This window comes from Lepeophtheirus salmonis, chromosome 6, assembly GCF_016086655.4.
Source record: "Lepeophtheirus salmonis chromosome 6, UVic_Lsal_1.4, whole genome shotgun sequence".
NCBI classification, from domain to species: Eukaryota; Metazoa; Arthropoda; class Copepoda; order Siphonostomatoida; family Caligidae; genus Lepeophtheirus; species Lepeophtheirus salmonis.
In genome coordinates, this window is record NC_052136.2 from 17,193,334 (window position 1) to 17,337,512 (window position 144,179).

At 32.5% G+C, this 144,179-nt stretch overlaps 12 protein-coding genes and 1 long non-coding RNA gene across 24 annotated transcripts; 7 read left to right on the forward strand and 6 right to left on the reverse strand.

Annotated features, from left to right (window-relative positions):
* Positions 1-22,960: 22,960 nt before the first annotated feature.
* On the forward strand, positions 22,961-24,601 carry LOC121120165 (probable ATP-dependent RNA helicase DDX49). The gene is made up of 2 exons (XM_040715010.2): positions 22,961-23,364; positions 23,445-24,601. Exons 1-2 carry the CDS (start codon positions 23,073-23,075, stop codon positions 24,539-24,541), a joined length of 1,389 nt encoding a protein of 462 aa, XP_040570944.1. The 5' UTR covers positions 22,961-23,072; the 3' UTR covers positions 24,542-24,601.
* A 274-nt stretch (positions 24,602-24,875) lies between these two features.
* LOC121121061 (tetratricopeptide repeat protein 33-like) lies at positions 24,876-27,542 on the forward strand. The gene is made up of 2 exons (XM_071889195.1): positions 24,876-25,384; positions 25,471-27,542. Exons 1-2 carry the CDS (start codon positions 25,118-25,120, stop codon positions 25,795-25,797), a joined length of 594 nt encoding a protein of 197 aa, XP_071745296.1. The 5' UTR covers positions 24,876-25,117; the 3' UTR covers positions 25,798-27,542.
* Positions 25,799-27,542, forward strand: abo (de-etiolated protein 1 abo). Its single transcript, XM_071889145.1, has 2 exons — positions 25,799-26,093; positions 26,166-27,542. The coding sequence occupies exons 1-2, from the start codon at positions 25,799-25,801 to the stop codon at positions 27,431-27,433; spliced, it is 1,563 nt and encodes a 520-aa protein (XP_071745246.1). The 3' UTR covers positions 27,434-27,542.
* A 2-nt stretch (positions 27,543-27,544) lies between these two features.
* LOC121121063 (uncharacterized) lies at positions 27,545-30,668 on the forward strand. The gene is made up of 5 exons (XM_040715929.2): positions 27,545-28,450; positions 28,512-28,591; positions 28,662-28,833; positions 29,894-30,024; positions 30,096-30,668. The coding sequence occupies exons 1-5, from the start codon at positions 27,545-27,547 to the stop codon at positions 30,343-30,345; spliced, it is 1,539 nt and encodes a 512-aa protein (XP_040571863.1). The 3' UTR covers positions 30,346-30,668.
* Abp1 (Actin binding protein 1) lies at positions 30,347-32,620 on the reverse strand. Its single transcript, XM_040715930.2, has one exon. It carries the CDS (start codon positions 32,365-32,367, stop codon positions 30,898-30,900), a length of 1,470 nt encoding a protein of 489 aa, XP_040571864.1. The 5' UTR covers positions 32,368-32,620; the 3' UTR covers positions 30,347-30,897.
* Positions 32,621-32,898: 278 nt separating this feature from the next.
* Positions 32,899-36,391, reverse strand: LOC121121062 (TAF5-like RNA polymerase II p300/CBP-associated factor-associated factor 65 kDa subunit 5L). 2 transcript variants are annotated; one of them, XM_071889194.1, is made up of 4 exons: positions 36,262-36,391; positions 33,875-35,387; positions 33,630-33,805; positions 32,899-33,552 (listed from the first exon to the last, which is right to left on the reverse strand). In XM_071889194.1, exons 2-4 carry the CDS (start codon positions 35,109-35,111, stop codon positions 33,100-33,102), a joined length of 1,866 nt encoding a protein of 621 aa, XP_071745295.1. In that variant the 5' UTR covers positions 35,112-35,387; positions 36,262-36,391; the 3' UTR covers positions 32,899-33,099. The 2 variants fall into 2 exon arrangements, with proteins under 2 accessions (XP_071745295.1, XP_040571861.1); XM_040715927.2 differs by lacking the exon at positions 36,262-36,391 and having other exon boundaries at positions 33,875-35,622.
* On the forward strand, positions 35,620-38,956 carry tex (THO complex 3 homolog tex). Of its 2 annotated transcripts, none has more exons than XM_040715934.2 (2): positions 35,620-35,756; positions 37,745-38,956. In XM_040715934.2, the coding sequence occupies exon 2, from the start codon at positions 37,757-37,759 to the stop codon at positions 38,720-38,722; it is 966 nt and encodes a 321-aa protein (XP_040571868.1). In that variant the 5' UTR covers positions 35,620-35,756; positions 37,745-37,756; the 3' UTR covers positions 38,723-38,956. The 2 variants fall into 2 exon arrangements, with proteins under 2 accessions (XP_040571868.1, XP_040571869.1); XM_040715935.2 differs by having other exon boundaries at positions 35,621-35,760.
* Positions 36,532-37,572, forward strand: LOC121121067 (speckle-type POZ protein). The gene has a single exon (XM_040715933.2). The coding sequence runs from the start codon at positions 36,532-36,534 to the stop codon at positions 37,570-37,572; it is 1,041 nt and encodes a 346-aa protein (XP_040571867.1).
* Positions 38,957-39,855: 899 nt separating the features above from the next.
* Positions 39,856-41,900, forward strand: ERp60 (disulfide-isomerase A3). The gene is made up of 2 exons (XM_040715931.2): positions 39,856-40,235; positions 40,312-41,900. Exons 1-2 carry the CDS (start codon positions 40,099-40,101, stop codon positions 41,621-41,623), a joined length of 1,449 nt encoding a protein of 482 aa, XP_040571865.1. The 5' UTR covers positions 39,856-40,098; the 3' UTR covers positions 41,624-41,900.
* A 4-nt stretch (positions 41,901-41,904) lies between these two features.
* Positions 41,905-43,551, reverse strand: LOC121121069 (uncharacterized). Its single transcript, XM_040715936.2, has 2 exons — positions 43,252-43,551; positions 41,905-42,247 (listed from the first exon to the last, which is right to left on the reverse strand). The coding sequence occupies exons 1-2, from the start codon at positions 43,403-43,405 to the stop codon at positions 41,925-41,927; spliced, it is 477 nt and encodes a 158-aa protein (XP_040571870.1). The 5' UTR covers positions 43,406-43,551; the 3' UTR covers positions 41,905-41,924.
* Positions 43,552-59,079: 15,528 nt separating this feature from the next.
* Positions 59,080-84,753, reverse strand: LOC121119169 (uncharacterized). 9 transcript variants are annotated; one of them, XM_040713782.2, is made up of 10 exons: positions 84,673-84,753; positions 84,134-84,250; positions 82,327-82,524; positions 79,403-79,711; positions 78,541-78,636; positions 78,245-78,490; positions 77,620-77,727; positions 77,506-77,556; positions 77,081-77,447; positions 59,080-76,852 (listed from the first exon to the last, which is right to left on the reverse strand). In XM_040713782.2, exons 3-10 carry the CDS (start codon positions 82,513-82,515, stop codon positions 59,301-59,303), a joined length of 18,918 nt encoding a protein of 6,305 aa, XP_040569716.1. In that variant the 5' UTR covers positions 82,516-82,524; positions 84,134-84,250; positions 84,673-84,753; the 3' UTR covers positions 59,080-59,300. The 9 variants fall into 9 exon arrangements, with proteins under 9 accessions (XP_040569716.1, XP_071745301.1, XP_071745300.1 ...); XM_071889200.1 differs by having other exon boundaries at positions 84,634-84,736; XM_071889199.1 differs by having other exon boundaries at positions 84,666-84,732.
* Positions 84,754-119,617: 34,864 nt separating this feature from the next.
* On the reverse strand, positions 119,618-120,092 carry LOC121120425 (uncharacterized). The gene is made up of 2 exons (XR_005865057.2): positions 119,791-120,092; positions 119,618-119,731 (listed from the first exon to the last, which is right to left on the reverse strand). It is a non-coding gene; the product is annotated as an uncharacterized lncRNA (long non-coding RNA).
* Positions 120,093-125,809: 5,717 nt separating this feature from the next.
* Positions 125,810-127,878, reverse strand: LOC121120554 (galactose mutarotase). Of its 2 annotated transcripts, XM_040715432.2 has the most exons (6): positions 127,745-127,878; positions 127,584-127,687; positions 127,363-127,498; positions 127,085-127,304; positions 126,711-127,025; positions 125,810-126,113 (listed from the first exon to the last, which is right to left on the reverse strand). In XM_040715432.2, exons 1-6 carry the CDS (start codon positions 127,847-127,849, stop codon positions 125,929-125,931), a joined length of 1,065 nt encoding a protein of 354 aa, XP_040571366.1. In that variant the 5' UTR covers positions 127,850-127,878; the 3' UTR covers positions 125,810-125,928. The 2 variants fall into 2 exon arrangements, with proteins under 2 accessions (XP_040571366.1, XP_040571367.1); XM_040715433.2 differs by lacking the exon at positions 127,745-127,878 and having other exon boundaries at positions 127,363-127,521; positions 127,584-127,704.
* Positions 127,879-144,179: the final 16,301 nt, after the last annotated feature.

Consider the following 144,179-nt stretch of genomic DNA (forward strand, 5'->3'; position numbering starts at 1 on the left):
AATTGCACTTAAAGTTCCCAAATTGAGTGTCCCAGTAAAATAATGAGAAATTGGTAAATTTATTTTAAGGTAATATTGGTTCCAATATATCAAATAATCTTATAAATCAAATTTAGCATCTAAAATATAGATATTTAAGTGTCTTAAATCATCCCACAAATTTGAAAAAAAAGTCTATAATTGACCAAAAATGTATATGAAATATTGGGCTTTATACATTTAAGAAGAAAAAAAACCAGATTTTCTCTACTTCTTGATTTTTCTTCAAGATTGGTATTATCTACACGAAATACATATATCATTTCTGAAAGCAAAAAGTTAAATTTTATATTACTTGTGTAGTTTACCAATCCAAATTTGTTAAACCCATGAATACCAAAACAATAAGGAAGAGGAGACTGACTAGTGACTAGTCTGCATACGTGGAAAGATGAAAAGGAAGAAAAAAATTGAAAAATGAAAAAAAAGAAGAGTTTGAACTCTGTGTTAATAATACTCAGGCCGTATGGTCGTTCTTATTTATAAATTAAATAGTGGCATTGGTGATTTAAAAGGATCTCGTCCTACGAAGTATTCAGATATATGTAACTTCATATGTACTCATACCTATGAATTCATATATATTTTCAATTGGATATCTAAGCCACACACCTCCTACTTTAATCATTATGTCCAGGAATCTCATGTCTAAAGATGGGATCCGTGTAAAGAAAAAACTAAGTTTACCGATTAGAAAAGGAAAAACGGTTGTTGCGTGTGCTCTTTCTTCTTTTTCGTTCATTGTCTAATAAGTCGTGGTGTGTTCACATCTCCCTCTACAAGAAGAATTCTCGCCTGTCTTTGGTGCAAATTGATTAAAAAATCATATGAATTTTAATATAATTATAATATTTTCCCTTCACTAATCCTATTTTAATTGTAGAAGGTTCTCTTCTTTATAGCAATAAATCATTTTCCCCCTCCAACATCATAAAATCGGTAGCTGATATTAACATGGGTCTTAATTCAGGTGTACCGTATGTCTTGCCTTCTCCTCGCACTTAACAAAAATCCCACCTCTACTCATGTCTCACTCTAACTTGGTGGGGATAATCTCCTTTAATGGAAAGATCGATCATTGTGCAGATACCACTTAACATCAAGGTCTGTAGCAGTGACTTCTAGCTCTTCGTTCATCGTCCATAGGTTCAAAAAACATCAGTTGCTTTTAATTTTGTCTGAAATTATCCTATATACCGCAAACTACTGTTAGAAGTAAGAACTGAGAAGTGCCATTGAGCTTATTCCTACGAAAGTCAACTCCACTTCTTGTCCTTCTCCATTAAAATTATTTTATTTTTTCCGTGTCCTTGATCTATAAAACTTACAAGTCAATCATCACTATCATACTAATATCCATTAAATTTACATGGCTTAGGTTATGATATATGGTCTGTTGTCTGTACAAATAAGTATAGTTCCTGGATTGGGCATTTCAAGCCTCACTCATAATTCCTTTATTACTTTTGAATATATTCTGTTTTTGAAAATTGTTTTAGACGATCCTAGGCTCTCAAAGATAATGTGAAACTATATTCTTGATATTTTTATCTACAAAGCAAGTTTATTCTGCTACTATATTTACATAAATATTATAGTTTTTGTGAACTGCTACGTGATTATTTGAGATAAAAATATGAAAAACTTTTTAAACACAATGAATTTCCATTAAAAAGTCTAAATATCAATGCAATTTCAAAAGTTAGTCAATTAGGAATCATCTACTTTATTACTAAATTCTTTGTCACTGATTTGAAATTTTACCCTATTGAGGATATTGTATCTCCACAAAATAAATTATTCACGGACTATAATTAAATGTTTTCCAGAAGATTTTTGGGGGTTGTTTTATAGAAGATAAATATAAAATAATATGATTGTTCTAGTATTTATTGGGATAAATATAAACAGCTTATAACATTACATATATGATGTATAATATTTATACATTCTCCCATTAGTTTGTTCAACATGCTTACTTATTTCGATTTTATTTTGGATTTTTAACTTTTTTATTATTCTGTTTGTATCCTCTTGTGTCATTGAGAGAAAAGAAGTTGCGATGATAAGATGTAATTGGTATAACTGACCATTAAGAAAGATTGACAAAGAACAACGTAACTGTTTTTCTTGCACCAGGGATTAGCATTTATACCTTTCCATTCTACATCCCATATTCAATGAACCAAGAGAAGTGATCCTTTGATAGATATGTAACAAAACAATCAATATTGATAAAGCAAACTTTGTATGTCTGTTTGTATATTTGTGATGATATTTTAAAAAAAAAAGTACATTTGTATAGTAAAAATAATAAATGTGACTTCAAATGAGGTCTAACAACAAGCGTGCATAGGTAAAGCATAGTCAAAGAGCGCTCTAGAGACTAAAGTACCCCTTGGCTCATAACATCATATTAAAAAATATCAGACTGATATTATTATTATTTCATTCTTGAGGAGAGAATTTATAAGTATTAAGTAGTTAGATGTGATTTTATGAAAAATGGGGAGTAGCAATTAGAATTTGTTGGGGTTTATCTTAAAGTTAATAAAAGCAAAGAGTGTCTGTTAGTTTTATTCCTAAAAATAAACTCAAATCACAATTAGTCGTTTGCATTTAGACCTCGAAAACCAAAACTGAATTACCCCCCCACCCCATCCAAGTTTGCATGTATTTTAGTTAACATGCAGGAGTTCAATATGAATACATTTTGAATTATACATGTTCTATTACATCTTGATCTACTTATATGGTCAATTTTGAGGTTAAGGATCACATACCAAGGTCATGGACTTCCAAACAAATTTAAATGTATATTAAGTTGTTGTTTTTTAACGACTTTACTTCTTTTTTTTCTTCCTGCAATAAACATTTATTTGTTCATATCGGATCATTTGGGTCTATAAAAATGTGTAGATAGAAGTCGATGTGATGTGCAGTCAGATTTTAACACAAAAGGATTATTCCAAAACGCTTCAGAAAACTAAATGTCGAATTGATTATTTAAAAGATTAATTTGATAGCCAAAATATAGGTACGCCTTACATCATAATTAACAATTAACTTTCCTTAATATTATTCGAAGTAAAAATGAAGGCAGAGAAATAAGATATAAATCAGAGCTGATGGGGAAAAAAAAAAGTTCAAAGTTCGAGGAAAACTGTTGCTTTAATACAGGATAATGGAGAAGTAACTCAAGATTCCCCAAAAATTACACAAGAAATCTTGTCGTTTTCATCGAATCTTAATAGATGTAGCGACTGTAAAAAAAAACAAGGTACCTGCTCCTGTTGTTTCAGATGGAGAAAGTGCCGAGAAAAGTTCTCACTGGAGGATTTAGATAACGTTGGTAAGGATCAGCAGAAAAAAATTGATTGTAACCGGCTCGATTCCCCCATCTCATCTGAAGAAATACAAAAATATATAAAGAATTTATTAAAAAAATTAAATCCACTGGGTTATTGGGCTTGCAATTTGAATTTTATAAGAGATTTGAGAAAAAACTATGTCCCATCTTAGAAGCTTCTTACCAAGAGATTTGGAAATTAGATTCTATTCCTAAATTTATGAGTGAATGGGGTTTAACTCTGATATTAAAGAAAGATACCCCTTATTCAGAGAAATTTAAAGACAAAATACAGATCATCCAGGAAAAATTGTATATGGGTTCAAAGCAAGCTTATCTTTCAAAGAGCCGCCAGTATGCTCCAATTTCATCGTGGGACGTAGGTCTAAAAAATATAAAAACCGTGTGGAAATCATTAAATTTTTACGTAGCTGATTAGACTCAGAAGCTGTTTGGATTTCTGGGCATGCTTGAAAGAAATTTTTAAAAGGAATAGGGGGTTTCCATTCAACGAAAGAATTTTCATGGGTCTTGTTGAGCTGTTCAAGTCTTCAAGTATGGTAAGTGCTTACTGGAAGAAAATTACCTATTCATGGAAATCAATTGTGGACTCCGTTCTTCCTATGCTGGGCGTAGACGAACCCTTGAACTTCAACCACAGGTTGAACACTAGAGATGAATTCTTCAAGGCATCAGGACTTTCAGCAAATTTCACCAACGACCTTCTTGCATATTAAAAGAATTTAAGAAAAATGATGAAGCCGTATAATATGAAGATTTATTGCTGCCCCCCTTCCCCCAATCCTGTTCTACATGGCGTTAGAAACCATAGCTATTTCAAGTGTCTGCAAGAAAACCATCGAAAGCCAAATTGTGGGTTCTCTAGCGGATTTGTTGCGTAAACTCTTACTTTCGATTAGGTTGTAAATCATTAGAAGATGTTCTGGAAAACACAATAAAAATATTTTGCAACCCTTTCATGGATTCAAAAGAAAAGTGGTTCCGCTACAGGATGGTTACTTCTACCTTTTTTAGAAATAAATCGAGAGTTGAAAAGAGATTGCACATTCTGTCATTCCACTTTAGAGACTTCAAGATATCTGTTTTGGGATTCCTAATTGTGGTTAACATTGTGCACATCACCATTGATTTTTTGAGGAAATACTACAATTCAGAAATAAAAATTGGGTATTGGCCGGTAATGTCACCCCTAAACATAAATTTCACTTCAAAATAGAATGCTTAGTAACAAAGATGCTATTTATTCTCCACTCCGCGAGAAGAAAGAACTCTTGTATACCTACTAGTCTGGACAGACTCCTCTTAAGATCCCACGAAGTGCTGGAGGAGTTCGATAGGAAAGGAATTGTCTTATGGTTTCGTTTTGTAGTTTAATTGTGTAGCAGATTTTCGTTAAGATGTAATTATCTTTTTTTATTTACTCACGCTCGTTGTTTTTTTTTTGTTTTGTTTGTTTGTTTGAACGATGAACAATATATGAGTGTTACTAGTGTTAAATTAATTAATTAATATTATTTTGTGATGAAGTTGCTATGTGTTTTTTGGAATTTATAGATATATGAAATTAATGTACGGAGAAAAAAGTAATTAAATAATAAAATAAAAAATAAAAACAATTAATTTTCCTTTGAAAATTGAAAAATAAAAGGTTCCAAATTAATTTTAATTACAAATATGCCAATACCGCGATTTTTCCAAACTGTGTAAGTGTTTTATATTTAAATATATAAAAGTCAAGATATATTAAACAAAATTTACTTCGAGTTCAACTGATGAATATTTAGAGCATCATAATGGTGATGCATCTATCAACATATCAAGTCCCATAATTATTCGAACAGAAAACAACCATTTAATGCTTTTTATAGTAATAAATATTGCATATTTTGATTAAAAACATCAATTTAAACTAAAATAAAAACAACGTATAACCCTCATTTATTTATATATTATGGCAAAATATCCTTAAGATAAAATGGCTTTAAGGCAAAAGGGTTTAAGCCAAAATGTTCTGAGGTAAAATAGTTTAAGGTAAAAGTACCGGCCACGTATTTACAGATGTAGAATATTTGCAGTTCTTTTGATTCGAAGGTTTGTTAAATATTGAACAAACTTAAACATTGTTTTTTCATTGATAAATTAATTGGAGAAGAATCCTGATCGAGTTACGTTACGATCACTCATTGAAATTGTGACCAGGGGCTTCACCAGCTTAGCACCCCTAGAATGAAAACAAATTATAGGGTGATTTGTACATTCTTTCAAACTATTATTCATGATATGGATATGTTTATCACATAGCAACAGCTAAATCTGAAACCACACAGCGTTATCTCACTAACACAAAAATTTAACCTCTATTATGTTGTCAGCTGACAATGTTATTACCGTTGTTGATTGCTTTGAATTAACTCTGGTTACTTTAAGTTGATATCATAACTGAATCATCTAAGAGTGAATTTAATTCATTTATTCCAATCCTAAGCAATGCAAAATCATAGCTAATATAAATAGTATAATTATAATTGTTGGAAGTAAACAAATAATGTGATTCACACGATTTGTGAATACGATTATAAAAGAATCATAAATTAATGTGGACCAGTTGCAAATATGTATACAAGTGTTGTAAGAACATAAATTCTTAATTATAATTTACAAGAGGTTTTTTCACATAAGAACAAGAAGAAGTTAAGGATATTAAAATGTTTGGATATTGAGACTTGGAGAAAAAGAGATCAGATTAATAAAGATTTCAAGGTTACTTTTGCTTAATGGAGATAGGGTAGGTAGGTATTGTTTTATTATATTTTTAGGGTGACAAATTAGGATATATTATAAGAAATTCCTCTTAAAATTAAGTCATTTTTTGAAATTTGATTAAAAAAGATCACTTTTTGAAATTTGATTAAAAAAGATCATTTTTTGAAATTTGATTAAAAAGATCATTTAAGAAAATATTATGAATTATATTTCGATTATAAATCGAAAGAAGTTCTGATTTATTTTCCAAAAAAATAAAAATTCTCTAAAACTCTATTGCCATTTTTTTAATGTAATTTTCGTATCTGTAGCGTGAGTCTGCTCAAATTTACAATTGGTCTCCCTTGTGAAAATTGTGATACTTTGTCACTCCCAAAAATGCACCCACTTCTCAATATACTCATTACATATGTATTAATATACACATTAGTCATGGTAACTACTCTTGCCTGATAAATATATTTTGTTATTGGAGTTTCTATAATTGATATTGATAATGAATTTTTTATCTATATGTGTTAAATTATCATATACATACTAGCAATATTACCAATTACAAAAACTTGGACGCGATAAGATGCTCATTATTTACAAACCTAAAAATATATACTCCCCTTTCTTGTTCTTTTTTAATATTACGGGATAAGCTAGAGAGTATTTCAGTCTCCACAGCATCCAGTAGCATTTTGGGGATATTAAAAAAAAGAAAACGAAAATCAATATGGTAACTCTGACAATTTGAAAAATGTTTTGAAGGAGAGCAGCTTAGCTGTCATGATGTTTCATTAGATCAGCTAGATGCAGATGTGACTAGGAGAAGAAAATGAAAGGGAAGGAAATAACTTCGAGGCCAATGATCAACTCTACTCTTTTTCTAACAAGGACTTACAACTGTTACCTTCGTAATAAATCTCAAAGTTACTCTCCATTCATTATGAGCACATGTTCCATCAAGGTTTGATATAACTGAGCGTAGTAGGAAAGGAAGTTCACTACTCAGTAATTAAATAATAACGATAACAGCTTAGGAAAAGAGAATTTACTCTTCAGTTCCCAATTCCAAAAAAATAAAACAAGCGAGCTACCATACAGTACTGATTAGTATCACTTTTTCTAGAACCCTCTCTGGCTGAGCTTTAGCTACACACCCTCATTGCTCAACCTAATCTGGAGTCATTGGATCGACGTCATTCATTGTTTATTAACCTGTTGACGCTTGTTTTCCCTTTTTGTACTTTTCAAATATATATAAAATCATAAGTGTACTTGATTATACAGGAGATGGGACTCAGCTAAAAGTTTTTACCAAATTTAATAATATATATATATATGTATAATTAATGTTTGTTTTATTATAACAGTTAAGTAAGGAGTCAAATGGGACGAGTCTTAAAGATCATAAGCTGTTCATTCTAGTTAAAAATATATTTCGAAATATATTTGAAGTTCCAAGTTTAAAAAGAAGTCTTAAATCAAATATAATCTACAGACTAAAAAATAAACCATCATACATTTATGTTAAATATACAAAATTAAACAATTGTAATCATATAACTAATAACAACAATAAATTATAAATACAGATTATTGAAATAATAGATTGATCCAAATAATATTTTCTTGGTCTGACATCGGAATTCAGTTAAATATGTCAAAACGTTAAGTTGTTAAACACAAGCCAGACGTGGAGTTTAATCAAAAAGATAATCATCCTTTTTTCCTAATGTGGAAGTTGGTATATATTGAAAAAAACAGAATAACACACATAAAAATATGTTAATTTATGAAGGTTACATTCATATCTATGTCCTTTTGTTAAAGAAAATGAAGCCATCCAAAGAGGGATATTTAATTGGTTATTCGTATCATATTAAATAATACTTAATAGAAAATAAAAATTTAATTTAATCCTTCTGTTTTAAACTTGGAACTTCAAATATATTTCGAAATACTCTACTTTGTCGTTTCATTAGTTATTATTCTGAGAATATGGTTCATAATGAATTACAATTTCATGGAGTGTTACGTTTTCAAATCCTACTGTAACGACTGTACTGTACTGTAACAATGATACCATAAGTCTTATCCCCCCCCCCCTTCTCCTCGCACTTGTTTTTCTTTACAATATTATCAACTATACTCATTAATGAGTCCTATAATTTCGAAAGAGACATGGATTTAAAATATTATATCAAGTTTTTACCAGAATATAATTTTTTTATTTAGCAAATGATGAATAACTGAATGATTTGCTTATCAGGTGCGTCCCCAGGATTTTATTTTGGGGCTTACTTTTTTTTTTTTTTTTTTAAATATTTCAAACTCTAAATTTTTGCCCCCAGACCTAAATTTGATAAAATGATCTTGAATTTTTTAGAAAAGCAAGAACATTATTATCGAAAACTGACATGAATGAATGCAACTTCTGATCATTTAGCCGGTTCATTGTAAAAGGATTGTCTTAAAAAAGCTTGCGGACAAAAACGTTGTGGTAATATCATTGTGTACATTATCATTGTGAGTCAAAAACGTTGTCGTTGTATAATCATAAAGGAATATGATTGTGAGTAATTTCATTGCAAGACAATAATATTGTGTGCAATTTCGTTGCAATTTATATTATATTCGGAAGATAAAACTATTGAATTATGAAGAAACATGCCAGGAAAAACCCCTTTTAATCTAAAATACACCCTGGCCCACAGGTTGTGTAGGTGAACTACTGGACCTGAGGTAAGTTGAACTTATGCACCACAACTTCCTTGAGCATCAAGGTACCCTTCTAATATCCCAAAATACGCCCCGACCCACAGGTTATACAGGTGAAGTGCTGGGTCCCAAGGCAGTTTAAACTCCACTGCTGCTGTGTTTATAAGTAGCAAGGAACCCTTTTAATATGCTACTATTTATCCCAGTCTACACCCCCCCACCTATGACTGAGGTATTGCGATGGGTCTGACTATAAGTATCTGTATAAATCTTCTAAATTTATTTTATAGTAACAATATTTTGTATTTAAAAATCTAGCCAACTTGCATAGTTCCATTTTTGTAAAACTAGAAAAGTTGCTGGGAAAGATATTAAAGAAGTTTTTTTTCCTATATTTCATCTTGTTGTGATTATAACTAACTCATATTATCTATGAGAGTAAAGATGGGCTGTTTAGTCAAATAAATTACTGTTTTGAGATTAGAAAAGGAACCCCGTTGTTGCGTTTCCTTTTTCTTCTTTTTTTTTTTTTTTTTCTTCATTATTTATTAAGAATTCTTGTACAACATCTCCCTCTAATAAAGACTATATTACTTATTAGCTGCTTTCCTTATTGCAATATACAATATAATTAATTTTATTAGTCAAGTGGGAAAAAAACACTAATACATTACAAGGCTAAATGTTATAACAAATTGAATAATATATATTTTCTTTTTCTTTTTCTCTGTCTTTGTTTCTATCTCTTTTCTTCTTCTCTGTATTTGTTTCTAACTCTTCTAGCTGGGGCATACGAATACTTATAACTTTTATTATGGGATCAATTCAAAAATGAGTTTTTTTCTTGAAATATTGTCGTGGCCTTCTCTTAAATTGACAACAATATAGAGTGTTTTTGGAGGGGTTCTTTTAAAAAAAATTAAAATTCATACTTTCAGCTATCGAATGCATTATTTTTAAAGTTTTTGAATCTATTTGTCTTGAAGCTATGAATCTCTGAATAAAAAGTACCTATTTTCCACTTTAAACAAAGATAACTCGAGTTAAAACTATGATACAGACATTTTAAAAATGGTTTTAGAATTTTCCAACATTTGGCTTTAAAATATATTAAAATAATGTATCCCTATCTTCAACACCTAGGGCTTCAAACAGCTTTTAACCTTAAAAATAGCCAAAAAATAACAAAACAGGTATATCCTTTTTCTGAAGGCCACGAGGCTATGAGAGAAAAATAAGGCCAGATTTGGAATTAGGGGATCAAACTGTATTAAATCGAACATATACTGTTTTTGTACCTTTTTTGCTGTTAGACAGTGTAGTTAATCGTTATTTCAGTTGTTTTTTTATTTTACCCATACTTTTTTAACATAATATCTCAAGTATACGTGATAATACTTTAACTTATTAATCTACTACTACGTCTAAAGTGTTTTCCATTAGTTAGTTCCATATCATATTAGCAACTTTAAGGGAAGAAATTTAGGAGATCTCAATGTTAATAGATCTATAATATAGAAATGTGAAAGTTATTTTTATGAGTTTCACGAAGTAAATCAAGTATTCCTGAATTTAAAAATTTCAACTACTTTTTATATTAACTATTCTAGTGTAATTTAATATATAGAAAATGTTTATTTCTATAGTATAATCACGTGATATTCTATCTTTCAAACCCGTAACTCTAATCAACAGTACCATATGTTTCGCTCCGACTTTTTACACGGACTTGCCCGATGCCCTTCCCTATCTATGAGTACTTACAAGTTGCAATCTCGTGAACAAAGTACTTCAAAATTAATATCAATAAATATTAAATATACGCACAAAGCAACAAAAAATTTGTTTAAAAAATATATAATAAATATACCTAAAAACTTAATTTGTGGGCAATATCTCTCAAAAAGTATAATATATTGCCTTGATTATCGAAAGCATTCACTATTCTTTGGATCCTTGAGAGAAGTGTCTTTATATTTTTTTCTTTTCTCTAGGAATTTCTCCCCCCGCTACATACTGTTTAATCAATGACTTACTTTTCCCTTGCTCATTTCTGAAAATGTCTAAAAACTTCCAAATAGTTGGGTAAGAGGCTCCCACTAGCTCATTAAAAGTGCGATGACATCCTTCGCACGAGTTGTTTGCTTTTGGAACCACCCTCCCCAGCTGCATCATAACAATTCTAAAGGGCATGGCTGAAGCGAGGGGCCGTTGTGTAATGTTACCTGTCGGCCCGCCAATCCAGGTATCTTCTAAATAGTCCAGAACTGGCAGCGATTCCTCTGGATAATTATTATAGGTGCTGAGATGCTCGAAGTATTGCTCAACAAACCTTGGGGGAATAAAAGCGAGAGATGCCAGCATTCGCAATTCAAGGCAAAGCTGGGATCATTTTCATAAATGGATTGAAGGCCATTTCACTTTATATGCCTGAAATACACTGAGAAAAAGGGGGGGAAAAATCCCTTTTGTGAAGAATTGGGAAAACGTTGGCAAATGAATTTATGGCTGCACGTCCGACATCATTCGTTATTTGAAGAGGGAGTAGACTTGGGTCCACTCCTTAAGTATGTTCACAAGTCTTGTGTAACTCATTTCGGATTTGTCCGCCATTAAGGGGTACATTAAAAGTATCACATCCCCATTCACCAAGCCATGAATGGTATAAACTTGGTGAAATAATAAGGGCACAACTTTAAAAGTTCCATCCGCGTACCATGTAGAAGACTGGGACAAAAGTTGAAGATTTTTAAAGATTGAAAAAATAATGAGTTTCCAAGGTCATCGTCGTAAAGAAGAAGTAGTACTCTAGAATGAGTTAGTGTAATTTGTAATGGAATTTCCAATTCCAGGAGAGATGGCAGATTTGGAGGAGCCTGATTTTCAATTCTTTGGGAGTTACGTATAAATCTTTTTTGATTTTGAAAATTGGGGTACTGACCAACAACGCCTATTGGTACTCCTACGAATGCTTAGGTGGCTATAGAGTGGGTAGATGCTTGTGAAGTTGTTGCCTTATCTTTAACCAAATTAATAACCTTATTGACGAGCACCCGACCCCCATCCCCAGCATGATTGTACTCACCAATACTCTTAATAATGGCGTCGTTCATTCTATGCAATCTTGGCCGGCATTTTTTTTTTTTTTTTTTTAATGTTTGATCACATTTCCCAAAACTTTTGTCAACAACTATCTTTTTGGAGATATAAATGTCCTTGGTTGACTAATTTCTTAATTTTTTTTGTAAGTATATTCGAGAGGCATTTTGAATAGGTCTTGGGTGCAAGAGGGGGTATTTATAACTTACTCATATTATCTATGAGTACTTACAAGTTACAATCTCTTGAACAAAGGACTTCATATTTAAGATTAATCTTAAAATCAATAGAAAGTACTCTGTTCACGAGATTGCAACTTGTAAGTACTAATACATAATATGAGTGAGTTACAATTACAACTGGATGAAATCCATGAAAGTAAGCTTCTTTAATATCTTTTCCAGCTACTTTTCTAGTTTGACAAAATGGAACAAGGCAAGTGGTCTAGATTTTTAAATAAAAAATACTGTTATTATAAAATAAATTTAGAGAATTTATGCAGATACTTATAGTCAGAACCGTCGCAAGATCTCAGTAGTAGATAGGGGGATTTACCAACACAACATGTGGGCCAGTGTATATTATAGCATGTTAAAAGGCTTCCTTGGAACTTAGACACGGGGCGGCAGTGGAGTTTAAACTGCCTTGGACCCTTTATTGCTCAGGGAAGGAGCAGACGATAAATTCCCCTTGCCTCGGGGCCGATAACTTCCGCCATACCACCTGTGGGCCCGGGTGTATTATAGAATATTAGAAGGGTTCCTTGGTGCTAATAAACACGGTGGTGGTTGAGTTTAAACTGCCTTGGGACCCAGTACATCAATTGTGGTCCAGGGTATATTATAGCAAGTCAGAAGGGTTCCTTGGGGCTTATAAATGCGGCGGCGATGGAATTTAAAGTTCCTTGAGCCCAGCACTTCAGCTGTACAACCTGTGGGCCGGGCTGTATTTGGGATATTTGAAGAGTACCTTGATGCTCAGGGGAAGCATTGGCAGATAAATTCAACTTACCTAGGGGACCAGAACATTCCCTGTACAACCTGTGGTCAATGTTATATTTTTGGATATTATAAGGGTACTTTGATGATGCTCAGGGATGCAGCGGTGGATAAATTCAACTTGCTTCGGGCCCCAAAACTTCACCTCTACAACCTGTGGGCCGGGTTATATTTTGGGATATTAGAAGAGTGCCTTGATGCTCCGGGATGCAGCGGTGGATAAATTCAACTTGCTTCGGGCCCCAAAACTTCACCTCTACAACCTGTGGGCCGGGTTATATTTTGGTATATTAGAAGAGTGTCTTGATGCTCCGGGAAGCAACGGCAGATAAATTCACATTGACTCGTACCCCATAACTTCTCCTGCACAACCTGTGGGCCAGGGTATATTATAGCATGTTGGAAGGGTTCCTTGGTGCTTATAAATGCTGAGGCGGTGGAGTTTAAAGCACCTTAGCCCAGCACTTCCCTGTACAACCTGTGGGTCGGGGTGCATTTTAGATTGGAGAGGTTCTATCCTGGTATATTTTTTCATCATTCAATGATTTTATCTTGCGAATATAATATAAACTGCAACAAAATTGCACATGATAATATTGTCTTGCAATGAAATTACTCACAATCATATTGCTTCACAATGATATTACCCACAACGTTTTTGTCTTAAACTGATAATGTACACAACGATCATACCACGCAACGATATTAGCCCAACGTTTTTGTCCCCAAAGCTTTTTACAAAAATCATATTACCAGACACCCATTTAGTCATGATGGTATTAACTTGTACTAGAACAAGCCAATTATGAATTACTAATTGATTGAGATTCATCCAGTTTGTTTAACGTGACTTATTCAATATTAAGTTACAACGATTTTAGCAGTCATCATTTGTATCATAAGTATAAAGTTATAAAAATGGAATTTATCAAAATCTGCCGAGGGGCTAATCATCTTTGCTTCTGAGACTATATCTTTAGGTCGGATAGGAAAAACTTAAATAGTTTGAATTGGAGGTGTGTTGAAAATGGTTGTAGAGGCAGAGTTAAAACAGGACCGAGCCCAGAAGAGGGAGAAATTCCAAATGTTATGTCGGAACGTAATCACATTCCTGCTTCTGGAAAAGTACAGGTAAAATAACTAAAATTAAACATTAAAAGTATGGTTCTTTCTTCGGTAGAGCCTCCGAGAGCTCTTATAAGGGGTGCTATTCAGAATATCGGAGATGAAGCGTCCATTGTCATTTGGAAAAATATAAATTTAGCCCAAACCATAAGACGAATAACAGTACTCCTCCATCACCAGCGTCTAGGTGTGGATTTTAAATCCTACCCAACCTTAGATTTTCAAACTCAGGAGAATCAATTTTATTATTTGATTCTGGATCGATGGATGAAAATCGAATAATTATTTATTCAACTAAAAAGTGTTTAGAAATTATAAGCAGATACCAACATTGGTTTGTGGATGGAACTTATAAAGTTAGTCCGCTTACCTTTTACCAATTATTTACGGTGCACGTACTAGTCATGGACACAGTAATTCCATGTGTATATGCACTTCTTTCAAACAAAAGCCGTTATACATACAGCAGATTTTGGGATGGATTAATTATTTTTAAATAAATACTATATCTACAACTAAGGAGGTTTTTCCTTTGACTAAAGTAGTTGGATGTTTTTTTTCATTTGGACCAGTTGTTGTGGAGGCAAGTTCAGAAGTCTGGGCTAAGACAAATTTATATTGAAAATGAAAATAAATATTTTGAGTTCGTAATATTTATAGAAATCGTCGAATTGTTATTTTCTTAATTTGAACTATTTGCAATAGTCTTATATAATTACATTCGATAAGCAATTAATGAACTTAAAAACCTTTACACCTTTGTAGTTATTTTATAAATTATCATTTGAAATGGGGATAAATATGTATAATTATATCTATGAAAAAAATTGGGTCTGGGTTTGTGATTAAATCTATGGTCAATTATTCCATGATCTAACCTAGGGGCATGAGCTATAACTAATAAGATAATTAAGGAGTGAACTCCAACTATAAATTAACTTTGAAATGACTTGGTTATTAGTTGATATAGTATATTACAAGAAACATTCATAATTAATTCCCCTTCGAGCAAATGGATATATATTTTTTTATATTTTATGGATAAAATTGTCCAGAGTATAATTATAGATTTCTCATTGAATAAAGTACATAATATGGATGTAGAACTATTTAGATAATATGTGACGTTTATAATATGTAATATAACCTCCCTAGTAGGCATACTCTATAATCTACACCTTATTTAAACATTTATTAATGTAAGCAAGTTTTGGATAGCCTTGTAAAGCCTATGGATTACTAGCGTGTGAGTTTTTTTATTGTTGTTGGCAACCTGATCGGTTTTATTATTATTATTTCATTATTGAGGAGAGAACATCTATGTGTAAAATGTAACCAGGAGTCTGTGTACTCATAAATAGTAGTGAAAATCGTGTTTATTTTTGGCATGTTATAATTTTTTTTTTTTGATGAACACACACCCATATGTTATTCCGGTTTTTTATATAATTGTATGTTTTAGAAAAGGAAGTTCACTATTCAGGAATGGGATGTAAGCCATATCCACTTATATTCATTTGTAAACAAAATGACAGAGCGTAGCGTCGCCTCTTGGAAAAATAATACAACTCTCTGAATGATAATATTATTTAATAAAGAATAACATACGTATGTTTCTCACATAGAGGGCACTGTAAATAAAATTCTTCTGAGTAGATACTATTTTTTAAATAACAAACTACAGACACCACCTTCTTTTTTTTTTTTTTGTACTGTTTAGTCTGCAAATGTTTAACCTCTTTCTTCATATTTGATGTCTCCACTTTTGAAAATTTTACCTCTTTCTGGGGCATGCGATTTTTTTCTTTCAGGACTAGTGTTTCTTCTTTCTCAGAGAACATGTCACATTCAACACTGACATTAGAAACTTGAACTTGAAGAATTTCTACAACTTGAGTGATTAGTTCACTCGAATCTAGATGTTCAGCTGCCAATAAAGGTTTAACAGTTTGGTAAATCTCCCTTTTTTAAGACCTTTCTGCTCCCTCAGAAGATATCGTTAAGCTTGAAATGCTGTAGGTGTATAAATTTGGAAGTGGACTAGATCTATTTTTGAGCAACTTTCATTATGTTAGTCCAAATAGCTCATTACAGAAATTTCTTTCATAACAGTCTTGCCTAAAATGGTTGATGCAGATGCGAGATGTCTTTGTATTCAACTTGTCTTTTCTTTTGCAGGCCTTCATCCAATTCCGGAGCAATGCAGGATCCTTTGAAAAATTGGGATAGGATGTTTCAACTTGTGATGGACAAGAGGCCACGGCGCACGTAGCACAACTACGACGTCTGTTTGACAATAGTGATTCTGGTGGTTGTTGAAATTCGATTTCCTGGAAAAAATAATACAAATAATTTAGAGTAGAAAGTAATATATAAAGTCTTATGAATTATTCTAAACCCCTGTCTCCCCATTTTTCCAATCAATAATATTTGAAAGACCATTTGTGTGGCATTAATTAACCTACGAAATTAGTCCATTGTTTGCTCACCGTAAATGAAGTCTCACAAAAGTAAGAAATTGTAGGAGGAGATGATTGCATGAATGGAAACCTCGATGCAGACAAGACTGTAGGAGTGACTAGTATATTTGTGACGTCATTCAGTTCAACAAACTAGAATGCAGAATCTAAGCAACGCACCTTCCTCTTCCACCACCTTTGTTATAATAAAAACGACATTAATTGTGTATGTATTTTTGTTAAAGTTATTAAAATTTTAATGGTGTCACTCTTCTGACATTAGAAGGTACACTAATACATCGTTTAATAAGTTCCGGGCCTAGATAGGAAAGCAACATTTTTATGGGCAAAATTAATTTTTATTCATCAATATAATCTCCTTTTAGAACGATGCAATCATCCAACGTTTACCTAGCTTTTCGATACCACGGGTGTAGAACGATTTATCCAGACCTTCAAAATATGCTTCAGTTTCAACAAACACTTTCCCATCTGAGCCGAATAACTTTCCATGGAGCATCTTTTTGAGTTTTGCAAAGAGTCAGTAGTCGCTGGGGGACAGATCTGTAGAATTTGGGGGGAGGGGGGTGCAGTAGCAACTCGAATTTACCAATTTTTGCGGTTGTTTTTATGGACTTGTGACATGGTGCATTATCTTGGTGAAAGAGCACCTTTTTCTTCTTCAAATGAGGTCTTTTCTAGGTAATTTCGGCCTTCAAATGATCCATAGTGCGTGGACAAAACGTCGACGGACACCACGTCGACCTACAAAACGTTGAATTGACAAAACGTCAAATAGACTTAACGTTGACCAGACAAAACGTCGACTGACGGAAGGTCGACGTAGAATATAAAATAAAGGCCTACTCCAAATGGTCTTGCGATATATCTCATTCAGATATTCCCCGCCTGAAACATAACCTAGTGGAAATAGTTTTTCATATTTTGAAATGTAATATTTCCCGGTCGACGTTCTGTCGGTCAACGTTTTTACGGTCGACGTTTTGTCCATTCGACATTTTGTCGGTCGACGTTTTGTCCTTCGATGTTTTACATGCTACCAACAAAGACATAATAGTCACTGTTGATTGTTTTTCCGTGTTCCAAGTAGTCAATTAATATAATTCCATCCGAATTCCAAAATACAGAGGTCATGGCCTTCCCAGCCGATGTTTGAGTCTTTGGACGGCTTTCTCCGTCTTCACACCACTCAGCAGACTACCGTTTTGATTATGGAGTGAAGTGGTGAATCGATGTTTTATTCATTGTGATGTAACGACGCAAAAACTCCTTCTTTCTCGTAAACATCTCCAAACAAATTATTAATAAATGAATAACTCAACAAATTAATTAACTATTATGGGACACGTCTCCTTTGTTCCATATTCATGTTTCCCTTCGTTATAATGATGCTTAGATGCCTCCACATTGATAAGTTAAAGAAAAGTTACGTTACAATTTCCGCAGCACTCCTCCATCCATCCACACATCTCCATGATTAAACTTAGAAAATAGATTTATCATTTAACTGACTCTAAATTAACAAGTTTGAGGTATATTGTTCATGCATCCTTATTTCAAGGTCCATAGACACAAGATGAGTCATTTCAGATCCGTAGTGAGTGAGGGATTCCAAGAGACGGATTTTAGACGTAGTCTTTCGAGTAGATCCTCACAAAATAAAATCCTAGCGGCCAAGGAAAGTTCACAAGGAATTCCATACCACACATGCTCCCTTCTTCATTGATAAACACCAATCCCGAATTCGGGATCCTACTCTCAAGAAGGATTTTATTTCTAGCTCATCGGTTTATATATATATACCTCTTTCTTTTTCTTAGTTCCAGCTAGTGCTTTCAAATATATGGACTTTTCTTATGAGATAAGAACTGCCTGTGAGGATTTCAATGTACGAATAATTTCCGACTCGACTAGATTATCTAAAGTCTTCCGGCATACTTCCATTTTTGCAGGAGAAAGTTTTCTAACTTTGAGGGCACTAGAGGAAGCCTCACCTGTATCTATGTAATGAATATTGGTGCGCATCCTCTGGAATTTGAACGGAAATTTGGTTTTGATTTGGAGAGAGCAAGCACGAGTATTTCATTAATAGCATCTTGATATAATCACACAGTCAACTCATTGAAATATGTACTGAATGTTGACCGGGACAGTTACAAAATATGACCTTACAAGATATATTGGTATTTTCATTAATAAATTTCTATTTATTGCAGTTTATTTGAAAGTTCTGATGGCGCAGAAAATCCATTCCAATAATTGCATCTGAACGTTTACCTCGACAAAAGTCCAGAAATAACTTTTTCTAAGATAGTTGACCACGATAATAGTTTTAATTTCTCCATTTACTCGTACAGGAGTGTTATTTCCTGCTGTTATACAATACTCAATATAAGTAGAAACAAAAATTAAAGATTATAGTTTATAGAAAATCAAATGAAATAGTCAAAATAAATCAATATTCAAAATTTAAATATTGTCAGTTATTAAGAGGCAGTCAAAATCTTAAGATCTTTTTCCTCTGAGTGAAAGGTGAGCTTCTGAATACTTGTTCACCAGGTGTTCTCCTTAGAGAGTATCTTAAATGACTCAAATCCAATTCAAATAATTTTTTACCAGCCTTCGCTTACTTCACATTGTAAGGGAAGGAAGTTTGCTCCATGATTGTTGGTTAGTTTATTTTTTCTGTAGTTTTTGTTTTCCTTGGCCCTTCTATGTAGTTACCTTAAGGACTCGAATTCTCAAAGTTTTTTTATCTAGGACTATGAATTCATACTTCCAATGTGTCAAGCCAAGTTATGAGAACCATAACAAGTGACTTATAGGCTGTTTCAACGAATTTTTATGACTATTTTTCTACATTATACAATGACATTTGAATATGTAACTACGTTTGTAATAAACGAAAATAAATAGGGAAAAAAGTTCTGGTATAGAAGGAGAGAGAGAGAAAAAAAAGGAAAAATAATTAGAATGAGAAAATGGTGATGGTAGATTTTAGTAAATGTGTCCGTTAATTCCTTTGTCAATGTTTAATTCCATCAATTAATTTATATATTTAATGACGACCGAAACAGTTCTAACAAAATGTATTCGACACTCCTGTAATTATCTAATTTCGTTATGCATATTTAATGACGACCGAAACAGTTCTCACAAAATGTATTCGACACTTCTGTAATTATCTAATTTGTTTAATTTAGGTACGTATGGTTGGGGCCAACTCCATGGGAAGGTTTTAGGTCCTAAAATATTTCAAGTGCCTTATACTTCTCTTAACTGTATTGTATTTTAAAAGTTTGGTATTTGTGTAACTTTTTTGTCTATTTAACTGTAAGTTTAACTTTGAATTACATACAATTTTTTTTTGTTTTTTGATTATGGTGGGTATTAGTCCATATCTGGTGAGCTTAAATACACTAAAAATATTTTAAAGGCCCTTAAAATGTTCGTTTTATGAATAAAATAGATATCATCAAATTAGTGATTTTGATCGTTATTTTCGGTTTATAGATGTTTAAAAAGTGCTTAATTTTCACCTAATTTTGATCAAATATATATCCATGGGAAAAAATCAAAAAAGTCGCTAAAGAGGATTTAGAGGATCATAAAAGTTATATCTATCAATTTGTTATAAAATGAATATGATACATTAGTTATTATTCTAATGTTGAAGCATATCAAACATAATACATACAAAAAATTGGATAAATGGAGTGACACATTTTTAATTTAGATGTGCTACCCATATGCTTAGATCGATCTTCATTAATTAAATCCAGAAATGCTTTCATTTTATCTAAGAATAAGGACAAAATAAGGGATTCGAGATACTTTATCCTAGACAAGAGATGCTAGAATTCTAATATCCACCGGAATAATAGCAGATGGAAACTTTATCCGAAGGAGAAAAGATGTTTACTAATAATATGATCAAAATTCAAATCTATAAGAATTTGCCTTTATCATATATTGCTGATCTTGTTGAAGATTTTAAAAATTGTTGATTTTCTATCCCTTTCTACCGGTTCTGATAATTCATCTAAAGTTGATTTGCATTTTAATCGTCTCTAACAAACCGATCACGTTTGGATTCGAGTTAACCCACTCGAAGCTCCTTATATAGGCCCAACTAAGGTTTTAGCTCAAAATCCAAGCACTTTCTACGTCGAATTGTTATTTGGAAAGAAGGATGTGATCTCAATTGAACGAATCAATCCTACAATGATGCATAATATAAAAACCAAACGCTACTCAACTAAGCTACGTACTATTTTTCATCATCTAAAGACATTAAAAGAGACTTACACAGTTATACTGAAAAACCAATGGCTTCTTACAGTTGACGAAAAATTCGTTTTCCCAAAAATAGTGATTACTTCAATCTCTGATTTATGAATTGTCATTGATGTATTTTTCTCATTTATTACATTTAATTATTTTCTATATTATTTTAACTTTTCCAAGTCTTTGATACTTCAGGTTGTGTTTAGGTTTTCCATTACGTTAATTTACTTCATTTTTTTTCAATACTACCTGTGTAAGTTTCTTTTAATGTCTTTAGATGATGAAGAATAGTTCGTAGCTTAGTTGAGTAGCTGTTGGTTTTTATATACAATCTTGACTTTATAAGTTAATTAATTGTACCCATACACTCTTGCAAAACAGTTCCAATCACTAATTCCATTATATATATATTTATATATGGTGTCTTCAAGCAAATGGTATAAGTTTTTTGCCAAGTAATTTTTCAAGTAGAACACAAGTTCCATTATTCTTGCAGGTATTTGAATTTGTAGTGTCAAAACACACTGCTTTCTTTAACTAAATATTAATGAAATCAATGTTCACTTTAAAACTCACTATTAATTTATTTGATATATCATCAAAAAATAAGAACAAAAATATATCCAAATGATATATTTTTGTAGGTATCATCTTCGAATAGGTTTTTATTGCTGGTTGTATGTGTTAAAATTGAATTAAAATTGTCGCATTCTGTTCATAGTTATTAAAAATTAAAAAAAAATCGCTGAATTTAATGTGATTTAGACGTAATTGCAAATTTTCATACTTATCAGTCCAACAATTGGGTTGCAATCTGCTAAATAAATAAAAAAAAGGGTCATGAGGTACATTTCAATCAACTTCAATTGACGTAATTTTGAACATATAAATATTACTTTTGTTGAAATAATTATAAAATATATTTTATTTTAAATTTAGTAAGCTCAATTTATTGTTTTAACAAGAAAGCTTTAATTTGAAGTATACGGACAGTATTCAAGGAAATGTTCAGTTTTTTCTTTAAAAATGTAAATTTTGAAAACTTTATGGCCATTGAGCTACCTCTGAATACTTTTCAAAACTATTGAAACTTCTCTTAAATGTTTTTTGTACAATTAGGCACCATTTTTTAATGGAAGCCATTTACTTTTTCAAAAAAAAAAAAAACGAAGTGGGTATTCCATTTTTAAAGGCATCCTTGCCTAAAATAGTAGTGCACATTTCCTGTCACATAGGGGCGTAAATCAACAATTTTATCAGCGACCCAGGTTGGATCATCCACAACCATAGTCAGTCCTTTCTCAAATTCGGGCTCCTTCCCAATGAATCCCTGATCTGGAATAAACGAAAATAGTTGTCGTCGAAAGAGATCCTCAATGGCCTTGTCCGTTTCTCCAGATTTGGGTATAAATATGCTTTTCAGGATTGCTTATGGAATAGTAATGAGATTCCATACTTTTTTAGCGGTGAGTACGGGCACCTTTAGAAAGGATTTGTACTCGTATTCATGATCATACTCTGACATTTTTCTACAGGTGGTATTAAGAGTCAGTTACAAATTACAACATTAATTGCACCATGAGGGGGCACTCATTAATTCTATGTATGTAATAACATAAGGAAATAGGGAAGTCTATGGCTAGGGTTGTCTAACCTTCTCATTAAACAACAACTGTTTTTAAAACTAATTACCACAAATAGAGCAAAATATAGGAAGGATGAAATCCTTGTTCACAGTACTCACAAGATTGACAATTGTACGTCAGTTCAAATTTAGATGTATTTGTAAACATTGGGTAGGATTAGTTTATTGAAATCAAGCGTTTTAATCTGGGACAGGGAGGAGTAAATACCTATGAGTTTTCTTGATTTCCTATAGAAAATACGTTAATTTATAAGTACCAAGAGAGATAAAATATATTTTTTTATAGTTCATCACTTATGCCATGTAATATGCAGTTCCTCAATATTAAATATATGTTAGTAGGGTTAGTATTTATTAATTATTTATCATTTACAAACTATTATCGTCTTCCCTATTTTTTATATTTATACACGAAGAGCCCTCTGTTGTACTATTACATTACTACTACTAATAACAAAGTTACAACTGCTTCAATCTTTTTTATAAAAATCAACAACGTGGGTAATATTAATTGTTTACTCAGTCATCAACCAAATCATAGGTACTTTAGACTGCCCATGGATATATTAGGACTCAAGCCCTGGTTACTTCGGCAATGTGAGACCATTGGCCTCAAGGCCCCTACTCCCGTACAACAAGCTACTGTTTCTAAAATTTTGAAAGGGGCTAATGGAGTGGGGATTGCCAAGACTGGCTCTGGGAAAACAGCAGCCTTTGCTCTTCCCATTTTAGATGCGCTTTCCGAGGATCCTTATGGAGTATTTGCTTTAGTTCTCACTCCTACACGTGAATTGGCATATCAAATTGGAGACACGTTCAAGATTCTTGGAAAGCCGCTCAATGTTAAAGGTAAATTCGAAGTTTCCACTACTTAAAAGTTCAATTTAATTTCATCTATATTGTAATATTTGTTTTCTTCACATATGCAGTATCGATTATCGTTGGAGGTAGAGATATGGTGATGCAAGGGTCTGAGCTCTCAACCTCGCCTCATATCCTCATTGCTACTCCGGGACGTTTAGCAGATCATTTACAGAGTATAACGAGCTCTAAACTCCTAAAAAAGATTAGGTTTTTGGTGATAGATGAAGCAGATCGCCTCCTTGAAGGAGGATTCGACGAGCAACTCTCACAAATATTTACTGCGATTCCCTCTGAAAGACAGACACTTCTCTTCACGGCTACACATACTGAAGCTCTAAAGGACCTAATAGAGGTTAACAGTGATAAACAACCCTTCTTTTACCGAGAAGGCGAGGACGATGCATCATCTCTGACTGTTAATACCTTGGAGCAATACTATGTACTAACACCCGCTGATTTTCGAGATGCATATCTCGTTGGAGTGATCATGAAATGCCAGGAGGAGTCTCCCAATGCATCCTTTATAATATTTGTTAAAACCTGCAAAATAGCAGAGCTACTGAGTATGACCCTTACTAAATTAGGCTTTTCCAACGTTTCCCTCCACTCTATGAAACCTCAAAGAGAACGCCTTCAGTCTCTCTCGCGCTTCAGATCGCACCTTGCTAAGATACTGATTGCTACTGATGTAGCAAGCCGAGGGTTAGATATTCAACAAGTAGAGTATGTCATTAACCACAATATACCTACAGATGCAAAAGATTATGTTCATCGAGTGGGTCGAACGGCTCGTGCAGGACGGAAGGGAAGTGCTATATCCCTTCTTACTCCTCATGACGTTCTACTCATTCAATCCATTGAGGAAATGATTTCATCGAAGCTCTCCGAGTTTAAAGTGAGTGATAAAAACATTACTGAAATAGTCGTACAAGTCAATGTGACGAGGAGAGAGCAAGACATTAAATTAACAGAGGCGGACTTCGACGAAAAGCGGAGACTGAATAAAAGAAAGAAACTCATTGAGCAAGGGATTGATCCAGATGAGTTTGAGAAAGAGCAAAAGAAGAGACGGAGACGAATGCAGAAAGAGGAACAAAGGGAGAGAAAGAAAAAAAGATTGGAGAACTCAGGGGATCAAAAGAGTTTGCCATTATCTCGCTGATCGTTTCATGTTTTATAAATTATATATGTACATAAATATGAATTATATCCTATAAATGTATTAATTCCGAATAGAACAATTTTTGAGTAATTATTAGTAGTAATTTTAGTTCTGAAACACTCGATATGAGACTCTTCCAAAAAGAAGGAAGAGATAAGATTATCATTTGGTAAATTGATGTCTGTTTAATATATAATATGGGTAAATTATTTAAAAAAATTAGTATTACGATCATGTAAAAGTGGAATTAGTACTGATACTCAATTTCATAAGGTACGAAGCAGGATCGAGTGTGGGAGGGGGATATTTACTATTTAGCTAGAAAAGAGAAAGAAATGAAGTTGAAGCTAGGGGAAGAGTCCACCTGAGAAGAGGAGGGGAGGGGATGTCTTTCTCTCTTGCTCTTTCTCTCTCTCTCTCTCTAGTTATTATTATTACTTAGTTATCCGATCCATGGGCTTATTCCCTTTGACTCCCTCTTCTACATATTTTCATGATTGACGTCTCTACGCAGTTCCACAATACAATTTATTGGATTCCTAGTTCTATTATATTGCCATATTCCAAATCTATTCTATGATTCCATTTTCATGGAAAAAGACACAGTTCCGAGTGAAGTCAAGGCGGAGTCCTTTTGACGATGAAGATGTTGAGGGATTAGAGGAAGGTCCATCTACAAGTAGCAAGCGTCTTGCCCTAGAAGATCCAAAGCAACTCTGTTTTCGACTAAAAGAAGAAGGGATTCAACTCGCTTTGGAAAATAAGCTCTGGTCGGCAGTCCGTACGTGGGATAGAGCCCTTGATATCGACTCCTCAGACACGGAGTTGAGGAGTAGGATTGAGGCAAGTGAGGTTGTGGGTTGCTGGCCTGGGGCATTACAGTCACTTGCTACTCTCAACTAAGTCATTGATTCATTGACTCATTTCAGGAAATGAAGGCTCAGTCCTTTATTCAGCTCCACGAATGGCCACTTGCAATTGAATCTGCTCGCTCTTCTCTTCAATCTGGAGGCTCAAATTACTATCCTGCATGGCAAACTCTCGGTAGAGCCCATTTAGGTACTGGGGAGTTATCTGAAGCCCTAGCAGCCTTTAGCAAAGCTTTACATCTCTGTCCAGATGACGTAGAATTATTCTCTGAGGACTTCCTTTGGGCTCTCTCTCTTAAAAGTCGACATGACCTTCACCAAAACTCAAAGTCTGAATCTGATGACTCGACTAATACATCGAGAGATTTGGGGAATTCAATTCAATAGAATGCCAAATAAACTCAATACTCACAAAGGATTCTATACAAATGTATTACCTAACTTTACTGTGATGAATGTGGACAAACCACCTTGTTATTTAAGAAAATTCACTCCAGATGGAAAACGTTTTATTGCATTTAGTTCATGCCAGACCTTTCTGGAAATTTATTGTTATAATGGGCCTGCCTCCATTGCAGATCTTATCTATAATACACCAGACAAGAAAATAAAACAAGTCGCCTTCAATCGTTTTTTCAAGCTAGGAAAGGATAAGTTTTTGAATTTTAGACAGACCTTAATTCGTCATAACTAATGTTGATTTAAAAACAAAATTATGTAAAAAACTAATTTATAACTTTATCTATCACTTTCAGAGTGGAGAGTCAAATTAAGTTCCAACGGAGAGCAATTAAATCGTGAGTGTTCTTTATTCTTGGATGGAGGAAAGTTCATCATTGTCGGCTCAGCTTGTTATCTACCACAAGAACATTTAACTCTCCGTCAATATCATAAAAATAATGAATCCTTGGCTCCTAATCCCAGATACCCGTTGGAAAATTATACTTTATACTGTGTAAAAACAGACTCTGGAACGTTAATTGATGAGGTGTCTCTCAACGCTGACAAAGTGTATTTGAGTCATAACCAAGGGATATATTTGTATAATAACTTATTAGCTGTTTTAGGCGTTCAGCATCAAACTATTCACCTGTACCGAATGCAAAAGGGCTGCTTTATTCCAATCGTCAAAATCGGGCGTCTTTTAGAAGACGATGATGAATATTTGCTATCCATTTCAAGGGAGCATTCACAAAAGGAGTCCTCTATCAATGCACTCAAGCATCGGATACTAGTGTTTTTATATCAAAGAGCAATGAAATCTTCTTTGGATCAAAAACATCCTGGAGAACTACGGAGATTTTATCAGTATTTCGATCAGTTAAAAGGACTACGAATTTGGAAGATGCAGTTAATAGATGAGGATCATATACTTTTGAAATATGCGAGTGAAGAGGTTGTTACTCATAGAAAATCGGAATCTAATTCTCAACTCTCTTTCTTTGTGATTTATGATCGAAAAAACACTCGGATCTTGTCTATTTATGATAATAATAGTAAAGAGCTGGTGGAAATATTTGAGCAACATTGTGACTTTTTTCGGAATTCTTCAGAGTCAAGAGTTGCTTCAAGCCCTTCAAATAATGTCTACGCTGCCTTAATTCAAAAAAAGTTTAAAAGAACTATATCAAATGCCAAGAATGGAAGTATTACTGAGGCTAGAAAAAGAATTCTTGCACGATTGCCTATTAGTGCTCAAAGTTGTTCCTCTTCCCCTTATTTAGACCTCTTTCTTTTTAGTTACGATGAAAAGTTTGTGTCAGTCATGGAAAGGCCCAAGGGTTGCGGTGATCACCCTATTCAGTTCTACGATAGAAACACGGGTCGTTTAATGTTTAAGATATACACGGGGCTTCAGAATCATCCTTCACCTCCTACTTCTGCTAAAAGACTTGTTGCCTTTGTATTTCATCCTACAGATCCCTTTGTAATTAGTGTTCAACGAACTCTTTTGGACTATGTCGTTAATTTTCATGTTCGAAAAGCTGGTGTTCAAGGGGACACATCTCCTAGTTTCTTTTGAAATATATGTACATCCACAAAAAATGGACACGATTTTACAAATTTTTATACAAATATCCTTACATGTCTATTTATTCATCTAAATCAATTATTTTATTATTTTATAGAAACCATGGAAACGGATGAAAGATGTTTTATTTGCGCAACTTTTGTGAACAATGCAAATCAACCCTGGTCAGGGACCATTCAAGAAAGAATGAGCCGACTCATTAGTGTTAATCAAACTGTGAAGCACTCATCTACAATCATTTCAGACATTTTAAGTCGAATACTCAATAAAACCGTAATGCAAGAGGAAACGATTTGTCGCATATGCTTTAATCTATTAAATGACATTGACTATCACCTGAAGGAAGCTCAGGAAAAGACGGATGAAATCACGTGTAAATTTTTAGATAAAGAAAAAGATCCTAACAAATACAAGCCTCAACCCATCATCACAGCATCCACCGAAGGGGGGACTAGTAGTACTCCTCTTAAAGCCATCAATGCAAGTTCTAAAAAATCTAGTTCTAAGAAAAGAAAATCTGAATCTCAGAATGGAGGTGAGGCTGATGAAACCCTAACTGAGGATGAAATGTCCGTCAATTCACTCAATAAGAATAAGCAGAAACTCCTTATATCTGTACTCCATCCAAATAAAAAATCCCGCCTTGCCGCTTCCTCCTCAAAAGAACAGAAGCATGATGAGGATAGAGAGGGCTACAGAAATGATGAAGAGGATGAAGATGAGGAGGACGGAGATCAGGAAGATGAGGAATATGTAGCCCCTCCCCGGAAGCATAAAAAAAGTAAAAAAAAACGAAGGAAGGGCTCATCTCAACGAAAAGAAAACATTGAGAACCGTTCTGAATTCGTGACTGTCAATATGGATGATTTGGGGGATTTATTTTCCAAGCCCAATGAGGTTCATATTGCAAAAAAGAGTGATCCTTTAGAAGAAGAGGTTAAAATGGAGTGTACTCTATGTGAAAAGATATTCAAGAGGAAAAGTAATCTCCAAATTCATTTAGAAAGAGTGAGTAAAAATTAACACGTGAATGATAGTGGTCCTGTATAAAAATATATCCTCCTTTAAGGTGCATCAAGTTAATAGTCACGTTGAGTTCTTTGGTGAGGAAATACCAGAAACGCATTGCTGTGATCTTTGTCCAAGAGAGTAAGTATCTTTAAATGCACAATTATATATTAGAAGATTCTTTTTCTATATGAGGATTCTAAATTTACAGATTCGTTAACGAAAAATCCCTTTTACAGCATCGTGCAGAACATACATTACCTCCAGACACATCTCAATCAAATCACACCACAAAGGAATCGAGCGAAAGCTCCAAAGCCAAGTGTCCTAAATGCGACAAGACCTTTAAAAGAGCTTTTAATATGCGGATACATATAGATCGAGTACGTTTCTAGTATATTATATTATTAAGGGGTGCAACTTAGAACCAAAATCTGGAATGAGAAATTTCCAATTTCAATCAATTATCGGCTTTATATTCGTATTTCTATGATAGAATGAGATATCCTTGGCCTATATTCAAGAGGCTTCATTTGATTTATGAGTCTCTATTAACTATTTGTTTAAGATATGGTCTTCTAAATATAGTATTATTTTTCTTTATTTGTGGTCGGAGTTTTTTGCTACCCTTAGGGATATTTGTAGAGCTTGTGAAGGATTGTTTAGAATAATTAATCAATATAAATTTAAGATAATTCCCTTTCCACTACTTTCTTGGATCTTTTAAAAACGTATTTATTTTCTTATTCCCGCCCTTTATTTTCTCCTTCAACGGAATTTCCCAATTTATCTTCACTATTCTAAATCTAGTTTTTCCTGGCTTATTTCGAATACCCTAGGTGTTATTATTCATTATTTTGGCTATTTTCATTGAGGTTTTGTGAAAAACAAATCTAAGTATTGCATTATAATTGACCTTGAGTGTTGAAATAAAATTAAAAAAAAAAAAAAGGAAAGAATAACACAAAGCCGCCTCACAAATTCGGATATTTTTTGTTATAATTTACAAATTCATCATGAAATCATTAAATATAGGTTTTATCTTCTAGCATAAATAATATCTATTTATTTCATGAAGAAGATAAAATTAAATTGTAAATATGATGTTTAATGTTGTTTATATTTGCTGAGTATTACAGTCGAGAGAAAAAACGATGAGATACAAAGCCGAAAATTCCTCGAATTGTTCATCAATGCACATTGATCTGTTATATTTTTAAACCTTTTTTAAAAACCTTAATAATATAACTTTTTTTTTTTTTTTTTGGGGGAAGTATTGTTGTTAGATTGAAGGGTTATTAGTTGAAGAATATAATACAAATGTAATCCAGACTCTTTTTTGATAAAAATCATGCTGGCTTTCTTTTATCCTGACGAGTCAAATATATTGAGTGGATGATTTTTATGAACTCATGTTTTCTTCTACATTATCTATCCCTCTAGGTGCATAATAAAAGTCGTCCATTTGCATGCGATGTTTGTAGTAAGGCATTTGCCACAAACTCGGATCTGAAACAGCACATGAATGTCCATGGAAAAGGAAAAAATTTCAAATGCGAAGACTGTGGAAGAGAGTAAGAGTTTGATAATAATAATAGTTATTTAAAAATTAATTAATATTTGTTGTATTTCCCCCTCTTTTTAGATTCACGAATAGAGACTCAATCATCCTGCACCGTAAGCAACATAATCAACAGCGTACGCATTTCTGTAATATTTGTCATAAAGGTTTTTACAAAGCCAGTTGCCTCACACGTCATACTCGAACCCATACTGGAGAAAAACCTTTCAAGTGTGAATTTTGCGGAAAAGCTTTTACACAGTCCACGACGGTTAAGGTCCATAGGATTAAATGTGGGAAAAAACACGACTCAAATGAGGAGGAGGATGCTTGAATTCGTGAATAATAATTAATAATCATATATATTTTTCCTCTCATAAATAAAAAATGTAACGTACAGAATGATGATTTTAATGTTTTTAACAAATGGCTGAAATTAAAGTATAAATATATATTATTATAATTATAGATTAGAGTATTTATGTATGTAACAATCATGTTAAGCACGCTATAGTAATTAAATAATATACATATTGTTGAGATTTATTGAATTCCCTGTTATGTATAATATATATTTATTTATTATCCAATTTTTGTATTTATTAATTATTCTCATATTATCATGGAATAAAAACAGAATGAACGACTCAAAACCTATATATTGATCCTCATAAATTAATTATTCTAACAAATCCTACCTTGGAGTATTAAATATAAGTGTAAATCTAAAATTAAATCATTATCATAATTTCATACAACTCTAAAAAAATAAATAAAACATCTTGATGATTGTATCATATTATCCTATTTCGACATCATTCGATCTTCGTCTACTCGTGTGAAAATTCTGTTTTCATTCAACTCACTAAAAAGGATTAATAAGTGTCTACAGTGTTTGTTGAGTAATTTTTTTGGCATCAATCAATTCTACATAATTAGCAGGGAAAAGTCCAAATTTCCCGTCTGGACCAACGCCCTGCCACCATCCAGGATCTATCTTTTCAATGTGAGTAATGACTTGATTAGGATCAAATGTGATTTCCGTGGTATCAGCAGCCTGGTAGTCGTACAATGCAACAGCACATACGCCATATTGATTTTTGGCCTCCTCATCTCCTTTTTCAAGCTTGGATGCAGCGTCGGTGACATCAGGATTAGGGGATGAAACATCTGCAATGATGTCAGGTGGTCCAGTATTGGCAGTAACGTCTGGCATGGCGGATACAAGTTTCTCAGACACGGAAGTGAGTGGAACTGTTTTGACGGGCTCGTCTGACTCGGTTTTGTCATTGACTGAATTTTTAGATTCAACATTTATTAAGTCACTCTCACCACTGGGAGCCTTTGCAGAAGCACGAACCTCATTGGAAATCAAACTTTTGTGCACTTCCTTTACAGTACCATTTTTTAATTGGTTGACTGATTGCTCAGAGTTTTTTTTATAATTCATTTGTCCGGATGATGAATACTGTTCAAAAATGGCACGAGCTTGAGATGCTTTGGAAGATATAAGACTTGCAGCCTCTTTGGTCCGTTCGTTTTTCATAGCTTCACCTCGTTGACTCCTTTCCATTGCTTCCTTTTGATCTTCTTCAAGTTGCTTTACCCATCGACGTTGCTCATCCGCATCTCTTGATACTCTATTTGCTTCGACTTCCGCTTTTTTAATTTCCTCTATCTGTTTTTCCCGTTCTTTGAGTAGGAGCTCTCTCTTTTTGGACTCTTCTTGTTCTCTATTTCTCCGTGCACAGTCTAACTCAGCATTCATGGAAATTTTTCGTTGTTTTTCTTCCTCAATCCTTTTGCGCTCCTCCTTTTCCTCTTTTTGCCAGAAAGACTCCCTCTGACTTAAATTCGGTAACTCACGAGAAGGAATAATCCGTTTATGGGAGGAACCCACAGGCTCAGGCCGAAATTGAGCAGAGCTTGTGACATTGAAATCCATTTTTGTTTTAGCTGCAATTTGTTGGAAAATTTCTTCTCGATCAATATCATCGTCATCCCGTGCATCGATGCTTGAATGAAAGCCGGTAAAGTAACCTTGAATGTCTCGGATATGTGTGGCACAAGTACCTTTGCGAGTACCTGGAGCACCCTCTCCTTGCCAATTGATAAATGCATACCTTGGCACAGGATCTGTTTTGAGTGAAACCCGGATAAACGCATACATGATTTCATTCGCATTTAGATCCTCTTTCATTTCCTCGACCCCTTCCGTTCCTGTTCCTATTAATTTAAGTACGTTGGAATTGTCTTTGTAGCCATAGAGTGCCCAGTCCGTCTCACCGTTCTCCAGTACTTCCTTCCAGGCTTTTTGCATTTCTGCTCCATTCTCATTTAAATTCACCCCAGACATAATTTATTTCACGTCTTTTTTTGGTTTTATCAGTACCTACACAGGTATTTAGTAAAAGAATGAGGAAATTTTGGAAAAAATTTCTACTTGTATGAGGAATAGTAGACTATATAAGTATTGTATTACTTATTAGTTACATACGTAGGAAAGAAGGTTGTATACTGAGTAATGATGGTGAAAGCTTCTTCTTTATTTCTTCCTCTTCTTCTTCTTGTCGCCGCCGTTCCTCTTTCACAGTTGAAGAACAGGCGCACACTGTGCTACCAAACATTTTAGGTACCCCCTCCCCCCAAAAAAGAAGACATAAAAATAGGGGTGTAACATAACATTCAATGGGTTTCACTTCTCGCAGCAAAAAATGATTCACCTCTATCTGTTATTTCATTGTCTAAAACTAATAATATAACATATTATCAAGATAAAAATAGAAGTTTTTTAGATGGATTGAAAAGGTGTTTTTTTTTTTTACTCGTGAATGAATGATTAATTTGATACAATTAATGATTATAATTAATTAATTAATGAAACATATTCCACATAAAATAAGACATTTATTCCCTTTGAGCTAAGTAAGAGTTATTTGCAATAAAACTACAATGATAAAATATATGTGTTTTTTTTAGAGAAAAGAAATTAAAACGTCCAGAATACTATATATCGATTAGCTAATTATATATATATATATATATATATAGGTACATATACGTATTGATATTGTTGATGACATAAGCCTCAAGTTTTTGGTTCTTCCATAATGGCTGTAACTAGAAGGGTATTATGATGCGAATATCTGAGATCTAAAATGTTGGAACAATTTGTTTTATAGGTTCCGATGAGTTCCGGCACAGGACTACAACTAATATTTTTGGAAGACGAGGATGTAGTTGGCGTCCCAGACTCTTCAGATGAGGAGGAAGAAGTTGATGAGTTCTGAGGTGAAGGATTGTTCATGTCCCAAATTCTCAATACACCATCGAGACCTCCTGAGGAAAGATGTGATGAGTTAGTACTCCATACGAGAGAGTACACTGTGTCTGTGTGTCCTTTCAACTCTTTTAATTGACGAGAAGAGGCCAGATCCCATATGCGAATGCGTCGATCCTCTCCCCCAGAAGCTAAATATTTACCATCAGGGGAAAAGGCAAGAGAATATACTCCACTCTTGTGTCCCGTTAAAACGCGCACCTAGAGATATGATATAAATATAAGTTTAATATGGAATTTCAAACATGGGAACTTCTAAGGTATTTTATAGGGCTTACCATTTTAGCATCAGCATGTGACCATAAGCGAATAGATTTGTCCACACTTCCGGTAGCAAAGTAGTTGCAATTAGGGTGAAATGCAATGCAGTCCACGTCTTTTTCGTGTCCAGCATATATTCTGATGGGAAATGTGTACTCAGTATTCCATAATTTGGCTGTTCGATCCATAGATCCTGAGAGGCACATGAAGTAGGACAAGAAACAAATAAGAATTAGCTTAAGCAACGTATTACACTTCTTACCAGTCACAATATTATAACCTAATCGATCAACATCTACACACCACACAGGATAGCTGTGCCCGGAATAAACTACCTTATTGGCGCCAGTGGAAGTTTCCCAAAGACGCATACTTGTATCCTCTGATACAGAGAGTAAATAGTCCTTATTATTAAGAAATTTCAAGTCATATACAGGACCACTATGACCAAGTAATAACTCAGGTACTGTTCTCTCTTTTGATTCACCTCCACTTCTCACGTCATCCTCGTTATCACCAAAGAAATCACAAGATAATTTGATTCTTGCATGATTATCCTCTCGTTTGACCCTGGTTGTCGATGGAAGAAGATTGTATAGGTAAATGGATGAATTTTCAGACCCAAGAGCCATGAGAGACGAGTCATATGACAACTCAGCAGAAGCCAATGGACTAGGAACGTTGTTAATACGATATAAACACGTAGAGGGTAGAGGAGAGGGGCCGGAGCGTACACTTTGAATGATTTCCTTGAGTCTTTGAATATCATTGTTGGTAGTATTCTTGTCATTTATACTTTGTTGGAGAAGATCCCGGTTCATTTCGGATCGAATTCGTTGTAAGGCTTCAGGTCTTGAGCAGGCAGCGAGGGGATCTGCTAATTTTAAATCAATTTTGGACTGAAGGAGACGTAGAAGAAGCGAGGATTTGCCTTGATGTACATATTTGATGAGATAGTTGTAGGTCTGCGTACTCAGAGTGACTGTGTATTTGGAGGAACGAAAGGCATTCACATGATCGTTGAGGGACAGATCTCGCGGAGAATTGATGGAGGACAGAAGACGGATAAAGGCATTGAACTCTGCGTTCCCAAGGAATGTGGACTGATGGCGCCGGAGGAACTTGGAAGAAGAGGGGTGCTGTCCGGAGGAAATTAGGTCCAAGTACAGATGAGTGAACATGGGATAGAGCAATTGAGCTAATTCAGGTTTCAGAGCCTCGGGACTCTCAGAAATCCAAGCTTTGAATTTCCCATACTGTGTCTCACTTGTCACAGGGTCAGGCTGGGCTGGAAAGGGACTGAAAAGAGGAGCCTCATTGTCAGAGGCTTCTCCCAGGAGCATTTCGGACAGAGCCAATTCATCCAGGCTTTGCTTCCAAACCACAGGACTCGCAGGAGACAAACGACGCTTCGCTTGGTACCGAAGAATTGCAGACTCCACCACCTCTGGGGTTGGAGTTGAGGAGGACAACACTCCACTCCTTGACTTGAGGGACATCACGCCCTTCTTAAAGATACACACTTAGGAAATTGTTGTCATCAATTCACGACTGTCCAGAGACTACCACTTTACTCACTTTGACTTGAATACATCCAATTCATGTGCTAAGCGTAGCAGTGCTAATAGACTTAATAGATCATCTGGCTACTCTGCGCAAATCACCTCATCACGCCCTTCTTTATTTACATATTCCTCATCATAACATTGGACCGCTCTTTCACACAGATACGCAACTCCATACCCCCACTTTCATCAGGATCAAGGGATTTCAAACTAGGATAAATTCATTTCATTCATTGAATAATCTTGTTCAAAATTGGATAAGAATGGGCAGGATAGTATGAAAGAAATGGAGCAACTCCTTCATGATACATAATATTATCAATTCCTATCGTAACATAAAAAAACAACAAAAAAAAAAAACAGAGAAGGTTGCGTGAAAATGCATTGACCATTCCATCTTATCCTTAGTAACTCAATATTTTGGGGAAGCAATCAGTTAGCTGTGGATCCATTCCAAGTAAAATAACAATTCCAAAATATTATTTAATATTTTTATTTATTATAAATAATAATCATTAGCCTTTAAGTTTGTTAGTTCTTTAATTATTTCTTTCCACCCGCTACCCGGTTCGAAATTGTGTAAGTATGTATTAAATAATTATGTATGATGCACTTAACATTGACTCTACTACTTGTCTTTGAAATGTTCGTTAGTTATTCCTTGTTCTGGGCTATGACATTGTCCATTCACATTGTGATGGACCAGTGTCATCCAATTAGGTGTTTATATGGATAAGCTTATCTGAGCGTATTTGGATTCTTTCAAAAGAAGCCAGATTCTTATTATTTGTCTTTTGTTTCTGGGGGTATGGATTTATGTTGATGTCCATGAACCAAGTGTCTATGCCCCATCTTTATATTCAGCTGGGATAAAACAAAATAAAATAATCCCGCAAAAAATTACTAAAATTGATTTTAAATTATTTGATTCCATTTTTCTTCCTTTTTGATTTAATTCCCTTATTATTTGTATTTTGCAATTATTATTATAATCGTATTTTCTGTATTCAATATGAATCAGAATATGTATTTAATAATAAATACATATATAAAAACATAAGGTTAAAATTTTCATTTAACTTGCCTTATTTATTGAATTGCTATTTATAATTTAGGAAGAGACCATGTACACTAATAGAATGGTTAATTTTATTATGTCACTCATTCAATCTGTATTTCCAACGCCAATTTATGCTCTACATAACTAAGAAACTGTAGGCAAAAAGGAAGAACAGATTTTGATTTGAGTAGATTTGATTTGACTTGACAGGTTTAATGAGTACTTTGAAGCCGATGTTTGTCATAGTTTGTATTCTTAGTTAACTTATTAGTAAACAACTGCCTCATACTTGTGATGGCATCATTGAGTTTCACTCCTTCTGGTTCTCAACATTCGATTCCACGGTTTGAGGGCTTCCATGAATGGCATATTGAAAAATTTTCTACTCGAACTCATGCACCTGGGTTCTATTTGACAACCCTATTTAAAGTTCCTGTGCGAGATGAATTTGGAAGGGATGTTGATACTGTTTGGAAAATTACTCTCTATCCAAACGGGTGCACACCTCAGGATGCTAATTACTTGAGTCTATTTTTATGTCAAGAGTCTGGACCGTGTCACTTTGTCCGTTTCAGTTTTTCCATTAATACAATTAGATCCTCATTCAAAAAATTGCTTCCCTCAAACACTCGAATCTGCTTTGGTTTGGTTGGTAATGAAAGATTTCCAGGGAGAGGATGGAAACGCTATATCTCTGTTCCAACCGTCAAAAATTATCTTTTACAGTCCAGTGATCTCAATATTGTTTGTAGTCTTCAATTGGAAATTTCTACTGACTCTGTTCCCCGTTTTCAGCCTAATCAAGAGATATTTAGTGATAAAAATAATACTTTTGATGTTCATAGTATACCCTTTACTGACTGTGTTCTTGTTCTTAAAAATGGTTTAGAATATGGAGTCCACAAATTCATGTTGGCCCAGTATTCGGATGTATTTAAGGCCATGTTTTCACATGACTTTGCTGAATCAAGATCCAATCGAGTCACGATATTGGATATAAAGTCTGAGGCCATTGAAGAAATGATTCGTTTCATTTATTCGGGTTCTACGAGAGATATTCGTGTAGTTCATAGAGCCTTATACAAAGCTGCTGACAAGTATAATATCATACGCTTGAAATTGGCGTGCGAAACCTCAATCATCAATTCCCTTAAAGTTGACAATGCTTGCTCTACTCTTATTTTTGCGAGGGACAATTTTACTAATTATATTTTGAACGCAACTACCAAGTTTATTAGTTATAATTTAAATCGCGTCAAATATACTCAAGGATGGCAGGAAGTGATTCAACACGCAGATCTAGTAGATCAAATCTTTAAAGGACTTGATCTATAGCGTAGACGTTTTTTCCTTTACATTATTGTATTTTCTTTAAATATGATTTTGATGATAATTTTATTTTATATTTACGGACAACTAAGACAAGTCATAAAGCCTTTCAATGCTTTAAATAAACTTAATATATGTTAATGTTTTCTGTACAGAACTAATATCATATTTTTTTTAGATACATTTGAATATGGTCATGTTGGAGGAATGGGAAGAGCTTCAGAATCGTTTTCGTAAAAACCAAAAAACTCGGGAGCATAGTGCTCATTCCTCAAAAGTACACTCGGTAAATTGGAGTTGTGATGGTAGAAAACTGGCCTCTGGATCTTTTGACAAAACTGTTTGTCTCTTTTCTCTCTCAAATGACCGTCTCAATAAAGAGCATACCTATCGGGGTCATGGAGATAGTGTGGATCAGCTTTGCTGGCATCCTAGTAACCCTGATCTACTTGCGACTGCTTCTGGTGATAAATCTGTGCGTATATGGGATGCCAGAGCAAGTAAAAGTATATCAACTATCCATACTAAAGGTGAAAACATCAATATATCCTGGTCGGCAGATGGTCGAACCATTGCTGTTGGTAACAAGGAGGATCTTGTCACGTTTATTGATTGTAAAACACATAAAATCAAGCATGAAGAAGCATTCAAGTTTGAAGTCAATGAAATATCCTGGAACCATGCTTCAGATTTATTTTTTTTAACTAATGGCCATGGATGCATTCATGTTTTGAACTATCCAGAAATGGAATTGAAGTATGTCCTTCAAGCCCACCCAGGGAATTGCATTTGCATCAAATTTGATCCTACAGGCAAATATTTTGCCGTAGGTAGTGCGGATGCCCTCGTCTCCTTATGGGATGCTAACGAACTTGCTTGTGTAAGAACTTTTTCAAGATTGGATTGGCCTGTAAGAACCATTTCATTTAGTTATGATGGGAAATTGTTAGCTTCTGCTTCGGAGGATCTTCAAATTGATGTTGGCCATGTTGAGAGTGGAAATAAAGTTTGTGATGTATCTGTTACTTCTCCAACTTTTACTATTGCCTGGCATCCTAAACGATACTTACTGGCTTATGCTTGTGACGATAAAGATAAATATGATCATAGGGATGCCGGGTCCTTAAAAGTTTGGGGATTTCCTTCTGATGATTAAAATGTTCCTTCTAATCGATGGTTGGGATATATTTAAAAAAAATTAACAATGACTATCCAATGTATGCGATTTTAATTTGGAAATCCATTTAGCATTTGCGGTACATTAGTGTTGCTTATTTATATACATTTAAAATAGTTTTTTTATCATTCTTAAATACTATTATTTAAAAAACAAAAAAATCCTCTGTTACATACAATTATTGTATTTTTTGAATATAATCTTAAACAATAATTTATTATTTGTATCATTTTTTGTATAAGTTTGAGACTCAACATAAAAGTGTCACTTAATTTCAAGGAGTTCCAAATAAATGATATGGAAGGAAAGAAAATAGCACGATAGCAATTTCTGCTCTCAAATTACATTGAAATATTTTCATTTCAGTTTTGACAACTAGTAAATCGATGACGTTGCCTATGCAATGTCAATTTTTCATTGGCTGTCGTTTAATTGATGGTATACGTACTAATTAAGTGTCGTTACGAGAGTTTGTAATTTTTTACTAGGAGTGGGTCTTATAAAATATTATTAAAAATGAAAGCAAGTCTCTAGATTAAGAGTATAAAAATGTTACTTCTAATATTGTTATATTTTATCACATTAGTTGATGTTCGAGTTTGTAGATAATTGTCAATTGATTATCCAAAAAAGAGTAATTATCTCCTTACGTAGAATGAGAGCAGTAAAATATATTCGAACATACATTTATAAATCATAGCAGATGAGATCGGAATTTATCGATTTTTAAATTATTTAATTATTAAATAATATTAAGTTACATTTCGTATGAATGAGTTGATAGTATCTCTATTTTTTAGAAGGATTCCACCGGTATAATTTAAAGACTACTGCCGAAAAGGCCGAGCCGGTGATCCATAAAAACTCACTGCCCCTGACGCAAATTGATCTAAATCATGCGTCACCTAGCTATGTGAAGAGTTATTGTTTAAAATATACATATTTAAATATTAATTCTATTTATAAATGATCTACCCAACTACATATTATTTTGGAATTTATGAAACCAACAGTAAAAGGTGGAGAGACTGTAATTGAGTGGCAAATTAGCATATATTAATACCAAATACACTATATTACGTGGAGGCTGGGAGAGAAGAAAAAAAGGTGGAAGAGGGGGCTGGAGAGTGAAATTGAACGTAACATAGAGAATATAGCCAGAGAAAAGAGAAAACGTGTCCAACGTGGACCAATGAGAGTTTAAGTCTTGTGAGCCATTCCTCTTTCTTTCTCTTTCTTTACTGATATTATTTAAAAAAAAGAAGCTGAATATTAAATGGAGTGAATTTCCTTCACCATCAGTTTCATATAAGTCCACGGGGTGTGAGGTTGACACTTGAGACAACGACAAGAAAATGAGATTACAACTATTTTTTCTATTATCTTTGGTCTATGGCTCCTTGGGAGAAAACGTCGTGGATTTGGGCGATTCCGACTTTGACTCTAGCATGGAGGGCTACGACACAGCCCTCGTCATGTTTTATGCTCCGTGGTAAGTGAAAAGTTACTGATGAACCTTAAGTACTGGCTGGACCCCCCTTATCCTCCCTTTTTTTGTATTTCCTTAGGTGTGGGCACTGTAAGAAACTGAAACCCGAATTTGAGAAATCCGGAGGAGATCTTCTTGAGAACGATCCCCCTGTGCAGCTGGTGAAAGTGGACTGTACTGAAGCCGGTAAGGACACTTGTGCCCGCTTTGAAGTCCGTGGATATCCCACCCTCAAGATCTTTAGAGGCGGAGAATTGTCCTCTGAATACAATGGGCCTCGAGATGCCGCTGGTATAACGAAACACATGAAAAGCCAGGTTGGACCCGCTTCAAAGACCTTCAAATCCGTCGTGGAAGTGAAGGAATATCTGAAATCAAAGAAGGAAGTTGTCATTGTGAGCTATGGCCAAGATGAAGCTCAAAGTGCGGCCTTCATGAAAACCGCCAACTCTCTCCGTGAGACAATCTCCTTTGCACACGTTGAAGGAAAAGAAAAGGAACTAAAGGGCATTGTCTTGCACCGTCCAGCTCATTTAGTCACAAAACTAGAAGAGTCCATTGTTTTCTATAAGGGAGACATGGATAAGAGCAAAATAACCACCTGGATCAAGGAAAACTACCACGGATTGGTAGGACACCGTGATACAACCAATGTGGCAGAGTTTGAGAGTCCTTTACTTGTTGCCTACTATGACGTGGACTACGTGAAAAATCCCAAAGGAACCAATTACTGGAGAAACAGAGTAATGAAAATCGCTAAAAGCCACAAGGACCTTCACTTCGCAGTTTCTAATAAGGATGACTTTATCAATGAATTAAATGACTTTGGTTTAGATACTCCTTCCACCCCTGATCAAAAAGCTCCTCTTGTTACTCTTCGTAGTGCCAAGCTCGAAAAATTTGTTATGTCTGAAGCTTTCTCAGTTGATAGCTTGGAGAAGTTTGTGTCTGACTATGAAGCTGGAAAATTAGAGCCTTACATGAAGTCCGAGGACATTCCTGATAACTCCAAAAACGTAGTCAAAATTGCTGTCGCTAAAAACTTTAAAGAACTTATCACCGATGAGAAGGAAAAAGACATTCTCATCGAATTTTATGCTCCATGGTGCGGACATTGCAAGAAATTGACTCCCATCTACGAGGAACTTGGTGAAGCAATGAAGGATGAAAATGTTCTTATAACCAAAATCGACGCTACGGCAAATGATGTTCCTTCAGAGTTTAACGTCAGAGGCTTCCCAACTCTCTTCTGGATCCCTGCTGGAGGAAAACCAGTTAACTATGAAGGAGGACGCGAAAAATTAGACTTCATTAAGTATATTGCTAAACACGCTACGAGTGAGCTCAAAGGATACGATCGCAAGGGAAAAGCCAAAAAGTCCGAGCTGTAGAACTCTGAATTAATTTACACATTTAAATAAGTGATTTATTTTAATAAATAATATTAGTTTGTTGATCAAGTCCCTTCATTTAGATACACTATTGTGTTTTCTCCTCTTTTTCAATTTGCAGATTATTTTTTCCTTGTTTATATCAAATTGTTCATTTTATAAATAATTTTTTGTATATATATATAGGGCCATGTCTATGATAATATGAATCGTCTGAGGTGAATCTCTTTGATTGAAATCGAGATGTTATATTCTTTAATAAAAGTCGACAAAATTACATGTGAAAAAAGATAAGTTTATTTTAAAATCCGGGTTGGCACATTACACCCCCCAGCTTCCTATTAATTTCAGCTAGGCCCACTTTACATTGCAAAGTTTTCTCTGGAGGGAGCTCCTCTGATAGCTCAGAGTCCCTCTGACGAGAACGCTTCCGCTTTTTCTTATCTTTTTCATCCACTTCCTCGTCTCCGGTTTTCTTCCACGTAAGGGTAGCTCTGTGATGAGTTTTCTTGGGGGATCCTTGCTTCGTGCTTTTTACTCTTTGTTTACGAGTCTTCTTTTCAAACTCTGAGGCGTCGTAGTAGTCTGGTTTTTCTCTTTTGACTCTTTCGGATCTTCGACGTTCTAGAAGTAAGGTAATAGTATATTAACATAGTAGTATATACTCTTATAGCTTCAACAAAGAATAAGAATGGTAAATTCCCAATTTATTTTTCTACTTCATTTTCATGATTTTCTCTTTTTCCTTAATTAATGGTTTTTTTTATTCAAATGGTTAGCTATAGCCTAGAATAAGTACGTCTAAAGGACCGTATTGTAGCCCTTCTAATGTTTTTAAGAGGCCCATTAGCTCATTCAAATTATAATTCCGGATTATTATTTTTTCAGTAGCTTTAATAAATTATGATAATAAAAATAACTTATTTTCTTTGTAGAGTTTTCATTCAAATTACTAAAGAGTAATTAGTCTCGCAGATAAACCGGACTGTTTGAGACTATCAAAGCTAAAAACTAATATTTTATTATTTTGTGGTATAAATTATGGATTTTTATTAAAAATACACTAAACTGTGTATTGAGTATATTTGTTATCCAAAAATTTAGTTCACTATGCAAAAGTTTGAAGATCAAGCACCATTGTGGATATATTTAAATTTATAACTTAGCTCATTATGAAAAAAGGCTTGATATCCCCGATTAAGAGCATTCATGTGGTTAATTGGACTATATTGATTCCCATCTAGCCTCTTAAATATAATTTATCAGATTTTTTTTATTTAATTCCGGCCTTTTAGTGAAATTTGCGGCACTTCCGAATCGGAATAATTTATTTTTGGAAATGAAAGGTTATTAATAAATGTAGAAATACAAATAATGTTAAATCTAATCCAAACTTCTTTTAAAAGAAACATCCCCTAGCTTGCCTACTTTTGTGTTGATATTCAATAAGAAATAATATAGTATTTTATAAAAAATATTGTATAAACAATTAATAGACAAAGTAAAAGTACTCATAGAGTACTTTTACAACTTTTCAATGATGTATTATGATTTAATTTGCATGGTCCAACTTTTGAAGGAGTTCAATGGAAATATATACGGAAATTCAGCTATTTTACATTCAATACCGTTTTGATGATCGGAATCAACAGATTCTGGAGAGTCAACACCTCCACAATGATGATTTCTTGATGAAGTAGACGCTCCACATTCCTCACATAACTTGCTCGCGCCAGAAGAGGGAGTACCTCCACTGGAATTCGAAGATCTACTTTTTGGCATTAAAAGGGTATTGATTATAACACTATGGACCCTAATAATAATATAACTACACAAATATTAAATATAATATTAGTAATTTTGCTAATATTATATATATACACACTCTCCCTTTGGAATAATTAGTAATACTACTAATATAAGTAACGTATTATGTAATAAGTAAAACTATACTACCACCATCACAAATAAGTAATACTATTAATTATTTTACTAATAACTGATTATATTATAATATATTAATTATAGGAATATTATGACAGAATATTAATAATATTCTGTTTTGTACAAACTAAGTGACGTCATCATTGTTTGTTTACATTTATATAGCGTTTTCTCATGACGTCACAACTTTCAAGTAGCCAAGTTTATAAGGATAAAAACCCTTTTTACATTAATAATGGGTAAATAGTGAACTTGGATGTCAAAATGGTGGAACAATTAGAAAGTCTTTAACCTAACTGTCTATAAATTTTTTCTCCCTCTATTGCCAAGTTTTACTATATATCTGACTCTAAAATGTATTAAAAATATGTTATTATACAATCTTATTTCCATAATGAAGATTACAATTTACTATTGTATTTGAAAGAATATGATAATTTTCTTTAATTATTCTACTTTTCTCGTCCTTAATCGATACAAAAAAATCTACAAATCTACCCGTTTTTTTAGTACAAATTACTTTGCTTTAATTCAAATACTAGAGTTCATAATTTGCATCGAGCAGAGCGTTATTCCGCTCAAAAAATCATGAGAGCGCTCCCGTTCCAGCTCGTTTTTTTAAAGCAATCAGCGCGCTCTCGCTCCATGAAAAATGAGTGGCGCTCATTTTTTCGCTCGTATGCGAACTTGACAACTACATTTGGGACTTGATTGAGTCACCCAACCTATTGAAGTGTGCGCTGTTTTCTTTATTTACATTCAATACATAGAAGTGAAGTGAAGAAAATCTTATTCAGTTTATTTGATCATCAATTAATTATAATTATAACTCAATCATCAGAATTGGAGACTCGGACACGGGTTGTAGTTAACTCTTATTAAATTGGGGCTTCGAACTCCAGGAGGACTCGATTTGGAGTAGAAAAAGAAATTTCAGATTTGACTAAGACTCTAAATGAAAGACTCATAACTCGACTAGAATGAGTCGCCAGATCGACAAAGTTAATGTTTAACAAGACTCCAGGCTTGAAACTCACTAACTCACGTATCCAAAAACTCACAACATGACTTGGAGTCGTAAAATATTGGACTTTATTTTTGAGACTTCACTCGAGCTTATATCTCAATCATTCAAATTCTACTAGTGGTTGTAAAAATTACTTTTGAGGAGGTTCGTTTAGGATATACTCATAACAAAGAATGTCTATTTGATATGTAGGGAAATAATTCCACCAAAGAATTATCCTTATTAGATACAATTGTTAATATGGAACGGATCTCTGTTTGCCCTTGAATTCGACATTTGACTGACTGAAAGAAAAATCAAATGCCCTTGTTTGATCAACATTCATAATTTCGATACAAAGTTTCAACAGTGAAGACACAAGATAAATAAATTATATTAGAAGGTGAAACTAATCAACCTCTATTATTTATGTTTTATACATTTTTTTTAAATGATTATTGAGCTCTATCAACTTGCGCACATCATTAGATAAATAAAAAAGTGGTTGTAGTTTACTATTTGGCCACTATTTGTACAAATTCATAAGTATATTTTTAATTGCAATATTACATTATCAGAGATTGGAAGATGTATAATAATAAAAAAAAAATTATTACAAAATAAACGAAGGCTTTATTAAAAACAACACTTGTCCTAGATGAAGAAATTTTGTCGTTGGAGAAAATAACTAACTAATGCTATTATAATATTATAGTAATAGATTTATTGTATATAACTCTGGATAGTTAAAATTTATTAAGTAATAATCATGTTTATAGTAATTTAATTAATGAGTTTTGATGTAACTGATACTACAAATGTTTTACATTTTACCTAATTTCTTGGAATTGCTGTTTTCTATTTATGAATCATTATTTGTCTACAAAAACTTATCCATAAAAATCCCCCCCTTTGAAAGTTTGTAAACATAATTTTAATATTAATATAATATTGTTTGCTTGATTCTAATCGAATAGTATCAGCATATTTTAAAAGTACTAACAAAAAAATTTACGAGAATAAAATTAATATTTAATTAATCCGAACAAAATTTTGGTTATGAACAGTGAATGGATAATGACGATAAAATAACAACCTACACTAAAATCTGGTATATAATAAAATATGATATTTCAATAAAACAACACAATTTTCTTAAACATCAAGAGAATTGAATGAAATTTTCATGAATACAGTATTGTTGAAAAGATTATATTTTTAAATACCTCCAATTGAATTGTATAATATGAAGTTCGAGTATATGAATATCTTCCCACTCTCTCCAGACAATTAATGACAGTTATTGAAAAAATGGAAAGGTTAAAAATTAAGACAAAGTACTTTGATATTGCGCAGTCATAAAGATTGAAGGTGCTAATGTCGGCTTGAAATTGATGTACGTCGCACAAACTTTACAAGATAATAGAAAAATAAATGTATTATAGTCCATGGTATTTTTTATTGGATCCATTATACCTAATCCGTGATTTTAAAGGCTATCGTTAGATAACTTATTTTCTAGCAAATGGTGCAATTAAACAAAGCAACGGATTAAAAAAATAGACTGGGTTAAAGATTTAAAATTTATCTACATGAAATATAAAGGACATCAAATTGATTTTCTCAATTTAATTAATAAACATCCAGCATTTCAACGGGGTTCCCCGAAATACTTTTAGACTTCCGTGTACGCTTTTCTGCAAGATTTTCTCTCTCCGTAAATTGGCACTTTGTAACATACCTACTTCATGGTTGCAAATAAATTAGGAAAATTTATCCCAAGAAATGAAGACAAATAAGGTACAGGAATAAATAAAACTTGAAGATCTAAAATTATATATAAAATAAAAAATCAATAAAATCATTTAATACAATGGTATAAATATGAAATATTATTCATTGACCAAAGTAATTTTTTTCAAAATTTTCTTCCTTTAAACTTTGGCATCGATCTTTAAATATTTGACCACGTTTTGAAGACACAGCCGCTGAGGGTTGAAGTGTTGTATTATTTTGTATGAATATTTTTTTAAATCTTTGGCAAATATTTTATAAGATCTAAAGAAATGTCTTCTAAATTCATAAAATTTTCTACAATTTCAGTGGCGGTTTGAATTCTTTTGAATTTTTTCTTCATTGGAAAAAAGTTACATGTTGACTCAATTGCTAATAAATCCTCATGATTGTCAGAAACAATCTCAGTTTGGACAAGAAGGCTAACTTCATCCACTAAGACTTTTTTCATAATTATTCTTGTAATTCTGGAGAATCACTAAAACATTCCAAATCTGTAAATAATGGATGAGTAGCGATAGCCTTAAAAAAAGAGTTGACTTTTATAACAATTTGGTAATACGTTTAATTTTATATAAGGCTACATAAAGTCCGCAACTAGCTGAAAAAGCTATGAAGACAAATGGCTTAATTGTTTGTTTTATAAGAATTATATTGAAGTCATGAAAAGACCTAAACCCCATATAGGTGGGGGAGTACCAAAATTATCTCGTCTCCAAAATTTTTGTGGATATTTCAAGAAATCCAACAGTAGAATGGAGAAGAAATATAACGAACCGAGAACTGTACATTTGGCTTATGATGGGGCTAATCTGACCAACAAAATGACATCTTTGATCTCTCTAGTTTGGGGCTCAGCTCAGATAATAATTTGGATGCTCACCCCTGAATTTAGAAATGACTAAACCATTGATATAATTCGGCAAAATATAAATAAAAATTTCTTTTTTATAAATTTATAAGACCCCTCAATTTTTGAAGAACGTGCCATCACACGAGATATTTTAACGTTTCATAATTTAAATTCGGAAGAATTGCTCAACGATGGTAGAATAAGATTTCCACTTGTTAATTCTTCAAAATATTATTCAATGCCATGCACGTGGCACGTTAAGATGGTCCCCGCTAAATTTTGATGCAGTTGTGAATGAACTCTGGGAGCTGCATAGTAAGTGTTTGGGCCTCCCTATGGGTTGGAAAATAAAAATTGTGTCTTCTCTGAGAAGAATAAATGAAGATAAAAAGTTTACCGTACAGTCACAAATCTCCACCGATATTATTAATTATACTAGGCCCTGCAAGGACTGTGGACAAATATATAATAACACACTTCATGCGTTTGTGGACTGCCCTGCTACCTATATCCTAAAATATTTTGTATCTATAAATCTAAAAGGGCTGACGAATGGGGAAGAAAAATGTGTTAAAGGTTCCTTTTTGGAATTTCAAAAAAGTAGGGGGGAAATTCTGAAGTAACAAGGGATCTGGACTTTGCAATTCTTAATTGTAAAGCCCTTATCGCTAGCCGACTAACCAACTATCAGCCTATTCGGGAGGATGAGTTGAGAAGTATCATCCTCGCAGCTTCAGCCCGCTATGTCTCTCTCACAATGAAAATTCCTACATTTGGATGTGAGTCATGGAATCTTGCTGGGGAAGAAATCCGGTACCTTCCATCAACTACACGGAATCATTGAAGTATATTAAAAAGGGGTTTAATTTTTTTTTTAAATCATAATATTTAATTAGTATGTTTATTCGCATTAAATCAATTTATTAAGTATAAAATAAATGCAACATGAATGTCAGACACCTAAAATTCAAATCTTAAACTTATAGCTACCTACAAATGTATGTGGTCTGTTTACAATATATTTTAGACCAAGTGTTTAGAAATGAAACCATCTTAATTAGCTTGAAGAGGTAAACACATTCTGTGTAATTGTTGAATTCAAATATTTTTCCAATTGGAATTCCGACTTCTAATATTCGTTCAAATCCTAACTTTCTATCGAAGCTTTCCAGTACTTTCTTCAACAAGGCTTTCGAATAGTAATATTATGTATCAGGAGAGAAAAACAAAATCAGAGCTATCAGTAAATGTGATCTTTTTATTACGATAATTATGTTATATGTTTTGTCAATTTGGTCAATTTTGGAGAAATGAAGGACTAATAGTTTCTCATATTGAGAATTTGCAAACGTTTTAGATTAATCAGATATCAAATGGTGAACAATATTAATTTATTATGAGCTAAGAAATAACAGTCTGCGTATTTTTATTCGTTTTGTATTTTAAAGTTAATTAATTTGTGAATCTTTTTTTACTTTACTTTAAATTATAAGCTCTTCTTATGTTTAAAAGACCTATTTAATAGTGTCAATTGTATGAAAGCACCAATTTGAAAGAAAGGCTTTGGAAAGCCTGGAAAGAAAGTTGGGCATTTTCAATTCACAATTTGATGTAATGGAAAGGATATTGGCATAGAACAAGTGTTTCCAAAACTTCTGAATTACAGTTATATAATGAATAGGGAAGATATTATCGTATAAATGACGTTGAGCATAAAACCCATAACATAAAAAATTTGGTAACATTGACAGATAATATTTTTGCCGAAAGGGATCACTATAAAACTAAGAGTACTTTTTACTGATACTTTAGAATTTTCAAAATAAGACGAAATAATTAAAAGATGATTTATATTTTGCTCTAACCAAAATATAATTATTTTTTACATTTAGTCGTAAGGATGTGAAAATTGTCAAAATACTCGTCAGCGTACTCGTCATAAAAATATATATGTTGGTCATTTACAAGATACTATTATATTATTAGTATGCTTAATATTATTTCTCCCTATTTTGAAAATTCAAACGTATTAGTGGGCATCGAAAACTTTAGTTTCTATTGTTATCCGTCAGTAGATATGTCGTTTAATATAATGTATTTTTTAAACTAGGATTAAGCAAGCTTTTTAAGATCCATTAAAAGTTTGAATACCCAAAGACAGGTTTCAGTAAACTTCGGATAATACAAGTTTACTTATACCGTACCTGGGTACTTCGGATCCAGGTACATTACTTTTTCCATCTCTACTTGGGGTTACAGTCACTGCCAAGCTTAGAGGTGAAGAAGTTTTTTGTCAATCCAACCCGTGGGAGCCCACAAGGGGGCGTTCTATAGCCGGTCATTTGGAATATGATTATGGATAGCTTACTTATTAAATTTATATAAATTAAATAAAAAGGAGCAATCAAGGTTGTTGGCTATGCAGACGACATCCTCCTTTTAATTAGTAGAAAACATCCCTGCACCCTTGTCAATCCAATGCAAAGGGCAATCAATAATGTTATTGAATGGGGAAAAGAAAATGGTCTTACCTTTCACCCATCAAAATCAAGCGCTATAGTATTTTCAAAAGCTTATAAACTTGGAGCAAAATACTTTCCACAATTAGAAATCGATGGCAAAGGGATGGAACATGCCACACATATGATGACCCTAGGTGTGACTTTTGATCGAGGACTCACCTGGACAGAGCATTTAAAAAAAGTAAAGCCTCCAAGTCTTCTGGGATATGGAATATGGTCAAGGCAATCATAGGACAAAAATGAGGACTGCCCTCAGACAAGGTTATCTGGTTGTATGAAGCTATGATCAGACCTGTTATATCATATGGGTGTCTAGTATGAGGACATGTAATCCCTACAAAGAAAAGTACAAGGAATATATTCAACACAATTCAAAGGAAATCACTCTGGTCAATGACCATACAATTCGATCCACACCAACCGCAGGAATGGATGCTTTCCTGGAAAGGCCTTCACCACAAAATTTTACTCAATGACTCTCCCTGCATTGTAATGCAGAGCAGGTTTCCTTTCTCTTTCCACCGTTATGGTAGTAGAGAGGTGTTGACCTTTGGGGAGTCGGCTCAAATCTAGACGGCGATGATTAGTAGCTTCTGCTCCTCTCACAGCCAGCTCCTCCAACTTGTCGGACGCTTCTATGAAGCTCACCAATATATATATATATATCTGAATGCGGTGTTTGTGAGGGTCCTGAGATCATGTGCCTCAATTCTAGCTCTTGCTATCATAGCAAAGAATACTTTACCACGAACGCCAAATTGGCTTCTTCAGAGTTAGTAAGATGCTCATCCATTCTCCGTAGAAGGTTATTTAATTTTAGTGAGGCAACTCAACAATCCTCTAATACTTTCTCATATTTGGAGTAAAGAGAGGCGGCAAAGGTGAAATTCTTTTTGACGAGACAATCAAGGTTTTCCCTTAGAACTCTCAGGGTAAGCCTTAGATAAGAGTATCCTCAAGGATAGTCGTAGTGAGCTTTCCTCGCATGAAGAGAGACCATTTGAAGGGACTTCTACTACCTTTCGAGACGTATTTACTTTTCCTTTCCGAATAATAATGATCGGACCAAGTCCAAATTAAATAAAACTTTGGTTTTAGTTATTGAGTGGATTCAGAAATCAAGATCGGAGATCAACTTCCAGAAACCAACCCAATAAGTTATTCAGACACTGGATGTTGTACTTGCAGACTTAGACAAAAGGACACAATTGGACAATTTCAAACTTGTAATAATTAATTATGTTATGTTGCTTGTATAATGCAATATTGTTCTAAAATGATGGATTTGCCGTGACAGTAGTGTATAAAAAGTAAAATATAAGATCTTTGCTCACGTTGAAGCCGGCCCTAGAGAAGGGTATCAATGCATTGGACTAATCGTAGCAGTATTGTGAAAAAGTGTTACTTCCGAGTCATGTACCTTCAAGTATCTTGCATCTATTAACAAAATCCTAATTAAATCAGACTCATCTCATTGTCAGTTTCAGTTTATTTAATTTTGAACAAATGCTACAATTTAAGTTATTTTTTCTTTTCAAAAACTCTATTTGAAAGTAAAATAAATATTTGGAAACGAATTTCTCCCATCAAAAGATTTTTGAGAGAAATTAAAAGTTGTAAAAGCTGAAGTAGCAGCAGTTAATTGTTTATTCAAATTTAATTCTTTGTGTTCTTTCTTCTTCTTTTCTCTCTCCTAAAGTACACCGGTAAAAAAACGGTTCGAATCATCATAATAAGAAACGACATTCATTTAGCATGAATACAATATATCCAAATTGAATTATGGTTCCTAGAGCGAAAAGTCCTAGGGAAAATGTTCTGGTCACCACAACGTGACACTATTAAGAAAACTTTCAAACTAAAATTGATGTAGCTAAGAATTGTCTAATCGTTTATCGAATGAATTTTGTCGTGACCCTTTTTCATGAGACACAACTTCAACTTATAAACAAACTTTGCTTCAGTAACATAGAAGATACATAACTCCCCTACAAATCCTCAATGTTAATCTTCGTGTTTCATGGGCACACTCAAACGTAGCTACTCAATACTTTGATGAACTCTTCTCAAGAATGAAAGAGGAATAATAACGGCTTCATGATTTTTTAAGGGTATCCTGTATAAGTTTGTCCACACGTCAAACTTTCTCTTTCCATCACGAAATTGGAGACAGTGACAGAAGATAGTTGAAATTAAATTTTTGCAATTTGGTACGTTAAACGAAGGAACTTGAAGTGAAGAGAAGAATATTTTGAGGGAGGAAGAGGAGGATCTTGACTTTTTGGAGTTATTCGGATAATTAGCACTTTGAATGGTCACGAAATTAAATAGAAGGTGTAATTGTGTGGAAGAAGTTGTGAATTTGGCTCTTATACAGTATTCGAAAGAGGATAGGGGGTGAGTTCTCTCAGCGTCCATCCTTTAAATGAGGGATAAGGCCGGAGGAGATCATATCTAATTATGTAAGACATTACGACTTTTTCTTATATCTACCAGGAATCATGATAGTAAAATTACTTTCAGGAATACTTTGTACGGGAGTCGTAGAGTACAAATTTCATAAGCACCCTCACAAGTAGATGCTCACTTAATACTTGCACGTTCTCTTCTCAACAATAAAAATAATAATATTCACTTCATCTTCCTAAATTATGAAATTGTATGAATAGTATGGAAATCAAAAATATCGTCGATATCATAAACTAGGTGCTGAAACAATAAAATATCTCCTCTTTGCAGTCTTAGTTGCGGAGGATTCTAAAAGCCTTCAGCAAATCTGTGACGTTTTCTTTGGTCAATGTAAGGAAGTAGGCCTTAACGCAAACTATAAAAAGTTCGCATACACGTACGTTGACCATAACTCCAAAACAAATAGCTATTTTATTGATGCAGGCACTAAACTGGGCATAGATGGCCAGAGCGTGAACCCCAATGGCAGTAAATGAAACGTATAAGTACCTTGGAGTGCCTTACTGACCGTTGGGAGTCAACTATGCCAACATATTTGACCAGTTGAGGGATGGGATAAGAAACCCTGAGGTCAGTAAGCTCAGTGTCTTCCATAGATACATAGGTCTAAGGGATCATCTCATCCCTCGTCTAAACTACCCACTCGCCTATGCAAGATGCAGATTTTCATATATAAAGGGGTGTGATCTCCTGATAAGGAGATCAGTAAGAGAGTGGGTAGGGCTGTCCCCCGATACTCCAAAAGAGTTTTACCATGCTCGGGTGACCGATGGAGGGTTGGGACTGAAAGAGCTGCTCATCTCCAGGTGGACCCTAGCAAATGGTAGAGCTGGGGCCCTACGGGACAGCAAGGACAAAAACATCATAGAGGTCTGCAGATATAACAGACCAATGCTGGAGTTAAAGAAGATCCAGATATGGGGGTTATCATGCTCCTCCAGTGATCAGATCCCCGAGTTGTATAGAAAGACACTTTATTCAAAAGTAGACACAAAGGGACTAGAGTCAAGTCAGCAAGGACATCAAAACATCTCTTTCTTGCTGATCCGGCATATGAATGTTTCAGACAAAGAATTTGCCCCTGCTGTGCAAATAATAGCCGAGTCTGTCAGCACTAAAGCAAGGCAGTCCAGATGGAGGACACTGGAAGGGGGCAATAAATGCAACTTATGCCCGAAAAAGGTAAAAAACCTGGCTCATATCCTCCAGACATGTCCAAAATTTAAAAAAATGCGTGGACAAAAAAGACACAATCCGATTCAAATAATCATTGTGGGGTCCCTGAGCCAGAGGGGAATAAAACCCCAGGAAGGTAACGTTATGCCACATGAGGGATCGTGCTTGAAGTCAGATATTATAATTTTTAAGGCTGAGAAGGTTTACGTGGCGGATGCGACCATTGTATCGGATGCGTGTGAACTTGTGGATCGAAAAAAAGAGATAAGTACGGGACGGACGAGTTTAAAAAATCAATAATTGCGCATCTTAAGCTCGCTTACATGTAGGAACTACATGATATACATAATTGTAATACCTGTAGTAATAAATTGGAGAGGGGTAATGTCTAAACAGGCCTATATTGACCTAAATAAGGCTCTCCCTTCAATGTTCATTAAATGGATCCAACTAAAAGTCCTAACAACGTCGCATGCTCTATACCGAATGGATCGTAATATAATGCAGAAGTCAGGGTTTTAGAATAACTGATTTAAGTACATTTAGTTCCTCTCCCTTTTCCCCCAATTCACAAGCGGGTAAAGAATGGAGTTAGGTAAACAAGTAACTAATATTTCAAATTAACTTATATCAAAGTTAAAAAAATATTTCTTTCTTTCTTTTTCTATATGTTCTGTTTTTAAAGTGAATTTATGTATTCCCAAGCGTGTGTTTTATTCATTTTAGCTTTCAGCCAGCACACTAGTGTAGATGTGATGAAGGGAAGAGAAATAACAGTAAATTTTAGCACAGTTTTGGAAATAAAATTTTATAGCTAGGAGCGAGAGCCAATTATCTAATCATTTTTTAACAAAAACTTGGCATACCCAAACAGGGGCTTTTATTTTATTTTAACCTCCTTATGACCGAATCAGTGTGAATTCGCACTGGCGGTCATAAGAGCGCACCAAACTCACATTTTTTTATTTTTCTTCAACTAGATAAGTGTTATTTAGTCTAAAAACATTTAGTGTTATATCCTTTTTAGCAAATAACCCACTCCCCAATTCATAGCGCGGGTAAAATGGGCGAATGGGAAAGTTTAATTAATTCATTTAAAAAAAAAAAAAATACTTGTTCTAAATTATATATTTACTAACCCAATATCTTTAACCTCTAATTAAATACTGGGTAGCAATTGGTTTATGGAATTGCAATATGGACAAATTTTTAAAATTTTAAACAATGGAGAAATTATACGTTTTCAAACATTCTCAAAGGGTTTTAATCGGATAGCCATCTGATCCTTAATAACATGATGGACAAGTCGGAGACAATGCCGTTTTAAACTATTATTTTCAATATTAAACTATTCTAAAAATTCTTTCTGATCCCTTTCTATCCCTTCGACATATTTTACTTTCATGTACATTGTTTTTATTCTATGTTACTTATATATGTCTCAACTGAATTTGTATTTAATATGTCCATATAAAAATGTAAACAAATACCATTTTTATTAATAACTTGTTGGGCAGTTTTTCACTGGTTTAATTTTGTATTTGGTTCTTTCAAAATTCCTCTTCGGGTTTTCATTCGAGTAAAAACCTCATTTTGCATTTCTCTCTGTTTCCTCTAAAAAATTCCAACCCTCTATTATATAAATATATTTAAGGGGTTTCGGAATAAATTCAATTGGTAAACTGAAATATTGTTTTGCATAGTTGTAGTAAAAAAGGACTAAAGTTACAAAATACAAATAATTTAAATTACTTTATATTTTTCTTGCATCTGAGGTAAATTCATCAATAGTACAACACTCCAACAAAAATAATAGTCAGGGCACTCGCAGTTTCATATTTTGAGGGGGCCTTTGGTTTTTGGATTTAAAAAAAAAAATTAATATTTAATATATTTGGGAAATATTTGAAAAAAAAAAAAATCAAAAATCTACAACTATCCTCAAAAAATTCCAAAAACTAACAGTTGTTTACAAAAAAAATTAATTTTGTTGAAAAAAATTTCAAATATAAAATTTTATGAAAAAAAAATTTTAATATAAAATTTTATGGAAAAATATTTCAAAAATCCAAGGTTATTCACAGAAAATTAAATGAATTTTCAAATATTATAATTTTTTAGTAAAATGCAAGAATTCATTATTATTATCATTTTTTTTTTTTTGGGGGGGGGGCTACAGATCTCCAGATCAACCCGTGTGGACGCCCCTGAATAGCATTGCATAGATCTATACTATAGGCATTAAAATCGGTCCCGTATCTGTCATTGCTTTTGTGAAAAATGACCAAATCTAAAAGATATAATTCGCCCTTGGATTTACAATATTAAAGTGCTTCTGTCGAATCCATCTTTTTCCGAGCCTTTGTTCTTACTCTGTTTTCATTTTTGCTACCTTATTAATAAAAAAGAAATAGGAGTATACGGTACAATATTATCATCACATTAGCTGAAGAATTTTTATGTGTTTTTTGATCAGCTGTTGATTTGTTCACTGTTGTTCCTTATGGGTTACTTCACTAACTTACTCGTATCTTGCAACCTTTTATTCGAAATGCAACAAAAAAGGACAAAATCAGTTGTTAGTTAGTCCATTCCTCTTCTCTACTGTACAATTATTATTTTATAAATGTTGAGAATCGTTTCTAGCTTAACAAGAACTAATTTAAATTCACTAATCAACGTTCAAAACACTGATACGTTGAAAAAAAACACATTGACAGTTGATAACGCCGCTATGATTGTTGTTTTGTTGACCTCAAATTATTTTCTGATTAAATGGAGAATAGCTGGAATAAATTGACTGACTATAACATAATTTTGGATCTTTAATCTTCTCTTTTTAGTAAAATGGGTCTACTATAAAAAGTAATTTGATATTATTCATGATTGGGAAATTAAACCTACTTAAATTAAAAAGAAATATTTCGTTTAAATTTACCCATCAATGCCCTAAAGTTCAATGTCATGTTTCAACTCTTTTAACAACATATTTATCGTAAAGTAACGTCTGAAGGACATTTAAAACAATTAATAATATATATTCACAAAGAGTATTGAATAAATCTATGTTATTAATTCCAATTTTTTTCTCCTTATTGGTTTATTCCAATTTGAGGTTGCCCTTTCGTTAAGGATATCTTTTGATAGTGTACCTCTCTTCAGTAAAAAATATATAACATGTACCCTGCAATTATCCAAGAACTCAATTAACTCATAGTAGTAAATTCATGTCGTTTGTCTTTGATATGTTATTTCATGTAGTTACGTTGGACCCTTAATATACTTCTTATCAAATTACTTGTTCAAAAATATTTTTGTATTTTATTTCAGAGATGATGCAATGGAGATATTATTAGTAGAAAATATGAGACTGAATAGTGCAGATATTATGCACTATTTTATTTATGAGAAAAACAAGAATTTGAATGTTAAAACTGCCTTTTTCTGTGAAGTACATAAATATGCATATTATAAAAGGAAAATCGTTTTGGTATGAGTAGCTCATTAATAATAATTTTTACGTTTGCCTTGGTATTTTAGGTTAGGATTGTCTATAGTTTTTTTACGTTTCAAGTTTTGATTGTTAGAGTTCGAGTATGTTGTAGGCTCCCAAAAAAATATTGTGGAGGAGTTGGATTAATTTTTACAAAAATCGTGGTGCACATGAATGAAGTTCAGGTTTTCTTCGAGTTCAAGTCACAGTTTATTTAAATCACTAGCAGAAGTAGCACGCATTGGTCGGAGTTTTTAGGGGTCGACAAACATATACAAATTTGTTTTAATAATATAAATGATAACTCCCCAACAAATCGTCATTGCTACTTTCTGTTTTTCATGAGGACACTCACACGTAGTTACTCAATGCTTAGATCTTCTCTTCTGACGAATAATAATAACAACTTGTAGCCGGGAGTACTTTAGCTTGTTTCTAAGCCTTATTTAAAGTCACACTAATTTTTTTAATTTATAAAGTACTTCCTTTAAAAAAAAAATATAAGTTGAGCTAAAGGCCTGTGAGATTTCATTCATTTTTACATACTGGTTTTATACAATTATATATAAATACTATCTTTTTTATGTGACGCGCATGCTCGATTTTGTGGGAGGAAGGGTGACATAACAATAATATTGTAAATTTTAGAGGGTGTGTTGTATTTTGAGGTTACATGCACACTCTCAACCGTGACCATGGATTTATGCCATCCTTTCATTTTGATTATTTAAATTTATGTACACACTTATTTAAAATGTAATTTAAACGCGAACCCTTGAGTTATCTAAAGTGAAACATTATACCCTTACCAATAAGTAATGTATAAAATTATACCCTGACTATATCGAACATTTCATGGGTTGCCAAACGTAACAATACTTACCAGAATTCTATTGTAAATTCATCATTCATAAAGAAACTTCATCTCATAGTTTGTGCAATCTGTACAAATTGCAACTTGTACAAAATCCTAACTTATACTACACTATATATTCCTAAGTAGAATTACCTTTCTACACATCTCCAGAGGTTATGACTATATTAATTTCATTTAAAGAGCATCTTACTCCTAGCAAACCTAATTTATTCATAGGGTGTAAGGTAATTTTGTAAATGACTGAACTTCATTTAATGAACTTTTAGTCTTACACAACAGTACTGAATAGAGAAAATAACTAATTATGGAATAGCTATTGAAATCTGTAGTTACTACAAAAAATGTTCCTAATCCTTTTGTAGAAACCCTCAATATTTACGCAGAAATTATGTACCTACTATTTCATTGATAGCTAAGTTTGTCCATGTTCTTTTTTGTTTATAAATTATAGAATGCATCAGTCTTCATCCAAGTGTTGTCGTCACCTTTCTTGTTGGGAGTTGTACATTTTCAATGCAAAATATTTGGATCAAAATATGCGTTCAAGTATAAAGAAATAATTTGATATTTGTAGGATAAATGTCGTTGAGTCAATCTACTATTGCATTCTTTACTCCTTACAAAAGGAGATATCCATCAAGTGTTTGAATTAATTATGATGAACTAAGGTGCTTAGTTAGACAAGAATGAGACTCGATGTTTGCACACTTCCTTCCTTCAATAGCTAACTTCTTCTATGTAATATTATCATAGCGTAATTCTACTATTTATACATATGTACAACATTGCAAATATTCCATTTTGAAAGTATGTTTTTCTTCATATATCGCTACTTGAAAACATTTATGTTTTATTCGAATATACGTCTCTAGAACTTTCGATTACGTCAATTTTAACAAATACACATGATTATTTCTCAACCTGGCAAGACTAATTTAGTTATAACTAATAATTATTATTATGCACACGTATCTTCCATTACATAATTCGCTTAATACATGAAGTCTCCCTAGTAGCTAATGTTTCTATTATAAGCTACAGTATGCGATGTGTCGTGTATTATAAACACCACCCTTATTTTCACAAGCTATTACACTCCATTTTAATTAGCTACATACTTATCAAAGTAGATATGCCTCTCTATTTTTATAAGCAGAAAGCAAAGGCTGTCAATAACTATACAAGTATTTTTATCCTTATCCCAGAAGAATTCTACATAATTGTTCTATCCTCTACTAACATACTTCTATAAGTGACTGACCCATAAAAATGCTTTCAAAATATCCTTAAATAGACTTTTTGCCATAATTAAAACATAATTCTTTGAGCTTTTAGTAAAAAAAAGGTTTAATCTATTTTCTTTATGTTGTTTTTTTGACATAATATTTCAATCAACATGTTAAATACACAATTATATATGCAATAAAATACATTAATATTAAGATACGAGTAGCATGCAGTAGGAATTATTAGTAAATACAAAAGGACATTGTTTATAATATGTATATAGTAATAATATGAATTAATACATTATCATCTTTGTTTAAAGATCCGTGTATTGACTGGAAGAGGATAAGGGTCCACTTCCTCCCCCTCCAACGGTTGTAGATGATGATGATGAAAAAGTTTGGAATCTTTGGGTCTGAGTAATCACTGATGTTTGTTGCCGTCCACCCATGAGCGTAGTATCGGCTCCAGGAATTGAAATAGGAGAATGTGTTCCATCTCCCCTCTGAATAGCATGATCAATAATAGCATTTGTCCATGATTGAACAGGATCCGTGTTAAAAGATACAGTCCTTGCTTCGGATTTTGCTGTTCGAAATCTTGCAATTGGTTGGCTGTTGTTGTCGATGATGTTATTATTATTAGGGACAGGAGAGCTGCCCATTTCTGGATTAAGACTATCACGCCCAACTTGGTCATAGCGATCTACAGAAGCTGATCGTAGGAAATTTAACTTTCGTGTGGTTACTTGACCTGTTCGTACATTCCCAAAGCCAAAGGATCGAACATCAGGCATTTTTATACCCCCTTTTCTAAAGTTGGATTGTGTTCCTCCAGTACTGCTACCTTTTATTTGAGCCATTTTTTGCTGTTGTTGAAGGAGAATGCGTTGATCTTGTTCTAGTCTTCCTAATTCTCTCTTTCTCCTTTCATCTTGAATCCTTTTTTCTTCCATATGAGCCTTTTCAATCATCTTCTTCTCTTCAAGTCGAGCTTTATACTCTTTTGGGGAGAATTCAACCTTAGTTACCTCAGTTTGAAGTAATTTTTCCTTATGCTCAGCCTCCATTTTTGCGAAGCTCTCTCTTCGTCGTTGCTCTTGAACTTTTTGAACAAATTGTCCAGAAATAAGTTCTTGTTGTCGAGCAAGCTCTTCCTTTCGACGTCGTTCCTTTTCGGCTCTCTCTGCAAAGGATTTTTCCATAATCTCTTTATTCTTACGTTCCATCTCATTTTGACTATCCCGTTCTCTCTTGATGGACTCTTCTCGCTTACGGGATTCTTCCAAATATCGTTCCATCATTTTTGTAGACTCTTCTTGAATCTTGCGAACTTCCTTTTCAATCATATCATCTCTTTCAGCATTGATTTCCTGAATTGTTTTTCCTCGGATCTTCATCTCGGAAACAAACTCTTCTCTACGTTTCAAGGCTAATTGTTTTCTTTCTTGACCTGCTTGCCTTGCTTGATCTACGGAGATACTCGAAAATTGGGCGGAAGAAGTAGTAGTAGTGATTCTCTGTTCAGCTAAAGTCTCAGCTTCTTTTTTGAAGAATTTATTCACTAATTCCACTTGTTTGTTAATCTTTTGCTTATCTACTACTTTAGGCTCTTGCTTTGAAATATTTCCGAATCCGTCAGAGAAGTGATGGCGAACGTTTCGAACTTCTTTACTATAGATTGGTCCTTGCAAGTTATCAAGATCGTGTTGATGTGTTTGACTCGTTCGGAAGTGATGACTTTCATGAACTTCGTAGGAAGGTGTCTTTTTCTTATCCCTTTGATGAGGCAAGTGGATTTGGTGTTTAAAATGATGTTGAGAAAGCCCTGATCGAACGGGTCCGCTCGATTCAACCTTGTTTGCTTTTATAGCAAAGTCTTTCTTATAGGCGTGCTTACTTTCCACATTGTATACAGGGCCAATTAATTCATTTTTCTCTACTTCAATGTTGAAATCATGACCATATGAGTTTTTATTTTCTACATCATAGACTGGTCCAGCAAGATGTGGAAGTTGAGTAGGCTGATTAAAATCTTTCTGATATAAGTGTTTAGAGTCAATTTCATAAACTGGTCCAGCCAATGTTTGAATATCCATGGGCCTAGAATAATCTTTTTTGTATTTATGTGGCTTATCTACATAAATGGGACCAGTGAGTGTTTGTAGATCTGCCATATGTGAATATATTTCTTTGAAATGATGGCCGGCCTTTATGTCATACACGGGGCCTACCAAATCATGAAGATTATCCACCTTTTTTATTATTTCCTTGTAATGATGGTTATTGTCAATATGATAAACAGGTCCAGTCAATTCTTTAAGATCTGCCATATGAGATTCTATTTCCTTAAAGTGATGTTTACTCTCTACTTCGTAGACTGGACCAGATAGACACTTAAGATCCGCCACATGTTTGTCAATTTCCTCAAAATGATGATCCCTAGGTATTTGATAGACAGGACCTGTCAGGTTCTTCAAATCCACGATATGAGATTGTATCTCTTTGAAGTTGTGTGCATGGTCAATGTTATAAACAGGTCCAGCTAGAGACTTCAAACTCTCAATGTGTTTATCTATTTCATTGAAGTGATGATCTCTATTGCAATCATAGACTGGACCAGCTAAACATTTAAGATCTGTTAGACGAGTTTCAACTTCTTTGAAATGATGTTCCCTGTCAATATGATAAACTGGTCCTGTCAAGTTGTTTAAATCTGCGACATTCTTTGATATTTCTGCAAAACAATGGGCTCTGTCTATTTCGTAAACGGGCCCATTCAGATTTTTGAGTGTGTCCATGTGCTTTTCAATCTCTTGGAATCTATGATCGCGATCAATGTGATAAACAGGTCCATTTAGTGTTTTCAAATCTGCAATATGTTTTTCTATTTCAGCAAATCTGTGTGGATGTTCAACGTCATAAACTGGCCCATGAAGACTCTTCAAATCCGCTATACATTTATTTATTTCGCAAAAGTGATGTGTACTATCAATGTGATATACTGGGCCTGCGAGAGATTTTAAATCAATTATATGTTTTTCAATTTCATTAAAGTGATGCTCATTGTCAATAGAATAAACGGGTCCGGTTAGGTTTTTCAAGTCGAGTAATGCTTTGCGTATTTCAGCAAAATTGTGTGTACGATAAATGTCATAGACAGGATAGTTCAAGGATTGTAAGTCAGAAACGTGTTTTTCAATTTCAGCAAAGTGGTGCTCTCGATCTATTTTATAAACTGGCCCATTTAATTTCTTTAGACTTTCCATATGTTTATCAATTTCATTGAAATTGTGTACATGATCGATTGCATAGACTGGACCGACTAATGGATGCAAATCTAAAGGCTTACCTTCAGGTCCATCATATTTATGCTCTCTGTCTATCGTATAAACGGGTCCAGCTAAATTTTTTAAATCAAATAAATGTTTTTCAATTTCGGTAAAGTGATGGGTACTATCAATGTCATAGACTGGTCCTGCTAAAGATTTTAAGTCGGCGATATGAGAGAAGATTTCTTTAAATTTATGTTTATTGTCAATGTGGTAAACAGGCCCGGCGAGATTTTTTAAGTCCAAAAGCTTAGAAAATATTTCTTTAAATTGGTGATCGTGTAATACTTTATAAACAGGTCCTTCTAATTTCAGGAGACTATCTATTCGTTTGTCTACTTCATTAAAATTGTGGTCCCTGTAAATGTCATAAACTGGACCTACCAAGTTTTGTAAATCTGCTACATGTTTCTCTATTTCCTTGAAGTGATGCTCTCGGTCAATATCGTAAACCGGTCCTGCTAAATTTTTCAAACTTTCCATATGCTTATCTATTTCATTAAAATGGTGATCATTTTGTATGTCATAAACTGGCCCTGCAAGTGCAGTTAAATCAGCAGGCTTGGCATCAGAGCCTTGATATTCATGCTCTCGCTGTATCTTGTAAACTGGACCAACTAAATTTTTCAAATCTAAAATTATTTTCTCTATTTCATTAAAATGATGGTTATTTTCTATATGATAAACTGGACCTTGAAGTGATTTCAAGTCTGCAATGTGTGAGAAAATTTCTTTGAACTGATGTTTACTATCAATGTCGTAAACAGGTCCAGCAAGATTTTTCAAATCAAGTATCTTTGAGAAAACTTCTTTGAAATTATGGTCATGTAGAACTTGATAAACTGGGCCTTCAAGCTTTAAAAGACTATCGATTCGCTTGTCTACTTCATTGAAATTGTGCTCTCTATAAATGTCGTATACTGGTCCAAACAAATTTTGTATATCTGCAATATGTTTCTCTATTTCCTTAAAGTGATGCTCTCGGTCAATATTATAAACTGGTCCTGCCAAATTTTTCAAACTTTCCATGTGTTTATCTATCTCATTAAAATGGTGATCATTTTGTATGTCATAAACTGGTCCTACAAGTGCAGTTAGATCTGCAGGCTTTGCATCAGAGCCTTGATATTCATGCTCTCGCTGTATCTTGTAAACTGGACCTGCCAGAGATTTTAAATCTAATATGATTTTTTCAATTTCTGTGAAATGATGATTTTTGTCTATGTCATATACTGGACCAGTCAAACATTTTAGATCGGATATATGAGAAAATATTTCCTTGAAGTGATGCTTTGATTCTACGTCATAAACTGGTCCTGCAAGATTTTTCAAGTCAAGTATTTTTGAGAAGATTTCTTTGAAATTATGGTCATGTAGAACTTGATAAACTGGGCCTTCAAGCTTTAAAAGACTATCGATTCGCTTGTCTACTTCATTGAAATTGTGCTCTCTATAAATGTCGTATACTGGTCCAAACAAATTTTGTATATCTGCAATATGTTTCTCTATTTCCTTAAAGTGATGCTCTCGGTCAATATTATAAACTGGTCCTGCCAAATTTTTCAAACTTTCCATGTGTTTATCTATCTCATTAAAATGGTGATCATTTTGTATGTCATAAACTGGCCCTACAAGTGCAGTTAGATCTGCAGGCTTTGCATCAGAGCCTTGATATTCATGCTCTCGCTGTATCTTGTAAACTGGACCTGCCAGAGATTTTAAATCTAATATGATTTTTTCAATTTCTGTGAAATGATGATTTTTGTCTATGTCATATACTGGACCAGTCAAACATTTTAGATCGGATATATGAGAAAATATTTCCTTGAAGTGATGCTTTGATTCTACGTCATAAACCGGTCCTGCAAGATTTTTCAAGTCAAGTATTTTTGAGAAGATTTCTTTGAAATTATGGTCATGTAAGACCTTATAAACTGGTCCCTCAAGTTTTAAAAGACTTTCTATCCTCTTTTCTATTTCATTAAAGTTATGTCCTCGATCAATATCATATACAGGCCCAACTAGTTTTTTCAAATCTAAAATATGTTTCTCAATTTCATTGCAATGATGTTCTCGATCAATTTCGTATACAGGCCCATTGAGCTTTTTTAAAGATTCCATATGTTTGTCGATTTCATTGAAATGATGTTCATTTTCAATTTTATAAACAGGGCCTGCCAAGTTTAGGATATCAGAGGGTCGTGCCCCTTCTCCTTCATACTTATGATCTCTATCAATCCTGTATACTGGACCTGTAAGATTTTTTAAGTCGAATAATATTCTTTGAATTTCGTTAAAATGATGATCTTTTTCAATATTATATACCGGGCCTGTCAGTGTTTTTAAATCTGTTACATGTTTCAAAATTTCATTGAAATTATGTTCATTTTGTATATCATACACTGGGCCGACTAAGTTCTTCAAATCAACTAAACTTTTTAAAACTTCTTTATAGTTATGATCATGTAGAACGTCATAGACAGGACCTTCTAACTTTAGTAAGCTTGCAATTTTTTTACCAACCTCATTAAAGTGATGTTCACGATCAATTTTATATACTGGACCAGCCAGGTTTTTCAAATCTAGTACATGTTTCTCTATTTCTTTGAAATGATGGTCTCGATCAATTTCATAGACGGGGCCAGTTAATTTCTTTAGACTTTCAATGTGTTTATCAATTTCATTGAAATGATGTTCATTCTCTATTTTGTATACAGGGCCTGACAAAGGAGCAAGATCTGTATGCTTTGCGTCATCTCCTGGATATTGGTGTTCTCTGTCTATTTTGTAAACTGGACCCATTAAGTTTTTAAGATCTACTAAACGTTTTTGAATCTCCGAAAAGTGATGATCCTTTTCAATGTCATATACTGGGCCTTGTAATGTTTTCAAGTTACTTATACGTTTCATTATCTCATTAAAATGATGTTCATTATCAATATGATAGACAGGACCAGCAAGTGTTTTTAATTCATGTAGTCGGGACAAAACTTCCCGGTAATTATGGTCATGGAGCACGTCATACACTGGACCCTCCAATTTTAAGAGACCCTCTACTTTCTTTTCTAATTGATTAAAGTGATGCTCCCGATTAATGTCATAAACTGGACCTACAAGCTTTTTCAAGTCAAGTATATGTTTTTTAATCTCATTGCAATGATGCTCTCTGTCGATTGTATAAACAGGCCCCGTTAGTTTTTTCAAACTCTCCACATGTTTCTCAATTTCGTTGAAGTGGTGATCGTTTTCAATATTATAAACAGGTCCTGATAATGATGAAAGATCAGTGGGTTTTATATCTAATCCTTTAAATTGATGGTCTCTTTCAATGCTATAAACAGGGCCAGTCAAGTTTTTCAGATCTATTAAATGCTTTTGAATTTCTGAAAAATGATGATCCTTATCGACATCATAGACAGGGCCATGTAAAGATTTAATGTCCTCTACGTGCTTTAAAATTTCATTGAAATGATGTTCATTCTCTATATGATACACTGGCCCAACCAAATCTTTTAAATCAACCAATTTTGAAAGGATTTCTTTATAGTTGTGTTCATGAAGAACGTCATAAACTGGTCCTTCAAGTTTAAGAAGACTTTTTACACGTTTGTCAATTTCGTTAAAGTTATGCTCTCGATCAATATTATATACAGGACCAGTCAATTTCTTCAAATCAGTTATATGTTTTTCAATTTCATTACAGTGATGTTCACGATCAATTTCATAAACAGGGCCATTGAGATTTTTTAGAGATTTCATATGTTTTTCAATTTCATTGAAATGATGCTCATTTTCAATTTTATAAACTGGACCTGCCAAGTTAAGGATATCAGAGGGTCGAGCCTCATCTCCTTCATATTTATGGTCTCTATCAATGTGATAGACGGGTCCTTGCAATTTCCTTAAGTCTATTAAATGCTTTTGAATCTCCTTGAAATGATGATCTTTATCGACATCATACACAGGGCCTTTGAGAGTTTTCAGACCTGATACATGTTTTAATACTTCATTAAAATGGTGTTCATTTTCTATTTGGTACACTGGTCCAACAAGTTCTTTTAAATCAACCAATCTAGATAGTATTTGTTTATAGTTGTGATCATGAAGGACGTCATAGACTGGTCCTCGTAAGTTTAATAAACTTTTCATTCTTTCTTCTATTTCAGCAAATTTATGTTCTCTATCAATATTATAAACAGGCCCGGCCAAAGATTTTATTTTATTTACATTTTTGACTATTTCATTACAATGGTGTTCACGCTCAATTTCATATACAGGTCCTTTTAGGCTCTCTAATCTATCCAAGTGTTTTTGGATTTCATTAAAATGATGTTCATTTTCTATTTTATATATTGGGGCTGATAGAGTGGACAAATCAGTTGCCTTGATATCCATTCCTTCATATTTGTTTGACCTTTCTGTATCATAGACTGGGCCTGTTAGATTTTTTAGCTGTATCAAATGTTTTTTTATTTCATTAAAATGGTGATCTTTATCTACATCATAAACGGGTCCCCTTAGGGTTTTTATATCACTTATATGTTTGTATATTTCATTACAGTGATGTTCGTTTTCTATATGATATATAGGCCCAGTTAGAGTTTTCAAGTCTACAAGTGTTTTTAGAACATCCTTATAGTTGTGCTCATGTAGAACATCATATACCGGACCAACAAGTTTCAATAAAGTCTGCACTTTGCTTTCTATTTCGGAAAAGTTATGTTCCCTATCAATTTTGTAAACTGGTCCTGCCAATTTTTGCAAATTTATGACGTGTTTTTCCATTTCGCTGAAATGGTGATCACGGTCAATTTCATAAACAGGGCCTTTGAGATTCTTTAGAGATTTCATATGTTTTTCAATTTCATTGAAATTATGTTCATTTTCAATTTTATAAACAGGGCCTGCCAAATTTAGGATATCAGAGGGTCGAACCTCTTCTCCTTCATACTTATGTTCTCTATCAATGCTATAGACTGGCCCTTGCAATTTCTTTAAGTCTATTAAATGCTTTTGAATCTCCGTGAAATGATGATTTTTATCAACATCATACACGGGGGCTTTTAAGGACTTTAAGTCGTGGATATGCTTTATGATCTCTGAGAAATGATGTTGATTATCTATTTTGTAGACAGGTCCTACAAGGTTTTTCAAGTCACTTAAATGAGATAAAATCTCTCTAAAATTATTATCTCTCAAAACATCATACACCGGTCCAGAGAGTTGTACGATACTTTCAACTCTTTTAGCAACTTCATTGAATGTGTGATCCCTATCAATGTCATAGACAGGCCCTACTAGTTTTTTTAGGTCAGTGACATGTTTTTTAATTTCATTACAGTGATGCTCACGATCAATTTCATAAACTGGGCCCTTAAGATTTTTGAGCGTTTGAATATGTTTTTCAATTTCATTGAAATGGTGTTCATTCTCTATTTTATAAACAGGACCTGACAAAGGTGAAAAATCAGTATGTTTTACTTCATCTCGGAGAAATTTATGATTCCTTTCAACGTCATATACTGGACCAGACAGTTTTTTAATTTCAATCAGATGCTTTTGAATTTCATTAAAATGATGTTCCTTATCTACATCGTAAACAGGGGCTTTTAGCGTTTTCAAGTCAGAAATGTGTTTGAAAATCTCTGAAAAATGATGTTCGTTATCAATTCTATAAACTGGACCTGCTAGGCTTTTTACATCTACTAGGTTCTTGATGAACTCACTATAGTTGTGATCATGAATTACATTATAAATTGGACCCTCCAGTTTCAAAATTTGAATGATTTTTTTATCCGTTTCTCTAAAATTGTGATTTCTCTCTACGTTGTACACTGGCCCCATTAGCTTTTTTAAGTCAATCACATGTTTTTCAATCTCCCCAAAGTGATGGTCTCTATCAATCTCATATACTGGGCCTGATAGATTTTTAATTCTATCAATATGATTGTTGATTTCATTAAAGTGCGATTCGTTTTTAATTTTATAGACTGGACCAAAAAGATTTTGAATATCTGAGGCTATTGTTTCATCTCGAGTGTATGTATGCTCTCGATCAATTTTGAAAACAGGGAAATTCAAAGTTTTAATGTCAATTAAATGTTTTTGAATTTCCATGAAATGGTGATTCTTATCTACATCATATACAGGACCTTTGAGTGTTTTTAAGTCAGAAATATGTGATAAAATCTGATCAAATTGATTACTGTGTTCCACATTATACACGGGCCCAGTTAGGTTTTTGATCTCTATTAATTTTTTCATAACTTCCTTATAACTGTGTTCGTGAAGGCATTTATAGACAGGACCTTCTAATTTTAAAACCCTAGCTATTCTTTCCTCAACATTGCTATAGTTGTTTGCTCTTTCAATGTCATAAACTGGGCCTACTAGGTTTTGTATTTGAATGACTCTTTTCTCTATTTCGTTAAAATGATGGTCTCTATTGACTTTATAGGCTGGACCTTTTAGTTCTTTAAGTGTATCAATGTGCTTATTCACTTCATTGAAATGATGTTCAGTTTCTGTATCATAGATGGGTCTATTTAATTCTTTGACGCCTGAAGCCTTAGCTTTTTCTCCCTGGTATTTATGATCTCGTTCAGCATTATAGACTGGACTGGCCATGTTTTTAATTTTTTCTAAATGTTTTTGAATTTCATTAAAATGATGATCTTTATCAACATTATATACAGGACCTGTCAGTGTTTTTATGTCGGAAATGTGTGAAAATATTTCTTTGAAGTGATGGTTGTGGTCAATGTTATATACTGGACCTTTTAGTTCCTTTAATTCCACTAATTTGCTAAGGATTTCCTTAAAGTTGTGATCGTGAAGACATTGGTAGACTGGGCCTTCAAGTTTCAATATTCCTGAAATTTTCTTATCTACTTCGTTGAAATGATGTGAACGATTTATGTCATAAACAGGTGCGTTGAGTTTCTGCATATCGATGACGATTTTTTCTAGATCCTTAAATTGATGTTCTCTCTCTATGTCATAGACTGGACCTTTCAAGTTTTTCAAGGATTTGATACGTTTATCAATTTCATTAAAGTGATGTTCGCTTGTAACATCGTAGACAGGACCAACGAGGGGTTTTAAGTCACTATGTTTTACGTCTTCACCTTCATAGCCATGCCCTCTATCAATTTTATAGACAGGACCAGCTAAATGTTTGATTTGATCTAATTTCTTCTCAATTTCTGAATAGTGATGCTTACTTTCAATTTCATAGACTGGCCCTTTAAGGGACTTCAAATCAGAGATATGTGATAGAATCTCTTTGAATCTATGATCTCGATCTATCTTATAGACTGGTCCCATCAATTCCTTTAATTCCGACAACTGTTTTATGGTTTCTCGGAAATTATGGCCGTGGAGGCAGTTATAGACAGGTCCTTCAAGCTTGACTATCCCTGAGATATGTTTCTCAATTTCAGCAAACTTGTGTTGATGATCAACGTTATATACTGGACCTGTGAGGTTCTTGATTTCTGAAATGTGCTTATAAATGGCATCACAATGATGTTCTCTATCAATGTCATAAACAGGTCCAGTGAGCTTTTTAAGAGATGACATGTGTTTCTCAATCTCATTGAAGTGATGAGAATTATCAACATCATATACAGGTCCAGTAAGTGTTTTTGTATCTGACGCGATTGTTGGTTCTCCTCTGAATCCATGCTCACGGTCAATTTTAAAAACAGGTTGGGTTAGGCTTTTAAGATTAGAAATTTGTTTTTCGATTTCGTTAAAATGATGATTTTTATCGATGTCATAGACGGGTCCTTTCAAAGTTTTCAAATCCGACAAATGTGAAAAAATCTCCTTGAAATGATGCTCATTATCTATTTGATAAACTGGACCTTGAAGATTTTTAATATCTGAGAGTCTACTGATGATTTCCTTGTAGTTATGATCGTGGGAACAATCGTAAACAGGCCCACGTAAAGATAATATACTTGATATTCTCTTATCTATTTCATTAAAGTGATGCTCACTCAGAACGTCATAGACTGGCCCAGCAAGATTTTGAATATCTACAACATGCTTATGTATTGAATTGAAATGATGATCTCTATCGACGTCATATACGGGTCCACCCAACTCTCTAACGGCCTTGATGTGACTTTGTATCTCATTATAGTGATGATCTCTCTCAATTTCATAAACAGGACCAAGTAACTCCTTTACTTTCGATGAAATAGGCTCATCTCCACCGTAGTCATGCTTACGATCAATTTTATAAACGGGTCCACTAAGTGTTTTAATATCTGTCATCACTTTTTCTATTGCTCTAAAGTTATGATGGTTCGCAATATCATAGACTGGGCCCTTCAGACTTTTAATTGCTTCCACATTCTTCAATATTTCGTTATATTGATTGGAGTGTGCCACATCGTAAATAGGACCTTTGAGTGTCTTCAAATCAGATATGATTGATAAAACACCTTTGAAGCTATGCTCATGAATACAAGAATAAACAGGACTCTTTAGATTTTGAAGACCCACTACGTGTTTTTCTATTTCCTGGAAGTTGTGATTCCGTTGAATATCATAGACTGGCCCTTGAAGGGTTTTGATATCTGAGAGATGAGACAAAATACTGTCAAAATGATGACATCTATCAATATCGTATACGGGTCCAGACAGATTTTTAAGAGTTTTTATATTCTTCTCAATCACATTGAAGTGATGGTCATTGTCAATGTCATAGACTGGACCATTTAGAGACCTAATTTGATTCATGGAAGTCACAATTTCAGAAAAACGGTGATCTCTCTGAATGTTATAGACTGGGCCTTGTAGATCTTTTAGTTTATCCACATGTTGTAATAGTTCTTTATAGCTATGGTCATGACCTACATCATATACAGGACCAATCAGATTTTTAGCCGACTCTGCATGTGAAAGGATTTCCTTAAAATGATGATCTCTCTCTATATCATAGACTGGACCTTTAAGATTCTTTAGTTTATCCACATTTTTAATGATTTCATTAAAGTGTGAGACGCTCTCTGAGAGATAAACTGGACCTCTAAGGGTCTTAATATCCTCTACACATTTCTTGATTTCACTAAAATGATGATCCCGATTAATGTTATAAACGGGTCCTTTGAGGTCCTTCAGTGTATCCACATGCTTCAAAATTTCGCTAAATTTATGATGAATATCTACTGACTGATACACTGGACCTTGAAGGTCTTGAATTTTATCCAGATGCTTATTGATTTCATTAAAATGATGGTCTCTATCTATTCCATAAACGGGGCCAACAAGATCTTTTATGGATTTTACTTCCTCAATAATTTGAGCATATTGATGTGCCCTATCAATCTTGTATACTGGTCCTGACAAACTTTTGATGTCGCTTACATGCTTCAATATCTGTGAGTAGTGATGCTCTCGATCGATATCATAGACGGGGCCTTCCAATGTCATAAGGGTCTTTACTTGCTTTTCAAATTCATTAAAGTGATGTTGATTTTCGATTTCATAGACGGGTCCTTTGAGCTGTTTAAGTTTTTCTATATTTTTGCTGAGTTCCTTGAAGTTATGTTTACTTTCTACGTCGTAAACTGGACCCTTTAGATTTTTAATGTTGTCTTTTGCTTTGTCATACTCACTGAAATGATGACTTGAACTGCCTATATCATAGACGGGGCCTTGCAAATTAGATATCATATCAACATGCTTTTTAATTTCAGAGAAGTGATGGTCTCTTTGAATATCATAAACTGGGAATGTGAGCTGCTGTATCTTATCAAGATGTTTCTTAATTTCTGAGAAATGATGCTGATTCTGATCAACGTCATAGACTGGACCATGAAGTTCTTGCGTTCCTGGGACTCTATCTTGAAACTCAGCAAAATTATGTTTTCTATCAATTTTAAAGACAGGCCCTGTTAAGTTTTTCAATTCCAAGGAGTGTTTTAATATTTCACCATAGCTGTGTTTACTCTCAACGTCATACACAGGCATGGTCAATTTCTTGATTTGATCTACGTGCTTCTCAATCTCCCTAAAGTGACTATTATGATCAATGTCATATACAGGCCCCGTAAGATTTTTAATTTTCTCGACATTCTTAACAATATCGACGAAGTGACTGCCATGATCCACTTCATACACAGGACCGACCAAGCTTTTAATTTTTTCTGTGTGCTTGATTATATCTTGGAACTTATTTGCGTGATCACATGCATACACTGGACCTTCCAATTTCTTAATACTCTCTACAGTCTTTTGAAGTTCTGAGTAGTGATGTCCGGGAGACTCCAAGTCGTATACTGGACCTTTAAGGTCTTGTAAATGTTGAGTATGTTTGATGATTTCATTAAAATGATGTTCGTTGTCAATGTTGTAAACCGGACCTGTTAGTTCCTGAACTCCACTTTTATTCTCGGCGATTTCGTGAAACTGATGTGCTCGATCTATTTTGTAGATTGGTCCACTCAAATTTTTCAAGTCCCCTACATGCTTTTCTATCTCGGAGAAATGATGTTTCGTCTCTACTTCGTAAACAGGTCCAATGAGAGATTTAAAGTTTTCCGCGTTTCGGATAAACTCCTTAAAATGACTACCATGATCTACATCATAGACTGGGCCCTTCAAATTACTTACTTTTTGTGCACTTTGAATGATTTCTCTAAATTTACTTCCATGCTCTACGTCATAGACGGGTCCCACCAATTTCTTTAGCGTCTGTGCATGTTGAATAATATCTTGAAACGTGTTTTTATGCTCACATGCGTACACAGGGCCTTTCAAATCCTTGAGTGTATCGACGTGCTTCACTATTTCTGAGAAATGATGAGCTGGACTCCCAAAAGAGTAAACAGGACCTTCAAGATTTGTGATTCGCTCAGGTTGTTTCTGTATAACATTAAAATTGTGCTTGCTGGTTCCTATATTGTAGACTGGGCCTATGAGATCTTGTATTTGATCGACTTGTTCCAATATTTCTGAAAATTGATTCTTATGATCTGTGTCGTACACAGGACCGTGCAAAGTCTTTAATTTATCTACACGCATGGATAGGTCCTTATAACTATTATTGTGCTCAACGTCATAGATTGGTCCCTTGAGGGACTTGAGCTTCTCCACGTGTTTCATAATTTCATGGTAGTGGTTTTTAGTCTCATCAGTGTTGTAAATAGGACCTTGAAGGTTCTGTAACTTTTCGACATGCTTTGTGATTTCTGCAAACTTATGCTGGGACTCTACATTATAGACAGGGCCCTTCAATGTTTTGAGACTCTCTACATTTTTAGCAATTTCCTCGAAATGATTTTTAACTTCAACGTTATACACAGGGCCTCTTAGTTCATTTAAATTTGATACATGTTTCCTAATATCTTGAAAACAATGATTTATTTGATCTAAATTATAGACAGGACCAACTAAGTCTTGCTTGTTTCTCGCATGTCTGATAATTTCTGAGAAATGATGATTAAAATCGACATCATAGACAGGACCTTTTAATTCCTTTATAGCATCTAAATGCTCATCAATTTCACTGAAGTTGTGACGTCTTTCCTCTAGTGCAAAAATTGGCCCCGTTAGAGATTTCAGATTTTCTACAGCTTTTTCTATTTCGTTATAGTGATGCTTTGATTCTTCAATATCATACACTGGACCACTCAATGTCTTAAGTTTTGCAACTGCATTGACAAGGCCTGTAAACTGACTTTGATGTCCTACGTCATAAACTGGACCAGTCAGCGTTTTGACGGTGTCAATGTGCTTTTGAATTTCTGAAAAATGGTGTTTATTTTCATCATTAGTGTAAATGGGGCCTTGGAGCGTTTTCAAACCCTCCAGATGTTTTTGAATCTCTGCATAACTGTGCTTATTATCCTCGACATTGTACACTGGACCTTGAAGTTGACCCAATTTATCTACTTTTTTCAGTATTTCGGAAAAGTGATGCTTCTCATCTACATCATATTTTGGTCCTCGTAGATCTTGTAGAGACCTGACATGCTTTTTAATTTCATTAAAATGATGAGACGTATCTTCGATTTGATAGACTGGCCCTGTAAGTTCCTTGAGCTCCTGAACATTTTTGGTAATTTCATTGAAGTGATGCTTTGAATCTATTTTATATTTTGGGCCCTGAAGAGATTTCAAACTATCTACATGCTTTAGGATTTCTGCATATTGGTGATCTGATTTACCAATGTCATATATTGGACCAGAAAGGTTTTTTAGTTTTTCCACACTGTTCACTATTCCTTCAAAATGACTTTTCCCCTCAATTTCATAAACAGGCCCTGTTAATGATTTAAGAGTGTCAACATGTTTCTCTATTTCTTTGAAATGATGACCTGATGTGCCAATATCATAGACAGGTCCTTTTAAGGTTTTTAGGTGATGTACATGGGACATGATTTCTTTGAAATGATGATCACGATGTATGTCATAAACTGGGCTATTAAGGTTCTCTAATTTGTCGACATGTTTCATGATTTCACTGTAGTGATGTTTGGACTCTGGTGTATAAACGGGTTGAGACAAGGACTGGAGCTCATGAGCAATTGTATTAACTTGATTATAGTGATGTTCATTCAAAACATCGTATACAGGTCCAAGGAGATCTCTTACTACATCTACTTGGACAGTTTCTGGCATATACTCATTTTTCCCCATATCATAGTCAGAATATTTAAAGTCACCTAGAGCCAAAGCATGGGAAATGATTTCACGATAATGGTGATCATGTGGTACATCATAAACTGGACCAGTTATATGAGATGGCATTTCTGTTTTAGGATCAAAAGGGTTAAACTTATGAAGTTGATTGACCGGATATACTGGTGTAGAGATAGTTTGCCCTCCACTTACTCTGTCTGGAACAATGTTAAACTTATTTGAAGAATCAACCCCTTGAAATACAGGTCCTGACATAACTTTTGTTCCAGGAACCCTCTCTTGAACAATATTGAATTTATTTTGTGGATCTACACCATGATATACGGGACCACTCATTATATGTTCTCCATGTACTCTATCCTTAATGGGACAGTATTGGTTCCTTTCTTCAATATCACTCATTTTTGGACCACTACGTACAATTTCACCATGTACTACTTGTGTTTTAGGAGAATATTTATTAGATGAATCGATTCCTGGATAAACAGGTCCAGACATCTGTTGTTCGGAGATTACTTTGTCAGGAACGGGATTGTATTGACTTTTTGGGTCCACACCAGGATATTTTGGACCACTCATCACAATTTCACCTGCAACTCGTCTTTCTACAGGACCATAATTATTTTTTGGATCAATTCCAGGATAAACAGGTCCACTCATGGGGGATTGTTGATATATTTTCTCAGTCATTGGGTTATATTGATTCTTATCGTCAACACCAGGATATTTAGGACCAGTCATTAATTGTTGTCCAGATACTCTGTCAACTGGCGGAAAATATTTATTTGAGGGGTCAACACCTTCATAAACAGGTCCTGCCATGACTTTGTTACCCTCAACTCTTTCTCCTGTTGGACAATACTTATTTGAGCTGTCAACGTTGGGATATTTCGGACCGGACATAACAAGATCCCCAGAAACTCGTTGATTGACAATACTGTAAACATTTTTAGGGTCAACTCCATCATAAACAGGCCCATGAAGCTCTTGCTCTGCTAGTGCTCTTGGAGGTACTGGACCATATTTGTGAGAATATTCCACATTGGGAAGTTTAGGTCCAACCATTGGAGCGTCTCCAGATACTTTAGTCATCTCCGGGTAGTATTGGTTTTGATGTTCAATATTAATACCTCTAAAAGCTGGAGGGGCCATAACTCTTTCTCCTTGAACCTTTCCTTCTGTAGGGAAGTAGTGAGTTTTGGGTTGTTCTCCTTGAATTAAAACTGGGCCAGTCATATTTTGACCTAAGTTTTGTTTTCCAGGAGTTATACTGTATTTATTACTTGCTTCTACTCCTGGATATACAGGGCCAGACATAACACTGTCATGCTTCACCTTTTCATACTCAGGTACATATTGCGTTTTCGAAACAACATCATAAACGGGTCCCACTAAGGATTTCAACTCGTGTGCATGGACTAAAAGTTCCTGAAAGTGATGATCTTTTTCGATGTCAAAAACTGGTGTATTTAGATTTTTTAAGTCGTGAGCATGCATCATGAGCTGTTGAAAGTGATGATTTCTTTCAATGTCATAGACGGGGCCTTGAAGGGCTTTGATCATTTCTGCATGCATAATTATTTCTTTAAAATGGCTTATTCTATCAATTTCATAGACTGGGCCAGATAACTCCGTGGGGGGCCCTTCACTTCCAGGCTCTTTCTCTAACTCATTACCCGCATAGTTATGTTTCCTATCGATCTTAAGCATTGGAGTTGTCAACTCTCGTACCGATTCATGTTTTACAGGCTCTGGTCTGTAATTACTTTGATGTTCTACATCCTTCATGACTGGAAATGTCATAGGAGCATTGATTTTGGATTCAATAACGTCTAGCTTACCCTCTGTTGGATATTTGTGTTGATGAAGGACATCATAAGCTAATAAGAAATAAGGAATTAAAATACTCAGTGTTAAATGAAAAAGCATAAAAAATTTGTGAGCGAGCATGATTCTATATAACTAGATACAAATGTATTCACGTATTATGTACTATTATATACACATGTTGAACAAAAACATAATAATGATTTAAAAAAATAACACATTGCAGTAATTCCAATTTATCATGCTCAATTTACTCACGTTATTTTGATATCTGTTTTTACCTGGCCCAGAAAGTTGCTTAATGTCTTCACTGATGACATTCTCCTTTGTGAACTTATGTTGATGAGGGACATCAAATGCAGGGCCAACGAGGGTTTTTGTATCGTAATGAGCAGGTGCTTTATCTTGAAAATGATGTTTGGACTCCACGCCTGTGACTGGATATTGCATTTCAGGATTTTGAGGACCGGGTGGTCGAGAAGGAATGTCCTTTGGATAATGATGCTTTCTTTCTACAGGGTACACGGGGCCCACAGTATCAGTAGGTGGAGCCACCACAGTGGAAACTGGAGGTTGTTTTGAAAGACTAGAAGAGCCCTTAGATGCTGGGATGGAAGGGTATGAGGCCTTTCTCTCAGGGGTTGGGGGCTACAATGATGAGAATAAATCAATTCACATTGTATAATCTCTTTCATTTTAGACTTACCAATGATGATTTTATGCCAGTGCTTAATGCACTCGTTCCAGTGGAGTCAGCCTAAAGAGGTATCAAAAAACTTTGTTTATTTTGAATAGGAATATACATTAAATGACTTTTTACCTTTGATCCTTGACTCATAGTAAAACCATTTGCACCCGTTGTTCCATCTGATTTAGAAAAGGATCCTGTTGCTCCGCCTCCACTTCTACTACTTTCTACAGTTTTTTCCTGAAACAAAGAGATAGAAAAAAAAAGTTATGTCATTTATCTATGTCACATGAGCATATGTATGTATATGGGCCACTCCACATCAAATCGCCTCAAGGGTTTCACCTCAGAAACTCACAATTTGAAAACATTTATTAACATGTACATTTTCACCTGTAACTTCAAAATTTATTTATTCTTTCAATCAAATGACATGAAGCATAAAAATAACTATCGATTTGACATGTTAGATAAAATTTGATCTACGAGGTTAAATTCAAGATTATTGTATAAGCTTTGACTCTAAAAAGAGGTAATGTAAAAACATGTCAGAAGCACATTTTTACTTGTCAGAGTTACATTGTTTGTTGACATTAAACCATAGATTCAGAAGAATGGAATATTTGAAACTGGGTCTACAACACATTTTTGTACTAAAATTGCAGAAATAAAGTGCTCTATATCTCGGGAACCAATGCCAGACCATTGGTTCGGCGATTTGATATGGTCTGATCCATATGTAACTATATACACAAACCTGCATCCCTCCAGAGACGTTTCCTTTGTTTGAAGTTGTTGTGATGAATGTTTCCATTTCAACAGAGTTTTGTGGTCCTCCGGATGAAGCCGCACTACGAGTTATGGTAGACTCTGGCATGGTTGATACAAGGGATTGCAGCTTTCCTCCAGCTCCTGATACTCCGCCATTCATGGACATTTCCTGTTCTCCACTTGAAGTGGAAGTTGAATAAGAAAATGACATTGAACCAGGGGCTTGGCCATCCTATTATATTATAATTATATATTATTTTTATCATGAATTGTCTTATTTACCTTCATCTGTTTTTGGCCACCGCCACTGCTACTACTGCCACCTCTTGTCACATAGTTGGATGATGAAATTTGATTTGATCCTTCACCATCAACACTCTAAGAGTTATAATTAGAATTGTAGATTTAAACACTACTAAATATTCTAAATAAAGAATGAACCTTACATTGGAAAAAAAATGACATCTAAACTTTTACTACTTAAATACTATAATATAAATAATTGGATAAGCAATAATTCCCTAGAATAAGGAATCCACTGATCACATCTTGTTACCGTTAGTGTATCTTGCAGCCTTTCCTCCAAAGAGAAAGAGACAAAAAAGAGCTATTTAATCAGTTGTTAGTCAATTCTTACCAACTACGAGTATGGAATTACTAGTAAAAAAATGATTGTTAGAAATCAACGTTCAGAATATTGATAACAGACAAAGAAAAGTTACAAAATCGAGAGCTGACAACAAAAGAGAATGTACCTTTTCATATTAGTCAGATAACGTTGTGATCAGATTCATTTACTCAGTGGGAAAAAGGAAGAAAAAAAAAAATTATAAATAAACAATCAATAAAACTTACTGTAATTGGATTCTCAATTCTACCATGAGTCTAAAATTTGGAGAATTTTGTGGATATTATAAGTGAAATGCAGTCCTATTTGCATTTTATTTATCTATAAAAAGTAATGTAAAACATAAATGTAGTATTCCGATATTGTTTATACAAAAAGACAAGGACACACACACACAAAAACCATAAAAAACAAACACTCTATGTTTTGGATGAATTCGTAGGGGATTTTGTTGTTGTTTGGATTGGCAGGGGGTATCGAGACGGAGACGACAACAAACAATTATTTTTTTTTTACCTCGGAAGATTCCAAAGTATAAGTCGTTGTTGTCATCATAGTTGTGATTCCTCCCCCTTTTTGATTGATTGTTTGTCCAGCTTTACTTAGCTCTCCTTGAATGATGGTCTGTCCCCCATCTAGACTAAAGCCTCCACCACTTCCTTGAATAATAGTTTGACCACCCTGACTTAGTCCTCCTTGAATGATGGTTCGCCCACCATCTCGACTAAATTCCCCATCACTCCCTTGAATGATGGTCCGACCACCCATAATTTCTCCTCCTTGAATGATTTTAGACCCTTTTGACGAGTATGTTATTTCGTACTCCTAAAGTAATTAGGGTTTTTATACTTTATATAAGGATCATCCAATCAAATACCCCATCACAACCGACTTTAGATCATGTAACACCGCCTAATCATGCATAAAGGCGTTCTTACTTTATAGATTGCATGCATGTTGATGTCATGCCAAAGTTTTCGAATAATCATGTTAGACGAAAGTCGTGCAGAATTACGTTATACACAAAAAATCCTATATTTTATATACGTGCTACAATCGCTTATAACTATAGGTAGAGCTGTACATCGTAAGCATTTTGGATATGTAAAAAATGAAATAGAGCATTAACATGGTGACCCTGAAAAAATAGTAAATTGTTTGTGAGGAAAGGAGCTTAGCTGTTTTAACATTTAATTAAATTTTAGTTTCCTTCAACTGTGAGATGAAGGAAATAAACAAAAGTTCTACTCTGTATGAAGTAGGAATTACTTTACATCCTAAATTCTACGCTTAGCCTAACAAGGTCTTCCACTAATAACTCCCCAACAAATCATCATCGTTACTCTCCGATCATACATAATATATAGACCAACAAAGCTCTCATTACGAAGGTTGTTCTCAAATCAAGATGACGTCACCTGTTGTCGGAGTATTTATGCTATAATAATCTATAACTTTTTTGATCTTTCTTTTTTCTTGATTTTCAGAGGGGTACACATAAGATAACGTGTTCCTACGCGACACCAGCGCCCTCAAGCGATCTATAATATCTATGTCGCCATCATTCAAGAGCAAATACACTCGTGATTTCAATTTATCTTTAGATGTTCTCTCCTCAAGAATGGAATAATAATGATAACAGCTATAAAAAATAAATAACAGTGTTCATGTTGCCAACAACAACAAAACCGGATCGATAAAAATGCTTAACATTTACAGCCCTACCTATAGGTGGATATGTGAGGAACAAACTTAAAATAAGTTATACATATTTTTATATTTTTGATCTATCAAATTGAGTGCTCTACGGATCATTCTCCCCCATTAATATTTTTATTACTGATACTTTTCAATGAACAACATATTCTGGGTGGAAATATCTCAATAATTAAGAGGAGCTATGTAAAATGTATTCATTAGAGATGTAACCCGCTATCATAAAAGCAAGCTAAATGACTTTTCTAAAAATCAAGTCAAAGAATACAATAGTAATCTTTGACTAATTATCCTCAATTGGTATTAACAAATTTTATCATTAATCCTTTAAAGGCGCTTCAAATTGAGCAGGAAGGCATATTTTCAATTAAAAAATGAAAAGTGTTTTTTAACATTTTTGGATATATCAATTTATTCTAGAAATTTGAATATTAATCCTATATGCCTATGAATTGGACTGTAATTATTTGCTCATCACTATAATTATGCAAAATTTCCGAAGTTAAGAGTATTGTTTTTTACAACTTACCTATGTAACAATGATGTAGAACATCGATTGCTAAGAAAAACATTGTTCCAGTTGCATCCATGAGGATTGTACCAAAGGGCCATCAGGAAACAGAATAGGGCCCCGAGGAAGATGATTTTTAATGTCTTCCATGAATGCAATGACCCTCTTATCCTCTCAAAATTTGTATAATAGATATAAGTATAAGTAAAATAAGAAATAGGAAATTTCTCTTTTTTTTCTTCATAATTGATTTTGTCTCAACTCACCACAGATGATAAACTATTGAAAATTGTAGTGTACGTATTTATGCCAATTATACGTTTAATTACAGAATAATTAAAAATTAATGTCAATGTTTTCCTAACAAATTCAAATTAGGGTTCTCATGGGAAAACTATTCAAACTAAAAAAATAACAGCATCGTATGAAAATAAGTAATTGATATGATGTAATAAATTTATCAGTTATAAAACTAGTATTTTGTAGAAGGAAAATTTATAATTAATTTAAAAGGGCTGTCTTTTTTTTTGAAAAATAATATACTCCGTTTATTTTTTATTCTGGAATATTAACTTCAAAAATCTTGGACAGCTCAGAGAACTTTCAGATAGATAATATTGATAATTTCTTGGGGTTGTACTGACCCACTTCCGAAAAATCGCTTTTAGATTCAAGGCTTGAATTGGAAAGAGTCCAGAGCTTGCCAAGTTTTCAGTCCTTGTAAGCATTACCATAAAATATTAAAGTCTGAAATCACTGGAGGTTCTGCTCATATTAGAATTTTCTGCACAATGTATTTATTAAATTGCTAAACAGATAACTTGTAAACTATATGAGTACCTCCTGCCCATTGCTAAACCTCTAATATCAATAATGTATTTTCGGAGTCCTTATTAATTGATGTATATCCTTCATTCAATAGCAAATGTTGTCTTAAGTACATAACTACATTTATATTTATTGGCAAATTGCGCAATGGATAGTTAATTAAATTTATACCAAGATGATTCAAAATAAAGGATAGATTCTTATTTTTATATGATTATTTGTTATTTTAAATCCATAAAAAAGAGTTGAATTTTGAATTAGACTATATTTCTATATTCGTTTCTATCAATTTTTCTCTTTTTCTTCATTTTCGTATAAAACTTCATTTTTATTTGTTCCTCACATATCATTTTTTTAAAAGATAAAATCCTGGAAATACTCTTACCACTTCCTCCACATCCGACTCTTCCTCTACTTCTACAGTGTATGTAGTAGTGGAACCATCCGGATTGACTTCTGTATAAGTCCCACCAGATCCTCCTACTTTACTTATGACATCATCTGCAGACATGGTCCCTAATCCACCCGTCATGTCTACGACCTCTGTGGAAGTGATTACTTCCTTACGAGACATTTTTGGAGCCTGTAAAAAGGTGAGATACAATTTATAAGAAAAAAAAATAACTATAATAAATTGTCATAAAGATTTTTTTGCATTTATCCGAAAATAGGGATTTGAGTCATAGATTGAGTCATATATTTGTAGAAATGATGTCATGCTGAAAGCAAATGAAAAGTTGCATGAAAGAGGTACTTTTGTTTGCATTGAGTATGCACAAATGTTTGTATAAATTAAAGATTGTGAACTCCATCCCAAACAAAGAAAACATAAGTTAAAGAAAGTAAATGTTTGTTTTTTGGATTGAAAAATGCTAATTACGGAAATACGTCATTTAAAATATATCTTTTTAATCCCTTATAAGCTCTTTGAAATTGCGGTCAATAGATAATCTTCTTAAATTGTACATTGCTCTTATACCGTAGTAAAAAAAAATCAAAATTTTGTATATTCATTCTCTCACTCTCTCAATAGTAAAAATATATTCCTGCACCAAAATGTGTAGAAATTTAAAGTTGACCACTATCTGCTCTCAAAACTTTAGGCTAAAATTGTAAATTTATCAATAGTTTTATTTTTAAACGCAAATGAAACGGATAATAAATTAAAATTTTACCACTGCTGAGAAAAGAAATAAAAAGTACACCAAATAATGGTTCGTTCGTGTTGTAGATAAAGTACTTTGTAATACAATAATATATTAAATTTTCTTTTTTATCCTTTAATCAGATTTGGATATTGAAACTACCAAAACTACTAAACATGTAAAGGTATTATTATTGGCATAAAATGTGATTATGCTTACAGACAAAGTCATAATTTTGAGTTATTAGAAAGAAATTGAGATATCAAAATTTTTGCAATATTGGACAAAAGATTAAAAAGGGAACATTCAATATTAATTAAAGGCGAAAATATTTATGGGAGTCAAGTTGTATTAGAAAGCGAAAAAAAGGAAATAGTGAGAATAGTTCAAGTAAAACATTGATTTTTAAAGGATCACCCTGATATATATTATTTAGTTTTTCTTAAAACTAATATATTTAGAAATTGAGAAATGATTGTCTTTTATTTCAATTGGAATTTAATGAACAAGAATTTGCGATATTACGTCATGCTCCAAAAATAATTATTATTATATTCTAGAGTGATTAAATAAGCGTATAAAAAAAGATATATAGTCATGTTTCAAACATCTTCCCCCCCAATTATTATAGGACAAATATACATAATATTAGAACAAAAATATACATTAATATATATATATTAATTTTTGGTTAGCGGGTAACACATCTGTAGCATCAATCAGGCGTTATTTTGAAGCAAATAGTTAGCTTGTTTTGGTATATGCATCTTAGATTACGTGTCACATAAGATATATGATAATTTGACAAAAATTTATAGTTATACTCTTTGTATGTACAACTTTGCCAAATAAAATTTGCAAATAACATATATATTTACAAATATAGATTAAGTTCATTTAAACATATTTCTCTTCAAAGGGATAATGTACCTACATATATGTGTAATAGATAAAAACCTGCCAAAAATTGTATTTACTTTGTCCTAATTTGTCAACATATAATTTGCTAAAAACATTAACAAAAAAAACAACAAAACCGTTTCATACTTGACTTGCTATAAGCTTCTTGTATTTAAGAGATTATTAATTAATTCCACTTTCTTCCTATTTGTGTATCAATGCCCCTCAGCACCGCGTATCTATGTATTTCCAATGGGTCACGAACTATGTATGTGTATATATAATATCATTAAAAAATAGGTGATCAGATAACCAATAAAAAAATCAAAGGACAACTCTCCACACAAGAACAATGATGATCAACAACTAAAGTTTTTTTTTTTTTTCTAAGGACTGTCTCATGTTTTGTTTTATTATAATTTGGCATACCTTGTCTATTTTTTTTTTATTTTTTTTTATAAATCAGGGAAAGCTTCTTTAGAAGATATAGAAAGAGAGTCAAAAAGTAAAAATATACTTTTAACTTTCATGAAATAGTAATATCAATTAATTTATATTCAAGTATGAATTAAATAATTTTTGAAAAAGGGGTTTGATAAATATATATATTTAAAAAGAAAAAAATATTATTCCTTTGATTTTTTTACAGTTTTAAGTTATTAATTATATTTATTTTCACTTGAAACCTTATTTTTTTTGCAACTAGGAATTTAAACTGCACGTATAAAATATCTGCTAAACTCTTTATTTATTCATATTTAGTACATGAAAAAATATTATTTTTTCTTTAAAAAAAACAAAAACTAGCGCTCCTTAAACACTAGAAGAATCTAGCTTTCTTAAAATAATATTGTGACTTCTTAACAAGAGCCACTTGTAGTTGCATAGGTAAGGATTTTATGAACACAGGTATTTAATTCATAAAACACTTTGGTCATCTCCCGAAAAGCAGTCTTCATTTTTGTCCATGGAATTAGTGTGGTCAAATGTTAGCATAGCTCATAGATGAAATGTTTCTTAAAGCTTTGCACCAAATAATATTACATAAGTACAGACGAATGCGTATCTCTTTCATTTTACCTTAATATTCTAGAGCATGTAAGTATTGTGTCCTGGGTCACGCCCATCTTTAACAGACTTTCAAAACACTACTTATATTAGTTGTATTATATTTTATGTCCTACGACCCCTCGGTTTAAGAAACTATCTTCCTTTCTGCCTCTGGAAAGATGTTAAGTAAAGAAATGATCATAACTCTTTAGACTAAAGATAAAAAAGCAAATGAATTCATTTGAGTAATCAAATTAATTTTAGCTCCTAAACGTAATTCAGTGACATCATTTATTTTTTATACTTATAAATTATGACTGACAAGTCCCCTAAGGGGTCGCCGAATTCCAACCTTTGTATTGACTTCATTTACAAAATGTACCTACATATTATTACGCCAGAAATAAATTATTACGTTTTATATCAAGCATGAAAATTTATCCGTTATGTACAATGCACATTCTATTCGTATCTGAATGTTATTACAGAACGGTTGGGCAAATTGTAGACAAACTGAAAGAAAAAAACATGGATAAGGAACTTAAGAAGTAGAGATTATAAATAGCTCTTCACACCTTTTATGATTTGTATTGTAAAACTAATGTTATTTTTAAATGTTTACCCTTGGGCACCACCATGGCTTCTACTCGGAGCCAGAAGCCTGTAACATACACTCCCCACGAATTCCTCAGACTGTCTTTTGATAAACGGCAAAAAAGTTAAAATTACATGACTCTGTTATGTTTTGAATTATGCATTTTGTCTAATGATGATTTTGTATATGATGCACGGTGTTGCCTTGCTCAACACAAAAATAGAGACTGTATTTTCTTGTCAACTGTTGATGTATCTGCTTTTATTATCCAAATTAGTTTTCTTAACGTTGATTGGTTGAATTAGAATGAGTTTTTTTAAGATGTGAACAATTCTCAAATAATTATTCTATAGATTGGGCTGAATTGGCTAACTACTCAATGATTTTATGCCCCCCCCCCCGATGTTTCTTATCGGATGAAAGGTTGCTTAGTGTAATAAAGATAACAATGTGGATGAGCTTTAATAAAGTATTTATGTAGCAATTTGAAGATTTTTATGGTGTGTACAGTCCTTTTTATGTGTTTTTAATACTTTAAAAAAATTGTCAAACTTTTTACGTGCAATAATTTGGACCTTAGGTTGTAATTAAGGGATGAAAAATTATAAAATGAAGTAACTTAATTCAAATATTTATTGTTTTTAATCAAATGTTGTGGGAATAGTTATTGCAAAAAAATAGAATTATTATTATTTCGATGTGATTTAATTTTTAGGCCAACGGAATCCCACTCCCGTTTTTGAGATATTTATTTATCAAAATAAGCATTTTGATTAAAAAAACAAGTCATTTTGTTTTTTTATAAAAGTCCTTCTACCATAAAACTATATAATATTATTTGGACATTTACGGCTGATATCCCTGTTTTCCTTTACTAAATGCTTAATCATGAGGAGAAGGTTTCTACTAAGCTAAGGTTATTAGGTCATTGGGAACAAAAGAAGATTGAACAACACAGGATAGAGGTTATTAGAAATACAAAGCTCAATGACATCTTTAAAATAATGTAGTGAAAACTTACATCAATCATATCTTAATTTGAGCTGAACCTACCATAAAAGTATAAGTTGCAAAAATTTTAATGACATCAAAAGTAAACTCTTCTGAGAAGAACTAAAACAATTTACTTAACAGGAGACCTTAAAACTTTTTAGAAGTAGTTTTAAAGAACAACTTTGTTGTGAGGAAAAATATGATTTTGCTCTTAATACTGCATCTTAGCGTTTTTATTTATTTATTCCATGTTTATTGGAAGTAGACATGTGAGTCTGGTGTTGGAAAGTTTAATGTCTTACCCCCCCACTAACATTTTTTCTCAAATTTATCGAAAAATAAAAAAAAATTATTCATTATTTTGAAGTTAACAATTATTGTATATCCAAAACTCTGTCTTTCTTGAATTATTTTATGTCAAAATTTCAAAAAGGGATCGTCTTGATTAAAGGAAAAAATTGAATCGTCAAAATTCTTTAAACAAAATTTTACTGCTTGTCTTCTCAAAAAATAGGTAATTCGGTCAAATTTAATTTCTCAAATTTTTTATACAAAGTTATTTGTCAATTTTCTCTTGACTAACCTTTTTCAAAAATTTATAAGACAAATTTGACATTTATTTAAAAAAAACATTCCGTCAAAATTGTCAAAGATTTGTCAAAAAGCCCGCCCAAAAAAAGAAGAAATAATAATAACAAAGTAGTGGGCAGAATTGAGCCGGCGGAAAAATAGCTCAAACCCCTGTTGTGCAACAAAAACCGAAATAGTATTGCACCTTATACATCACAAATTTTCTTGGTCACTTATAAAGCGTTCTTTCTTTTCCAATAGTCAAAATCTAAAACCTTCACACTTGACGCAGGATAATTCACGAATGAACCGGCCAAGCAGCGTAATACTGCTCTTGTAGTATACACACATACCTTTACAACACCTTATCGTAAGATTCAATATGAGCAATAATGAACAAGATTCATATACTTTTTTTTCCCCAAACTAATATGAGAAACGAGTAGTTAAATTATGAATTATAAAATAATATGATTCTTGACTTGGAAAAAAAGTTTTTCAACAGAAATATACTTTGTTGAATAGTTTTTGAATAAAGATGACATAAATACCTACATTTTTAATCATAAAATTAATTATATTTTCTGCAATGTTCCCTCACAAATCCCCATTTGGAGGAAGGATTTTTCCAAAAAAGTTGCTGTCTTTATTTAATGACTTGTACGTTTCAAATTATTATGAGGGCAGCTTATCTGAAGAAGAGGCATGTTCCCTTCAAATTCCTAACTACCAACTGATTTTGGGCCTTTCTTTTCTTTCTCTTTATCGAGGAGAAAAGGTCGAGGAAGAAACTTAACCAAGAATATATCTTGATCCTTTTTTTTTTGGGAAAAAAAGTTGAAAGATGCAATAAAGATAAAATCATTTTCATTCCACCTATAACATAAATATACAGGGTATTTGTTATAAGCTGTCGATTTTTCTGCTTCTTTTCCTCTTATTTGTTTTCTGAACCTTGATTGTTTGAATCATCATTAGCTCCTTTTTAAGTTGTGAACAATTTCAAATAATTATTGAATAATAATTTCATAGTTGAGAAGAATTGACTATCAGCTGCCAATAGGGTATGAAATATATAATCAGCAAGATGGTGTGACGGTCTTTAGCTTGGGATGTAACAAAAAAAGTTCATTGCACCCTGTATGTGAGTAGGTTGTAGGGATCTTACCTCCCAACAAAATATCCCCCGTCTTATAACCCCCGATCAATGAACTGCTTTTACCCCCAGGTCATCTACCCCCAGAACCACCTACTCCCTTGCATTTTACCCCCCTGTACAACAAATAGCAACCATACAACCAAACATTAAATCTTAACAGCCACACAAACGTAATCATTAATTTAACTTACTTAATTACGTAAGTATTAGTGATGTATCAGACTTCTCTTGAACTTTAACTTCTTCTTTAACTTTAAGTTAAAGAGGAGTTTAAATTAACTATCTTTTATTTATAATTTATTAATTGTTATCATAATAAGTAGTAATATAATAATAAATGTATAATTTAGTATTATAATTAAATATATGTAATAGTTAATTATTACCAGAGATGGGAACATGGACATGACTTGATATTTTACGTGGACTTGCAGTATAAGGATTTTGTACTTACTCTGATTAATGTGGTGTCGTAAGCTGCAGGAATGTAAACGACATTCCAAAATCTTTGGAAGCTATAGGTTAAATATATATATATATAAAAATGATTTGACACCGACTAGAATTCAAGTGTGGGGTTATTACATTTTTGAATAAGGACATTGAAAATAAACTATTGGATAACAAATCCTATCGTTTTACATGTCATGAACTAATAAAAATAAGCTGACTAAAAAAAGATATATGTAATTCCATCAATTTTTGTAGCCGAAACACACTCTTAATCTTGCTAAAGGTGAAATACGAATTGGATATCTTTAGAAGCAAGATGGAGGAAATCCTTAGAATTATTAGTAAATAGATGCGTTTCACTCCTTCGATCAACTAAATAATTTATCAGATATCCAATTAAGATTCATTTAAAGCAAAATCTAACCTTTTATCCTTGTCTAAATCATAAGAAGTCTCCAGTTTTAAAGCTTGTGTATATTATAAATTAATATAATTGTCAATTAATACTTAGAACCTTCAAGTTTTCTAATCATGGAGGGAGGGGGGTCAAAGACGGATACTCTAGGTTATACGTCTCTTCTAATATTCGTAATATGAAGTTTTAATATATCTCATCAAATATGAGGTAATAGTTATGTGCATCGAAGTCAGTATTTTGACTCTTTCCATTACAAATATATCGTTGATATTACTTGAGAAGATTTGGGATGATTCTGTTTGACTTATCTAATGTTGAAATATATGTATATATTAAAAAGTAGGTATAATTAACTTATTTATTTTGGATATGCATGACTCTATTTCACCGTATTTAAGAAGTTATCCGAAAATCCCTTCTCCGACATTTATTATAACATGTATACTAGTACAATATAATCTATCCCTAAATTCATAGTATAAATAACCTACTAAAACTCAATGTTTTGGCAATTTTTTGTCATGAGTTTAATGACATTAGAATAGGAATATTCAAAATATTTATTGCATCTTATATTTTATACTTATGGCAAAACAATCAGGCTAAGTATCTATTTAAATTGAAATTTTTATTTATTTTAGTATTTAAATTTTGATGATTTATAGAACTCATAATTACTTTTCGATTAGAACTTGAAGGTTTTATTGCTCAACAACTGCTCCAAACAGCCATAATATTCATTCATTACTTTGGCCCCCCTCTATCCTTCACTATCTGTACTTCTCAATAGTAAAAATAGAAAATGATTGGTTAAAGGTGAGTAACATACCGAATATTATATAAAATAATGTCATAAGTAAGAGAATTATCATTTAGGGTATTATTTTGCCGCAAGACGCGCCACTCTCTGTTGCATTGTTTGCAATCTAATATAGTTAAATAATACTCATGTCTAATTGATTATGAGCCTTTTGCCTGTTTTTTAACGGATGAGAGGTTATGTGATACAATAAAGGTAACGCTTTGCTAAGTGCACACAAATGCACCTGTACATAAAAATAAATCGTTTTTTGTATTTTTTTTTTCATAATATGAAAAACCCTTAATTGATGGAAAAACCTCCTGTTACAATCTAATAATACCTATTTACCTATTTTGCAGCTGTACTGTACTCTTTTAAGCTTTCCTTATACTGAAACACATTATAAATATGACAATAATGAACTAATAACTTAAGATACAAAGATATAAATCCAAATCATCATGAATAAAATCTGCATATTTTTTATGTAATTCTAAAGTGCAATAAATGCATTCAACCCTGACCGTTACTTTTATTGTATCTCGCAACTTTTGTTCTAGAAAGAAACATAAAAATCTACCCAGAATCTCTTGATATTTAGCCAATTATTCCCAATTATGAATGATTACTATTCAATAATTGTTGGAAATTGTTCACAGCTTAACACGAGCTCATTAAAATGCAAACAATCTACGTTTAAACATAGATTTGGGCGGGAAGCAGAGAAAGTAACAGTTAAGAATGAAATACAAAATGAATTTTATGTTATCTCTCAACCTATCATTAAAAAAAAGGTCGTCAATCAATTGATTGTAGTTATACAATTCTTTCCAACTAGGGAATCATTATTCAATAATTGTTGGGAATGATTTACAGTTTAACAAGTGTTCTTTCAAATTAAACTAATCAACCTACATATCAGGAGAAGGAGAGCAGAAACATCGACAACCGACTACAAAATACGTTGTAAATTCTCATGTGAATAAGATTAAAGCGTTTCAAGGAACACACACGGCTAGTAATAGTGATTTATTATTATCATATATATGTACACTGTACAGTATACACTATACATATATAAAGCATTAAAAAAGCTATTTCTGAAGGTTGTTTATCTTTGACATCTTAAGTTTTGACAATATCTACTTTATTTTTTAGATGTGTACCTTTATAAAATGTAGTTAATATAATGAATAGGCACATTACTTTCGTATTCTGCTTTTTTAATTGATCCATTTCAACGTGAGTCTCGAGCCCAGGTTTGGACTCCAGCCCCACCAAGTGCCATTTTTTGACGTGTTGTACTCGTTGAACCATGTGTATACATACTTTTGGATATATTACAACTTGACTCGGAGTCAGAATCATGTATAGGGTTATATAAATTCGGATAAAATTCAAAAGTGTCTTTCTAAAATTGTAGACTAGATAGAGATGTAAGCAAAAAAAAAAAAAATTATTTGTTTGACATTTATGAATTATTTTATTCAATTCGACTGCCCTCAGCGGCAATCCCTTTCTCGATTCTGGCCCTGAAGCTCTTTCGGGCATTCTCCACATCTGCAGCCGAGATCCTTTTCCTTCCTTCTGCGTAGTTACCTTCAGACTGTCCACGCTGCTGTGGTGCTTTGAGTAGACCTACCTTTACAACCTTCCCTGGAAGAAGTAATCCAACGGGTTGCAATCGTTTGAGTTGGAGGGTCACGTTTTCGGGGCCGAAAATCGTAAAAGTTGGTCCTGATGAATTCTTGGCTGATCTTGGACGTGTGGCAGGGGGAAGAGTCTTGTTGCCACACCTAGAGCTAAAGGACGTTTGCCAGTATCCACGGAAGCACAGTGGACCTCAAGCACTCCTCATACACAGTACTTTTTCCCTTCTTGAAGAATAATGGTGGCATTACCTTCCCTGTGAGACCCAACCACATGATGGAGCTGGAGTTCTTGGACTTGTAAGCATAGGGGATATTGTCCTTGGACGTGGAGAACCATCTGTCATTTTGAGAGTTCCTTTTCCTTTCAATAGGGAATATTTTCTCATCGGAGAAAATGATGGTGTGACCTGCATTGGACCTAGAGCCTAGAGAGTAGAGTCTTGCAGTGGGCCAACCTGCATTCCTTCTGTTTCTCAGTCAACAGATGACGCACAGACAACTTGTAGGAGATCATACCAAGCTCTCCCAATGCCTTTTGGATGGTGCTGCGACCCATACCCTTCCTCCTAGCCTGTGCTGTCTGATTCAAAGATGGATCAGCGGTCCAGAAACCTAGGAGCGATTTTATGGTCACTTCTGAGACTATATGGGGATATTCCTCCTTTTCCTCATTTTTGAACCTGGTGTAGAAGTCCTATACAGTGCTCCTGGCGTATCCCGTAAGCTTGATCATAGCTACTACTCCATGGCCTGCGCAAGAGAGTTCTATGAGAGTTTATGTTTTTGTTTGTTCCATGATTCTAAGTGTTTATTTTGATAAAAACGTCGAAGAATAATATACACAAGACTGCGACCTCTTAATTGAGACACTCTGATGTGAGCTCAGTGCAAGGATATCAGTGTTATTATCAATTGGATTTTGTTCGGATTTATCTAGGAAACCTCGTAGTCTCGGCTTGCGGTTATTTTGGCTTGGATTAATAACATATTAGCTATCATTTGCACTCAGAATATTATATAATATCATACTTTTCTGTACATGATTCTGACTCCGAGTCAAGTTGTAATTTATCCAATATGGATTTTTATCATCATCCCCCCGCCCCCTAAAAAATATTAAAAAACGCTATTAGATCCCCTCAAAATTAAATGATATAAATACGGAAAAATAGAGTTAATATTTTTTGTGGATTTGTATCATTTAAGCAATAATTTTTTATTTTTGTATCATTTAAGCAATAATTTTTTATTTTTGTATCAAATATTGTTGAGTTACATTAAAATTTCGGTGTCTCAAATATATATTTGTACTTTTTACTCGGACACTGATAATTTAGATTAGAATACAGCTCTACTGGTCATTATTTTTTTATGAGTGTGTTTCCAAACAACACATAAAAACATCCAATCACATTGTTGTATTATAATACAAAATTTAGAATTTGAAAAACAAAATATCAAATCACTGATTGCTCATTTATTCCTACTAAACTATGTTAAAAATAAGCAAAAATATTCTAGCAGATAAGTTATTGTAAAAGAAAAAAGACTTACAACAAAAAATAAGTGATTTTATATGACGTATATGATGGGTGTTTATTATCTATAAAATAGAAGTCAAATTGAATGTCTTGTACTGTCATCAAAATATTTTTTAGATTTAAGTATTTCCATTATATATTTTGTGATTCAATGTAATACACATGTACAAAATTGATTTTTTTGTAACGCTCCATCCTTTGTCTTGATGTTCAGTATCAGAAATGTATCTTGTGTTACTGTGCGTAAATATACATAATGTATAATTATCTAATTGTATATAGAAATGTGTAGAACATATTTTATTCCTCTATTTTCTGTAGTATAATGTCAATTTTAATATATTCCTTCTACTCAATTCTACTTAGTGATATAATTTGTCAATAATTAAATAATTGACAAAGAAAAGAAATGCCCATTTATGGGAAAAAACGAAAGATCCAAGTTAGAAACAAGGTGCATTCAAATTAAAAACATTATCCCTGACTTTCTGAATGTTGTGTTATCACAAATTGTTTTCCTGAAATGACGATTCAAGATCATATCCACTTGTTCATCTGTATAAGACTCTGATCGGTCCGCATGATGATGATATATATGTTGAGTTTTCTTGAGAGATAGATAAAACCGTTCTTTTAATGTCTCGTTGAATCATAAAATGTCCAAATCTGAAGGCTACTCTTGTAAAAGTATTCTGATTAGAACTTTATTTATAGCGAGATTCACTTTTTCAATTTTAATTCAAAGCAATTTCAGAAAGTATTCCTTTCATGAATCGACCAAACACAACAATTTGCATTTCCAAATACAATGACAATTCTACGGGCCTTCTTCAAATACTGTACTTGATTCCAAGTTTGAAAAGGATTCTCCAATCAATTTGGTAATTCGATTATGCTAACGAACAAATAATGTGTGTATTGAGACAAATCCAAGCATTTTCATCCCCATTTTCAATCATATTCAATCATCCTTTTGTGGGAGAAATTAGTTTCCGGAGGACTCTTTTAATTTATAAAATTTCCTGCGTAGATCCATACAAATTAGAAGTATCTATGAAACTAGTCAAAGTTTGCTCTCTTGGAGATGAGTCACAAAAATGTACAGATCGAGTGAATTCAAGACAGGTCTTTGAATAAGATAAGCAGTAAGAATCATCATTTGGGATAGAAATAGGGCTACATCCAAATTGAGACGATCATCACAAAAATGCTTGACTTGGGTCTCTGGAGTTAAGGATATATCGTGAATTTTTCCACTGTAAGATATGCTTGCATGTAGCTGGAGAGGATTTGACATATGTATATATCTGGGTTAAACTTTGAATTGAGGAGTATTCCAGTCGGAGTACAACTCTTATATTCATGATGAAATTGTCCCATTTTATATTACCATATTCTTCTTCCAAAACAGAAATAAATTGACCGATCTGGCTGAAAGCTGTTGTGTGCTCTTCCAAGATATGTTACTAACTAAACATAACCTTAATACACACCAGTAGATCCGTCTCTCGAACTTTCACGGACTTTTCAAACGATCCTCGTATTAGTCTCATTCCTGCATTGTCTATTACTAGGTGGTCCACGTAAATCTGAACACTTTATAATTTAATAAGTAATGAAGGTTGAGTGATTGAAATTAATTCATACTTCAATATGTTTGGTCAGTTAACATTTATTGCTGTTTACCGTATACATACAGATATTTTTGTTACTACAGTAAATCCTGATTATGCATTGAAATTGTCATGAATATTTCTTTTCATTTTTGAATATAACATAAAGTTTAGAAGACAAACATCTCAATTTTCTTCTTCCATTACTTGATATCTTTCTTACGAGAGTGTAAGACATATTTTTATATGATGTTCTGCTCTTTGTGATTTTTCCATACAGACATTGCATGTTGCATTTATATTTTAGCATTTACTCAGGTGGGTGAGAAATGCCCTGACTTCTAAGTTTGACAATCATTGGTTTTGGCTCTTTCAGAATTATGTGTGTATGTTTCACACTTTGGTTTTCTTTGTATCGCTTGCACTAGGCTTCGTAGAAAATATACCGTATCAACCGCATAATGAACTCTAATCAACTTTTGGGTTTGATTCTTAGTGCCTATTTTTGCTAGGTGATCTGTATATTCATTTCCTGTCATATCATTATAACCTTTGCACATTTAGAGATATATATTTTTCTCACTTTTTCCTATGTTTGATATTTGTTTGCACTTTTTGCCTTGATCACTTGTAGTACAGGGGTAGAGAATTACAGTAATTGCTGATTGAGAATCTGATTTAATTATAACCTTTCTTAACGGTTTTTCTTCCTTGAGAAGAGCTTTTACTGATTGTGCGATTGGTAAAACTTCTGATTCAAAGACCGATACCTCGTTGTTCAACGAGGTTGATAATTGGTGAATTGACATATCACCTCGAGTGATAGCCCATCATGCACCTATATTTCCTAGTTCATCTATGAATCTGTCCATGTGGTATATGACTCTGCTAAGGATGCTAATTTGGCAGTTGTCGATCCAAATATAATTGCCTGTCATGAAGTCACTTGGTTGATTCAACATAGCTTGATCAAGTATTTTATCACAGGAGAAACAATGCCCACGACGCTATGTTAATAAAAGAACGATAAAAATATTTAAATGAAATGTAGCCTTTTGCCTATGTGTATGTTGATTGGAAATTTGTATTTTTACTTTAAATTAACCAAAAAAAATTGTCAATTTTCTAACTTTGATAACCTTTTTTATGACCTTTTATTGAGGGAAAACATCCATATAGCCAAGTTCTATATAAAAATTAAAAAAATGTGTCCAATAAAAAATATTTAGTAGGAGCTAATTTTACACAAAAAAAATTATATATTTCCGAGTTCATTTGAGGCCAAGGGCAAGAACACACACTTCAAGCAGTTAGAGGTCTCCAAGACCACCGTTTACGCCTCAGCAAGTTCAAAATATTGGAGAAAAAGAAGGGCTCTGTCAAAAAACCCAAACTGGACCCTAGTTAAATAAAATAGCCTATGTCTATCCCCTCGAATCCACGAGGGTCCATGGAAGAGATCTTGGGGGTTCACATCAGACTAAAAAATTAAAAAAAGTGAGTGGAAAGAGCTTTTGAGGTTGGAGAGGCTGCTTTTGAAACCATGAATGAAATCTGCTCCTTTGCAAGAGTTTTTTTGAGTTCTTTCGAACTCTTTTTTGATACTTTTGGCCTTCCTATACCCCTGATATCAACACCTTCGACTACAACTTTTGGGTGCATGTTGAGGGGAAGGCCTGCTGTGTTCGTCATCCGAACAACGAGGTACTCAAAGACCCTGTCAGCCAGTACAGGACGTAATGGAAGATGACTACATCTGCAGCAGCCTGAAAGCCATAATTGCCACTAAGGGCGTCTATATTAATGATTAAGAGAGTTCAGACACATCTATTTATAGTATTAATTTTGTCGAAATTCTATTGTTTATTTATAAATTATATTTTGTTAAAGTTTAAAGTGTTTATATTTTAATGGATCACTCGGGATATCATTCATGAATTCAATCCCTTGAGCACGAGTTAATGCTCAGAAAAGAAGGAAGAATAGACGGACCCCTTTTCTTTTTTTCCTTGCTTGTTAAGAAAAAAGAATATGATTATATACATATAGTGAATAATATCCCTTACTTTGTCTTTTCAATACTTTACGATTTTGTTTTCAGGTGCTACTTCCAGCTTTTATATCAAGAAATAATGCACCTAATGTTGCAGGGATGCGTTCTTTTTTATAGAGTTTTTATTTATAGATAAATGTTAAATATTTTTTTTCCTAAACATATCGTGTTTTTTTAAAGTTTTTCAATTTCCTTAAATAAATTGATAACGAAATGAAAATAAATTTCTTAAATATTTCTAAACACTCTTTGTTAAACACTTTTTTTTGTTCATCTAATTTAAGAACAATTTCTGAGAGTAAGTATAGGTCAGTTAATTTAACCTCTAAACAAAACGTCATGCTTATTATCCCTTTTTTAACAATAATTTTTAGAGGCTAAAATTTAAATAAATAAATATCAAAATATGAAGCAATATTTGTAAATGTTTGTATATTGTATAATGTATTTACATTAGACTGTCTCGTTTTTCAGTTAATATTTTTCCCCTCTGCACAAAGATATTGTCTGCTAGAAGCAGTAAAAAACTTACTTTGGTGAAGTTTAATGACTTTTAGGTCCATTTGTGGCGTAGTATCTTCTACTATCTCAAATAAGTTGCCATGTGTGAAAAATTGTACTTTTTATATCTTTTACTATTTGATTTACCAATAAAATGAATCAATAAGATGTGATCAATGATTTATGGTTCCCCTGTTTTATTAAAGATAAAATTCCTGCTTTTTGTTAAACTACAATCACTTGAACATGGGTTAAATTTTACTTGTTATCTTTGAAAAAAAAACAACAAAAAGTTAAAAAATTAAAAATCCGCTATTCACTGAAAATTGAATTTATGGAAAAAAATTCAATTTTCGTGAAATATTTTGCAAAAAATTTTTACAAAATTCATAACCATATTAAAAAACTGAATCTTTTTGAATTAAGTTTGGAAAATGAATTTTTTTGAATAAAGTTTGAAAAATAAATTTTTGGGGAAATAATTTCAAAAACTCACAGCTATTTACAAAAATTCAAAAAATTCATAGCTATTCAGAAAATAATTATTTTTTTGGAAAAAATTTTTAGTAAAAAGGAAAAAAAAAATCATACAGCTCCTTGAGCCTAACCGCCTGTGGACACCACTGAAATGTATTTAAAAGTTACAATTTTTGACACATAAAATCATATTTGGGACGTTATAAAATGCCAATTTCGACCCAAAAATCTCATCTTTTCGAATTAAAATGACTTGTACTCCAGAAAAAATTCCCCGAAAGTCCTCAAATTTTGAAGTAGTTAGTTTTTTTATACTCTTTACTCGGAAGAGTAATTTTTTTTTGAGGGGGGGAACAAATGTTCACCCAAAAACAGGACAGCCTAATAATGTTCATATATATTTTTCCGAACAATTTCTTCGTCGTAGGGGGTAACGAATTTAAACTAAGGTAGTTGGGGAACATAATAACATCAAATTTCTAATAAAGACCCAATTTATATAAACGCTTTAAAATAAGATTATATCATCTGTTACAGTATATTTGTTAAAATATAGTATCAACTATGTAAATACAATATTTCTATGCAAAATGATATTTTTTAAATTCAAATAAGGAAAAAAAGTAACACAATATTGCAGTTTAACAGAATTCCACAATATATATTTTTTTGTAAAAAAAATAAATAATAAATGAGCGTCGTTGTTTCAATGTCAATTTTTTATGCCTTTCTTATGACAATCAAAATTCAGGAATGAAATAATTACTAGAAAAGTTAATATGATAAATATTTGCCTATTGTCACGAAGCATTTTATAATACAAAAAGTATTCAAGTATTTCACACATATAATTGCATTTTTTTTATAAATCCTCATTTCACGGGTGCGTCCCCAGGATTAGATATATATTTTTTTTGGGTTGGGCTTGTTTCTCGGAATTTTATCGTAAAATCTTTTAAAAAAATCCACAGCTGTTTACTAAAAATTAATTTTTTGGGGAAAAAATGAACTTCCAATGGAATTTGGGATTAGTCAATAGAGTAAAGTTTGTAGAAATTTGTCTGGATATTCGTTTGCATTTAAATTTGCCAAATAAAATATATGTTTAACTGAAATATCTGTCAATTTCTGAATGATTTTTTAATTTTTTTTCACTTCCCCCCCCCACACACACATTTATTCATCAAACGTCGATTTTCAATATTTTTAAAAGAAATGGCAAAAAAACAAAGACACATTTTGGTCATAAAATTTGAGACTCCAACTGTTCAATTAAATATTTACAATTTTCGGAACATTTTGTTATATAATTTTTGCAATATTTGCAAAAATGAACCAGTTATTTTTTCAACAACACTATTCTTCATAACTTTTTTGTTTTTGCAAGTACGAAAAAAATATTGGTATTTTTTTGTTTCTTTTACAACTCCAATAAAAACTATTTATTTATTTTTTGCAAAATTAGGGAAAAAAAGTTTTTCGCAATTTACTGCGCAAATTTCGATTTGGGCATTTTTTTGAAGTAAATAGAAAATGGACTTCTCATCTAGACAATTTTTTAGATGCATATATCTTGGATATATTATTTGAAGTTTATAAAGCATTATTTTTTTTTATTCATAATAATAATACTAAGGTTATAGGAGGCAATAAGAAGATTTTTTTTTTCGTGGAGGGCGGTGGAGGAAGTTGCTAGGATGAGACGTTGTTAATTACCTTACCTAACCTGATTGATATAGTATGAAGTCCAAGAGAAATATAATTAGAGTAATTAGGATCTTTTTCAACAACAACGAAACATTCATATTATAATATTATTAGTATATAGAAGTATTTTCTGAATATTTTTTTTTATATTATTAATTAATTTGAACATTTTACATGTGATTTCCCTATCCCTCCTTAGCCCGAGCAAAGCCGGTTAATCCTCAGCTAGTAATATATACATTCATATATAATCTATCTCTTGAAATGGAAGAAAATGCTAATGTCCGACCTCCAGAGTCTAATAAATTGTCTGGAAAAAGGGCAAGATCATGTCTTTTGCGAGAATCCTTTCTAAAGGAGAAGAAAATGTCAAAAACTTACTAAACAAAATTGATCATAGTCCAAGTTTCCGGTGGAAAACTTTTGTTATAGGCTTAACAGACTCAGAAAGCCAATGTGCTTTCAATGATGTAAATATGAAGCAGTTACCCGTCTACATAGTAGCTATAAGTTAAGGTTTCACAGAAGACGAAATCGCTGTCGCACAAGCCCGATATAGCTTTGGATACTCTTGTTTTACACCAAGGCCCCTTGGACATTCGTTCAAGGCTAGATAGACTAAAGAAATGTTACAAAAACAATGTAACTGGACCTAAGGGTAAAATTGTGACCATTGATATTTGTTAATTAAAAACGTTGACAATTTTAAATTAGATAAGGAGAATAACTTCAGGATTACTGAAGTGAATACTTTTAAAAGAGTTGACAAAATCAGACTGAAAGAAATTATTAGTAAGTTTGTTGACATTGTTGATTGCAATCCAGAACAAAACCCTGGACACTCAGAAGCGGGGGAATGCTTTAAGAATTACAAAATGAAATGGAGGTCCTTAAATGATATTTTTGAGGTGATAGGGGATCCCTTGAATATCCCCCAAATAATGGCTGAGGATGAAAGTCTTATTAAACTCCAATTTTTCGGAGTTAGACAACAATACCAAATATGTTTTAGATTTGGACATTTTCGGCTGAATTGAACCGAAAAAGACTTCAAATAAGTGATTATACACAAGTTCTAAAAGAAAAAATAAGAATAATTAATGAAAATCAATCGAGTAAAACTTCTGAACTCATTTTTCCAATAGATCAGGTACGTTCGAGCGCAGAAAAGCCAAGAGAAGAATTTTGCATTACACAAACAGACTTTAAAAAACACTGCAGAACTATAAACGAGGGAGGAAGGCATGGTCGAAGAACAAATACGAAGCGTCAATAATAAAACTGACGGACATAAATCTTCCATCTCTGAAGTGGAACAAGAGCCAAGGGAAGGGGATTCAAAAGCAATCATTTAACTCATATAAATTAATCTCCCAATATCCAACCATAAGGGACTGTACATTAAAATTAATTTGATACATTTCCCAAATCGTAGAGATAAAAAAGCTGGAAACACAAATCATCACTATTAGATATAATCAAAGTCAATGATGATATCGTGAAAATAATTAAAGCTATATGCAGATAGGATAGAGTCAGAGAAGCCGCCAATAGGAATAGGAAAATTGATACTATTGAAAATATAAATAAGGAAGACATTTTAGATCGTGAAAATAAATTGAAACTGGATCAAATCTTCCGATATTCTGACCTAGCTTTTCGAACCAGATTAAAAATGAACAACATGGAAGACTTATCTAAATCAAGTCTACAATGTTGTATGGTGGAGAAAAAAAGAAACAAAAGCAAGTATTTGTCAATTATGCTTGCAAGTGAAGAAGTATCTGAATATCCTACGGAAATATGTAAAGAAATAGAAACATTCTTTCCCGAGCTGTATCAATGCTTCGATTGTACAGCACTTAGGAAATGTTCCAGATGTACTACCCATAGATCTGCATACTTCTGCAAGAACTGAAATTTAATACCGTTGATTCACAATTCCTCCGGATGATGGTAATTTCATCAATTTCATAACTACCGTGAGAGAAAACGCTAAATCTAATGAAATTCCTGGACCATCTGGTTTTGGTTTTGAATTTTACAAAAAAATAAATAATTTATATTGCTCCTATTTTGTTACAATTTTACGAAAAGAAAATGACCGTCGGATATTTTCTTAAATATGCATCTGATGGAAATATCATTCTGATTCCTAAAGAATGTAAAGATGCAAAATTTATAAAAAATTTGCAACCTCTTTCTATGCGAAACTGTCTTTACAAAATTTTTACATACATTATTTTTAATAACCTCTTGTATAAAATTTTACATGAATCTCAGTATGGATTCTTAAAACATAAGCGAATGGACTGAATCCCTTTGACTCAACAAACGTATATAGAAAGTGACCAAAAAACTCTTGTTAATGGCTGTGGATTTCTCAAAGGCCTATGATATTTATCACATGAATACGTTATAAAAAAAGTGACAGAAAGGGTTTTGGAGACTATATTATTTCAATGGTCGGCGTAACCTTAGAAAGATATAAAACAGCCATAAGGTATGGAAATCAGTGTAGTTACTGTGAGAATAAAAGGAGCCTCCACCAGGGGGATCCTCTTTCTGCAACAATTTTCATCCTTTTCTTAGACAAACTTTTTCTCGAGGCTCACGTAGAAGCACGATAAAAGAATTTCAACTACCTGACAGAACATTAAAATGGCTTTGCTATGCAGACTATGGAGTTTTCAAGAAGTCCTATCAAAACACTGAAATCAATTAAAACATTTATACACATCTTTAAAAGTTTTTCCGAGAAAATTTTGGTCTTTTTGTCAACAAAGAGAAAACCAAGCTTCAATAATAATATGCACAAAGTCGCCCCAATTTAGTTTTGGAAATTACAAAGATATCTTGTCATGAATAAAAATATCTTTAAGCTTCTATTCTTACCCAAATTTATGGAATGGGATAGAATAATCCCATGGAACACTGTGAAATTAACGTAATTGAAGAAATTGAATATTAAAAAAGAAAAAAATATCAACTCAAAGAGTACATAATCCAATAAAATATGGTCGCCATATAAAAATGAAGTAAGAAAAAAAGCTACAAATTATCCTCACCAATCCCTGTGGGGTAAAATTTTGGAGGGAAGACGATGTGAGACGAATTTTTTGACTCTTTTATAAAGAGCTGGAATTGAGAGAGACAAGATGAAAAATTTCTGCTATGGAATCTATGACAAGGATTTAACTTCGAGCCAAATACTTAAAATCTTAAAGAAGAAAAATATAACAACTCAAAGAATACACAATCCAATAAAATATGGCGGCTTAAGCGTGATATCATTTGCTAATTTTTGGAAATGCATCAACTCCAATTGGATCAGGAAATTGTGGGACACATAACACTTTTGGAGTGTCCCATTAAACCCCTTTTTAGTTACAAAATGATTAAAATACACCGTACTCTGTCCATACTCGGGCCTATCCAAAGTCTTTGAAAAACTAGGCGGATTCTCGGCTATGCTCAAAAGATTTTGTGATGGGTCTTGGGAGTAATCAAAAAACTTGAAGTTTACTTGGGATGGGGCATGCCTCTGAAAAACGTTTTTTTACGAGTACAGCGACCAATACTTCCTTTTAGAATCAAGATCCCTACTTTCTCCACCTGGTACCTGAGAAGATGTCAACACAACCTACACGTACACCTTTCATTGCTTATTTAAGCCGTCGCAAAATCCCAAGAGCTCCACAGCAAAGCCATTAAAAATATGTATTTAACCGCTCATGAGAAATGGTTTAAGTACAGAGTACTTTCGGGTACTCTTGAAACGGCCGGGAAATTCTATAAAGACGGGCTAGCACATTGTTTTTTTCTGCAATTTAATAAGAGGAAGAACTCACCAAATACCGTGGAAATGCAGCAGATTAACGGAAATCGATAGTGGCTTACAAATCATCATTGAATAGGGATTTGTCCTCCAACTTTCTAAAATGATTTTTTATCAACAGTAAACGACGGAAAAATTGACAAAAGTATTAAAAAGTTATAGTATATAATATAAAAATCGTACCCTACAAGACACGATCACTTTGCTGGCATTTTACCAATATAAAGATTTTATTTTAGGACTTTGAATGGAATTATTTGATAATTATTATTTTATTGTCGTGCAGCTATCGACGGTTTTTGATGATTGAAAGGTAAATTTGTAATATAATACATGATTCCCAACAGTGATTAAAATGAGCGCGTAGTTTTTTTCAATGATATATTTTATTTTACTAAATTATTATATCAATGCAATTTGTATTAGAAAATTGTTGAATAAAACTGAGTGCCCTAGCAGCCAACAAAGAAAAATATTAATTTTTTGAAAAAAAATAAAAAATCCACAGCTGTTTACAAAAATTACAAAAGTTGAAAGTTCCAAAATTCAAATGAATTTTAAAAAGAAAAAAAAATTAATCGAAAATTAAATATTCCAGTAAAGGCTAAAATTTTTTGTTTTTTTGCACTTTGGTTTTTTTTTTCAGGTGCAAAAAAAGGATTTCCATTAGATATAGGATTCGTAGATTTATAAAGTTTGTAGAAATTTGTTTTGAGATTCGTTTGAATATAAATTTGATACATACAAATTTATGTTTAATTTAAATATTTGTCATTTTCTAAATAATTTTTCTTTTTTTTTTCTCATCAAACGTCAATTTTATTTTTTTAAGAAGAAATGCCCTAAAACGAGGCATTTTGTACATAAAATTGTAGAACCTAACTGCACAAAATAGTAGTTTTAATTTTTGGAACATTTTATAACATTATTTTTGCTAAAAGGAACCAATTATTTAGATTTATTTTTTCAACGACATTACTGTCCATAAATTTCTGGGGTTTGCAAGTGAGAAAAAAGTCTAAGTAGATTTGTGTTTCTCTTTACAAAGCAAATAAATGTTATATTCTAATCTTTTTTTTTGTTGCTAAATTAGACCACAACAGTTTTTTGCAATTTTCTTTGCAAATTTCGATTTAGCAGTTTCTTGACAGACAAAAATTAAATAGCGACTTCTCATTTTCTCCAATTTTATTAATTTTTGATAATTTATACTTATATTCAGGGCCTTAATTCTTATAAATGTTTTTAGACGAACGCATTTTCTAAAAACATCTGGGGGAAAATCTGGAGTTGAACTTTGAAGAATTGATATTAAAGTCTCAATAACATTAGGTTGGCTCGATATTTCCTGTCCATGGTATGTTTCAAACATTGTATCAATTTTTTTTATCTGAGTAAGAAAGGAATTCGTTGTTTTTATATGTCCTCCTTTGGATAATGATGATATCCACAGTGCTATATCTGAATCACAAAAAGGATCATCCCTACTTTTGAAACAGATTTCAGGATATTTCGAAGAAAACTTTTTGCCCAAGTATTTAGTGATATAACTTTATCCTTGAAGTCGACAGTCATAGACTGAGGAGGAAGAGTTTGACTATGCATCAAATTCCATATCCGGATTTAAAGCCTACTCGGAAGGTAAAAGTGAAGCATCCTCATATTTTTCATAATCCATTTCTGCAATCAACAACCAAGATTGTTATACATTTACCACTTATATTCAAAATTATGTTGACCCAATATGAAGTTGGTGGGCTTAGCCAAAAACAACTAGTCTTAGTCTATTGATGAAATCGACTCTAGTTGGATAGTTGTTGGATACTTCCAGAATTTTTTTTTCCAAAGAGACAATGGAAGTTTGACTTTTTTAGAAGTGATCTACTCGCTCCCATTGCCTGTCAATATATCTTCTGGATCTTGGTTTTCGTTACTAAGTTTTATGATGGGATTTGACAAATGGTGTATACGAAGATCCTCTTACGGGCTATTTATAAATAATTTTTTCAGGAAAAATTGACCTTAAATGTGCTCTTATACAAGGATCTTTCGATACATGATGTAACCGTATAATACTTGGATATAAATTTAAATTACTAATAGATACAGTAAATAGTCATGGAGGAGATATCTAAGTTAATAAAAACTGAAGGAACACCCCATTAATAGCAAAACACTTAAGAGATCAATTAAAATTGTCAATTGTCCATATATTGTTTCAATTATTTTATATTATCATTGGAGACTAATTAGTTTTACATCATTTACAAAGTAAGCGGATTCTTCATGAGAATATCTTTTCCGATGGCTATATATGTGTGAAGTAAGTATTTCCCCCTTAAATGTATCTAAAATAAAAAGTAAATAATACATGGCAAACAAGTTAAAAAGAAGGAACACAAATTCAAGCATAATTTATATACTTTATTTCTTTTAATTTATTATGGAAAACATATCCTTCATCTAAGGCTAACTCTTAAAACTTAATAAATTCCGAATTCAATAACGACCTCTTCTGTAGCCTCCTCTTGAAGGTTCCATAAATATATGTCAACTATAGGCCGGGGTCCATTTGCCCTCTTTTCTGTATTAAAAACAAGTATTCCCTTTGCAGATCAGAATTGAGCTGATCGAATTTCTAATTTAACATCACAAGTTTCCGTCAATTTCTCGACCTTCGGAGATACCCTAACAAATTATTGCATGAAGGATTTAAAAATGCAGCCATGGAGTTTGAAGCCTCATCAGAGAAAAAAAAAAAAACTCAATTAATCTTCCTCAAGGACCTCCTTTTGAATTTTACTAAGGAAACTTCTCCACCACAACATGGAGATGATAATGTTACAGAGGGAAGCAAAGCCGTACAGTATTTATAGGAGTCAGTTGGCTAGTAGTGTTCTAAGTTCCTCTTTAAAATTAGAAATATCTCTTGATTTGGTCAAAAAGCTCATCTGCTACCTTGAAGGACATGTTGCAGACTTGTTAAAGTAGACCATTCTCTTGGAAGACTCCCATGAAATTTATCCTATCATCTCACATAATTTCTCACTAAAATAACTAAACTATAATAGTTATTGATTAATATTAGAATGAGTAGAATAGTGAATTAGTGAGGGGCTGCTATTAAACATAAATTCGAATTTTAAAATCTGATTTTCACTCTGCTAGCAACAAATTCGTTCGATGTATCCTTTGAAATTTAAGCTTAAACATAATCCCCTTTCCTCTTGCAGCATTTCAGTATTAGTGTAAATAAGCTTTGTAACTATTATTATTATTTTTTTGAAACTTGCAATGAATTTATTATTTAAAATTTTAATATTTATTCGTAAAACAATAATAATTAATTGGCCATTAAGAATTTTAATGATGAGGAAAGTAATGGTGAAGTTGATGACCTATGTAACTCTAACTACCCTGTTTATCTTTTCGAATCTCTAGTTGAACCACAAGATTGGGGAATTGTCAACCTTGCATATCTTATAACAGTTATACCAAGTTTTAATTCAAATTCAAGAAATCTTACTTCTCCATCTACCCATACTCTATCCAGCAAAAAAAAAAAAAAAGGAAGAATGCAAATATGACTCCGAACAATAATTTTAAATTGTTATCCATTGTTTGAATAATTCTTAAAAAAATATGATTTTTTTTTGAGTGACGAATTTTGTAGTGAGCAAAAAGTATTAGAGCGGGTATTCAGGGGAATAACGAGTATTCAAGCGAGTAACGAGTGTAGCTCGTAATTCCTTTCTCGTTTATTTTTTAGAAACTCGAAAATACTCCTTCAGCAAAATTCAGCTCGCGACAAATCACTAATTTAAACAATAATTAAATTCCTTTGATTTGTCTTTAAATTTTGTTACATGAAGTTAAATATAATAGCTTCAATGTATCTTTTATTTTAGTCACGATGAAAGGGCATAAAAAAACAAAAAAAATCATCATTATCTAGATCAAGTTATCCCACACAAAATATAGGTATTATAACATAACCCCAAAATACTGAAATTTACAACGTCAAAGGCTGCATGCAACCTCTAAACATTCACCTATATGGCTTTTAATTTATATTTTATCATTTTTTATCAAAAGGAACATTTTTAAAACTGACATTTGGAAAAGGAAAAATAAATAAAAATAACCAGTGTTGTGTACTCACGTGGTTATAGATGTACTGAATCTCGTACCACAGGCTTGAGTTCAATAATAATTTGAGTAGGCGTAATTTTGGAAACTGGTTCAACTATTAAAAATAAATTCAGAGTTACTTATATATATATACAAATTCAATTTATATAAACAGTTCATACACTGATAAGATAATATAATGTCAATACAGTACCTGTTGAGTTGGCATAGGAGTGTTCAAGGAGTATACAATGTCCCGATTCTGTGTCATTTTCAGATAAAGTATCTCCAATTTGAGAAAAGTTCTAGGTGTATACCGAAGCTTTATCTGAACTGAACAGCGATTGATCATGTAACTTTATGGAATTTAGTGTTTTTCTTAGTTTTGCTTCTTAAAAATATAATTTTCTGGGGATTGAACCAAGTCTTAAATGCCTCCGTTTTCGATATATTGAATAAAAAATATCTTCCTCTTTTAAGTGAGAAGAACATAGAACATGCAAGCCTTTCGGTTTGTAGTTATTCCGCCTCAGAACACGTTACCAAGCCTCATTTTGGAATCAATCTTTTGGAAAACAAAAAAACCCCGATATATCACACAAAAAAATTATTCTAATTAATAACTATTTAAAATTAAAGCAATGACTTCTATTCTTTTAAACTAAGGGTTGGGAGATTTTTTTACTTAAATCAGCTGATATTTCAGCTGTCAAATCTCCAGACTCTTGATCCTATTCCTGGGACTAAATAAAGGGGGACTTACAGCTTCTTTTGACACACAAAACTATAGACCCTAAAAGGTACGACCTTCAATTCCATTGACCATTATACAACAGAAAAAGGATGGAGGAGAGATAAGTGAGGAGTTGAAACTACGTGGAAAGACATTTCATTCATGGTCATTTGGATTCTCCTACGTAACAATCTGATATATTAATCTGCATCTATCCATCTGCCCTGTTAGTGGGAATATCCTATTCACACGCCTTCTGATACTCTCTTCAATGTCATGGTCTGTTAAAGGGATATCGACTCTTTATGTGAGATTCCTTGAACAAGGGCTTCAGTTGGCCGGTAGATCTCGTCTCCTTTAATAGAAGGATCGTTAATTATGTAAGTGCCTCTTCATTTCAAGATTTGTGATAGTGACTTCTGATCTCGATAGTCATTGTCCCTATACATAAGTTCCTTCATATCTTCAACGGAATCATCGTATACTTCTAAATAATAGATTTAAGCCACAAGTTCCATAAAACGACAGAAAGATCAGTGAGGAACAGAGAGAGAGTTCACATACTCCATCAATATTTCCTTCTTTGAAATTCATGACAGTCAACTCTGCTTCGTCTCCTACTCTAAGAAAACTATTTCATTAATAAAAGTCGTTCAGTGCCCTTGATGTATTGTATATAAGGCAGACATCACTCACATTTATATCAATTCCATTTATAAATTGAACTTTGTGATATACGGTATATAGGATAATTACATAACCAGGACACTTCAATCTCACACCTCATTTCTTTATTACTACTGAGTCTCTTTTGTCATTGATAAACAAGTGCAAGAACATTCCAGACTCGTAAAGATAATCTGCTTCTCTTTTTTGGATATTTTGGTCTACAAAGCATATTCTATTCTGATATTACATATAAATAGTTATTTGGAACTGGAGTTTTCCACAATAAGAATTAATTCCCGAATGAATTACCCAGTGAGGAACAAAGAGTTATCATTTCTCATTCACAGCTCCTTTGTTGAAACTATTGAAGCATGTTCCTTTCAAAGTGGACTTTTTTTCGTCTCCTATTCTGAGAAAATATTTTATTGCTAAGAATGATTCAGTTTCCTTGATGTATTTAAGGCAGAAATCACTTAGAAAAAAGGAGAAATCAATCTTAGACTCTTAATGAATATGCTTCCTTTTTTATTGGTACTTTTGTCTGAACGGTATATTATATTTTGCTTTTATTTGCATAAATAAATTTTGTGAATTGTTGAGTACTAAGAAATTAGCACTGATAATCAATTATAAGTGACCTCTTAACTTCTATAGACTTATATTGGAACACCTTAATATAATTGCAATTTCGAAACTTAGTTAGTCTTAATCATCTTCTAAGAACATGAATAATATTATAATGTATTTTTATCTTAAGATTTGAATAAAACCCTTTTGTCACTGTAAACCCTTTACTAAAGAAAACAAAATGAAAATTCAAGATTTAGAAGATGACTTAGTCATTTTTTTTGGAACTTGCACTATGAGAATTCGACCTCTTTTTACCCGAGTGTATGCTACTATTAGCCTCATTTATGAGATTTTTACTAGATATATTAAAATATTTAAGTCTAACTTGAGCAATATAATTAACAAAATGATGTTATTTTTTACATTTCAACCCAATAGGAAAATAGGAATCTCTCTTTTGTTGTAAATTGACAAATACCTTTGTAAAGCATTGTCTTGGATTTGTCGAGTACAATACAATTTTTTGAGTTTTGGTAGCTGAGAATATCATATTGAAAAGCTGACTAGCATATAACATAGTTAAAAATAATAAATTTGAAGCACTTTTAATACCACCCTATTAACACTTTCTTGAAAAGTTTCGATGAAATCTTGATCTTAGCCAGAAAATACAACAAAAAGAGTAATTGATTTCTCAGAAATAAAAAAAGTCGTGTATTCGCAATCCTTAACTTTGAAACACTGCAAGAGGCTATGTATCCGGATATATAAAATAATAAATTAACTTGAGATTCTTCCAGAGTAAAATTTGTATTAGAAACACTGTAAATAAATATATGCATTTGGAACAATTGGATCAGTGCTTTTAAGTTATATCATTTTTATTTTCACATTCTTGGGTATTATTTGATTTTCATTTAATATTCTTAAATTTCTAGTACAAGTTCATTTCTTTATTTATCAAAAAAAATATACGAATATTAACTTAATGATATATATTATCTTAATTAAAACAATTGTATTGAAAAATATTCATAAATGACTTAATATATCCATTCAATTCTACGATATAACTACATAATACTTATTTCATCTTCTTTTTCTCTTATATATACTAGTGTAGGGATTATCCAACTTTTTTCAGTGATGTACCACTTGTAAAATATTTTTTCAACCAAATACCCTTAACAAGCACAAAGTATAATTAGAAAAAAAATGACTTGACTGCAGCTCTGCCCACATCCATATTAGAGAGAAAATAATCCACATGAGGAAAACAGGTGACATTTCCCTGCGCACATACCCTCTCCATAGCTCTGCCTTTTTTCAGGAAGCCTCTCACCTTGTCATACAGGTTTAAAATGCTGGTGTCCTTGCCCTGCAGAGATGTATTCCTAAGGGTGATAATTTTGGTAAGAATAGAAAAGGGTGCAAGGAAAAGAGAAGAAATACTTATGGCATCATTGATTAAATAATATACATCTCTACTATCAATCAAGAACGTTATCATTCCCGCCTTTATTATTCAATATTAATATAATATTAGATGGTGATAGTCGATAAAGAACTGAATAAAATGCCTAAAATAATTCTGCCTTCTGTCTGGATTTATGAAAATGGAGGCCCAGGAATTTGGAAAATACTTACCGGATGAGAAACAGATGGTTTGTCGGATTTGTCGATATAAATATGCCTTTAGTCCCCTATCTAGAATTACACGCCACTCATTATCCTCATCTCATATCAAGAGCATGGATATTCATCTAGAAAATCAAGTTAATGATGAATACATCAAGTCAGACTTTAACTCTGATCTCACAAAGATGTTTATTGTATGTAATATAACCTTATCCATTGCTAATCATCTACGTTCAAAAAATTTATGGAGAAATACACGGGTAAACTTATCCCTTCCCGAGGAACCATCATTAAATTAATGGAGGATGTTGGTACTGATGTAATTTATAGAAATTAATATAAAAATGTTTTGAGTCATCCACACCAAATGACGATCAAGTTATCAGTAAAAAATAATATAAAATATTTACTAATTTCGAAATGGAACTCTGAATTTTGTACTATCTAACAGTAAGTATTCAATTTTTTTAAAATTCAATTAGTTAGATCTCATCGGTAGAGATATATCTATCCTGTGCACAATTGTATATAGCAACTTCCACATAAAGAAGAGGGGTGATTATCTTTTTGATTAAAAACCACGGCTCTAACCTAAAGTTATGACATATTTAACTAGACTCCGGTGTGAGAACAAGAAAATATTATTTGGATCAATCTATTATTTCAATATTCTGTATATATAATGTATTGTTAATAGTTATGAATACAATTGTTTAATTTTGTATATTTAACATAAATGTATGATGGTATATTTTTTATTATGTAGATTATATTTAATTAAAGGCTTCTTTTTTAAACTTGGAACTTCAAATATATTTCGAAATACTCTACTTTGTTGTTTCATGAGCTATTATTCTGAGAATAAGGTTCATAATGAATTACAATATCATGGTGTGTTACGTTATAAAATTACTGTAACGGAAAAAAAACGTCTAAGTCAATTATACGTAGTATATCTTCATTAAACATTTTGCTAATAAATACTTTCGTTATACCCTCAAAAATCATAATAAAGCAGGCAGATGATAATCACATCAGTATTTTAAACAATGATACCATATGTATTTTCTCCCATTCTCCTTGCACGCGTTTTTCTCTACAATATTATCAACTTTATGTATTCAGTTCGTTCAGTTTGCTAAATACATCTGCCAGATAGTACAACTTTGCCAGCCAGTCAATTTCCTGGAATAAGGTGGTGTTGGAGGATTTGTGCTCAGTCAGATAATTGGTTACATCGGGTCGTTATTCCAACAACTGGGTGAGTGTTTTTCATCGAGAGAGCCAGCACACTTCTGTATGGAGCAGCAGCTGTGTGTGTTCAGCTCCCATATTTTCACAAAGGCGGTGAAAAAGGTTTGTATTAAGTAGATTCGACTTGGTCAAGTCTATCACTTTGATGATGTTATTTGAGACGACATATAGCTCAGGGATCATTTTCTTAGACGCCAATGCCTCCCCGTGTTTCATACAGAGAGTCCACTTCACGTCGGTATTTTCCTCTTTAATGAGTCCTCTCGTGCGGTCTCATTGAAGAAGACGCGTCCGTGCAGATGATGCAGCAGGATTTCCAGCAGAGACCGTTTCCCCAAAAAATTTATTAGCAACATTAAAAATATCCTCTCCTGTTGTTCTCCCATCGAGATTTTTGCAGAAAAGTATGTGCTCATAATTGTCATCAGTATCGACGTTTCGGACATAGGCATCAAGTTGTTTGTTTCAATTGCCATCTGTAAACTCTTCCATCTGGAGGGAAAAAGAGTTGCTTAGTTTTGCCACAACTTGAGCGACAATATATGTTCCCATCTTTTCTACTCGCTGGCAAACGGAGTCATTTGACAGAGGTACAGTCTTGAACTTTTCCTGCGTGTTTTTTGTTCAGAATTGTCTCAACCAGCAGAATAGCAGTTAGAATTAGCAGGTCTTCACCTATAGTAAATGGTTTCTTCCATTAGCAATTAGCAAAGTTATGACATAAGATGTATCTAGGGCTTTGGCTGATATGGTGGAGACTTTTCGAATTGTGTCTTGAGATGACCTAAACTCCAACAGCTTTCTTTTGAAAAACTTTGGTTCCATACCAACATGAAAGGATGTTTTGTCTTGAGATGACGCAGGAGATGAGTTAGCTTTATTCCTCTGTTGGCCAACTTCTCTCCACAGAAAAAATTACACCACGTGAGGACTAGAGCTTGTGAACATGAATTCTATTTGGTTGTATTCTTCTGAATACTGATGAAATTTTTGGAGAGCCTATGTTTTTATTTTCTGGTTAACCTGACCCTCTGTGTTCTTGGCAGCAGCACTGTTGTGCTTCAACCAGGACTCCATTGTTCGAGTTGTCAAGGCTACAGTGATTGACACGTTATACCAGGCTGGGTCAAACTACCCTTGTACGAGGTCAAAGAAAGACTCGCGTATTTTTTTGAACAATGAAACTGAATTGCGAACTGAATATGCAATTCAGATAGATTATATTATGCTTGTTAGTGAATTTTTGTTGCACTGTGAGTCCCTCTCTCTCTCTATACGCCATCCTGGTGTCCAGAAAGCTCGCCTATAGAAAATTTCTAATGGGAAAGTTTGCATTGGGATTACTCGCTCTAGTAAAATTCGTATAGGATAAAGCTTGTCGGAGGGAAGACTCGCCTTCCTTTATTTAATGCAAATGATAATCTCACTTATTTATTGAGTAAAGCGGGGCTGTTTGGTCAAATAAATTACTATTTTGAGATTAGAAAAGAAAAACAGTTGGTAGAACTTCCCTTTTTTCTTATTTATTCATTCTTTCTCGAATTATTGTTCTGCTAACATCTCCTCAAAGAATCTATTGTTCGCCGAGTACTTTTGAGTTTGTACAATAAAATTAGTGAAATGCAGAAGAAAAATTCTCCCTACGCCTGAAATTAATGGATGCCATGAAATTTGGAGCTACCTACAGGACGATAACAAAATATTTTGTCGAATATGCCGATGAAAGTACTCTTACAGGCCCCATCCAGAGTTAAACGACACTTAATATCCTCGTCCCACATCAAGAATATGAGTGCATACGAACAACATTTGACTCATGATGATTCTGACAACTTTAACACCTACTTCTTAAAGATGCTAGTTTCTTGTAATATACCTTTTTTTCAATGTGGAGAACTCTATTTTCTCAAAGTTTATGAAGAAATATGATGCCGATAGAGCCGTCTGTAGTAGAAGGACTCTACAGAGATTAATGACAGATATATTGATGGGTCCTTTGGATGACTGTTTTTGAGTCGTCTTTAACCAATCAACAGGATAGACATAAAAGTTGCTAATGCCATTAATGTTGCAAATTTTGTCGTTCAGAGTATTCAACTAACTCTTGTTTTGGACTTTGATCAAAATAAGTTAAATGTTTTCATCACGGATGGAGCGTTCTGCTGTAAAAAAGCGGGCGAATACCTCAAAAGAAGCTATCCCCAATTGAAACATATTATTAGTGTAGCTACTAGACTCCTTAACGCTTTTGAACTTGCACGTAAATACTTCCCAAAGACCAACGAGATCATTTCAAACATATAAAAAATGTTTTTTAATGCCGGGCTAAGAAAATAGAACTTTACTGCTTCTTACCAAATTCCTTTACCTCCAGCACCTATCGTCACACACTAGGGAACATGGTTGAAAGCAGTTGATTACTATTTCAATAACTTTGAAGTAATAAATAGTAATAGTATTTTTTAACAACCTGAACGAAAAAACACCTACGGTCGTTAAAGCTAAGGAGATTATAAATGATGAGTTTATTTTTGTAAAATTGTCAATGATTAATCATAGTCTCAACCCAATATCCGAGGCCATTACCGTTTTAGAAGAAAGACTCCCTTTACTTGTTAGCTTAGTTATTGTCGAATATTAATGCGTAGATATCAAGTTAGAGCAATTCCAAACAAAACTAAATACATTTGTAGATGAAAATCCAGCGTACAACGATTTGCGAGATCTAGCAAATTCTGAGAAGACAATTTTCAGAAACACAGTTATTGTAAAGTGTGACTTAGAAAGGATTTTTACCATATTGAGAGCCATTCATACTAAAATAAGATCATGTTTATCAGTAAAAGGTATCAGGAACAAACTAATTATAAAATGGAATATTGAAATATTAGATTCGTAAGAGTAAGTATTTATCAAATAACTTTTTTTAAGAATAAATTACATTTATTCATAAATACAGTAATATGGTCAAGAAAAACAGCATGAATGGTCTCAAAGGGGGGTCTTAGCTTCAAATGGCATGCAAATAATTTGTCTAACATTAGTTTCTTCGTGTATAGACGTGGGTAAGAAATTTTGATATATTTAAATATTAATTATAAAACGGAATATTAAAATATTAGATTCGTATGAGTAAGTATTTATCAAATAACTTTTTCAAGAATAAATTTTATCTATTTATGTATATATATAGCCCCCGATATCAGAATTCATTGACAAATGGGAGATGCTAGAGACGGAATGTCTAAATTTACTAGTAATCTACTGCTACGGGTTCAGTGATAATCATAAGTTTTTGACTACTCATTCTATGACATATCATATTTGTGACTTTTATTAATATTTGTTAATACATCTATTAACATAGAAATTTTGAAGTTTTTTCATGATTTTCACAAAGTAAATCAGGTATTCCTGAATTTGAAAATTTCAACTACTTTTTATATTCGTAACTTTTAATCAATAGAACCAAATGTCTCGCTCCCGCTTTTTACACACACTCGCTCGATGCCCCGCCCCAGTAATTAGTCATTACATAAGTATTACTTAATGAGTCTTTTCCAATCATGTCTACATTCTAATGATAATTGATAACGGATAATTAAGTCATTAGCACTTATTCCATTCCTTTAATTCTTTTTGATTTTATATTTATTGATATTAATTATTTTGTCCCTGATGCCAAAACATGAGTCATTACATAACTATGTGAGATGATTATTTAAATTAAACAAAGGAAGGCGAGTATTCCACCCGGCAAACTTTATCCTATACGAATTTTCCTATTGCAAGTAATTCCACCGTAAACTTTCGCAAGAATTTTTTTTTGTAAGCAAGGCTTGCTCGATCCCACCATCCTCACTCCGTACTTCTCTCTCATAATAATACCTGTAAAACCGCTGTGTTTTTAGCAGCCCCGTTAATTTGTAATTGGTAGTATAGAGGACAAATTTTATTTTCCTAAGCAGTTGTCATTATTATTTAATTCCTAATTTGAGCAGTGAACATCCTTCCCTAAATAGATTCAATTATATTCAAAACCTGTTTGAACTTTCGTATGAATCCTGAGGATTTGTTGCAGAGATATAATAGTAAGTCCTTGTTGGACTCAGAGTAGAATTGGGGATCGACATTGAAGTAATACCAGCAAATGTCATTGTTTAATGGTATACTTATTTCCTTCCTCCCTTGTCACAGCTGATTGAAGCTGATATAAAAAAATATAAAGAGCATTTTTCTTTCTCTCCTCCAAAACATTCTTCAAATTGTTAGGGTTTCCATGTTGATTTTCCTCTTTTTTTACATACCCACCCCACACTTGGATTTTCACCTTTGCTCATAATAATAAAACAATGCTTGATTTATCCTGCAACCGGAGCATCCTCCGCTAGTAATAAATATAATTAAAGTACACAAAAGTAGTGTAGGATTTTATTTATAAATATATATATATTAAATCTCAACTGCCCCCCTGGAGTGCCTCCAAGTACCCCAAGGGGTACACGTAACCCCATTTGAGAACTACTGTACCAGGGTATAGTATGAAATTAAGAAACAAGTCCTCCTTTATATAGTCCTAGCCTATTCTAAGGTACTCTTTTAAAAGAAAATAAAAGAGGGAGAAAATCCATGCAAGTAAAAAGATAGACTTACATAAATTAAAAAGTGTGATAGATGGACAACAAAACATGAAATTCCTTTTCTATTACATTCGATTATATTGAAACCTGATTGAACATTCGTGTGTGACCATAAAAGATGGAGAGTGGATTTGTTGCTGAGTTATAATTGTAAGTCATTGTAGGACTCAGAATAGAATTGAGGACTGACATCAGTCGATCCCTCTTGCCATTGTCATTGTCTATTTTCTTATCTCCCTCCTCCCTCATTACAGCTGATTTAGCTGAAATAATGAAACTTCATGACACCTAAGCTACTCCCCTTCAAAACATTCTTCAAATTATCAGAGTTAATATGTAAATTTTTTGTTTTCTTTTAATATCCACAAAATAAACACGATTTTCATCACTACGTGTGATAGACGTGGTAACCAACCTTTAATCGTTCTACTCTGTGTCATCAAATGACTTTCTTGAAAGGTCTATATTAAATTATTATTATTTACAATTTTGTATTTTGCATTTTTAAGACAAATATGATTGTATAATTCGTATCTACAAAATAGAAATACAATTGGAAGTGTCAACAAATTGTAATTATATATTTATAATACTAATTAATCCATTACGATGCGGAAACTTGTATTAAAAATAAATGATAAAAAAGATAGAAAGTGATTGTAGTGACCATTCATTATACATTTATCGCTATTTGAATTAAATTGACATTCCATGAATGAAAACATTCACCTCACGAGATGTAAATTCTTTAGTGTAATGCCATTAATATAAAATATAAAATGCATTACAACACATTGTAAAGGTGTTGTAAAATATTTAAAGAATTTAGTTAATCCTGATTTTTTTCTTTTTATACCATGTAATTTTCATTTCATACATATTGATTATATAAGGATATTGAGCCACTTTTAAGGGAACGAAAGTTAATTAAAAGATATATATATATATATATAAATTGATGAATATAATTAAGAAATCTATAGGAAATCGATAGAAAAGAATGGGGTTCTGGCTATTCTTCATACTTTTATCTGCATTAGCTCTTGCTAAAGGGAATTAACCAAAAGACATATTGGACGATGCAGACATAAGTATAATAAATAATTTCCCTAAGATAAAGTCTTATTAATAATATTTTTTTCTTACATTTGTCTGGGTTTATATCCTTGGAGATGTCAAAAAAAAAAAGAAAAACCCAAAAGACCATGTTTTGAGCAGGCATTGAAGTTTATTCTATTGAAAAAATAATCAATAGTTTGCTGGGTGAATTTCTCGAGCTTGATATTTTTTCCTTCAAATTCAAGTTCAGAAAGACATTTCAGAACATTTTTGAGATCAGAGTCCAGTCGAGTGACAATTCCATTATGAAGATTAAGCTTGTACTCTTAGTGGTATACTTCCCTTTGAAATATTTCAGTTCCAAGTTTAACCTGAATATAGATGTACCCTACTCTCCAACTACTCACAGGCTCATAAAAATGGGCAATTCATCAATCAAGATATGTTCTCAACTCCAGAAATCCATACCCAGCATTTTTTTATGATGATCCTTCTCAATCTGGATTTCTGCCCCCCCCCGTAATGACTCTTTCTACTCATCGCATTACAGACCCGTTTTGAATTTACTCGATCTGAACATTTCTATCACTTCTATCACTCATTTCCAAGAGAACAATTCAATCGCTTGACGAGTTTCAATTATTTTTCTTATCTTAAAATCTTAAAAGTAAGTAACACTACTTCTGGAAAGAAACTTCTCCGCCTAAGGATGATGGGTGCTGGGAATGTATAAGCTATAGAAATCCCTGGATTTGCTTCAATGCACAAACAATTTATTCGTGAGTATAATCGAACCGAAAAAATTGATTGGTCAATCCTTTCCAAACTTGAAATCAAACACAGTTTTTGAAGAGGCTCGTAGAAGTGTTATTACAGAAACTCAAAACGTTGTTGTCGGCCAAAACATGGAAGGAATGTTTTGAATGCGATTCAAAAATCACTTCAATTTAAAATTGAACGAGGGATCTTGCTATAGATTAAGTTACAATCCAATCGTACTAAATCTATTCATTTACAACAGCAACTATCCTATTTGTACATTCCATGATTCAGGAGACATCAAAAGAATTAATTTATACATCTCTGAAAAAAGCTCATCCTATATTCTACGAGTTCTATCCTTTAAGATGGAGAAAATCATTATGTTATCTTGGACCTCTTTATTCCCCCCCGATAAATTGTAATATCTTTACTATTTTGATTACCTAATTATTTACTAATTATCGTACTAAATCGAGTACAGTTGAAGAAATAACATACAAAATGAAGATATATAACAGGAAGTTGAGGAATAAAATATGTTCTACTCATTTCTATTTACAATGAGAAAAGTTAATGTGTATATTTACTAATGATCACGAAAGATACATTTGCGATACTTGATATATTAATTGATTCACTCTGTATTTTCCCCTATAAGCTTTTATTTTTGTTACGGTAAGGTTTTGGAGGATTCATTTACTTTGTTTAATAAATAAAGGTGTTTTTTAATAGAAAATTAGGTAATTAATACGATTGTGACCTAATACATCATATATTTTTCAATTGGACTTTAACTTTGAACTACAAAATTAATTCAATTTTGATATATTATTTTAAATTAAATGTTTTTATTGGATTACATCTTCCCTGCAATCAGAAAGAAAAACCCTTTATTTTTAAAGTACTAAAAAATATATTTAACTTACAAAAAAAATCCATTCTAAGGGATCTTGCTATACACGACTTCCTTGGCAAGCATATTCCATGATTGCACTCTGCGTAAGATGGACAAAATCCATCAAAATTGGGGAATCTCTTTGGATCACATAACCATGGTCCAATAACCATTGCATTTTCTGGCCAATCCTTGAGTTTCAACATATCTAATGGCTTTATATCATCAAAATGTATTGGAGAATGAAATCCTTGGACCATTGATGAATAAAATATAGATAATAATATGAGTAGATAACTGTAGAGCATATTGTAAAGACAAAATGAAGAATGACTCGTAAAAGAAACATTTTATGTTCTAACGTATTGTTGGAACTTGATCCAAATCCTCATTAAAAGTTTTATTATTGGATTGGAATTTTTTGAACATGAACTATTTATATCAATTCAATGGCCTATTAAAAATATTTTAAATATGTATAATAATTACTGAATTCTCAATATAAATTTACGGAATATTTGTAGATAAAATCACAGAACCTCCATTTTAGGAGTTTTGATAATTTTCTATCATCCTGCACAGTTTTAAAATAATGTATTCGTGTGTACGTCCTGCTTAGAAAAACAATAATAAAAACGCATTTATTTCAGAAACGGAGACAGATACAGACTTCAGACATTAAATAAAAGTTGTTTACGAAGTAAGAACAGATTCCGAGGCTCTGGAGGGCAGGTTTGATTTTTCACAAATAAATTGATTTTTTTCCATGAAACAAGATCGATTCCCCGTGTCTCAAAGCTTTTTTAAAGGTATGAATTGTCGATTCGAAAATGCACCCAAAAAAACCTACAACACGAATTATTGTACTAACAGCAAAAGGGAGAATGTATATTGAATACGAATTAAAAAAGGGATCTAAGAAGAGGATGAGCAACATATTCTTAGTATGTATCTTCAATCTTCATTATGGTTAACGAAGGAGCATGGCAAGGAAGCAATAGTAATGACAATAAATACACCACAGGGTCAAACATTTGTAAAAAATCCTTATCTTTACCAAAAGCAGTATTTTCACATGGTCAATTATATGTTGCATTTTTAGGAGTGTCAAAAGGGAGTGCAGGTTTGATTATATTTACATCAAATGGACAGAAACAACAAACAATGTTGAATACAAGGAGGGTTTACAATAGAAATTTACCTATTATATAGTTATAGTTTAATTATGGTGCGCTTTAACTTGTCGACGCAGCGCTAGGTTGTCCCACTAACCTGCCTCTCCACAATGAATTATATGGAGAAGTTCATTACGTTGAGATCTGAGGAAGAAGGAGGGTACATGCCCTTGCTCCAAAAGAGTTAAAAAATTGGTTGGCACTACTCTTACAAGACTTTCTAGTATGTGAAGGTACTCGGTCCTGCTGGAAGCAGTAAGAAACTTCTAGTACTGTTCCTGGATCCAGGGAAGTACTTGGGACTATAAAATATCCAAATAGACACGTTAATTCTAAACAATGAACAATATGGCTTCCATGCACAAGAGGTCAGAGGTCTCCGATAAACATAGTATTTAGATTTCTATAAACTGTAGGAAGAGAAAGTCTTGATAGAGTTTTATCTGTTGTCTTTGTCTTTATTTAGGATCTAAAAAGTAATAATTACTTGATAAAAATTATCTGGACATTCATGAGAAGAAATGATAGTCACTTTCCTCAAAGCTCCTCAAAATTAATTTCATGCAAATAACTCAATTTAAGGTAATCATCCATTAATACGTATCAAGGAGTAATTCAAGGAGAATGAACTATACCTATTCAGTAACATTCTTTTAAAAAAATCTCTATCCGAAACGATGTGAGCTCTTCGTTATCTTTGTGAGTCAGTCCTTATTATCAAAAGAAACAGAATCTGAGGACTGAACTTATTTCATATTCCATCTAAATGTGGATGAAAGTCAGTCGAAAATCACCTTTCCGAAGAAACAGGAAGACTTAAATAATGAGAGGAATAGATGAATATGACAAATGACAAAATCTAGGTAAATTAATGTTTGAATATATGATACGGATTCCCAAATAAAAAAAGTCTAATATAAACGATAGCTTTGGTTATTTTATATCTAATAATCTTGAAATACTAAGATATAATTGCATTATGACCAAACTTCTGGAGAGTTCTTCAGAAACATTATTTTCAAAATAGCCTGAGCAAATAATTTAAGTACAAAACATTAGAATATAAAACCCAGTGAAATTCTTTTAAATAATCCATTAATTTAATGTTTACATCCCTTCACATAGTAAAAAATTGTTGATTATATTACTTAACAAACTTTTGACCCTTTGGTTGGATTCTATTTGGCATGTTTGATATCATTGATCAGCAACTTCCTTCTATTTATGCCTTTTAAAATGGGAAACATTTCTATGAACGAGAAACCTAGATAATTTTTATCTGTAGATGTTCTATCTCTATAATACATATTTTAATAATAAAATTAAGCCGACAAGATAGTAGATAAACCCCATCCAGGACCTTCAAAAAAGATCTTATAGGAACTGACAATTTTAACCCAATCAACAATAAGAAAAAATAGACATGATTTTCTTCTACTGAGTTTCCGCTCTTTCCCTTGAGTCATTTAGTCTAATCCATGTATAAGAAGTGAAATTCAATTATATCTGGAATGATGATTTGATGTATAAATTTTTTCAAAATATTATATTATGAAAATGACAGAAATAAGTAGAATTGAAAAAATTCTTTAAAGTATATGGGTATGTACTAAAAGAAATAACTTATCATAAAAACCTAGAATATTAAAACAATATAACTTAGCAACTTTTATAGAGATACACACAGTAATTTTTTTGTTGTCTGAACAATAATATTATTTTAGGTGTGTTTTATCATCAGTATTTTTTTATTGTCCTTTTGTCCTTGATAAATATGGACAAATATTATGTACATATAGGTATAAATAGGTAAAAATATTTTGTCTTCCCAATCTACACTCGTAGGATGTTCAAAACCAAAGGATTTACATATGAAATAGTAAATTCATTATAAAATAATTTGTACAATGCCAATTTAGTAATTTTTTTTATTTAATGTTACTTTAATTGGTCAAATGGATTTGCACTGATTATGTATAAGTAAACATTATAGTATTAAATTTACTTCATCTGATCTAGGAATCTTCTTTCAAGTCCATATACATAAATAAATTATATTTTCTTTTCTAGGAACGACCTGGGGGCGAACCTACGCACATTGAGTTCAAGAAAATAACTTTTCCCCGGTGCGTTGTTCATTGAAAGTTAATTATTATAGAACTGATTTACTGACGTCACGGATTTCTGAATAAAAATATTAAAAAAACTATGCATACGAATGCAAAAGCGGTTTTAAATGTTTATCTCTGGGATGGATAAAATTCAAAATACAAAGTACTTACTCTTGTATGCAGCGGAATCCCTGATTATTTGGCAATCCTTGAAATTTCAGATCTCATTTTATTTCAGGAGAATGAAGAGAGTGTGGAAGAGACACATGGTACATAAAACAGAAGAATAAATTAGAAAGAGAAATCTTCCTCCCTCCCTCCTCAGTCCTCCTTCTAAATTATGTTAATAAAAGAAAATTAAATTGTTCGTGCTTCCAAGTTTAATATTTTTTATAATACAATTGTAAAGTTGCATGGCTATGACGTCACCATTATATAATTTGCCCTCCTCCCACTGCAAATTTATTCTGTCACCGCTGGTTGATCTTGAGTTAGGGCTTGTTAAGCTGCAAACAAATTTCTCAGGTACAAAATGAAGAATAGTTCAATAGCTTAGAAGAATGGCATAACTACCAACTGATTTTGGGCCTTTTTTTCTCTCTCTCTTTTGAGTAAAGGTTAAGAGATACAATAAAGATAAAATCATGATTCATGACATTAAAACATTGACATTATTTTCATAGAGAAGCTCTTTAGAATGCATGAGTATTTTCAATTATGGATAACTCATCATGCCAAATAATAATTAATTCATAGTGGAGAAGTGATTAGCACTTCTTCCATTCGAATTACTGCCTTGCTTATTTATTATTTAATTTTTTTAAAGTACTACACCGGCAAAAAAAAAAAAAAAAAAAAATAGAACTACATACTACTGTATTGTGTTTCTATAATGATCATTAATAAAAAAAAAATCTTTTCTACAAAAGAACACTAATTAATTTATCTATATGCCATATATAGTGTACATATAGTATATGAACAATTCCTTATTATAAAACCATCATTATAAATTGAATGAATATATACAATCGTATATATCAATAAATCATTTTTGGTACTAAATGTCCTTTGGTTAAATGTATGTTTGGTGAATTTTCATTTGGTAAAAATGTTTTCGGCCAAAAGTCATACCACGATATCAGTTCTTACTATTAATTTGAAGTGACATTGATGATAATTTTGAAGTTGTTTTACCATTTGTAATGTCCTTCTAAATAGATACCTAGATGTAATCAGGCAACAAATACTTAAAAATTGGTGAACCACATTTTTAACAAATATATTTTCTTGGCTTGAGGTTATATATACATTTAGAATGGTATTATGCTAATATAATTGATAAATTATATATATACATCCAACTAATGAATAAAAACCTTCAATCTATGTTTGTTATCATCAAGGCTTTTAGAAGTTTATATTAGTATAACCACGAAATGAAATAATAGAAAAAGAGAATCACAACACATTGGATGTTATCTTATTATTTGAAAACAATAAGAATGCTTTGTTTCATGGATGCAGTTCCGTCCATCTCATAGTTCTTAATTTCTTCCGAGTATTCAGTATACTTATGTTATATACATAATTATTACAAGCTTCATCTTCAAATCCCTTAAACGATATTTTACTGCGTACAAAGCAGGGGACAGACCATCCGGACTAGCTCGATTAATCCGGGTCTGAATCGAGCTAAATTTGCTTCCTACGAATCTTACTGATATCTGAATTGAACTGTGCCTCAATCAATAATCTTTGGAGCTTTGATCTCAAATACAGTGTGCCATATAGCTTAAAGTATAAAAAAAATGACCTATTTTTGGAAATTGTAAGACGGATTTCTTTTAGACTGCTTCACAAGATTGAAAATAATACGTATATTATTCATTTCAGCTCAATCTGACACAAATGGCCGAGCCACTAGATGAAACAAGATGATTTTACCAGATTCTTGGATTTTTGAACTTCAAATTGACGCCGGCAAGCATGGGAAAGTCAAACAGAGCTCATTGGACATATATTAGAGCAATTTGGAGACGTTCAAAAGGCCGAGTAGACTATATTTTAAAAAAGAAGGGCTCTAGGAGGAAGATTGATAGTCAATTATCGGAGGCTTCAGAACATGGGGCAAAGCAAGTCAAACAAAGTCCCAACTGTCTTTTCCTTCTGGCACAAAATAGCCAAGATTCTGAACCAGACTCAGAGCAATCATGATTATCAACAATCACTTCAAAAAAAATATTTTTCCAATTTTTAAATACATTCTTTGAAATGATTCTACGCTATATTGGAGATCTCTAAGCATTAATTAGCCAACTTGAGAACTACACCATCTTTTTAGTTAGGACAACGGGAAATTATTCATACTTAAATATCTTTTCAAACAGGAACAAGGATTCAAAACTATGATATAACTTTTCAAAAGAGTCATGCATATATGTATGTATTTAATAGTGCTTATATCTACATCGTACACATTTAAAACTGAGATAAAATTTAATTTTTTTTTGCCAAAATATGAGACATTAAGAATATAAATATTTAATAAATAATCTATGTTTATAGTATAGATAACTGTTAACATTTTAACGCCGTGTAAAGTATAAATAGAATGAAGCCATTCCTGAAATAAAAACAATTACTGATATAATGCATTTAAATAACCGTGCCGTTGCTCATCTCATTTTGAATTTACTACGATCAAAGTTATACGTATATCTAGATATTTCAGGAAAATGGCTACCAACAAGACAAAGAGATATAAATGAAATGAATGGCTTCTTTATTAATGCAAAATTATATCTTTTATGGTATTGAATAAATATATGCATGTACTGTACATGATATATATTCTATTACATAAATTATATATTTAGGAAATTAAAAATCAAATTTGTAAATGATAATAGACTCGTATTTCTTTCCAGGCTCTAAAATACAACTTGGAAAGTTGTCATTATTAATGGCATCAGGGAAATTTTGTGCTTCAAGGCAAAAGCCTCCGTATTTTTCATAGGGAATGCCGGACTTGCCCTTTAGAGTTGAATCATCTCCCAAATGATTACCTATAAAATAAATATGTTGATATAAATTCCAATTACATTATTATTATTTTTTTAAATTCTGAACAGGAAATTAATGTATACAAATCAAAAATACAAAAAATATTTGAAAAAATCATCAAAGAAATGTCATTGATAAAAAAAATTTCCTTCAAAATAACAACACGTCGTTACCTCGCTAACAAAATAATGTACTGTGTATTTCATTGTTAGCTTTCAGAGTTTTTACTTTTTTCAATGTTCTGAACATTGATTGGCTGAATTATAATTAGCTACTTTTCAGCTGTGAACAGTTTACTATAATTTTAAAACAATTCCATAGGTGGAAAAGGAATTGGCTAACTAGCACTGATTATTATTGTACTTTTTCTGGTTTTTTGATAAAAATTTACGTGATACAATAAAGGCTCGACGTGATAGGTACTTTCAAAAATGTCCTTAGGAAACAAGGGTTATAAGAAAATGTCTTTTAAATAGCATCATCAAATTGTAAAAATATCCACAATTCCAAGTTTGCATTAAATAAGTTATTAATATTCGGCCAAAATTGAAGTTGTCCCCGTAAAACATTATAATCTCCTACGTCTATAATTGATGCACCTGTATAAAACTGCAGTCCAAGTTGATTCGTCCAGCATTCCATTTTGTTCCCCGAGGGATGACTCACTTTTGCAGTGAGTTTCAAATCCTTTGAATCAAACACATAGTTATGATCAAATCCTGCATGATCCCCACCAGGACAATTTGGAATCACGGTTCCTAATTTAGATTTTGTGCGCAAATCAAAGGGCGTTCCATCTACTTTCTCAATAATTCCAGTCGGTAATTTGTTACTCTCATTTACTGGTGTGTATTTATCAGCATAAAGTGTGACATCATGCTCAAATAATTCCTTTGCACCAGATGATTCTCCACCTAATGTCATGATTTAATACAAAATCTCAGTTTATCGATATATTATGTAACTATCTTACCAAGATTAAAATAGGTATGGTTTGTAAGGTTAATCGGAGTTTCTCCATCGGATTCTGCAGTATAAGTTATTTTCAATTCATTTGCATCATTCAGTTTAATGTTTGCTGTTGTAAATAGAGTGCTGGGATATCCTTCATTACCATCAGGACTCTTGTGTCTCAACACTACACCATCAAACTCATCATAATTAATAACTTTCCATAGGCACTTATCAAAACCCTGAAACAAAACAAGAAAGAATACAAAATAAATCTGTATAAACCGTGAATGTATGTACCTTTTTACCACCATGGAGTGAGTTATTTTGATCATTCTTGTGAAGAATAAATTCCTTTTCTCCCAAATGAAACTTTCCATTTCCTATTCGGTTACAGACTCGCCCCACTGTGGATCCCATATAAGGATTTGAAGAACTGTACCAGACATAATATAACATCTTATTTGTATATATATTAAGTATGTACATTACTCGCTTTTTGGAAACTAGAAATAACTTACCTTAAATATTCATCCATTGTTTTATATCCAAGACAAACGTCAATATATTCATCGTCTCCCTTAGGAAGGAGTATGTTTTTAATCGTAGCTCCATAGTTGATTACCTACAAGGAGAAAGTGCAAAATTACTTACACAAGCCTAATCGTTGAAAGAGGGTTACATCAACAATCATGCCATTTATATTTTGAAGCCTCAAACAATAGACGAATCCTCCTTTGGGATCATGCCCCAATATTTCTGCTTTGAGCAAACTCTCTGTTGACATTGTTTCTTCTTCTTCAATAGTCAAGGCAAAAATATGATAGTATTAATATATCTAATAAATGTATAAAATCAAAAACAACTTATAAAAAAGCCTAATTTGCTCTATAACCGGTTCTTTCCATGCATGAACTATTTGCTTATTATTATAGACTAATTTATTGAAATATTTTTAAATTATTTAGTTTTTAGAAAAATATTTTAGCAACATTTAATTTACTTTATTTTTGACGAAGTTACTTAATATAGTTATGATTTATGTATATAATTTATTCTGTGATTATTTTAAAGTTTTTTAATGCTACACTTTTATTTGTTAATGCTTTAAAAAATTATTTTAAATCTATCATCCGGCTTTATATATAATTAAATTGATTAATTAACACTGACATTCTTAATGTATACTTATGAAATGATAAATAATACATTCAATATTGAATTATAAGTGTTGATTCTTCTACTATCGTTTCGTATTTATATTGATGCTCAAAACTAACTTATTCAAGAGAAATTTGAATTATTGCAAGGTTAGGTAAAAAGGGGTCAGTAGCAATTGCACCCCCCCCCATGATTTTTACAATTTTGAATTGAAGCTAAACTATAATAGCCACTTATAATTTAAAACTGGTTGTATTAGAGAAAAATAATATAAGTTATTTTTCAAAATCTAGGTCTATCAATTTTTTGTTATTGTATGAGAAAAATTAAATGTACACATTGTACAATGGTCACTGGTCATATTTGGACTTTCTTTTACCATTTTTATTGGGTTTCTAAGGGTAAATTTGGGGGGTAATGAATTAGTTGTTTTTAATATTTTTCTCTCTTAAAAAATCCATCCATGTCTAGTAAACAAAATAGAATGAAGAGAGAACATTCATTTGAAGATAATAAGTGGAGTAAGATATGGGTAGAGTTGAAACGTTCGTAGTGAGCAAACTCCCTTTAAAAATTCGAAAAAAATGGTCGTTCCGTGTGATTTTTCTTCTTTATTGTTCAATATTTAATCAGTCGTCATAGTGTTAGCATCTCCCTCTGAAGTAAGTATTGTCTTTTATGGTAATGGTAATATGGACGTCGAAGATAAGGGACACTCTGGTAGGCCAACCATAAAAAAATTCCATAAAATAATGGAAATCGTCGAGTTGGAACGGCATGGGAGGACTTATTCCATTGCCTAGGAACTGAAGTTTAGTCAGAAAACCATTTGTAACCATTTGCTTAAGGCTGGCCTTAAGAAGAAGCTCAATTTATGTATGGGTGCCACACGAATTGACACAAAATAACATTTCGGATGGAATTGATGTTTGCAACTCTTTGTTGAAAACGTAACGAAATTGATCCATTTTTGAATCGTATGGTGACTAATGATGAAAAATGGATCACGTACGAGAACAACAGCCAAAAAGACCGTGGCCAAAGAACGGTGAAGAGGCTCAAATGATCAACAAGCCTGGATTAACTGTCAAGATGGTTATACTTTTTGTTTGATGGGATTAGAAAAGAATTCTCCGCATGAGCTGTGAGGGTATATTTAATTCATTCATCCCTACTCACAGCTAACTTAATGCAACGCCATGACAGCTAAGCTGCTCTCCTCTCGAAACATTCTTCAAATTGTCAGTGTGACCATGTTCATTCGTTCTTTTTCATAGCGGTGGATGATAATATAATTTTCCTCTATGGCCCTGACTATACAAACAGAAACATCACAATATTTTTTCTTTTTACTTTTACTAGTAATTGTTCAAGAGGGGGGAAATCCTTGAACAAGGTGCGAAACGGATTTTAATTATATTATTATCTGCATGTAGATTTATCTTCTCAATCCCCTTTGTGTACGCCATCATTGTTGATCCATTTTATACAATATACGACTCAACCTATGGTTTTTGTTAATAATAGGATTAACAAATAACATAACTTTCTTGATGGTATATTCTGGCCTATTCTGTACAAATGTGGGAACAAATTCATTATATTATTTGTGTTTAGTAACCTTTCCTTCAAAAAAATAAAAGATAAAAGGTCTCAAAATCCGTTCATAATATTTTGTTTCTATAGAAAGTTTAGTCATTAAATAATTTATTATTCTTCATTAATCTGATTGTAAAGTCAGATATATAAGGGTTGATTCCATTTGAGCTAATCAATTATCAAGAAAATATCGATAGCTGATAAACTCAATACTTTTCAGACTTGTATAAAATAGTAGTAAAAAGTAAATTTCTATGTTAGTAGGATAACACCGTGATAAAAGAAAAGTGAAGAAATGAAGACCACGTGACCAGTTTATTTATAAATTTTGCTGGCTACGAAACGACTTCTTTGTACACTAGGGGTACTGAGAGTGCCATGAATGACTCCACAATTATTTTGTCTTCAGCTGTTTTCGTCAGTTCCCTCTTTCTGATTTAAAACCGCTGAATCTATATATTTGTGTATTAAAAGAATATTGATACAGGGATTCCATTAGTAATTTGTATCCTTTATTATTCTCTTATAGAGAAAAGGTTGGGAGATAAAATCAGGAGAACATCGTGAGAAAGTTCGTGGATATTAAATAAACTAAACAGCTGAACATTTCCATGTTTTATAACATAATGAAATAGGAAGAGTAATTATTATCAAGTATAAATTTCACTTTCTGACAACACAGGATCAATCAAACTCGTCTTTTTCTATTCCAATGATAGATCTATGTAGAATTTAGATGAATGATCTAAGTAGATACAATGTACTACTCATACTCTGAAGATTTATGAGAATAATTTATAATGATTTTTTACATACAAATTATAGTTAACATGTATGTCGTATACTCTAACTTTATTTGACACATCAAACACATATGTTATATACCTCTAATAACATATCCATTTACAGAGTTGCATAAAACAGAAACTCCCGGTATGTACAAATTTAAGAATGAGAAAAGGAATGTAGTACATATTTATGAGCATTTGAAGTATGTTTTGGAGGAGAGCAGCTTTGCTTTCATGCCATTTGAGCTGAAAGCAGGCGTGAAAGGAGGAAAAATACACAAAAATATCACTTCTCACTTAAAGTGTCAGCATGGGGTGGGCTGGAGGCACTGTTTCCCCTCCCTCAAATGATGAAATTTTTACTTTTTACTACAATATTTTTTTTTCAAAAAAGATAAAAAATATATTTGTGAAGTAAGCATCTGTTATTGAGCTGTCAAGACAAATGATGACGTCACAAAAACCATAAATTACTTTGTTTGATGACTCATCATATGTATGTAGATGAGTATTCATAACCATAGGTCAACAGTGACTTATACCTATATGGCAAATAGCCGGTCAATAAATAAAGATACGAATACTTTCTTTTTTTCTTTGGTACTGCCGAACCCGTAATTATTCGCAGGCAACCCATTTTGGCAAATAATATGCGGGTATTTTTTACATTAATGCTGCGGAAACGAGAATTAACCGGACCTCTTCCTAATCACATTGATACCCGGAAAACAGCAACCCCTTCTACGTGATTTTTTCTTGTCAACAGTCGAATATTAATGTTCTAAATGTTGATTTGTTAAAAATCAAATAATAAATGTTTAATTAGTCTGTGTATATGTATTAATAAATAGAGAATGGTCTAACAAAAGCTGGGATGTATCACATAATTGGCAATTTACTCAATAATCTCGGGCCTTTTCACTTCTCTTTTCGAAGGAAAGGATGAGAGACGAATAAATATTGTTTAATGAAATATATTATAGCCATGAATTATACGAGAGAAATATACGAATAAGGAAAAGTCTTTTTCTGCGTGCTATATCTCTATAAGTATTCCTTTTTTCTTTTGTATAAGTTAATAAATATTATACAAGATATATACATATTCTCTTGAAATGAATGTACTATGAAGGAGCATGTTAATATATTATTTGTAAGAGCTGTTTCACTCTCAACATTGATTAAACTATGGCATCTAATTTTTGTGCAAATGCCAGATCCATGCATTGACTTCAGATGTCAAACGGATCGTTTGAGGTATTAAAAGACGAAGAATAAAATTAACATAAGTTCCCATCGATTTTCAAAGATAAAGGCCATCAAAAAAAGTTAGGGCCAATTAGATTTATCCTTCAAATACTATTAAATCTCTAATGATAAATTTATTAAATCTCTCCATCATCAAAAATATTCTATATAGTGGGAGTTTTTTTTTTGAGTAAATTTCTACGAAGAAATTTACTCAAAAAAAACAACAACGATGGACTTCAAAAACTAACTATTCATTCGAAGAAAAGCTATCAATTTATATTTGATACTGCCACTATAACATAAAGAAAAAATTATGCCCTCCCGAAGAACCTTTCAGTACGTGCTGATACACGACAATATATAAATTCCGTCAATTAATAAAACATAATTACATGTAGTAAAACACATAAATAATAAAACATTTAAAACAACAATAGCTAAAAACCGAGTCAAGAATCTAAAATTCACATTTAAAGCAATTACTTTCCAAAAGTTTAAAAAATACCTTATTATTCTTTTCAAAGTGTTCAAATATATTGCTGATATTTTTGGGTAGTATCGTACCAAATCCGCTCCATATTGCCATCCATAACCCGATACATTTGGAATCCTCAAAGAGAAAGCTGATTATCGCCCTGTAGGAGATATAATAATTATTCGTAATTCTTCAGCTTCCAGTGGTTGATAGGTGCATAACTTTTCGCCATAAGGGCTTTAAGATTAGACAAAGCGAAATAATATTATCATGGGAAGTCCTACTATTTGATACTACAAACAATGTCATCGCTTTTGTTGAATTAGATTCCATGTTTTTCTTTCAATGATATGGCTCACTTTAAAATCCGAACATGAAGACAATCAACAAAGGCTTGAATGGCAGAATCAAAAGTTATCCCACATTCTTTTCATGGAGCGTTGTAAAAAATAAGATTTGCCGATATTTAAAGTTGTGTTGTTGACACCTTGTATTCATTAGTGTGGAGCAGCGGGCCTTGTATTTTCTTGTGCCAGGGCTTAACTAAGTCTAAAAGATTAATAAAATAGTTGCGTAGCTTATTAACTCTACTTCCTAACTGTTGCTCATAACACATTTTTAAATGCCCCACTACAAATTTGTTAGTCATAAATATTTGTTTACTTGTTACAAATTGTTGTCGAGCTTATTATTGATTTTATTTCTCGATTTATTTAGTACACGTATGACGACTAATGTATTTGTTTATTTTGGCTGTGACATCCCTTGTTTGTGTATCCCATGATTATAAATAAGGCATGAAAATAGTTTTAATTATTTCCAAAGCATTTATTTAATCAGTCGAAAAGGGACAAACTATTCAATTAATGATTAGGTTTTATCATCTTCTCGAATATATGCTACCCTTGTATCTAATTAAAATTGTATATCTCATTTGAAAAAGTAGGATTTGGACCTTGTTAATAGGTTTATATAATATAATATCCATAAATGTGTGAGGAACAGACTAAGTTGTTTGCTCTACTGATACTAACTCGTCAACAAACTCCTTTAATTGACATTCCGTCAATCTGACTGTGGACCTCGTTTTTCTGTCTAATTCAATGGATTGAACCTTTTATTTGGTCTCGCTCTATGAACTGCTTTTATCATTTATTCAGTTATATATCTAAATCACTTTAAACTTGATGTGACGTCATTGTACCCATCTTCAAAATCCGGAAACAGACATGACGTAATCAATAATTATTTAAAGGGAAGGGCTGGAGGGGTTGTAGCCCTCACAAATGAAATAACTTTTTATTCCTACTGGAAAATGTAATAATTGATTTATTTTTTAAAAAGTTTTATAATTAAAATTCTTTGTGAACAGCTCTGAATTTTTGAATTTTTTTTGTAAAAAAATTTAATTGTTAGAGGATAAGTACGGATTTTGAATTTTTTGTAAATAACTATGAATCTTTAAAATTTTTCTTGGAAAAATACAATATTTGAAATTTTTTTTACGAAAATCTTATATTTGAAGTTCAATTTTAGAAATTTTTTTCCAAAAAAATTTCATTTTTCGTGAATAGCTCTGGATTTTTTTCAAAAAGTTTAATTTTTCAATGTTTTTCCCCAAAAATTGTAATTTTGGATTTTTTTCAAAAAAATTTCAAAAAAAAAGCCTCCTACCCTAAAAAAAAAAATATATATATTTATAATTCTGCAGACACCCCTTGGATTTATTTACCTTGTATTTACTTTATATTTATATTTTCTTTTGAGTACTTAGAAAATCAAAAGATCAGATATATAATCTCTTAATGGATCTAAAAGTATTTCTTAACCGATAAATCTATATTTAACATTTTGATGTATTTCCTTTTTCTGGTCACATTTCATTCAAGTACATACATATATATTATGTATCTATTTTATATTTATAAATGTATTAATATCTTTTGACTATGTAAGGTGCAACCAAGGGTTTGTGGTTGTGGCTAAACAGACCTTGAACTCTCTTACCTATACATAGATGTTTAATTGATAGACTCTTCTAGATACTCGCATAGTGTTCAATCTTAGCACCAGAAGTGAAGGAGGAGGAGACTATTTTATACATACTTGTAAACATTATGAATATTTGTTCTAAATTGACAGGAAAAATTCATCATTGAACTCTTCCTTATAGATCTTTAGTTATGCTAAAATTATCAAATAATATCATATATTATTTAAAAAGTGTATGAATCTATCCTATACAACCTTTTATTTAGTCTTAATGACTCGTAGAATGTATGCGTAAGGTCTTGTCTTCAAATTCAAAATAAGCTCATGAGATATTTCAGTTACTTATAAATATCGTACAGCAATAAGTATGAGCTAAGTAAAACGTGAGTCATGAGCCACAAGGTGTCAGTGGCCCAGAAATTTTTCGACTCTGAAAAAATAATATATCCGGCCCACCCCAAATATGAAACCACTTCCTACACTTCTGAAGGAATGTGCATCCTATTTCACTAGTAAAAGTTATAGATTCTGAGTAACATATTTGCCATAACATAAGTCAGTGGTTCTCAAACTGTGGCTCATTGAGCTCCTTATAGCGTAGCTACATATTTGGGGGGGGGGGGGTGATGCCATTTTTTAAAGGATGAATAAGTGAAATTAATGTAGTCAAGTCTTTTATTAAAATAAGACCATCCAAAATAGTGTCTTATCAAAAAAAGTTATTCTACTGCATTATATTCCAAAAAAAATTATCCAATTTTTATATGTTTTAAGCAAAAATTGTGCTTGGAGATCTTGATATTTTCTCATGTGGTACACACTGTCTAATCTTTGGGAACCATTGTTCTAAATGCAAATGTTCTTAATGACTCCCATGGGAATGAAAAGGCGAGACGTAGCATCATAAGTCCCTCAATCATTGGTTTGAAAATTATAATTTTGACCGGCTTCTATTTTTATTTATACCTAAATTAATTAAGCCTAATTGCAGCAAAGAACATATATTTAAAAGCAGTAAACATTATGTTTAAAATCTCGTGTCCATCTGTTTTTATTTTCCATTTGATTTTTTTAAAATATTCGTTGTATTTTGATTGAAAAGCTTTGAATGTTTTGATATACAAAAGTTAAAACTTTACATAAAGGAAACTATCAACAATATAGAAGAACATTTCACAAACAACTCAATTACTTTAATCTTTCCAAAAATTTACAGTGTCACAACAAAACTATACTAGCATATAAAAAATGATTTCTGTTAAATTTTCAGACTTGCCCATAATTCTAGAGTTCAGCCACTAAGTGGAGTCATTATCGTTTATTACAGTATTCAACTGCAAAAATGTCCTGAGATCAAAATAGACGGAATTAGTAAAATTTGAGCTGCTGATTCCAAATATGCTATTATTTTTTCTACCTCAGGCTCAGATCATTTGGGCAAAGGTCATAGTGGTTTTAGTATTTTATATTCAAAGTTTTTTTTTATATAAATGAAAATAGATATAAATTATATGAATACTTATATTTCAAGGCCCAATGTTTATAAATGCCTAAAACATTTGTTTAATATTTTATCCCGTTTAGAAATCGAAATATCTTTGTTTGAATACGAAAATGAATTATTCTTCTTCAGATACTCATAGTTCTAAGACGAATAAACAATGCATGTGTAAAAATATCTCATTTGATATCTGAAAGTTTAAACTTTAATTAAAAATAAAATGATTTATGGGAAACACCTTATTTCGTCGTCAATTTGAGAAAATACAATGGCAATATTCTGAGAAAATCTATTTTTGAAAAAAAAAAAAAAATTTAATAGAAAATCCATTAGTAGGGCATGACAGGAAAATAAAATAATGAAAGCCAAAGAAAAGGAAGGAAAACAGAGGCGGTCACTTCGTCATTTTATTATTTTTTCCAAAAATAAACGAGAAAAAATGCTCTAAAGTCAATTGGTAGGTAGTCAATTCTTCCAAACTATGGAATTTCACTATGTAACAAAATGAAGGTTTTGGAGCATACACATGCTGAAAACCATATTTATTAATACTATGGCAGCCGTAGAATACGAAAAAGACTATTCAAACTTTCAAAATTGACAGGTTTGCCCTTAAAAGCCTTTTTAAAAAAATCAAGTTCTAAGGATATCACTTTGATTCAGTTCCATGTTTCAAAAATAGGTGAAAATCAAAATGTATAACAAGTCAATAAAAACATTTCAGCATTTGGAAAATGAATTATTTACTATTCTATCATGATTACAACTAATGAAAAATGTATGTAACCACTAAAAAATCATGGAAACTGAAGGACCTTACTTATAAGATAATATTTTTATTATTTTTTCTTCAAGTGTTTTATATCATAGCAATAATATTCTGGGGGAAAAAATTGAATTACTTATGAGTTTATAAGTAGCTATATAATAAATAGTTTATATGTAAGGGTATTTAAACAAGTTTATATATCCTTCATAAGCAAAATAATTGTTAAGTATCAATCTACTTATTAGTTACATAGTTAGTTTTTAATTTATAAGCGATTTAATTTTTTTCCCTGAAATATTATTGTAATCTATATTTAACACAACTAAGCTGTTTATTTCATTAAATTTCTTAATAAATATTATAAACTAAATTGACCAAGTATCAATTGAAATATACCTTTTTTAAAGATTTTTTTAAAGTTTAAATGTAAGGTCTACTCTATAATTTAAGCTATCATATAAAACACTTGAAGAAAAAAAAAAGACATTTGCTTCTAAATAAAGTCCTTCATTTTACTCGAACTTTTTGTGTTTATATACATTTCTCATAAATTGTAATCAAGAAAAGGAAACAACTAATTCCTTTTTTTGAAGGGTGAAATTTTTGTGTCAATTACTTTGATTTTCATCTATATTCATAACTATATTTTATTTCATGTCAAAATAAGGCACTGAATCATAGTTTTCCCTAAAAATTTGATTTTTTTTTAAACTTTAAATTTTCATCAATGGAGAATTCTGTATGTGAAAATTTGACTGTTTTACTTTTACCATAAGGAATGGAAACACTCATAACTCAAATTGAATATTTCTATTTTTTTTTCAAAAATTTAACTTTTCAAATTTTGTTCGAAAAAAACCCCCAAAGAATATATATATACTCTTTGAACGGACCATGAAACATTATCCTTCCTTATCTACTTTCAGTCTATATTTATACATAATATATGCATTAAAATGTGGGGGATAGGTATATGATTAATACCTCTCCTTCTATTCAAACAATTTGTATCTTGTTCCAATGCATTTTATATTTAAATTTTAATGGAGTTATATAAGTAAATTTTTGCATATTTGTATACATAATATGTATGTATATAAACCATATTTGCATACTGCTTTGGTATTTTAAGTCTGATACACTCACACGTGCAATATATTTATGTATATAGGTATATAATTAGACTGTGCCGTTTTTGGCTTGATATTTTTCTGTCCCTGTACAAAGAATTTTTCTGCCATGGACATTCAAAAACTGAGACTATTTTAGTTTGAAAAATGTTATTTTGAATAAAAATTGAACATTTTTAGCCCTCTTGTAACCTCTACCATTAGTAAAAAATGCTAAATTATATATTTTTTAGTATTCGGTCTATCAGTATAAAATTTTGTGCACTTTGTTAATTATAATTGAATGACTCGAAGACGTTCTCAATGATTTGCGGTTTCTCTGTTTTATCATCCATAACATGGCCAAATTTAACCCTTAATTTAAGTGATAGTTATTGAGCAAGAATAAGGGACATTATGTACTGCTCTATTTGATAAAACAGAGAAACGGCAAATCATTGAGCACATCTTTGCTATACCCCTTATATTATTAAAAACAAGGTGTATATTTTTTTTGTATGACGAGGCGAATACTAAAAATATACAAAAACAGTTAATCTACTCATTTAACAGAGTGTTATAATTTATATTTTTTCAAATTAAAATTATATCTTCGACGAATTTGCCCAAGTTAATTTTTTTATTGTGCCGAATGCAGAAAAGGTCTTTGTGCAGAGAGAGAGAAGTGAGCCCCAAAGCCGGACAGTCTAATATATAGTATATACATATAAGGTTATGGCTAAAAAATTAGAATCCTCCTCGAGGCCGTCTAGCCTCAGTTTTAAAAGTCTAAAAATTCTGTACATGACACCTTTCGAAAGAACTGACAGAAATCTAAAATTTTATGTTTTATTTTGTTTTTGTGAGATCAAAAATGTTTGAGTAACAAGTAAAACACCAATGAGTGTGTGATCTCCTCTTAGCTCGGAGTTGATATCCGAAAAGAAGATTTTCACAGTGGACAATGTTCTGAACAGGAGAAATTGTCACTTCTTGGCTGAATCAAGAGCTTAGGTCAAGGGAACCTTCAGGGCCAAACCACCAGCTCAGGTCATGGTCCTCGACTTCGTTGGCAAGATCTCTCCCTACAACTTCAAGCCAAACGAGAAAGTCAACTTGGACGTTCTACATGTACCATGTCTTACCATGGTTGAAGAACACCTTCTCTAGGGACAACTATGTGTTTACCTAAAACGGCACTCAGGGACACACGTTCGAGAAGGTGCATCATTTCTGCAAGGAGAGCATGGATGCTTCCTTCTAGCCTTGGTCCTCACTCGACGTGAACCCAATGGACTTATCTGTTTGGTGCGTTTTTTTAGGGGGAGTCGATGCCCTTAAGGCTGTGATCACGGAAGAGTGGAACAACTTGTCCTCGGACTTCATTGAGGCCAGTTGTGCTTCTATTTGTCCCCCTATTGAAGCCATCATTCGGAATGGAGGGGGACATATTGCATAAAAAATGTAGAAAAGGATTGAATTACTAACTTTTGCTTCAAAAGTTTGCCATAAAAATGGCACAAAATAAAAACATGTAGAAGTGAAATTTGCATTTAAAATTTTCTCATTTTTTGAGAAAATTCCTCTCTACTTTATGGCTCTTTTTACTCTTTCAACTTAAAAATAAACAAAATTAAATATATTTATCAAATTTCAATGCAACTTCTTTTTTTAGTCTACAAGTTCAAAATATACTCACATATTTTTTTACTCATTCCATTTAAAATGCATTTTGTTTACATGTCGTGTACAAGACGCTACCAAAATATGAGATAAAAAATTTAAATGAATACTTTTCAATACGTGAGAAAAAGTTAGAATATGGTGTAATTAATGACTTTTTTGAAATGAAATCTGCCATTTGCTATGTGTTTTATGTCAGACATTATCAAGTTCCAATGCTTTCATTAACGAGTGCGGCCATTTGACCATGGAGGTTGCAAACTTTTCAGACCCCCCACGTATAAGTTGTAAATTGTAAAATATGTTTGTACAAGTTGTATAGGAATCTCAACTGGTTCTCAACATGTATTTAATTAGGTTAAGTAGATATGCTATCTAGGTATGTACATCGTGCATTCCTTTTATAAAAAAAACCTCTCGTGGGTAAAAATATACATATTTTATTCAAAGAATCAAAGCAGTGAGCTTTCTTAATCATTTACCCACGATAATATGCCGTGTAAAGCCTAACTAGGAGAAGCAGGATGTAACATTCATTTCAAAATATATACATACATTTAAACTTTAATGTAGGTATATAGATATATACTCTATTTCAAAAATAATAAGATTTGATTTGTTTGAGCATGTGTTAACTCGTTGAAGAAACGAAATTGAACAAAATTGGAATGAATAGTATACTTGTTTACTCATACTATTTACTTTAAAAGGCTTATAATCAGATTAAGACCCACAGATTCATAACTAAAATTTGAATTCTTTTTCGGAATATATGTAAATTCATATGGATCAAAATCAAGATCAAAGTGTTTAAAATAAGATCATGATACCCAAATCTTAATGAAATGGTATTACTCAGGAACGTTGCAACTGTGAGGGTGACCCTTCTCCTCCCTAATGGAGTATCAAAGTTGGAAAAACGTCACTAAACTAAAAGACAAGACCATATAAAAAATTAAATTATAAAAAAAGTAATTTGATTGAAAATGAATCCAATTATTTATGAAAAGGGAAAAAATGAAGAAGACCAATCTTATTTAAAAAAAAGTCATCTCATATTTGAATCGGGAAAAATTGGATGTGGATCGGAAAATTTGAAAAGAATATTCAAAACCACCTACCCCAAGACAAACCCTAGCACTGGCACTGATGGTACTTATGTATAGATAGTTAAATGAAATTCTTTTAAAAGTTTTTACTTTTAAAAGCATTGCTCAAATTAGAGACTATTTTAGGGGTTACACAAGTTTGAAATATAATTTAGCTTGTAACTCTTTTTTAACGAAAAGGACTAATATTGATCCAAAGACAGGAAAGTATAATTATCTGTTTTGTTCTTATATTTTCCTTACATTGGTTTACTTTAAGTTGGTTCTAAAGTATGTTTGATGGGATATGAATGTTATTAGTTAATTTTCTATAGCTGCAAGAATAGGGACCCCGTATTGCGTCTAAAAGATTTAAACCAAATACATGGATTTTAACATAAAATGTTTTTTTATATTAGTAGTTTATTTACTAATTGATTTATTACCCTCACTAAGTAGAGTGACACCACCTTAATGAACATATTTTTTTTGATTGATTATGCTATTGTTAAAGTGGTGTAACTATTATAGTGGAAGTCATGTGTACATTTTAGTACGGATTTACAAAAGTTTATTTAAAAAAATATATATATATTGTTCACATTTGTTTAGGGGAATTTCGGAATTTAGCAACTGATTTTCTTTTATTAGATAGTTTGATCAAATTTACACCAGTTGAATTAAAAATGGAATCAATTGAGGAATTTGTTGTCCCAAATATTTGGAAAAGTCGCAAATAGCTTTTCGGAATCCGCTGTGGGAGCGCAAAATAATAATTGCTAGAACTTTGGAATTCAGTAAAATTTTCATTCGCCAAGTTAGGAGGGAATTTGAGTCCTTTAAAGAACTTGGTTCTCTGCTACACCTCTAAAAAATTATCAAATGGCTCCAAAACAATTTTGGCGACTTCATACTGCCGGACTTTTAGCCTCCAAACTCGCGGGATATGAACTTTTATGGATTTTTTTTGTGTGGGGTGCGATCAGACTTATCAGTCTGATTTGCCTAGGTACCAATTGGTGAAGGCCTTCTCCCGCTTTCAGCCTTGTATAGTGACTGTAATTGAGGCTGGAAGTTATTTTATTGAATAAAATAAATCAGTATCCATTAAGATTTCAGAATCTGGTTTTATTTTTTTAACCTCATTACTGTTTGGGAAGAAAACTACGTTGGAAAATAATTTTCTTAAGCGGCACAGATAGCTTGCACACCCTGTATATAACCGTACCTAGTGGCAACCATTTAAGAAAAAATTAATTTTTACCTTATTGTTTTTTGTTAAAGAAAACTCGATTCTTGTTTTTGTTTCTAAAACAAACTTTGAAAATTCGAATTTAAAAATATTCACATATCTTCTTATAAATTAGGTACCTAATCTAATTTGTGACATCCCTTAAAAAATCCCTTCACCCCCACCAACTCATACCATATTATAGAATTTTGGCCAGCTACTTTAGTAAGCTATATAGCAAAGTTTGATCAAATAAATTGAATTCTATAGAGATTTTAGGTTAAGTAATGTACGAAAAAGATCACAAAACCATCTTTGAACATTTCATAATTCTAATGAGTGTTCCATCTCCCACTTGTATCCCCTAGAGATAGATTGTACTTAACCTTCGTCTATAAATGCATTGAAATATTTGAACAGACCAATACACGAGAGAAAAAAACACTATTACAGTCCATCATTCACAAATCATAATTATATAGAATTTTGTGGTTCATGATGTAACAGATTCATAGGGAGTCTTTAAAAAGATGAATGAAACAAAAGCAAAAATTTTATTCTTCGACGAATTATCGTTAATTTCCATCAACAAATGATTAATCCTTTGGAAACACTGCAAATTGATTTTGAAATATTCAAAATTGTTTCTCCAATAAAATATTGAGAAATTGGTGGATTATTTTTGAAAGGACTTATTTCAAATTAAATTTAAAACCTGAAGTTAATTTTTTGGGTATTTTAAATCATCGTACAAATTTGAATACAGGGCCCATAATTGACTCAAATAAGTTTATGATATAATGGGATGTATGTACTTATAATAGATATTTAAAGTAAAAATTAAATTAAAATTTTCTCATTTTCTTGATTTTTGTTAAAAATTATGCTTATGTTGATAGACCACATATGTCATAAATTTAATGGCAAACATAAATATATTAGTTAGTATTTATTTAATAATCCTAAAACAACCAAAAAGGATCCATATTAACAAACAGGAATAGTTCTTCAATTTCTAACCAAGTTACTATGTACTTGATGTGTTCCAGAACTTTAATGGAATAACCATATTTTAGTGTTGTATTCCACTGGAAATCAAGCATTACCTTAAATTCTTTAAACTTTTTTATTTTACAAAACTACAATTATTTTTAATTAATCTAAGAGTTAATTGGAGTTAATCATTTAAGTATTAAGTGATATATATTTGTTTTAAGTGAACAATGTGGAGAAAGGAGACTATAGTGGGCATGCATTTTTGTTCTAAGATATTTTGTTGCTGCTAAGGTACATCTGGAAAATTTTGGCCGAGATCTCCATGAATTTATGTTCGAAGATATTCAGGTACTCAACATTCTGGTTCGAAGGAGGGTTGCAAATTCCAAACACCTACGTTTTTCATTCATGATAAATCAATATTTTAATAAAAAGGTATTGGCTATTTGATGTGGTTTTGGGCTTTCTAAATATGCGTACAAAATTTAAATTTGATAAATGAAAGCAAAGTTAAAGGTACTTAAATTGGGACAACAAAAAATAATTAGCAACCCACACTATTTCAATGTCAAATAAAAAAAATACGATCAATTGTATTTATAAAACCTCAAGCCATCTGGCAAACGCATATAAAATGTATTACAATTGGGACATATTTAATGAATTTGCAATTTGTAGACAATAGTTTCTTAAAGATTTTATGGATTGCTCAAGTAGTTTTTAAGTAGGACGTCGGTCGTAGATACAGAACCCTACTATACAGAATACACTATTGATTTAGTTTCACTGCATCATAGTTATGGATACAACATAGAGAAAATGGGACGTGTGTAGTCCAGTGCTCTATTGATAACGGGTTACTGACGCATTTAAAACGGTACTGTACTAAATTGATACGTTACTTACAGCACCAGTTCTAGTGGTTAGTGATTCAGATAAACAGGAAGAGTCTTAGTGATGGCAAGGATCTCTTGAAGATCATTAAAATGATTGGAAATCATTACTTCGACCTAATTGTCAACGACGTTTGACCTTCTAGCTCCTCAGACTTTAATCCCACGTACTATTTTTTGTTGGCTATGTTGAGTTGCAGACCAATAGAAGGTTCAATATAAGCAATGTTTTACTGAAGATCTTCATCATGGAGTGCATTACTTATATCCCTAAGGAGATGGTAATTAAAGTTTGTACATCTTGTTAAAAACCTATGTAGAACCTGTTATTACAGCTGGCGGATATTACATTGAATTGTCTTTAATTATAAATATATTCGTAATGTTTCTCCCAAGTTACAACTTTTGTTGATTGAAAATTGACATAATTATCCTTATTTTATTCAAGTTTTATATTGTACATATTTCAAGTTCAAGCTTTGTATAGAAAATAAACACAATGGATTTCCATGTCACTGATTTTTTATGATGATGACTATGAATCAAACTTCTACATACTATATAAGTAAATCCTTGACCTT

Bases quoted from the DNA above. Each gene is read 5' to 3' on its own strand.
- LOC121120165 (XM_040715010.2), top strand. From the start codon at position 23,073: ATGGATATATTAGGACTCAAGCCCTGGTTACTTCGGCAATGTGAGACC. The intron at 23,365-23,444 runs GTAAATTCGAAG...TCACATATGCAG, and splicing joins AAAGCCGCTCAATGTTAAAG to TATCGATTATCGTTGGAGGT.
- LOC121121061 (XM_071889195.1), top strand. From the start codon at position 25,118: ATGATTCCATTTTCATGGAAAAAGACACAGTTCCGAGTGAAGTCAAGG. The intron at 25,385-25,470 runs GCAAGTGAGGTT...GACTCATTTCAG, and splicing joins AGTTGAGGAGTAGGATTGAG to GAAATGAAGGCTCAGTCCTT.
- abo (XM_071889145.1), top strand. From the start codon at position 25,799: ATGCCAAATAAACTCAATACTCACAAAGGATTCTATACAAATGTATTA. The intron at 26,094-26,165 runs GTCATAACTAAT...TATCACTTTCAG, and splicing joins TTTTAGACAGACCTTAATTC to AGTGGAGAGTCAAATTAAGT.
- LOC121121063 (XM_040715929.2), top strand. From the start codon at position 27,545: ATGGAAACGGATGAAAGATGTTTTATTTGCGCAACTTTTGTGAACAAT. The intron at 28,834-29,893 runs GTACGTTTCTAG...CTATCCCTCTAG, and splicing joins TGCGGATACATATAGATCGA to GTGCATAATAAAAGTCGTCC. The intron at 30,025-30,095 runs GTAAGAGTTTGA...CCCTCTTTTTAG, and splicing joins TGCGAAGACTGTGGAAGAGA to ATTCACGAATAGAGACTCAA.
- Abp1 (XM_040715930.2), bottom strand. From the start codon at position 32,367: ATGTCTGGGGTGAATTTAAATGAGAATGGAGCAGAAATGCAAAAAGCC.
- LOC121121062 (XM_071889194.1), bottom strand. From the start codon at position 35,111: ATGTCCCTCAAGTCAAGGAGTGGAGTGTTGTCCTCCTCAACTCCAACC. The intron at 33,806-33,874 runs GTAAGAAGTGTA...TGTGCCTCTCAG, and splicing joins AGGTTATAATATTGTGACTG to GATCTATGGATCGAACAGCC. The intron at 33,553-33,629 runs GTAAGCCCTATA...TCATATCTCTAG, and splicing joins CACATGCTGATGCTAAAATG to GTGCGCGTTTTAACGGGACA.
- LOC121121067 (XM_040715933.2), top strand. From the start codon at position 36,532: ATGGCATCATTGAGTTTCACTCCTTCTGGTTCTCAACATTCGATTCCA.
- tex (XM_040715934.2), top strand. From the start codon at position 37,757: ATGGTCATGTTGGAGGAATGGGAAGAGCTTCAGAATCGTTTTCGTAAA.
- ERp60 (XM_040715931.2), top strand. From the start codon at position 40,099: ATGAGATTACAACTATTTTTTCTATTATCTTTGGTCTATGGCTCCTTG. The intron at 40,236-40,311 runs GTAAGTGAAAAG...GTATTTCCTTAG, and splicing joins GTCATGTTTTATGCTCCGTG to GTGTGGGCACTGTAAGAAAC.
- LOC121121069 (XM_040715936.2), bottom strand. From the start codon at position 43,405: ATGCCAAAAAGTAGATCTTCGAATTCCAGTGGAGGTACTCCCTCTTCT. The intron at 42,248-43,251 runs GTATTGAATGTA...CCTTACTTCTAG, and splicing joins TGATTCCGATCATCAAAACG to AACGTCGAAGATCCGAAAGA.
- LOC121119169 (XM_040713782.2), bottom strand. From the start codon at position 82,515: ATGTCTCGTAAGGAAGTAATCACTTCCACAGAGGTCGTAGACATGACG. The intron at 78,637-79,402 runs GTAAAAAAAAAA...TATAACTCTTAG, and splicing joins ATACTTTGGAATCTTCCGAG to AGTGTTGATGGTGAAGGATC. The intron at 77,728-78,244 runs GTTTGTGTATAT...TCTTTGTTTCAG, and splicing joins ACGTCTCTGGAGGGATGCAG to GAAAAAACTGTAGAAAGTAG.
- LOC121120554 (XM_040715432.2), bottom strand. From the start codon at position 127,849: ATGTCAACAGAGAGTTTGCTCAAAGCAGAAATATTGGGGCATGATCCC. The intron at 127,688-127,744 runs GTAACCCTCTTT...TTCTCCTTGTAG, and splicing joins TAAATGGCATGATTGTTGAT to GTAATCAACTATGGAGCTAC. The intron at 127,305-127,362 runs GTACATACATTC...GTTTTGTTTCAG, and splicing joins CACTCCATGGTGGTAAAAAG to GGTTTTGATAAGTGCCTATG.